Below are 109,096 nucleotides of genomic sequence, written 5' to 3' on the forward strand. Positions count from 1 at the left end.
TAAGAATACGAATGAATTCTGCGCATGTGCGTGAACTTGACTCGTAAAATTTCGAATAAATATAGAAATATTTTGATATTAAATACTATTTTTGACGTATATGATTTTTAATTATTCAATTTATCTCTAGGAATGATGGAGAAAACTAGCTAAAATAAATTTTAAAAAACAAAAATATATAAAAATATTTGTCGGCTTCGAGACTCGAACTGAAGACCAGCAAAGCGAAGCGCTACACTAAGCCGGTGTGGTGTGGTAAGGAGAGGGGGGGCAGCTCAGGTGTCGTCCTCGTCATATGACCGCGGTTCAAAATTGCGAGTTCCGTCCCAAAAGTAGCCCTAGTGTTGCTTTACAACGGGATGTTAATATAACTAAACTAAACTAAACCGTCGTTATTAGAATAGAACGTGACTTTAGTTCGGTTTTAGTTATATTAAAATCTCGCATGAAAGCAACACTAGGCTATTTAAGAGCAACTGAGCTCATGCCCACTTCTCCAAACTTCTGCACCACACTAATGAGAGAATATTTGACCCATGACGTCAAATTTAACTAAACCAGACTCATATACACGAGAAAGTTGTGGATTTGAGAATAATAAATTATCAATATAGAAGTCTTTGAAATAGCAACAAATGTCATGATCTTCCATTTCGAGCATATATGGAGAACATTTTTAACATTCATAAATATCACATGTAAATATCCAGTTCTTTCGATTCATGCAAGCAAAGTGTAAATAAGCAATTTTTTTCAATGTGCAGTGAGTGATTTGTAAAATATGCTTAGAATTGAAAAATCCTTATACCAAAGAATATTGCAGTTTTTCAGAAGTAACAGCTTCAGAAAGTTTCAGTTTCAAATCATTGACCACACTGTGATTATGATGATTATTTCCCAAGAGTTCATCATAGACTGGAAAAATTATATTTTTATTTGCGATAAATAAATTTAATCTTTTAATTCGTCCATTTGTCTTCTGTAACCTATTCCCTTACAAACTTTCTAGAATGAAATAACATTCTCTCAGTTGAAGACCGGGAAAGGCTTTGTCTTCTACCGCTAGGACGAGCCTCTGCATTCTTTCAAAGACAACGTAAAGAATCGGTATAAAAAATAAAAGCTGAACACCGTGCCAAGAAGAGTAGAACGTAGTTTGGTTGTAAACAATTGTCATTGCCAAAACGCTGTAAGAAAAAATTGGTCTACTGCTTAGCACCGGAGCACTACGACCATTGGGAAGGATTGCACTTACTTAACAACATTTGTATCATCGTACGAACTTGACTTACTTGCTTAGAAGCACTGGAAAATATTATAAGAGCTTAGTTGCTTTTTAGAAAACATGTGATGCATTATGTTGCCATTTTGGCACCAGTTTTAAATCTTTTCTAATTGTAACATTTAATGTGCGCTTCTTTGTCTTTTCAAAACATTCTAGACAGGCAATGTATAATAGTGTCAACTGTCAACATCATTTTGTTACATGTCACGTGATGTTATTTCGGGTGTAAATTATGCATGAAATTACAAACTGTCATCAAAAGTGAATAAATGGCTCGGATTAGCCAAGAGAGTTCGAACTGTTTGTCCCGGATTACAAAAATGCTCAGAATCTGAAATTAATTCCTACTTTTTTCTTTGATCAGTAACGAATTTGAAAGAAAGTTATAAAATAAATATGAATTAAATATAATTTTCAAAAAAAATGAGATTCTAGAAAAATAATCTCTCTAACTTTTAACATGCATGCTCTGAATGTCTTTTTTCTAATATGACCAAAGTAGATAAATGCATCAATTTAAAGGAAAAATTATAAAAATAATGCTTTTTTTATTTTTTCCAGTTTTTTTTTTTATTGTCTATTACATTAAGTATATGAAGATAAAGTTTTCGAATCTTCAAAGGATTCAAACGCAAAATTCCGATGAATATTCACATTTCAGACCTTCTTTGAATCTGAATTAAGTCTGTCTGTCTATCTGCCTGCATGCTTGTCTATTTGTGAACAAGAAAGCTTTAAAACGGAACGAGCTGCACAAATGACATTTCATTTATAGTGTCTTCAATGTGTAGACCTGAATCATATTTTGGGAGAAATGCATAAACGAATTTTTTTTCTTTCAAATCGTCCATCTGCTTGCGAATTCAATAACTCGTAAACGCAAAGGCCTATATGGATCACTATAGATACAGATTTGTATCTATTTTTATGTCAAATTCACCAATAGGTTAACTGTCTGTCCGTCGATCTATCCGTGTGTAAGTGAATACTGTAACTCAAAAACTCAATAAACTAGACAAATGAAATGTTGTATAGAATCATTCTTTATCGTCCAGAGTTACACGCCGAGTTCTATATGTCACATTAGAACAGAAGAGTCCAGCACCAGACAGTGACATATTCGCCCAGAGTTGAATATGTCACATTATAAAGAGTGCTATGGTTCTCGAAGATAAAAGATCCCAGAAAGGTCAAAAAGAAGAAATTTTTGGAAACCTCGAAGTCCGATATTTTAAGAGTTTACTATACATTTTTATACATAATATAAAGTGAATACATATAATATAAAGTAAAGTTTTATACATACAGTACACTCCCGATTATCCGCGGAATTGGGTGGCGCGGCCTCCGCGGATAACAAAAATCGCGGATTATCCGAAAAAAGCTAAAAACGGGTATAGCAAAAGAGAAAACAGTCATTCCAACTTTGAAAAATCGTTTTATGTACAATAAAACGTAAAATAAACAGCAGGAAATGTTTAATTAACGCTTAATATTTTAGTATATCACTCAAAACGAACCTAAAATGCATTTTATTAATGAAAACAAAAAAGTGCTTTGTACTTACGAGAGGCGTCAAGGATACTCAGAAAAATTAATACATATGTACTGTTTTAATACTGTAATGTATTATGTAATTACAAAAGCATAACTGTAAAACTACACCTTTTTGAAGAAATCAGTCATTTGTGTTTGCTTCTTGCTTTGGAAGCATTTTCTCTTTGCTTGGAAGCAAAAAAAAAAAAAACTTAGTGCGGCAGGCGCGGATAACCCGCCCGCGGATAATCGGGAGTCTACTGTATAATATAAAATGAAAAATAAAAGTAATGTTTGGAATGAAAAAATCTTCTCATCGTTTGTATGCGTATAAAAATAAACAGACGCCTATTTAAAAAAAAAAAAAAACTTGTTGCCATCACATTAGACGTGAGAAAAGCACCAGCACGTGTAGTAAAAAACGAAAAAAATAAGTCATCCACTACGCAGACAGTTTGATAAGAACAAATAAAAAAAACTCGAGAGTGATTTTGTAATTAGAGAAAAGCATTCATCACATTTCTGAGTGCACACATACAGAAGTTTTTATTTTGGACATCAGGGTTAATTAATGTGATCAAATCTTCTGAAGTGCAATCCAATATACTAGTGAGGGAAGGAATTATGATGCAATTCCATCCGAAATAAAATTATTTTAATTTAAAAATGACAAATTCTAAAATTGAAAGTAATTAATAATTTAAATTTAAAAAAAACAGCAGAAAGAAACAAAGAAATTAAATGAAAGATTTTGCTATTACTTTTGCTATTTTTTAGAGTTTTATCCAGACTGGTCTTTCGCGATAAAATATAGAGAATAAATTTCACACACATGCATAATTCTAATCTTGCCTTTTCTTAAAATTATAATCATCATAAGAACGAACTTCATTTGTACGAAGTTTCAGTAGCGAACGGAATTGCTTGTCGCTTGAAATTCCCTGGCAATGTTTTCAAAATTAAATTAAATTGAAATGAATCAGTAAAACTATTTTTACTAATCTTCTTATTCTTTTAATTTTTATGCTATAATAATGTCATAATTAAAAAAAACTCATTCTGCCTATTAGATTCAGTTACGGCTGAAGAATACGGAGAAGAATATACATAGTATCCTCTATGATCTAAATAAGTATCATTCAAAAAAAGGTAGAGTAATATATAATTTTTTTTAAAAAAAAAAGCCTTAATTCGCAGCAGTTAGGCTAATTAGGTTTTCTTCGTATTAATATAGTTCAGAAAATGCAACGAAATGGAAATTCATCCTAATATTTAGGACTAAATCAAATAATGAATTATAATTTTTAGCAGCATTGAGCAGTATTTATCATGTTCTATTATGTCATCAGACTTAGGTAAAGGCTTAGAAATGTAGCATAAAGAACTATGTTACAAGAATCGTGAAACTTGTCTAACAGATCTCCAGAATGGAGGAAGATACATAGAATATTTCTAAGCCTTTGGTCTGATGAATTTTTTTTATCTGGTGGTATAGAATGAAAATTTTATAATCAGGATAAGTGATCCCACATCTACATTTCTTTGCCATTCTAGTCGAAGGACATTTGTACAACAAGCTGAATTATGCAATTGATCTTCAGTAGAATCGAATCTATCGAATCCAGTATCAAAAGTCCCCCCAATTTCAAAAATTGAGATTTCATCATCAGAATTCGATTTGATCAATGCATCTAAACATGGTTTGGGAGCAATTAGTCTTGCTATAATTTTTTTTTAACTTTGATTCTTTAATAATATCTTACTTTCATGTAAAACGAGAATTATTTTGTGACGGCTCGCATCATGTTAAACCGTGATCAGATGACAAAGACAAGAGCTAAACAAACATACTTTCGCAGAATTTCCATAGCACAGTAATGGTTATAACTTATGCCATCCATAGTATTAATTTTCATAAAATTTTCTTCAGTATAGTTTGCAAGTTTGTTTGTTTGTTTTGTAATAAAAATTACCTTATATATATTTGAATAATGAATGTTTATTTACTGACATTCGTTTACTTTCTGGTGCTCCAGAAGATCACCATATTTCTTTGTAATCTTAACATTTATAACTCTGAAGTAAGATCTAAATTTATAGTAATTAAATTAATATCTTGGAAAAATAATTTTTTGCATTTTAAAATGATGTAAAAATTATTTTTGCGCAGACACTAACTCCAAGATGCGTATCCCCCCCCCTTCAAAGTATATCTGTGCCAAATTTGGCAGCTTAAAGTCAAATGTTCTGCCCTGTAGAGCTTCATGTACACAGACGCACAACGTATTCTCGTTTATTGTTAGTAAAGATTTAAATCAGACTTTTCATTTCATGAATTGCGTCAATTGTACGTATGTAAACCACACATAATTTCTAGAATATTCTAAAATTCTAGACTATTTGGATGACCTAATCTCATAAATTTGATAATCGCATAATTTCATGTTCCTGTGACGCTCGGGCGCGTAAGTAAAGAGTAAACTGATCGTCCCACAGACAATATATTGAAATAAAATTATTGAGCTTGCTGTTTTTCTTTTAACGTACATACATCTTGATGATCTCATTGATCATCAAGATGTATGTAAAATGATGATTACTTACATACATCTTGATGATCTCATAAGCATAAAAAAATGAAAGATGAAGCATCTCACATTTGAACTGCAAACGATTATAACATATCGAAGATTGTCTGATCTGTGGGCTGATTTTGATCTAGTTAATTAAAAGACTTTTATTTCCTGAAGATGCATGTTTTCCTTTGCTGTTATTGGATATCGAAAAGACCGTGCTAAAATGAAAGTCTTTAAATATACCACCTAGTGATTTAGGTTCCCTAAAAGCATTCTAACAATGACGTTAGTAAAAATTAAAACACATATAAATGGGTCATTAAGAAAGCCGGAAGCTTTCTTATTCCGCAGAAGAAGCGGTCGAAGGGCCATTATTTACTTCATCACATTTATCATTTGCTCCATTAAACGAAGATATTAACAGAAGATATTTATTGTTTATTCCAATAAATAAAATGCACACGAGCGTTCCTGTCAAAATAAAGAGTCTTGTGATTTTATTCTCTTTTTTTAGTGACAAGTTCCTCCTTTTTTCCATAATTAATGCTTTTGGCGAGACAATAGGTTGTATTTAAATGTGAAATCACGAGCGTATAAAGTTTGGTTCATGTTCTATAAGTGATTGTGCAAATTTAAAGATTTTATTGAGATATATCCAAAATTTCCTTCATGTGTGACAAGTATTTTCTATCGTTTTTTTATGCCTTTTATTACCCATTTTGCAGCATTAAATCATGAAAAGAACATTTATCAAATAACCAAAATCTTACTAATGATTAATCTAAACGGAACTCTGATGTACCATAATTTTTAAAATGCAACCCATTCAGCAATTATTTGAGTAAATTCATTCCATAATAGAAAAAAACAGATGTAAAATTATTAAAATAGCACAATTTTAATTACTATCACAATTTGATTATTACAAATTGTTGCAGTAATCATAAATATCAAGTTCTGCCAGAAAAATTTGATATTAAAAACAATCGATATTTGTAATGACCAATATTCACTGGCCATCAAAATCGGTTTCTAATTGAATAATAGTTGGACCGAATAGTAATACTTATCTTAAGTTGTGAAATTGTCTCGTGTTTGCCTTGGGGTGTTTCAAGCTCGTGTCTGAGCGAGATGTATAAGATGAGTTCAAATGAAAAAGAGACTATAGTTACGTGTCAATACATTTTAATAATAATATGAAAATGACAGCTTATGTAGAACAGTGTAATACGAGTATAAATTTTCATTGACAAGGAAAACTGCTCCAAGCGCATGGAAAGGAGTGGATGACTTCATTCAGTGTAGAAAATTCTTGGATCTAGTTTTCTACGGTGTCTTTTTCCTACTTTGTCATAACCAAACTGTTTGTGGTTTATGTAATACACATTTCCTTTGGTTATCGATATTTCAACAGTAATTTCACGTGTGGTGATTCGACAATTCTGCTGTATGAACTTTCCCACTGCTGAAATCGCAACGCTGTTGGTCCCAACGTGCGCCTGCCAGGACGGGCAAGACTGATTTTTATGAGTCCCGCTTTGAAACCACCAGAATACGATGCACAGTATCATGCACTTCTTTCAGAACATCTATTTCTTTCTACGATAAATTTGCTTCCCTTCTAGAGAAAAAAAATGGATAACAGCTCTTTGTGCTGACATGGAGGAATCCATCATACAACAAATTGCTGAAATAACTCTCAAGAAATGTGGATAAAACTATTACTTACGCATTTGTAACAGGTAATACCGCCACACCATCTATCGGCAAACACATTAACTCAATAAGATTTGATGTAACGCCTCTTTAGCTACAATCATCTTTTCACATGACCATTCCTTACATAACGCGGTTGCCCAGTTTCCCATGGCAGAAATGTAGGACAGCGTTCATAAAGTGAGTTGATAACTATGATCTCTTGAAATGACATTATGAAAATGAAATGAAATTTTCATTGCAAATGCCCTGAAAAGTGATTTTATTTGTATTGTAATTTGTTTGATAAACGAAGCATATGGAAAGAATTAATTTATTAACCTGACTTTTTGTAGATCTATGAATCTCTTGAAAAGACATTATGAAAATTAAATGAAATTTTCATTGGGAATGCCCCGAAAAGTGATTTTATTTGTATTGTAATTTGTTTGATAAACGAAGCATATGGAAAGAATTAATTTATTAACCTGACTTTTTATATATCTATGAATCTCTTGAAATGACATTATGAAAATGAAATGAAATTTTCATTGGGAATGCCCCAAAATGCGATTTTATTTGTATTGTAATCTGTTTGATAAAAGAAGCATATGGAAAGAATTAATTTATTGATCTGACTTTTTATAGATCTATGAATCTCTTGAAATGACATTATGAAAATGAAATGAAATTTTCATTGGGAATGCCCCGAAAAGCGATTTTATTTGTATTGTAATCTGTTTGATAAACGAAGCATATGGAAAGAATTAATTTATTGACCTGACTTTTTATAGATCTATGAATCTCTTGAAATGACATTATGAAAATGAAATGAAATTTTCATTGGGAATGCCCCGAAAAGCGATTTTATTTGTATTGTAATCTGTTTGATAAACAAAGAATATGGAAAGAATTAATTTATTGACCTGACTTTTTATATATCTATGAATCTCTTGAAATGACATTATGAAAATGAAATGAAATTTTCATTGGGAATGCCCCGAAAAGCGATTTTATTTGTATTGTAATCTGTTTGATAAACGAAGCATATGGAAAGAATTAATTTATTAACCTGACTTTTTATAGATCTATGAATCTCTTGAAATGACATTATGAAAATGAAATGAAATTTTCATTGGGAATGCCCCGAAAAGCGATTTTATTTGTATTGTAATTTGTTTGATAAACGAAGCATATGGAAAGAATTAATTTATTAACCTGACTTTTTGTAGATCTATGAATCTCTTGAAATGACATTATGAAAATGAAATGAAATTTTCATTGGGAATGCCCCGAAAAGTGATTTTATTTGTATTGTAATTTGTTTGATAAACGAAGCATATGGAAAGAATTAATTTATTGATGTGAATTTTTATAGCAATCATAGACAGCCTCAAAGAGCATTTGTATAAAAAAAAAATATGAAGCAAAGTTTACTATCTTACAGTCATGTGTATTCTCATGTTTGACTGTTAAATTACGCATAACTCGCAAATCTTCAGATAGTTTACACCAACTTTTTATTAAAAACAAAACAAATTGAAATAAATTTAATACAAATAAGCGACCACCACACGCATTTAAATAAGGCTTTCATTGAAATTGTACTTTCTGAACAAAGCAACAAAATTAAGCATTGTATGCATAGTTTTACCTAGTTATATTTTAAGGATTATTCATCTGTTTCATTAGACGGGCCATTATATAAAATATGAATGAAAGTATTAAAATATCTGAGTCAAAGTTTTATGAAGCTGAAGGCGGAAAGCAAAAACGAATAAGATGAGAATATTTCATTTTGTAGCGTTGTTAAATTAAATCACATCTCCAAATGTTTAATTAAAACATGAAGAATTCAACTTCGAATGCTATTTAATTGATTTGAAAAACAATGTTCCGCATTTCTTTTTAATTTATTCATATTGTTGCTATTACTTCCATACGACTCAAAAGTAAGAGTTCGTTACCTTAATCCATTAAAGATTTGGAGAGAAAAATCCTCTAACACAACCCAGAATTATTGTTTAAATACGATATCAATACGATAGTCAAGGAAATGAATTGAATCGGGAAAGAAAAAAATAAATAAAGACCTTGTTCAAAGTAAATTAATATTTATTTCATATTATAAAATATTTAATTTTATATTTAAATTTATAACGATAATTCCAATCATAATTTTCTATTTATAATTTAGTTTTATGTTTTAAGTTTGTAATGATAATTCCAATCATAATTTAGTTTAATGTTTTAAATTTATAACGATAATTCCAATCATGATTTTCTATTTATAATTTAATTTAATTTTTTAAATTTATAACGATAATTCCAATCATGATTTTCTATTTATAATTTAGTTTAATGTTTTAAATTTATAACGATAATCCCAATCATAATTTTCTATTTATAATTTAGTTTAATGTTTTAAATTTATAACAATAATTCCGATAATAATTTTCTATTTATAATTTAGTTTTATGTTTTAAATTTATTTATTTTTGTGTTGAAATTTGAAGAATCAACCAATCAAAAGAACAAAAATTTAATTCTGAGTTCAAAAGTTAAAAAATTTTTAATAGAAAATTCAAATTTTGTCACTTAACAATTATTTTTGTTAAGCAGATTTTTTTCGTTTACTTTTCATCTAAATATCTTTTAATCATTTACGTGAATTCAAATTTAAAAGGCTTCCAAGAATATTTTTTTGCTGCGTTATTCATAATGTTATTTATTTTCACATTTAGTCCAATTTATATTCCTGTAAGTGTGTTACATAATTTGTAGAAAAACATAAACATTGTGCACCAATTACTGCCAGATAATACAAGACATCTAGCGTTTGTGGATTTTAAAAAAATATGTACCTGAAAGTTAAACATAATTTTTTCTATTTTATATATCAACTGATCTGTATACGACATAAATTCATAAGAAAACTAAATCAAACTGATAATAAATACCTACTACATATTTGTAAAGATAGACAGGTAAGAAAATTGGAATTGTGCATGCATATGACGCTGGTTTAGAATAGATACAATGAAAAATTTGCATATTACCTTATGTTTACGATGTAATGGGTAAAAACAGTAACAATCAATATTATGCTTTTCGTTAAATAGACAGAAAAAAAAATTATCAAAATTCAATGATTAAAAAATATAATCACAAAAACAATTTCTGCACATTTTTCACAAATATTGCGAAATAAGAGTAACGAAATAAGCTCTGCGTCTTTAAAATCGATTAAAAATATTAAGTTGAATAATTTGAGTGAATAAAAAAAACTGATGGTTATCATAAATTATCTGGCATTTATCTATAATTATCTAGAAAATATGGCGAGTAATTACTAAAATTGGCGCAATTTAAGGGGGAAAAGGAGCTCAAATTGATGGCGTACATCTATTTTGGTGTTTAAGAATTATTTTTAAAACTGCGATCAAAATGAAAGCAATACGATAATTCATTCGAAACTAAATTTAAATGTTTAATACCATCAGATTAAATGATAAAAGTAGTTTTTTTAATAAGTATAATTCACTACTTATTAAAATATTTGCTTTTCCAACTTGTTTTATTTCCTTGCTACTTTTAAACCATCTGCTTGTTTTTGCTTTGATTTAGTTTTTAAGGAACAGAATCAACCCCTGTTCACGTGATACACGTCAAATGGGTTATGTCAATTAAATTTTGGATTTCATTGCGCATATTGACGAAGGAAAAACAGATGTGTCGCTTTATCAAGTGAAAACAACGAGCCTTTAGATATTCAGTGGCATGCGAAGCTGTGTTTATCCTGTGACAGTGCTATCACTTGGATTGACATTATGCTCACGTGAACCACGTTTGCTTTGCTGAAATAAAATGCAATGTTATGTTTTAGATTTAAATTTAAGTTTTTTTATAATTTGCGTTTGATATTAAACTATTTTTGTTGATTTTTTTCGACTGAATAATTTTATTTTATTACTCTAATGCTATAACGGAAAAAAAATCACAATAAAATTAACGATCTTTTGAAAGTAATGGAACTTCCATAAACAAATCTCTACACTTCAAATATATATGAAGTCGCTTCTAATTTTTTAAAAAAAATGCAAGTAAAATATTAGAGATTTTTTTATTAAAATTAAAACATCGAAGAAGATGAGTTTTCGATATTAAAAAATGTTAAAATTAACTTAACAAAATGTATTTCATTTTTATCATTCAGTTGGATGACTCAACTTTCAATGATTGTTTTTTTACCCACGATTTGCTTGACAGCTGAAACCAAGTAAACAACATTATAAAATAAAGGTATAAACTAAGTTATAAAAAAAAGATCATTTGCAATAAGCCAATTAATGTGGATGATGTTCACAAATAATGTATTCTGCAATGACTTTTGTAGTGTGATAGATATGAAGTATGTCAATCTACAGGACGGCACAAGAGCAAAAGAGTGAAATATTTTTCCTGCTGATTATATACTATAAGATTCTGAAAGAGATTTCTGTAGACGTGTCGATATAGGATAGGAAAATCTAGGTATTGAGGCGGTTTGCGATGTGCTAGGATAGAACCTGGGACCTTGTGGTTTGCAATCCAGCAACATAACCATTCTACCAAAACAATTGTTCGGGAAGATGAGTTGTTAACTGGCTTACATGCTATTCACCACAGACTCTCCCTCCAGTGAGTCGGACGATATGACTGTTGAGTGATGATGTATTTTAGCTGTTGTTTGATGGACTTGTACCTTGTTGAGTAGCGCCAATCGTTATGGCGAACGTTTGTGGTTGCTGATGCGCCAAGTGAGTCTGGCGGCTATTTTGGGTTGCTGCGTCCTTTTTTGTATTGCTGCGTCATGTGAGTCTGATGACTTTAATTTGCTGTGGGTAGATGGTGCCACAACAGTTGTACGAAGGTTGAAGGTTCATCGTCAGAGGTCACCAATTTAGCGATATGAGATGTGCGAGGATAGAACCTGGGACCTTATGGTTCTCAGTCCAGTTACATAACCCTTATACCAAAACAATTGTTCTGGTAGAAGAGTTTTTAACTGGCTTATATGCTATTCACCACAGTATCTTTTAAAAAGAATTTGCTTAGCTTGACAATTTTTTCTTGCCCTTCACTCGGAGCTTAGAAATCGCTGATTTAAGCTTTTATATAGAGCTTCTGTTGCATTAATTAAATAAAAAAAAGTTGAATTGGATCAGGAAATAAGAGAAAATTTTAGAATGAAGTTAATAGGGCTAAATTAAGATGAAACTTTGGGAAATAATTAGGATTTTATTTAGATTTTAAAATATCATTACATATATATTATTGTTGCAATGAAAAATTCGAATTTCTCTTATTTTTTCTTCGAATTTTTAATTTCGTGATTTTCTGTGTTGCTAATAGCACAACACTACATAAAAACTGTTTATTATTTGAGTAGATCTTATGAGAATTAATAAAGTGAAAAACATGACGTCCAATTAGGTGATCTATTACCCTCACAATTACGCTTTTAATGAAGACATTATGTCATGGGAGTTGATTCCATTAGAAAAGTTCATTTGCACAATAAAGAGAACAAGTGTAAGGCTATTAAAATGACGCAATTCTAACATCAATAACAATTTTATAAAAAACACTTTTTTGGAGAATAAATAAATGTTTGTTTTTTTTAATTTTATCCTGAAAAGGTATCAGAATTATGGAAGTTAAATTTAGGTCTATTCATTATTTCATTGCAACAAATGTCAATTTTGAAGCGATATGATAAAACCATTTCTGTCATTTTTCTTAAAACCCTGCTTTTACAGTTCTTGCCATTAAATACTTTTTCGTTAAACTGATACTTGTTTACGAAAAAAATCGGTGAACGTAAACATGTGGTAGCCATAATATTAACATAATTATCAAACCAACCGCCGCATCCTTTTTATAAAAATTTTAATACCACACAATTTACAGAAAGAAGTATGCCTAAAATCATTATCATGGTAAAAAGACAATTTAGGGATAATTAAATTGGTTTCATAGGTTGAGAAATCAGACTGGCAATTCATTTAAAAAATAAATCCGAAAAATATTTTCTTTAGTTAATTCAGATCCTGGCAACGCATTCCATTCATCCTTTTAATTTCATTTAGCAATTATGAAAAAGCTTTGAACTAATTTCCATTTAGTTTTTATATTGCTGGCAGAAAAAAAAAATTAGAGAAACCCAAGGGGAACTAACTGAATTACATAACTATGCAAAGAAAGGAAATCTAATCATTTTTTAACGCACTTTGTGATCTTATCCTAAATGGTTTTTATTATGCTATTTTATTCTCTGGGAACTCGCAGCACCTGTGCAACAGTAGGTGACTAATCGAGTTCATTGAGGGCTGTTTGTTGTCGCTTAGAGGAAAATGACATGATCACTTTTTTTTAAGTACAGGTACTACAACTCGTGTCACACTTATTTCCTTATTAAGTCTGACTCTACAATTGTATTTATTAAAAGCTGATGAAAAGATAAAGAATGATTTGCACGAAAAAAAATATGCATGCCAATTTTAGAATAAATCAGACAAAAGGTGGAATTTAGAATATTTGTAAAATATTTTAGATTTTAAACATGTTTAGGAGGGCATTATAAATTTAAATTTTTAACATGTATCAAAAGATATGAAACCCCGAAAAATTACAGAAAAAGTATTTTTTTTTTTAAAGTATTTAATAGAAACTTGGTGGGATTTTGATTCCCTTCGATTTTGTCGTAACAAAATAAGACGCATTTTGTGCTAAGCATCAAAGTATAATAGAGAAAATCGAGTACGCATTTGGGACCATTTCATGTTCACCAAGAAGGCTCAAAGTTTGATAAAAGTCATTACCTGAATATCAAAATCAAGTATTAAATTTTATTTATTTAGCTTGTTATGTTTTTAAGTCATCGTCTTCACATATACATAAGTAGACACAGAAATAGAGACTCCATCCTATGATAGATTTGTTCTAAAATTTGACATTTCCAGAATTTCGGTATAAAAATCGGGTACTGAAATTCATGCATCCAGCTGGCAACCTTTATGAAATATTTTATTCATTGACAAGTGTATAAACAGCCGGTGTCTTGACATAGGGGTAGCGCGTCTTCCCCGTGAACTGGACGTCCCGGGTTCGAGACACGGTTTGGGCATGGTTGTTCTTCCTGTTTATCTGTGAGATGAGTGAATGTGCCCTCCTGTAAAAAGGGGTTGTGTAAGCGAATAAGTGATGCGTGAGTATTCAAGTCGTACTCTTGGCCCAAGATGGCTCTACCCCCTTAGGCTTAAATCGGCGGTCTTCGAACAGCGGGCTTGTCCGTGGCAAGTGCCATAAGAAACAACAGTGTATAAACAGACCAACAGACAGGCAACCAGCTGAATGATTTGCTCCTAAACACGATTAAAATTTGCAATTCAGATCGCAAAAATCATTTGTCAACTATCCATAAATGTTGGAATTATTTTCGCATGTATATGGAGAGCAGATTTTTGTCAAATGATTTCGTTTAAAATGTGACAGAAATCTGAGGTTTTGTTGTAAAGACTGCACACAAAAGTTTATCACTCCAATTTGTGGCATTTTTGGATTATCGTGTATACAGACAGCCATAATTCCAAAAATGTTTGAGCTTGATTAGAGAAACGAGGAGGTTTCCAGTAGATCTACAATTCATAAGCTCATCAATATATCGAAATAATATTTTATTCGGGACTAGCTGATACATTTGCGTTGCTCGGAAGTAATATCTTTTCATGTACAATACTTTTAAAGTAAGAAATACTTCCATATAATATATTAAATTATCCAACATCCTTTTACTCTCTGATTTAATTAAAATTCGAAAATCAAATGAAAGATAAGTTTTTAAAAATTACCGGAAGCTAATTTTCTCAAAACTTTATTAACATTTTTATTCTATTAGCATTGCAAATTTTGTTCACAAATGCTGTCGATAAGAAAAGTTGTCTTCATTTAAGTCTAGTTTTGGGCATGGTGTATCACTAATTTAAGACCAATAAAAGCATTGTCAAAAGACTATTAAAATAAAAGAGAAATTAAAAAAGTAATGATAGAGGAATCCAAAATATGAAAAAAAGGCAAAAGTTTTGATTATTTCTAATTAATTGAATATTCAATTAAATTTGTACTTAAAGTTGATATCAAGTCATGTCATATAATAAGTCAGCAGAATTTTGATGAATTGCTTAGAAGGAGATAAAGAAAATACGTACATATATGCATACATAGATACAATTATTTCTGTCTAAGATTTCATTATCTTATCAGTATGGGTTTCATACATAATAATGTAAAGTACATACATGTTATGAGCAGACATGTATATTTTATAAAGGAAACATGATCGAAACCTTCAATTAACTTAAAATGTTATCCTGAATTTAAGTACAGAAATTCTATAATATATATACAGAGATTTTCTTAAAAATTCAGAAAAGTTCCATCATAATCTTAAATTCATCATAAAATTAATTTTTTATTGGTATGCAACCAAAGTTGTTAGTAAATGGATTGCTTCCGTTTATGCAACAAATATCTCTTTCTAATATTCCTACGCCCTTTTATTTTAGTCAACCACTAAGTCTTAAAATAAAACGACTAGTATTTTTACGACCTTAAGCCCCAACGTGACTACAGAGTTTTATTCTGCTGAAATCCTTGTGTTTTATTGAAGAGGAACGCTTGATGTTTTAATAAATTTCCTTTTACTCTGCCTAACGAGTGTAAGTCGTCGTGCAGCGCTGCATAAATTGGATATGCCCAGGTGATTGCCGCTCAGTATTCACGCTCATGTGATTGATTTACAGAACTACTTCTGTTGCTCGGAAGTTCTGGCACGTGGCCGATGTTCCCGATTTATAGAAAAAGACTGACGATAAAGATTTTAGAATGGAGTTAAAGAGCGCTCGATGACTTGTATGAGAACTTGATTTTTATTTTATCATATTGTCGTGTAGATGAAGTTAGCGTAGATAAACCGTGTGTTAATTAAAGTCAAAGATAACACTCGCTAATCTAAACTCGAGACTTTATTCAAGGAACTAAATCTTACATCCGTTTTTATCCACAAGACGAAATGGCTCAAATCTTCCAGATTTAGAAAGATACATAAATTATAAGAACATTCTAGAACAATCGAGAAACAACATAAAGCAAATAAATAACAAAACAAATTTTAAGTAACTGACCTGCAATCAAATCTGTTTTTATCCACAAGACGAAATGACTCGAATCTTCCAGATTTAGAAAGATACAGAAACTATAAGAACATTCTAGAACAATCGAGAAACAACATAAAGCAAATCAATAACAAAACAAATTTTAGGTAACTGGCCTGCAATCAAATACGAACTTGAGAACTGCCGCTTTCAGTTCGTAGCATTTTACCACAGAGACATTCAACCCGCGCCAAGTTAGAACAAGTTTTGTTTCAATATATACAGAGAAACTATTGTAATTTCGAAATCGAGACTTTGAAAATTCTTCACATTTTAAGCATCCCTGAGTCTGAAGACACATTTTTGGAATTATGTTTGTCTGTCTGCCTGTCTGTTAATATGATAACTCAAAAATGCTTTGAGCTAACCGTATGAAATTTGATGTATGATTAATACTTTTAATTTGTGGATACCTATCAAATTTTGCACAAAGTTCATTCAGACGAAGTCTGTCTGTTTGATTGTTCAAATATAATTTAATACGATAACTACAAAACGAAGAGAACTTGATTGATAAAATTAAATATGAAGATTTTTATATCGAATTTGTAGATATGCATCGAATTCTGAACCAAATCTGTCAAAAGATTGATTGTCTGTCGGTCTGTACTTTCAAATGCTTATAAACACGATAACAAAACGCAATGATTTAAATATATAAAATCTTTATGTGATTTTGAGACTGCAATCGTAGTTCTGTGTCAGATTTTGTTTTTAGACGGTCAGAGAAAAGAAGTCCGAAATACATATTTGGTATTCTGGTCTTTGAAATTAATCGCCAAAGTTCGCACTTTAATAGGTTCTTTAGTAACTACAGTTCACCAATGGCATGTGGTTAATGATACGTAAATATATTTATTAGAGATTATTATTAGAGATAGTTTTGAGAAAGACATTTTTGTTGAATTTTTCAAGTATCTATAGACCATAAAAAGAGAAAACATATTCAATATATTATCAAAAGTTCTATGCCAATGTGGTTGATTTTTGCCATATTCATGTGAATATTAGGGCATTTTTCATATCAGTGAATTAAATTTCCTATTCCATCTTTGAAAAAAGTTGCAACTTGTGGTGTGAGAGGAATTTTAATGTACCTTTGGAGCTCTTTTTAGTCTAAAATTATTATTTTGGCATTCTAACCAGTTCAATTCACAGAAAAAATGAACAACACTCGTCTCTAAGTCGCATTCTCTATGAAGGGGGACAAGGCCGCAGGTTTGTAGAAATAGATCTTGCATAACGTGCTGATCAAGTCATTAAAAAATTGAAGATCCGAGATAAGCATGCCGAAATTAAGACTTTGGAAGCTGAATGTTTTGACATGCCTGCTCTATATTTTTTATTTTTTAAAAATTCAAAGAATTTTCAAATTGATAAACATTTCAAAAGAATGTTAAGGTTCATTTCTTATAAATGGTTGTTACTGTTCCCGAAAAAGGGCATAAGAATATAGTAATCCATCTATATGGTAAATGCCTGAATCTTAATGTCAATTATATCGAAAAATAACAAGGATGATATATAAATGTTGATAAAAAATTTATTTTGTTTTCTATATTTGTCTCCTTCGGGTTTTTTAAAACAATTTTCATATTTTAAATTTGGTATGGACCAGTTTCGCCTTTTGATATGGATATGTAGATCTTCAAAAACCGAAACTAGATCATATTGATATCCCTCTATTAATATGAATGCCGGCGTCCTGGCATAGGGGTAGCGCCTCTTCCCCGTGATCTGGGCGTCCCGGGTTCGAGTCCCGGTTTGGGCATGGTTGTTCTTCTGTTGTTCTATCTGTGAATGTGCCCTCCTGTAAAAAGGGGTTGTGCAAGCGAATGAGTGATGCGTGAGTGGCAAAGTCGTACTCTTGACCCTAGTTGGCGCTGCTATAAAAAAAATAAGAGACGTTCCCCCTCAGGCTTAAATCGCTGTCTTCGTAACAGCGGGTTGTCAGTGGCAAGTGCCATAAGAAACAAACAAACAAACAATATGAATACCCATTTAATGTCACTCCTAATGCCAAATAAGTTGATGAAAAACTGAATGTTAGGTTATATTCTTATGCATTCCATCTATGGCCGATGTATGTACACCAACAGACATAGATAAGTTTTGGTGAACGGTCAGAGAAAAGCATAGAGATTCAAGTTGTTATAATAAATAAGAATATACAATAATCACATAATTTTATTATTTTCTTTTTTCGTTCAGAATGTATTGTTAGTTTAAGGTTCAGCAGTTAATTTATATGCCCTTATAAATTTTCTCATATTTTGATATATATTGTCACGTAGGTAGGCTAGTGTGGAACTCAATGACACACACAAGAAGTAGAGCTAAACTAATTTATTAACTCAACTCTGAACTCTGAAACTGACAAATCTTCTGCTTTTATACTAGCAGGGAAAGTTTAAGAATACTTTTCTGGAGACAGTAAGAAAAGTCCAGAACACTTGTCTGGTAAACTAAAGAAATGTCCAGAATCTGCTGGAACATGAAATAAAGGGAAACATAAAATCAAGGAATTAAATATTTACACAAACTGTGAATCACATTGTCTCTAACGCGATTCGAACTTACGATCGCTTGATTATGAGATCAGTGCTATGACCATTCGGCCGTGGAGAATCGAGTGCCTCTTTTGAATGCGGCAATATAATAATATATTTTACTAATAAAGAATTATTTTAAAAATTTTAAGCTTTGTCTTACCGTTCCAAAACATTTTCATTAAATATTCAGTTCTGTGAATGCCGAATGCCGACATTCACATGTGTAAATGTGAAATAATAGTAAATATTTTGGATAAACAACACGTGACTATGAGAATGCTGACATTTACCAGTGAATATCGATGTTTGCCAGATATCGATTTTTCACAGTAACAGGCATATCTTGTGCTGTTTTTAATTCTGCTATAACAATATTTTTTATTTGCTGAAGATTTCTGGAAGTCATTGATTTGTGTGCAAAATATCCAAGAAAAAAAACATCACTTGTTTCAAAGATTATATTTAACAAATATCATTTGCATAAAGGAGCATTTATTTCTTTGCGGAATTATTTTTTGTTTGGGGAAGAGGTTGCAATCGACTCATTTTTCCCGTTAGTGAATAAAAATTAATAAACAAAGATTAGATTAAAGCAGAGTTTACTCTGAGCCAGCTATAATTCATCCTGTAAGACCATGCATGCGCAGAAACTGTACAGTAGCAAGTACTTGTCCCATCGCGTCAAGCACTTGCTATTGTCCGCTCTTTCAGCGCATTCGAATCTTTCTTGTGCGCATGCTTGAATTTATTGGAATCTTATGACTGGCTAAGTGTAAGCCCTGTTTTAAGGACTTTTTGGCAGTAAGATCCACATATTAAATCAGTTTTGTTATGGAAAATTATTCAATGTAGTTGCAAAAATGACCATCTTCAAAAAAAAAATCGAAATTTAGGGAAATGCTTACTATCTGTCACATATAGCAAAAAAAGTGAGATTTTTTAAAAAACACTCCATGACATTCGAAGTATTTGTAGTGTGTTCCTGTGTGCAGTTTTTATGATGGTGAAACATGAAAAGTGAAGGTCTTTGGGGGAGAATGTATTTGGGAAATAAAGATAACCATTTCTGAGACTAAACTACACAACAGCTGTTTCATAAGCATTTCTTAAAGAAAAAGTTTGGAAATGTCTGCTTAACTTAAATGCATTTTATTCTGAAAGGGATATTTATTGAAGTGACATTAAAACTCTGCAGGCGACTGTCATTAAAAATGCAATATCATTCTATTTTTGTGTTCCTCTTCTCACAATTTTATATCATGTTACTTATTGACATAAATATGTAATAAATAAAATAAATATTATTTGTACTTTGAGGGCGTATATCTATATGTTGTATCAAATCGTTTCGTCAATCGTTTCAATCGTTTTTTCAGATTTTCTTCAAAAAAATGAGGTATAAAAATACCTTTCTCAAATGCTATACAACTTTTAAGACATCGTAAAGCCGAGAAAAAGGAATACTTTTCTGCAGGGATTCTGTTTTACGTCAGTTGAAACGTAAACAGTGAAAGCAATAAGTTTAAATGTGTTACTTGGCTAGTTTCGAGAAAGTATTTACTCTTGGACGTTTAAACTTTCCTGCTAAAAAAAATCACTCTGCTTTCAATTTTTAAAACTTCATTCCCTGAAGAAAATTCTACTGAAACTTGCACCTGTCTTTTTAACTGACGATTAAATTCAGCAAATGTTAAAGGTAATTTTTATTTAAAAATAAACATCCTTAGATAACAAAATAGTACAGAAATATTATACTATGTTGACTTTACTAATATCAATAAAGCTCGACATCGATTCAATTAATGTCATAATCATATAATTACATAACTGTATACCTATTCTAAATTATAACTCTTTTCTTTGTCTTACTTTTTTTCTCTTGAAAGATCAGCAATGGATTCTAAAATTAAGTTGGAGTGTTACACTTAAAAATTTCATATGAGCATGAATTTTCAAATGTACAGTTAAATAACTTGATTTAAATGAACTAATTTATAATAATTAAGCCAAGTTAAGCTAATTTGCATTCATTTTAGTATCATAAATAAAAATTTGTAATCAAAATAAAAAGAAAAAAGTTTTCCTTTCTTTCACAACAATATTAATTTTAATTAGAAATATATGCTATGCTGAATTTTAAAGTTTAAATGCTAAATTGCAACGAGAATAATAAAAAGAAAGCAGACAAAGTTGTGAGAATTGCAAATTAATTATATAAAGTAAATCTTGATTTTATTTAATACAAAAAATTGCATATTAATGGTTCTTCCGGGCATGCTTCTTCACTGCTATGGATTCTATATAGAAAGAATCTTATTGGCAGTTATTACTCTCAAAATATAATAAAAGTGAATATCATTACTTCTATTCTTACAGAAAATTTATTTTACGAGTGTCGACGACCGCTTTTATCAACAACGAAAACAATTTCATATGCAAATTTCCGAATGTGTCTGCAAAATTCAGGCACCTTTATTTACTTGAATTTTGCTTTCAGATACGAATTAAAGTAGATCTTAATTTCTTTCATTTGCATATAATTGAATATTTATTCTATAATAGAGAGAAGAAAATTTGTCTCACAAAGATTCAGAATGAAAGCTTTGCATTAAATTGTTTTCAGCCTATTTTATGAACAATGTAATTTTAAGTTAATATCATTTGTTATTAATTCAAATTTAAACAAACTCTCTTTAAAAAGTATCTTCTAATTCATTATTTTAATTAAATCTTAAAAATATGCTGTAGTAAATTGAACATTGCTCTCCGCACATCAAATGCAAATTAGCCTAAGGCATGCCATAGAGCGATGTGAAACATTAACAGAAGGGAGAAAATTAAAGATTATATTTTCCGGTTATAACCTTAATCAATATTAACTAAAAACTGATAAGCAAATTTCTCATTATGGTCAGGTTGGTACTAAAAATTTTCTGGATTTTCCACCAACGAAACCGTAGACCAGTTTCTTCTGAAAATCCTTCAGAAAAGCAACCTTTTTTCTAATATTGGAACCAAGGCATTATCTCAGGGATAGTTTGACATTCCTAGATTGTATTGATCAAGAGAAGATCTGACACTTCTTCTGCATTTTTACTTTAGTACATGACTAGATATACTAGATCAAGTGGGATTAGAACTCAATTAATTTAATTATAAATGCGAAAGTACTAAATTCTTATTAAAAGTTTTGTGGCATACTATTTGATGGATCTTTGTTACGTGTTTTGAGGTTGGCATGCTTGATACTATACGGTTTAAATTTGGTTGTTTTTACACATCTCTGAGATATCTGCAACCCCTCTACTGCGCTTGGCAGTTTTGTAAGGTTTACGACTTGTTTAATAAGTTCCTTACTAAAATTCGTTACAAACAATTGTATCAAATAGAAATGCCTTCATTTTGGAAGCATCAAATCTAATAAATTGTGTTGTTAAAAAAATTGTTTCTGAAGTAAAAATTCTTTGATTTAAGTATAATTTGCTAATTTAATCATAGCTCATCAATATTTCTTTCTCTTATACATTAATGCATCGCTTAACTAGTATTTTCCATAAAGAGTGAAACAAAATGTAAAAAATTACTCTCTAAATGAGCAATGCTTCGCAAAACGAGTGACTAGAAGACATCATGTAATGACATGCCACTTCAGCCTATATCTCGGATTCAATCTGTTCTGAGTGCTTGTTTGAAGATAATCGTTATTTTTGCATATAAGAAACTTTGACTCGATAATGTAGTCCGATAGGTTTCAGGAAATGTTTCTTCAGCCTATAATTGGCGAGATTCTGCTTTTGGCCATGACCATGAGCCTAAAGATGGACAGCAACTACATCTTTTAGTTAATAGACGAACAGGGCCAGATATACTGAAGACTTATGGAACTGCATTCTGTTATAGCAAAAGGTTGCCGCTGAGATTTGATCAGAAAAGGAGTAGACAAACGCCTCAGTAGAGCGATAATCTTCCTGTGAAACGAAGAAGATTCTGAAATAATTGGATTTTATTGCATCGAGTCTTGAGAAGCATCATCCTATTTCAAGAAGTAGCTATGCTATTCTTGTGGAGTTTAAGGAGTACCCGCTTCTATGCAGAAGCTATCTCCTATAGTGGCGATGGGTTTAGATTTTTGCCCATTGCTTTTGAGGGTTGCCATGGACTTTCATTCCTCTTTGCCGTCTTATGGAAGTAACTATGCGTTTTGGAATTTATTTTGAAATAATGTTATATTTCATTTTTCCCAAATTTTGAAACTTAGTCAAAGGCCTTTAGACAACTTACTTGGAGACAAAAGCATGCATTATAAATAATACACTACATAATTATGAATTTGGGTATTTTTTACGGAGTGGAACGCATTTCCCTATTTAACACGAATTCCTATGGGAAAAAAATTGTTTCGCATTATAAATTAAATACAAGAATAAATTATAATTGTTAAGCGTGATTTCACTATATCATATTTAGAAGAAAATTTGAATAATATAAATTGTGGTATGTTTAATATGCAAGTTCTGAAGAGAAATTTTATTCAACGTAAAAATTGCATAGAATTTTAGTTAAAAATAAAGTTGCTCAAAAGATTTAGATTTTCTAAGTGATTGCTTATGACTGAGCGAATCAGGTAGAGTTATCGATAGCAAATCTCACTAAAGTAATAACTAATTTAATCTTCTCAATAAATCGATTCGAAAATAATAAGTTAACTAATATGTCTTTTACTTTTTTTATACTAACACATATATTCTATTCACAACTCCTTTCCCAAAACTTTATTTTACTTGCTCATCATTTTCCATTCTTTTTTAACTGTCTGCATTCCAAATTCAAATTAGATGCATCATAGTTAATATGGAAGGGCTAAGGTTAAACGGCGTAATGCAGACAACGGATAAATCCAGGCGATTAATTTCAGTCCCACCCTACCCCACTATAATGGTTTACAACCATTCCCTCAGCTGAAAATTTGTAATTTTCAAAATAAATCTATTACAAATGCCAAATGATCCACCACTACATTATTTCGAGTCTGGCACGCTATACTGTTGCCCTAGAGTTCAAGGAAGAGCGTGGCAGGTGATAAATGGTTCTTATAATTCGGTTTCCAAAACTTTTCCCTCTTCTCCTCAACAAATATTAGATCGGGTGTTCAACAGTAATCTTTTGAATAGTCAAAACATTATATTTAAATGCTGTGATGGTTAAATGCGTGCTTTGACCGCTTGAATATGCAGTTTTCATTTTAACTGTTAAGTTTAGAATAGTGCTTCACGATTTTCTAATTTATTAGATGGTTTTTGGCATGATTGATTTCCATTCGACTGTTTCCGAATATGTACTACCAAGATGTTTTTAAAGCATATATCGAATACTATTTGAGAAGATCTATTGTTTTTAACGTAATACCACCGCATTTCATGAGCTTTCCATTAATCTGCGACTAACTTTAATTTTTAAAAGTTTCTAACTTGATGATTTATGAGAACTTAAGAGACTCCCTAAAGGTACTTCCAAAACTATTATTTGTTCTCTCTATATATACAATACAATTCACTAGTGACACCCCGGAGCAGGGAAAAGGGTATATATATATATATATATATATATATATATATATATATATATATATATATATATATATATATATATATATACTTCTAACATTTACTTAACAAAATTGTTGATTCCGTCATTATCACGCCAGAAACAAAAGGATAAAAACCTTAACACTTACACGTCTTTTAAAAAGATACCTAAAATTCCCTTGCCTAAGCCGACACGTGGCAAAAAAATCCCTATCAGAATCTCTTAATAAAATCACTGTAGAGAAAAGTTTCTGTCCCTTTCCTTGTATATCGCGATGTAGACTGACGCATCTCTTTCTTCGCAACTTTCTATAATATATCTATTAACAATAAAGGTGTGTGTGTGTGTGTGGTGTGTGTGTGTGTGTGTGTGTGTGTGTGTGTGTGTGTGTGTGTGTGTGTGTGTGCATTTATTAATTCATTATATTTTAATATTCTATTTGTCTCATGAAAGTATGATGCGTGCTTCAATTACCCATGTCTATACTTTTAATTGTTTATATAGATGCAAAAATTTCATTTAAAAATTTCTAAAAATTCATTCATAGAATTTAAATTTCACTTTTCGCACACTATATTTATAATTTTTAATATTTACTTATGTCCTTATCACTTGCTTCTAAGGCACTTCTTTTTATATTTTGCTGTATATTTAGAAAAGAACACTAGCTGCATATTTGATTTGATCTCACTTTGTAAGAATTTTAACAGAAATTCCTCTTGTACATTGAAATGACATAGCATCTTCGGTGAGCTTATATCTACTGGCAAAAGACTAAGCTATATAATCTCGTCATACTGTAACTTAGAATGAACTATAAATGTCAAAGTTCCACTTTAAGAGAAGTTCGTCAAAATTATCTCTTAAGAATTTTTTTCTTATTTTTTATTCATGAAAACGTATTGACTTCTCTCCAAATAAAAATAAAGTTTCATGTTCTCTCTTTCAAGCAGATGGACAAATATTAAGTATTTTTTATATAAATAAATCGTAAGTACAGCTAATTTATTAACTATTTGTTATTTCTATAGAATCCCGCGTGTTAGACGATTAAATAAGAACAGAGACAATGCTTTGTACTGACGTTGAAGAGGTAAAAAAGTAAAGAAATGTTTGCCATTGAATGGTGGATGAGGAGCCCCGACTGAGGCTTTTTGCCAAGATTCTCTTTTTTCAACCAGGAGAGGGAAAAGTGAAGAGCTTCTGAACTTGCAATGGATTTTGTTTCAATAGAAAAAACAAGGCACTTTTGCTGATTACAGGTGTCATCTTTATAGGGCTAAGTTAGCCAATTAAATAATCTTAAGTAAAGGCTGGCAAAAGTAATGTTTCTAGATTCCATATTATAATATTTACTCGGTTAATGCTATAGCACTTCCAACGGGAGCAAAATATTCTCTCTGGTTTGAGGAGAACTACTTTAAGATTCTAAGCGCGATGGTTGGAATGTTCTAATTTTTTGCTTGTAGTGAAATTATTGCAATTCTAATCATGTGACTTTCTAAAGTATCAGAATGCAAGCCAAAACTTTTTGCGAGAATTCCTTTAGGCTGACTGGAACTTTCTTGGCAAACTTCACAGCATTTGATTCGTTAGATTTAGGCTCATTTTTTGGTTCCATGCCTTATATATGAACAGATTTTTGACTTATATGAAGGGTATTGAGAACAGGCCTCGTAATGCTGAACCAAATTCAATTCAAGAGTATATCACAAACACAATTTTAATATACACATTTTATATCACAACCAATTAATTGAAAATCAGTAAATGCTTCTTGAGAGAATATTTCGTTTTCAGTATTTCAACATTGGAAATGAAATATTCTGAATGAACTGAATATTTCAATATTTTTAAAATTAATAAAATATCTAATGAAATGAAATATAACTAAGGAAATTCAGCTGCAGTCAGGTGAGTAAGAAGTTTTAATAATAATAATGTATTAATTGAACGTAAGCAATTCCATAATTTCGATCCCAATTTTATAATATCGCATCAATAAATTATTAAGAACTGATCGTGCATCGACTATACAAGAAGATATAAACTTTAACTCATAAAGTGGTCTCATCATTTATTTGTGATATCAGAATCCGATTTTGAAGCAACATTTTGAAAAGCTGATGTTTGATTTGTCAAATTAGCATCTTACTTCGAAACCAATCTATGCTTGGAAGTTTGAAAGAAGGTATGCATATTTGAAGGTGCAGTAAAGTGACAAAACGGCGTCTTTGTCCTCATTTAACTTTTCAAACATTCTCGATACATTAAGGTTTTGAACCAGAATGTATTCCGTACAAATTGCAATCCGTCAAATACAAAAGTAGTATCCCAACAAGTATATTTATTTTAACCTTATACTTTAATAATTTTTGTTGTTCAGCTACAAAAACTACGAATGAATCATACTGAATGAAGGAAAGAAATACAAAAAATGATCGAAAACACTTATTTTGAAGTTTTATTTTCCACTAATTATTTACTAACTATAAATAATTATTTCTTTGTTAAAAATAATAAAAAGTCTTTCAAATAAAGTTGTATTCAAATAAAAAGTCTTTTTAATCTTTTTATTTGCCAATAATTAAATAAATGAAAATTAAGCAGAAAACTGAGGTTGTTCAGTAAGATATTACTAAGCACTGTAGCTTGCAACAACTTCTCTTCTACAATATTTTAAATATTTTTTATAGTGCTCGTCTACTTGTATTAAGTTTATTTCAATTTTTTGGTTTAAAAACAGAGTTGAAATAATTAGATGAGGAAAAAAAGATCAGTTTATTAATATGCAACCAAACATGAAATGGCACATGATTATAAAGTAATGAAACTCTGCAGTTCATGTTTTTCATAAATGTTCGCTGCGAGTGTCCTCATTGTTCTGAAAATGTTACATCAATAAATCTTTTCTGTAAGTCTACGAGCATAGATGCTCGTAGACTTACAGAATAGTTTTCGGAGCATTTTTCTAATATTCTCGATAGAAATGCCATTGCATTTGTGCAGAAATACGGATTTCATGAAAACAGCATTGCCGTACGCCTCCAATAATACAAAAAGTATTCTGAATTATATCAGGTGATGGATTTAGGCATTTTGACAATGAGGCCTTCTTGTTTTAATAAAGTAATCAATTTAGTTTCACATCTTAATGCACTAACTCAACATGTTGATTAATTATTTTATATGGATTTTTTTATTTTATTAATTTCATAAAGATTTTAATATTTTTACTCATTTATCTATCATAATTTATGATTACACGATACTACACTCGTGTTTGTAATAGCATTAAATATATTTTAATAAACGTTCAATTTTTATAAAAACTATAACTAAGTGAACATAAGGAAACATATAGAAAGTTGCCCAATTACATTGGGCAAACAATTAATATTAACCCAATATTTTAAAATTTATATGAATTTTATCTTTTTCAAATTAATCTGTTTGACAAATAGATTAATAAAAAATTTTAATGGACTTGCTTGCGATCCTAGGTTGCCTAATCGAAAATGCGTTACTTACTATATCTCATTCAGATATGGACTTGAAACATCTAGGCATCTATCTACATATAAGGCTATAGTACCTTATTTTGCCGGCGTCCTGGCATAGGGGTAGCGCGTCTTCCCCGTGATCTGGGCGTCCCGGGTTCGAGTCCCGGTTTGGGCATGGTTGTTCTTCTGTTGTTCTATCTGTGAGATGTGTGAATGTGCCCTCCTGTAAAAAGGGTTGTTCAAGCGAATGAGTGATGCGTGAGTAGCAAAGTCGTACTCTTGGCCCTAGTTGGCGCTGCTATAAAAAATAAGAAACGTTCCCCTCAGGCTTAAATCGCTGTCTTCGTAACAGCGGGCTTGTCAGTGGCAAGTGCCATAAGAAACAAACAACCTTATTTTAATGCAGAGCTTGTACCTTGCAATTAATATTTGAAAAATTATTCAATAATGGAATGGCTCAATTGATTTGTAATATGGATCGATTTAGTGTACAACATTTACATTTATTAAACAACAGTGATATATAAAGAAAAAAAATTCCAGCTTGTCGAAGAGAGAGATGTTGTTGTTGTTGTTGTTGTTTCGTATGGCAAACTGGACAATCCCGCTGTTACGAAGACAGCAATTTAAGCCGGTGGGGGAGCGTCTCTTGTTTTTATAGCAGCACTAACTAGGGCCAAGAGTACGACTTTGCTACTCACGCATCACTCATTCGCTTACACAACCCCTTTTTACAGGAGGGCACATTCACACATCTCACAGATAGAACAACGGAAGAACAACCATGCCCAAACCGGGACTCGAACCCGGGATGCCCAGATCACGGGGAAGACGAGCTACCCCAATGCCAAGACGCCGGCAAGAGGGAGATGTTTTTTGGAGGGAAGGAAATCCATTTTCAACTGCCAATTTTCCCCATGCTCTAGGATTAGTTTTATGAATTTATTCTATACGTGTAAATACATATTTTGTCGACTGAAAACAGCATTTTAATTAGAATCAAATATTTTACAAATATAAAATACGCGTTAAAAACTAAGATGTTAAAAAGTAGTCTTTTGCAAGTAAGAAAAAAATCGAAATATGAAAAAAAAAAATTATTCGGTTAGTTATTATATTTTTATTATAAAAAAATGTTGCCGGAAACTTCACCTTAAATCAAGGTTAAATAAAGGAAAGAAAACGACCACACACGACTTCTTTATTAACCTCTAGTACTTCCGAAATTGCATCAAACAAGAAAACTGAACTACACACACCTTTCATATATTTTTACTTCCGCATAATTTAATTGGCTCTTTCTTTTGGCAACAGTTTTTACTCTACTAAATCGTAGGTCAGCATTTGCGTGCTTACGACCGAAAATGAAAGTCTTCTTTTTCCATGCAAATTACATTTATGAGTGACAGAATGTGTAACTTCAAAATTAGCAGCGTCGCCATGGTTACCTAGCTGTGTTATGTTTTGCAGATTGTATTCTAAACGCAAGAGCGGATTCTTTTGTAATAATAAAACCAAAACACTTGAGGGTAATTCTTCCAGAAAAAGAAACAAAATTTTGTTTCACGGTTATTTTTCTTAATTAATGTTATGCTGTTTTACGTTCATTCAAAATATTTATCACAGCGAAGATTAGTAATATTAAACATTCATATTAAATTAGTTAATCGTAAGTTTTAGTTTCCTGTATACTTTTTTGCGCTGAATTTCATATTTTTAGGTGAAATCTTTTCAATTCAAATGAACCTCACAACTTTGATATGGAGTTTTTAAAAGTAAGAGTGATTAAAATAAAGGAATTAGAAACATTTTATTTGATATTATTTTAATTTCCATTTGATGCGTTTTTGACAGTGAATAATTTTAAATACTGATGAACTTAATCCTTCTTTTCATGATGATGGAAATTTCCCTCATAACATTTAGTGAACAAAAAATTGTATTCAAAACAGCTGTACTGTAAATTGGTTGTTGCTGGCATCCTTTTTCACGACTATTGCGTTATAAGGAACATAGCTATAAAAAAATCAAATGTCACGACCATCATGGCGGGTTTGAACTTGTCATTCCGCTGTTTGTTGTGGTTGGAAACAACGTGCAAGTTCTTAAATATTTTTAATAACTAATATGAGATTTTTTGCTAATAAAAGCGATAATGATTGGAAAAAAAGTTTTTTTGTGTGTGTTTCTGTTATTTTCTGTGCAATTTATATCGAATACACCAAATAATCTTTCCAAAATCATGTGACAGAAATTTAGATCATTATGCAATTGTTTCACTTCTAATGCATGACGAAAATGTTTTTTACTATTTATTTTATGTTATCTTTTTAGAGGAATTTAGAAAAGAGGGACGTTGAAGATTGGCCAAAAGTATATGAGTCACTCTGGCACAAATACCCTAAATGAAAAGGGTGTTCTACAATCTCATGCAGTAAATGTGGAATTAATTTGTGTTTAAATAAGAATAATAATTGTTTTTTTTTAATTATCATCAGGAGTAAAAATGATACAAAGATATATTATTCTTTTATTTATTTTGTACTGAGCTTAACATGTAAATTTGCATGATGAAGAATATTTCCATCGTATAGTTTTTAATTATTTTATATTATATATTTATACTAGGTTTTTTTAACATTTTTCCTTTAATCTAGAGCATGAATGATCACTCTGATTTATTTCACAAAAAAAAAAGAAAAAAATCATGCAAAGAAGGGTTAAATACTGACAAAAAAACAAGGAAAAAATCAGTTCGAATACAACATATTTTTAGACAATATTTTTGCAAAGAGCAGCAGTAATGGCCGTGATATTATTATATAAAATTATATTCAAAGATTAAAATATTTTTAACAACAAAGATGAATATGATCTGGAACATTAATTACTGTGAATAAGAATTTTAAATGAAATTAATTTAGAATATTTTACTTCGGATTCATAATTTTCTTCCTGCGGAGTCAACTCATGCCTACGTGACGCAAGTCATGAACTCCGCGTCAATTTGATTTTAAAAACTGCTCTTGCAGATGGGAGAAAAAAAACATGATTTCAGAGTTCAACATAATACAATAGAAATGTGCAGCTGGTAGTTAGATTACATCTATCATATAATTGTCCTTTGAATAGATTCGATTTCGAATTCATCTCGAGGTTGTTGTTTTTTTCACAACCAAATCCTGTATTATTGAAATATTTAAGAATGCAGGCAAGTGTTTTCATCTTTTATAAAGGACTCCATAGGAAAAATCTGTAGTCCAATGTTTAATAATTAGTGAATGCTCGTTAAAGCAAAAACTTGAAATGTGGTAAAAATGGCATCAGGTTTTAATTAAAATACGTCTGTCTATAAATAGCCCATTATTTCAAATTGTAATTATCTGAATTATGTTTTATAAAATTATTGGCTTATCTGAATGAATTTTTTAAGAAAAGAAATCAAATGTTTATTAAAGCAAATGGGAAATGAAAGACTGATATTTTCTTATTTGCTTTAATGAAATGAAAAACTGATATATCATTCAGTTGGTCATGCATCAAACCTGGGTCACCTCAGTAGCAGCCAAGTAAATGCTAAACTCATTGAGAAACAGTTCAATGGGAACTAAATGATGCTATTGATACGTTAGTTAGCTACCTCACAGTGGGCAAATTTCGATGCTTTCGAGGCTGCTTTATGTGCAGCTCCAATACCTGAATATTTTCATTTTTTATGTTTTTTTTTCGTTGTATATGGAAATCTCAATGAAGAAAAATAACTAAACTAATATAAGAAAAAGGGGCTTTTTAAATAATTTCATGACGTGATGCAGCTCTCACGATGTCTGGCTAAAGGGAAAGGTATTGATGAAAATAGCAATGTAACAGCTTAATCAGAACACTGGTTGAAGATATGGTTGTGTTACATTTATACACTTTGCTGTTATATATATACATATACATATATATATATATATATATATATATATATATATATATATATATATATATATATATATATATATATATATATATATATATATATATATATATATATATTTATATATATATATATATATATATATTTATATATATATATATATATATATATATATATATATATATATATATATATATATATATATATATATATATATATATATATATTTATATATATATATATATATATATATTTATATATATATATATATATATATATATATATATATATATATATATATATATATATATATATATATATATATATATATATATATATATATATATATATATATATATATATATATATATATAACATTCATTATTTTATGTGAAGCATCATGCAGTTTGAAGACAGTGAAGATACTTTTAATTTCGTAACGTCGTTTCATTTTGAAGAAGCAGGCATATGTACAAGCGATAAGCACACAGAACGACACAGAAAGGAATATGAGGAAAAAGCTCTTGGACATTTTATCCATGGTCTTATATAACCTATGATTTTGATAGGGAAAATATTTCTTTACAGTGCTAATGTATTATGAGATTTCGATAGGGATTTTTGTTACACGCGTGGACAAGGTAGGGGAAACACAGGGAGATTTTAAAAAAGAATTTGCCTGATCACCGGTATTTTATCTCTTTACGCGGAGTGTGGGAAAGTTAGTTTTAGCTGATTCAGCAGTTTAACAAAGCTTCCCTTGAATTAATTAAGTAGAGACAGTGGAATCGAATCACGAAATAAGAGAATATTTTAGAAAAAAGTTACTATGGGCTAAATTAAGATAAAATCTTGAAAATTAATTAAATTGAAATTAGAGTTAAAATATCATTACACACACACACGCACACACACACACACACACACACACACACACACACACACACACACACACACACACACACACACACACACATATATATATATATATATATATATATATATATATATATATATATATATATATATATATATATATATATATATAGCTGTCTTTGCGACAATAGTTTTTGTAAATCACAAAAACTATTATCAGCCATGGTATAATCTTTCGTTCAAGAAATTCATCCTATCGTTGGAGTGAATATAATTCAGCTCAACAGCATTGCTGTGACCACCAGAAAAGGGACAGCATATTTACTTATACAGAAACCTCTTATTCAAGTCCTCGTGATGCTTTCTGACGGAGAAATAGCAAACACATCATACTAAAAGCATGGAACAAACTTGAAAAGTAGATCGTGCGTTTAAAACCAATTTAAGTTTCCGCTCCACAACAAAGAGAGGACATGACCTAAACAGATTTAATGTTCACCAGACCTGCTTACACGACGTTTTTTTGGTGTGATTTGGAGCGCTGAGCTTGGAACTATTTTATCCAGAGAATGAGATCTTACCACTCGACCACCACGACCGCACGTCCACATGGAAAAATTCATCTAAATAAACTTTCAAATAATTTTAAAAGAAAGTGATTTAAAAATTCAATCCTATTAAAAATATTTCAAAATCGGGGGGATTTTCAAAATTTGTGATTTTATTTTTTCCCCTACTTTATCTTCTTTTTCTTTTCTAAATTGAATTATAAACATCGGTTTCTTTTTCCGCCTAACTTTATTTACATACCTGACTTTCATTTTCATTCCTCCTCCTCTTTTCATGTTATTCCATGACTTTCTTTTTTCTTGTTATATTGTTTTATATACATCGTCCTCTTCCTCTCCTTCACTAAATTGTTTTACAGATCATGCATATTTTTTATTGCATGCATTTATAAATCTTGCATATATTTTTAAATATTATTCATTATTTACTTTGCTTACATGCATGTTTATTTATACATTGTTTCTTTTCCATTTACATGTGACCCACGGGATGCACCTCGTAATTGAGGATAAGAAACTTCCGGCATGGTAGTTGGTTCTCGCCACCTTGGTATGTACACAAAACGGTAAGGGTCTGGGTCCCCCCATCGATGACGGGACGTACTTCCCAAGAGAAGGGTTGTACTGTGACCAATGATGACCTTAGGACTCAACCACAGTTTCTACAAGTGTTTGCTGTTGCGGCAGTCCGGTCACTCATATTTTTCCGAGTGCATTCTGGCTTGTCGAAGTGGCCAGTTTAAGGTTTCCACTAGCATGATGTTACTATTATTAATATTCTGATGATCTTCATTATTTCTGTTTCTATGAATAAATATTTTGTTATTTAATTTCTTTGCACAGTTCATGAGGCGTAGTATTTATTAGCATAAAACTTTCCTCCAATATGCTTGCATTAAGCTTTACACTTTTTGGTAAGCTGGATCAATGCGGAAAATAAAATATATATATACACAAAAGAGATGAGTTGAGTAATTCACGCCCAACACTTTTTTAACGAAATACATATTCTCAATAGCACAGCGCAGTTGTACACCATTAATAGGCAATGACACCATTAATAGGCCAATAACAGTATTAATAGGCAATGGCAGGTAAAGCACAATTTGAATGGCAAATTTTTAAAAAACTTCATCACAGAGAAAGATTTGTCTTGATATCCCAGATGACTTGAAGTCAGAGCTATCGCAACAAATAAAGCACTGAGGTCAATGCATAATAGCCTCTATTACGCATAGCATATGCTTTGATTTTTTATTCAGAGGTACGATTCGTCATCGATGATGGGTTTAGAGAGTAACACCCTCATTTTTTATACAACAGGATAGCGAGAACCTGCTTATTTTTAAGGCAATTTCTCATATCTATCTGTGAGGTAACGCAGACGAAATAAAAAAAAATAGTGTAAATGTATAATAAATTTACATTTGGAGCTACATAAGCTCGTTGCACTGTTTTAAATTAGCATTTCATTGATTATAAGTTGTACGCCTTTTCTGGCGTATTCATTTATTTAATCAAACTGTCTGGTAAAGAGTTACTTTCTTCTACCATCTTTATAAAAACCGCTTATTTCTTTTTACCTGACCTGCCTCTGAAGTTTCAATTCATGATTGCATTGTATGCATATATTGTCAAAAAAATATGGATCGGACTTTAATTCTTATGTTTTCCCACATTTGATGCAGTTAGTTTTATGCAGGTTGGATTTTGAAATTATTGATTTTTGATTTGATGTGGAAACGTTTGAAGAATGTGGCTATTCAAAAATTTATACCACAGCAATGAATCCGAAAGCATCAGGGTGGAAGTTTGCCAAGAATGTTCCAATCACTGAAGGGAAAAAAGGTAAATAAATAAAAAAGAAGGGAAATGTTCCATTAACTTTCTTTTATTACCTCATGTTGCTTTATGCCGAGGTTATCGTTTTGAAAACTGTTGCTATTTCGAATATTAATATTCAATAAATCAAACCCTTCACTATTCCAGAACGGCTCGCCATTTTAAAATAAACATTTTTATTCATACTCAAAAACGTTCGAAATTAAAAATTTAAAAATACATAATTTAATATTTTGCAGTCTGGTCATACGTTAATAAACAAATAAAGAAAGAAACTATGATGTTACTTAATTCGTCAATTTCTATTATCATAATGCATGTCAAAATGTGCAGTGTAGTTTTAATTTTGAAATTTTTAGTGACATATATAAAAATTCCACTACATATCTTATTGGTGGGAAAAGAATGTTACATCATATTACAGCGTAAGACTATGTAAAGCTAAATATCATGGGCAGTTACAATTATCGTTAAATTTCATCACATTCACATTAAATCCAATAAACTATAATAGTTTCATTAAATTGAAAAATAGAATTATTTTTAAAAAAAATGTAATGTTTTATCAATAAAATTATACATGTAATTTTATAGGTATATGTTTAGAAATTACTTAAGCTAAATTAGAATTATTTATTTAGAATTCTTAAAGCGAAATAACCTTTTTCTTTATCCAAAGGTTTCTTTTTTGATAATTTTTAAATGCCGGCAGATATGTAGCGAAACGTATAAAAAGAGTTACTTATATTTATCGATGAAATACATTTTTTAATCCTATATGCATTTACCATGCTTCTAATTCAATTTTATTTAGCCCACATAGAACGGCGATAAAATGTGGGGTTACGTAAACAGCGTGTGTCTGAACATGATATGGATCCTCAATGAGATGATGCAATGGCAAATACCAGAATATATAATTCGAAAAAAGCATGTAACATCTTATTTCCTTGTAAAGCTAAAGGAATGTATTCTTTCATATCTACGAAAATAAAGTCATTTGTTATGTAATGATTATTTGCACCCAAAATTTGTTCTGATACGAATCGTTCTTTCAAGTTTCATATTTTTTTTTTTTTTTTTGTAAGCCGAATTTTTTTGTCCTTTTGTTATCAAATGCATACAGAAAAAATATTGTTGTACAAATTTAAAACCGGATATCTCTTTTTTCTTAAAATTAAATTACATTATTAATAATTGAAATTTTATTCTGATACGTATAAAAAGTTTTCATTGTGTAATATAATCAATTGTGAAGAATAATAATGGTAGATAAATTACAAATAACTCATCGAAAATTGTTTATTTTTATGTTATCCAAATTTAATCCATTTAAAAATTAAAAATAATATTCATTAATTCGGTATGCTGTAAATTCAGGGTTTTTTTAATAATTTTTTAAATGAGTCCTTTATTACAATTATATTGGAAAACACATGACTGAAATATGTCGAAATAAATATATTAGAAATTTATTATTGCTTAGTTAACAATGACTGATGCACTTTTTTAAAAATGTAAAATATTATAATTTTTAAATAATTTAAAGGAAATTAATTTTATATGGTATAATGCAACAATCCATCGAAATATAAATTAATTGTAATCTTAAAGGTATTAAAAGATCATAAAAGATTTTTAAAAGTAACAAATCATAGTACTATTTATTTTTTTAATATTTTTGTTCAATTGAAACTTTTGAATGTTTGAAGGAATACATTTATTGATATCTGGTGAGGTAATTTTTTTATCTATTGCAGGACGCGCGAGATTCCGAGCAAACGATATAAATTGGCGAGAAAATATTTGGCGAAGCTTAGAATCACGTTCGTGGCAACCCCATTGTTGATCGTTTGGAGCTTGGGCGTTGTAGATCGACTACTGCTGATGAGAGAAGCAAGCGAGTGATTCGGCGCTCTTTCCGTGTGTTGAATTTTTTGTTTTTGTAAAATCTTACTCGTTTTTATTCCCATTTATTATTCTCGTTTTATTTCGTGTTGTGTGAAGATTTGATCAAGCAACATGTCAGAACAGGATGATACATTCCCTGGCCAGGAAGTGGAAACTCAAGTAAGAAAATATTCCGACTTTTTTTCTTTCTTTCTTCTCCCCGATAAATTCGAAAATCCATGTTTTGGATCGCGCTTTCAGAGAGACGGCTTGTGTTATGTTTATACTCGAGGTCGATTCTTCACTCCGGTTGGTTGAAAAAGTGGGTGGAGCGCTGTTTCCGTAGGAGCGTCTAACACGGAAAATTTTATTTATATCAATAGCTAAGTTAAAAATAAAATTCTGAATTTTTTTTTCTCCCTGCAAAATAGAATTCTGTAAGAAAACATTTTAGCACTTACTCCAATGTTCATTGAAAAATAATTGTGTTCTTGAATTCTGTAAGAATAAAATATATTTCTATTTCGATGCATTTAATAACGATCGTTTATTTATTTTCCACGAATTTATATGTTAGCGTGCTTATTCATTGATATATTTATTAATCCATTTTCTTTATTGATTTTCTCAAAATCATTTTAACTACATTCTGTAGAATTAACACAAGAAAAAGTTAGATTAAAGAAAAAAAAGATTATAAAATATTGAAGAATTTACGGGCATCATATTTCGATAAGATAACAAATTAATCATAAAATCGAAATTAAAATGTTAAAATATTAAATTCGATTATAAATTCAGTAGCTCATCGATACTAATAAATGCTTTCTTTAACTTTGTTGTTTCGTCATACTGAAAATCATCGTACGCTAAGATTTTCAGATTAAAAAATGTAACTGAAGAAATTATTTTTATTATTAAACATCTTCTAAGTTTAATTTAAACTTATTTAATCATTCAGATTTCACTTGTTCTAAATTTTAAAAAAATTGTTGAATCTTCTTCTTTTGAAGTACCGGATTCATTCAAATAAACAACTGCGCAATAAATGCTTTCAAACTATCTTATGGGAAAAATCGAACATAATTGCTGATTTTGATATTTTTTTCTCCCCAAACATATGCGTTTCTGTTTTAAATTATATAGTTCTCGGAATCGCTTTTAATATGTCAGATGGAGGATAGAAAAACTAAGCTCCCGTTTATGGTATATTGGCAATCATCCTGGAAACTAAAAATTGCGTTTTCGTGCTAGATGAAGTTCAATTTTATTGCAGTAGATAATCTTATACGGTTTTTGAATTTGCCGCTGTAAAAACACTGTTTCGCGTTCACTCTCGGTACAAGTGAACTTAATCTAACGAGATCTGATTAGTGGAAGAAGAAAAAAAAAGAAGTTCGCGCAATTTTTGCATAGATTGAATCTTTTGTTCTCTTATTACCGCTGATTAAAAATCTGTTTTCTGTGGCATCCACGATTTTCGCTTGCTAATGTGTTTATCTTTTACTATTAAAGCGCTGAATTATATTGTGCTATTATAGAGTAACATTTAAATAGCATTTCGCTTTGTTTTAAAAATTTTTAGATTGTACCAAATGTGGCATCTAAATATCTTGTCTAATCTAAATGTGACATCTTGTCATTTGCAGGTCGCCATTTATTTTAAGTGCAAATATTCTTATCAAACATTTCTGTATATTTTAATATCGCATTTGTAGATATTATGTGGTTTGAAATTTTTGTAATTAATACGGCTGATTATGTAATGGATTTCTGGATTGGAATTCCATTTTGTAGCATGGTCATCTAAATTGACATGCACCATTTTTATTATGAATTTAATTTTCAAGTGTAGCACATTTGATTATAAATAGATATTAGAAGTAAGTATTGAAGGTGGTGTCATCAAAGAATATACTTCATTGCAATTGGTATAAAATGAATGGCAGATCTTAAAAATTTTTGTGTTAAACAGTTATGGCTCTAGTACGACGTTAACTCAATAAATATTAATCAAAACGACTTTGAAGAATGAAAATTTGCAGCAGTATTCGCGAAGCTAAGTAGGATTTCTTTGTATTTCGAGTTATTTCAAGTGTAAAGATTATAACATACTTTATTTTCAAACAAGAATAGTTGAAAACAATCGCACTCAAATATTAACCCTTTACACTAAAAAAAGTAATCCGATTCATAATTATTCACCTAATTCAAGGACTTGTTTATTGTTCCAAAAAATAAATATATATAGTTGTTTTAAGTTGAATTTCTCTTAAAAATTAATCTACATCTTTTTACCAGTCTTTAGGCGTTTTTAACAATCAAAATCGAAAAATAAGTAAAACGTCAAAATGATGCAATATCTTGAATGGTGAGCGAAAGGCACCATCGAATGCAAGGGGTTAATAGTCGCAAACACGGGTATATAAGCATTATATTTTTTTATTTGGCAGAAGATCGAATCAGACGACTGCCGGATTAAGTAATTCATTTTTATTAATTCAGTTACCATTTATTGTTAATATTTTTATAATCATATTGACAAAAGATTGCCGGATTACTATGCAAAGTCATTACTATTTCAAAAAATATAACAAAATGTATTTAGTTAGTATTGTACATGACTAAGTACATTATATCATATTTGTAATATAATGTATTATTATATATAAGAAAATTATATTACACATATTACAAAATATAATACAAAATTCCATTATTTTGTCGGGCCAAGGTCGTCGAAATTAGCATGCAGTAACTTGTTTTCCCTTAAAGGCGCCCCCATCGCCATTCGGAAAACATCAGATAACTGGAATGAGACTGAGTTAAAGCAGTGCCGGAATGAATCTACTGTACATACAAAAAAAAATTGGAATGCGGGGTTTTTAACTCAAAAATATACACATAAGCATGTTAATCGCTGCTAGGAAATGTAATATTCATTTGCATTTTTTAAACTTTGTGCACTGTTGGATTTTATAAATAACTGATGAGTACCAAGACATGAAACTGAAAATCTTTCAGCTGTACGCATGTTGTATAGGAGTCGCTAAGGTGCAAGTTTTAAATGTTTAGTTACTTAGATTTACTTTAACAGTATTTTAAATTTGAATTAATGTTTCGTATTGCTCGAAAAAAATTTAAAAATTACTAAATCTTTTCATTAGTTACACATCTGTAAAAATGAAAGTAACACATCTGTAAATTTTTAAGTAAGCAGATTTAGCTGTTATTTTAAAGTAGTTTTATTTATGGTACCTGCATTCTTAAAATCTTTACAATCGAAATGTATGAGAAATTGACAGGAATATATCCAAATCACAAAACATCAACAAAAATGCTGGAAGAAAAGTTATTTATGAAATAACTCATAAAGTTGGAAAAAAATCAATTATTGTAAAAATATTTCCTGTAAATTAAAACTAAAGGATCATATTATTTTTCTAAAGCTTATTAAGTAGATGCAATAATTCTAAATAGTTTCAATAAAGAGAAAATTAAAAAACTTAGAATTAATTATGATGATAAAAATGAAAACATTTATTCATATTGACGCTATTTAAAACATTAATATTCATGCTGTAGCGCTAAACGATACTTTTAATTAATAACAATAGTTTTTCCAGCAGCAGCTGATTGTAAAATTTGAAGAAAAATTATCGCAATAAATTAATTTGGATTCTCAAAATATTTTCTGAACTCCCAATGTTTTGCATGATTTTTCAAAATAAAGACTGTAAATTAGAAGAAAAATGCTTTGCATATGTATTAGTGTTTGTTTAAAATTGCGAACTAACAGATGTTGAAAAAGAAATTATTTCAAATTTTTGGATTATCTACTGCAAAGTAAGATTCAACTTAGTCTACATGAATCGAGAAAACGTTAGTGTGTGTGCGTGTGTGTATTGGAACACTTAGAAATTTACAATAAGAATAAAATGATCAGATATCCCAAATTATCTGAAGCATATATTCTGGATTTTCTCGATTTTCACCTTTACGAAATTATTATTTAAAGGTGGCAACTTCTATTTTAATGAAACAACATTTCAGTTTCTTAAATCTTTGGCAAATTATTAAATTCCGGAATGTATAGTCTCATTGCTATCATTAATTGACTAATTATCAAAATATGTTAAATTAGCCGAAATTATCTTTTTTTTTTTGTATATTTGATCCAGATGTGATAAATGACTCAAATACTTGATATTTAAAGATCCAAGTTTGAAATTCAGAAGGCTTAGTTACTTGAAATAAAAACAAAATAATTATTTGCGAGTTCGACCAAATAAATGAGTCAAGTACATTTCTCTTATTACTTGCTTAGAAAAAGTAAATCACTGTGAAGGAACACCACAGATTAATTGAATAATTACGAGTACAGCTAATTTAACCGTTTAATTTTTTCCAAGATAGAAATCACTATTATTGTTATCAAATTTAAATTGGCTTCGTTGATTCGTAACATTAAGAGACTTAGATTTATCATTAAGGTTGACTGAATAAATTTTTACAAAAAATTCTTTTGGAATAATTCATAACTTTCCTAACAGTTCTATTCTAAAGAATATTTTGAAAGTTAGAACTTAATTGCAATTCGTAAAAAGAAATTTCTACATTCTCTATTTATTCCATCTTGTATCTTTTCTTTAGACGAAGGAAAAAAGTTCTGCGGTTTTTATATAATCCCTAGTTCCACACACCTGTTAGAAAATGCAGGTGATCCGAATAGAGTATAGCGGTTTCCATGTGATTTATGTGAGACTTCTGGAAGGGGGGGGGGCGGAGATGTTTCGAAAGTGATCTATTTTGCTACCTTTTGTCGATCCTTGAATCACGAATTCAGTGGTAAAACCGATTTTCGTGGGTGTCTGCCTCTTTAATTCATGTGAAATCTGATGGAAAAATTCTTTGAACTATTTTTTTTCATTGTATAAATTCATTTTTGGTTTTTTGGAAGTCTTTTATGATTCCACTTTTGATTTCCACAAAAGTTAAATGAAAAAAATGGTTTCTCTAGCTTATTGATTTTGAAATTTTTAATTCGCAACTGAGTAACAACTGTAACTTAATTATAATATCATATCATAAGGTGCAAAAAGTTGTGCGTCAAATGTCAACTATACAAGATATATAAGTAATAAAATTTTATAATTTATTTGTATTATAAAGAAAATCATTGAAAGCTTTGTAAGTGAACGTTTGTCAACATTGCAAATATGCTTCAGAATTGCATAACTCTTAATAACCATCCTAGGAAAAATATGTAAGTTTAGATATTCAAGGCTATTTTGAATTATTTGTCTTGCATATCTGTTGGGGAAAAAACTACCGAATAGACCGAATCCAAATATTAGCCGACTTTATTTTTTTTATTTCCTGAGCTGAGACGCAATATTCATTAAAAGAAAAAAAATTCTAGACCTCACACATACAAAGTTACTTTGAAGATCATAAAACTTAATATTGTTGCACTTGGTATGCACTCCTACTTCTTAATGGTCTTAAAAAAACATTGTAATAAATTTCCACCCTTCTCAGTTTTTGTGTCATCCTAAATATAACTTAAAAGGAACATGGTGAAAGTTTTTGTAAAGCGGTTAGTTGAAATCTTGAAAGAAAGCCTTGAGATATTTATTTAAAGAAAGAATTTGACTGTCTTAAGTCTTAAAATTGCTACTGAGTCCATATTAAGTATATTTAAGATTATTATATTATATAGTGTATATTTAAGATTATTATTAAAATATGGACACATTTTTTAAAATAGTATATATTAAAATAATAAAATAAATTATATATTTTTACAATTTAATGCGATTTTTTTTCTTCCGAAACGGCCGAGTGATTTAAAAAAAAAACATTGTTAAACGGGTTAATGTAAAATATATAATCAGGTCCATAGTCTGAGTTAATATTTAAACATCTACCAAACAATTAGAAAATAACTGCTTAAAATATCAAGAAATTTTGAACACCTTATTTTTTGCATGGTTTATAAATTCGAAACTTAATATCGGCATTTATTTAATGTATTTGAAATCTTATAAAACTGGTTTTGTTTGTAAATTGTACTGAAATATTCCACAAATCTAGATAAATACAAGTGTCAAATATGTCATGCAACATAAAAATCTTCATAGAGTATTTACAATAAGAATGAAAATTTCATTTCTTCTACCTAAACTGTACTTATTTAAGAAAGAATATGCGTGACATAAGAAACTTCAGAACAATGTTACCCTTCTGAAATCGATTTTTTTTTCGCAAATTCACTTGTATAATAAATCGATTATATACACATTGTGTGCAAAAGCACGGATTTATGCATTTCATCGATCTTCCAAAGTTTTCTTGTGGTGAAATTTTGGTATTAATGGTAATGGGATATAATATCAGTTAATTTATAATTTATTAATAAACGTGGAAGCAAAATTTTAAATTTAAAAAAAATGGAAATTTTTAATGAATTGTTTAACAAGTTAAAATTTTACCTTTAAGTAAAGAATTTTCATTTCATATGTGTATAATCTGGCAATCAATGCTATCTTAAAAATTTCAGTGTCTTTCGCTGTAAAAGCGTTATACTGGCATTTCTGCAGAATCGTAATAAGGAATTTGTCTTTGGCTTATTGAAAATCTATCTAATAAAACAAATGAGTAATAAAAAAATCGCTTATTCCGGTTTTCCAATTAATAACATAAAAATTTTGAAAATAGAAAATTATAATAAGTAAGTTTTGAGTTGTTTCTGAATAATGGTCCAATTAAACTATTGCATCAAACGACTTTGTGAGATAAAAGCTTAGCTTTAGTTGTCATATGCAAGGAAATTAGAACTGCATATGATATTATTAAAGCGTTTACTTTAAGAAATTAATAAATCTGTAAGTAATTCTCGATTAAATTTACTATGTTTTAGGTCATTGACTTATGAATATTTATCAAATCCTTCTATGTTATTAAATCGTGCCGATTTATAATAAATGCTCTTGTTGTTTTCAGTACTAACCTGGGTAGAAAATGCTTAGTTTTAGGTGAAGTAATAAACATTAATAAAAAAAATAGTAAAAAAAAGAGAATGTATTTTTACTTGTACTTATTGAGAGAGCTGCATTAAAGTATTTTAGAGCAATAAGTCATAAGTAGATTATTTTGGAAGCTAAGTCTTCGGTACTTGTTAAAAGCAAGCAAATCTTTAAGATAATCTGTCATACCATTTATTACTTATATAACTTACGAGTATAAAAGTAAAGGAGATTCTAACATCTTGTCCAAAGTATCGTTTGTCTTATCTTCATCTAATTCGATTGCATCAACTACACGCACGCATTTTGCAACAATAAAAAAAAAATATTCTTTTAAAATAACCTTGTAGATATTTTAAAAATTGCTAAAATTTGAGAGACAAATGAATTAAATCATTGAAGATGATAATCTTTTTTGAATTTTGGGGTGGTTCAAAAATCGTTTTATACTGCAGTCTTTTCAGAAATTTTAATGGGCAAACACCAACATTTCACTTAATTTTTAAATAATTAAAATTTCAAAATACTCGCTGTGATGTATATATATCCACTTTGTTTTTGCCAAATTTGATAACTCGAAATCCGACAATCTGCCTCTAGAGCGTTACTTTCTGTACTTTACAATTTTTATATCACCCATTTTATAGAGAGAATGTCATCTTAAAAACAAAAAGATAAAAATGGCTATGAATTTTTCGACCATTATAGCTGAGAATCTTTGCAAAACTGAGATAAACGTTGCTCAAAGGAACTCGTTTGCGAAGAGGTCAAGGGTAAAATCGGGCTTTCTATCGATTAGTAGCTGTTAGAGGTCACTTTTATGTCAAGACGCTGAAGACGTTAAGTTCAAAGAGAAAGTGATTAAAGTACACACGGAGTGATTAGTTACAAGCAATAAATGTTCCCATCTTATCTTTGATGCTCTTTTAAGAGCATTTTTTTTTAAATAAAACTCTTGAAGATAAACGTGCACGGAATAAGATGAAAGCTTTGCGAAATACGTTTTTGCTTAATTTTATCTGTCGACAGTAAAATCGATGGTTACCAATATTCTGGAAAAGTCTTTTACCACTTTACTGAAGTGTTTAAAAATGTGTATAACATTCTTTGAAAAATTGGCTTTCGGTTGAGTACTTACAAGATAATAATTCCGAAAGTAAAGGATCGTTTTATATATCTATTAATGGAATTCTCCTACAAGTTTTATAGATTTTGAACCAGGAATAAAGTCAAAATGTTATCAATTGTATGAAACATTAGTATTTTTTATTTCTGATGTTAAATAGTAGTTAATTCTTAATAGATTAGCGAATTATTTAAATTTTCATTCCTGTACAGGTTTTAATAAAAGCATTATTGCAAAACATTCTTTTTTGCATTAAGAAAATTCATTTTTATTATTACAATTAACATTTATTGTTAATTTTTTATAATCATATGACTATAAATCTTAATTCATAATTGCAACAATTTATAAATTTCCCTTCCTTTAATTCATACGAAAAAAATTGAGTGGATTAAGTTTTAATGACGAATAATAAATTACATGAGATAAAGTTAACACTTCGCAAGTATTGTTTTAATAGAAAAAAAATAATGCACCCTCGAGTTTTTTTAAAGTGTGCGTGCGTGCGTGCGCGCGCTCGCTCGCGTTAACATGCATCATGGCAACTAACTTTTAGATTTTGTTTCAAATGAAGTTATTAGAAAACTTGTATAGAAATACAGAACATCTTTGTTTACTTTTAAACTATTATTTAAATTATTATTCTTTAAATATTGCTCAAATTTCCATCTTTCTATTAAGGATAAATATTGATTGAATTTTATCATTTCGATGTTTTTTTATTGTTCTATTATTTATTTTGTTAAAGTTTTTCGTTAGTGCTCAGATTATTTAAAGAGTTTAAAGCATATTAACTTTTATAAAATACTTTGAAATATAATCCATTCGTTAGATTTTACAGGTGTAATTCGAATATATCTAAATATATTATTTTTTTAATTAATGCACTTCTTAATTTTTTTTCTTTATGACAGGGAATTTAGATTTTGTATTTTATATTCAGTTTTTTAAATTCTTTGAGCAATTTATTCACATTTATCACAGAAGAATGAAAATTTTTGAATTTTTTAAAATGCCATCGCATTATGTTGAACGAGAATCGTAACTTACAAGTGAAAAAACTACTTCGTTTTTCTGTTCTTCAAAATGTCGCGCTCATTGGCAAACTTGAGTCTTAATTCTTTAATTGGAAGATTTCCAGTTGTGGATGGGTCGATTTTTTTTCTTTTTTCTGTATTCTATTTTAAAAGTTGTTTACATTGATGCTTCACGTTGCCATTCGTAATAATATTAGCGAATTAGTGATTTATTTCTTTAACAATGTGATGTCACTGTAATTTAAAGTAGTTTCTTTCTTTTTAGAAAAAGATTTCCTTCGTGGGCAATTGCCCTGAAAAGTAATTAAATGATTTTTTATAAGGGATGTAATGAGATTTAATGTTATGATCTGATGATTATGAAAGTTTTTAATTTTTCCTCCTTTTAGAATGAGATATCATTTTCTGATATTTTTAGTAACCTGTAAAGTATCATCGAATTCGGTTTGTCTTGGGAATACAGACCTCTATTATAAATTCGCAGCATAGATTCTATCAAAAATGATCCATTAGTATATGTTTAATATTGTTGTAAAATAGGCGCATAAATAGTGGTAAATTTCGGAGATATAGTCGTTTAAGAGAAGATTGATTTACCGCTATAACCTGATAGAAAAAAATTAAACTTCTTATCTTTTAAGAAACTTAGACTTTAACTGCAACTTTAGATGTATTCAGATTTGGGAACACTGGATGTTTTTAGTCGAGATACCGTAACAAAGCTCTTACACGTGAGGCATTATTGTAGAAAAAGTATAGCGAATCAATTTTCTTCGTATATAAAAGTTGGATGCTGTTAAAAATATTAGGCAATCATGTGTCTGTATTCCTACTTGAAGTTAATGAGTTTTAGGTTCTAACAAATTAATCAGGCATAAAAAAATTAACATGTTTCTATTCACTCCACAGTGTAGTGGGAATTGAGGCTATAAGAAAAAAATCATCTTAATTCATGTTAAATGTAACTTTTGGTATTCATTAATTTTAAGTGAATTAAAAAATGATTCATTAAAAGCAACAAAAAAATGTATTAGTTTTGAATTTTTGATAGCATAATCTTCATGCGGTAAATAATCTTTTAATTTGAGAGCTGTGTTAGGTGGCTTTAAATTTTCCACCTTAAAATTTTAATCGTCTTCTGCAAAGAATTAAATTTGCTGAACCAAAAAATATATAAATATTCTAAGTTGTATTTTTTCTTTTTCTTTTGGTCGAATCAAAAATGTTATAAACGAATTATAAAATTAATGAGAACATTGATAATTGCTTTTTCTTCCCATATATTCCAAAAGCGCATAAATTATGTATAGGCCAAGGCAGAACTAAAGTTTTAAATCTTAAAAACCATGCTTAATTTTGTTTGGAGATATTGTAGGTTTCAAGTAATTACATAAAAGTCTTCATATTTTAATTGGTACTTGTCAATAAAATTTCGGAGTAAGCAAAAAAAAAAAAGCCCTGAGCAAAAGATTTTCTCGCAGAAAAAAAAACTATACATGACAGTGTTGCCACTGTCAGATCATAACTTTCTTTTTGAATTGATTTATTTCCAATACATGAATAATATTGTAGTATTAAACTAATATATTTAATAAGACTAAGCAAACTATTTTCTAGGTTTTATTTCTATTAGTCTCTTTTTTGTTAGATTTATTATCCTAATTGTATAAATATAAGAACGTATCTCAATTATTTATGGTAATTTTTCAATCTTAGTTGCATATAAAAATAGCAATTCATTTCATCGACAAAATACTGAGATTATTTATATTATTTACTTGGGATTTCCTGATTTGTTACTAAAAAAAGCCAATGATATATTGTACAAAACTAATAAAAATATATTCTATGCAGTGAATTCGGTGTTTTAATTATCCCTACAAGAATCTGATCAAGTCCCGCATAAGCTCGTCAAAATTTATTATTTTCCAAAAATAATCAAACCAATTTTTTATCTTTTATTTATGTTAGTTGACGTATTGCCCAATTTCTTTAATCTCAACAACTGGCAGAATGTCATGAAATTTCTTCTATTCACATTAATATTTGAAGGAAATTATTTTACTTCTACTTTTCATTTTTTTTAAAAAAATGCTATTTTCCTTTTTTGTCGTATTTGGTTCGTTATTATGGGTGAAATGGTTTTATTCCTATCATTTTCTTCATATGGGGAAAATAACAGTTGATCAAATAAGGATATAAATTTACAGAAATAAATTTTAAATGATAAATGGAAATCACGTGCTTCTTGATGTGTGAATCACATTCGTGACATTAGAAATCATATTCCAATTTTATTTATTAAACAATACACTTTTGTAATACAACTCATAAATGTATTAAAACTTATCTAAAGTCTTTTATTTATATAAAACGATTTAAAAGAAGTTATTGGAAAGTTATGAATTACATATCATTTCTGTTGCATCAAAATATCCTGTACCAAAAACCATTCGCAACGAAACATGCGAAATTTTGCTGAAACAGCTGGAACCACTACAGACATGTGGAGCTTTGTGCTAATATGCAAAAATCAATCGCATGTCATGTACAAAAATTTGATAGCAGATGCGGCTAAACTATACAAGTGCTTTGCATCAATAAATTTTCACAATTTTGTTTTATGATTTATTTAACAATGACGATATTTAAAAAAAATATTTTATAGATTTAATAATCATTTTGGAAATAATACATCAAGATCTTGCTTATTGACAACCTGATGATAAAAATACAATCGATAGTTAGATTTTGTTTACAAATAAAATATGATTTCTAATTAAATTATCATTTCCAAATGTTTACATAAACAAAAGTAGAACTTCTAAATCCATTGTGTCCTTGAAGAAAGATAATTTAAACCTTTTTTTCCTTATTCAACAACTCAATGCTGGTCTGCTTAATGTTAGAGCTTAAATGGTTTTATTATTCTAATATACTTGCGAAATAAGGTCAGAAAAGTTGTTTCCTCTTAGACATTAATGTTTGGAATACGTCCAGTCCATTTTAGTCTAAACTTGTTGAAGAATGCCAATTCGGAGAGATGAAATTCAATAAAAAAAATTCAGTGTTTTACACTTCCGTTCAGCATTGTCTCAAGGGTAATTGTATTCTATGTTTGTCGTATTCGCCAATGTACTATTATCATTTTACTCCAAAAGCAACGAAACTGCTTTAAAAAATATTAAAATTTTAAAAATATAAAATTAAACGCAAGAAGTGGTAATTAATTTAAGAAGAAACTATAAAACTGAATTTTGCGGCAAGTTAACGAAAGAATTATTTGCTTGACTGATAAGTTAACTGCGTGAACTTCAATTTTTTTTTAGTTAAGTTTTTCCTTAAAATGTCATAAAGATAACATTTTAAAAACTGAAAGCCTGAAAAAAAAGACTACATCTTTTTCTTTTTAATGTAAAATGAATATAAAAATATTGTGGTTTTAAAGATATCTATCTATAGTTTGTATTAGGAAAAATTATTTTACAATCGTCAGAAAATATTCCAGTTTTTTTATGTTTATAAATTTTTCTTGCACTTAATATCACTCTATCCTTGAAAGTTTGACACTGATAATTTTGTTCATCACTTTTGAATTGATAACTTTTCAAGTGTTTTGGATATCTGTTGAATTATTTAAAATTCTTTTCTAAGTGAAGGGAATATTGCTGTATTTATGTTCAGAAATTTTATCATTTTTTTCCTTAATCATTTTGCCGAGTGATGTATAAAAATACGTAATCCATTAACATTCCTAAGTTTGATTTCTGCTGATATGATGTTAAAGAAATTTAAGAGATTCGAACTTCTTGTCCGAAACATAACATGTAATGTTTTTGACTTATTTGTTTCATCCTTATATTATTTTTAAATTTTTACCCTTAATTGTGGCAACTGTAATAGGCATAGAAAAAAATGCATTTAATATCGCACCAACGCGCTTATATATAAACGTATTGATTAAAAGAATAAAACTAAAAATATTTTGAAAAATCTATTAAAATCAGAGGAGAAATTGTACATAAATAGAATTGATATCAAAGTAAACTGATTTGTTTAAATTTTAAAGTAGGTAAAAAGTATTATTTTTGTGGTTTTCTGCTCCGAAGTATTAAGAAAGAAGGGAAACAACTTATTTTTTATTTAAAAATTTGATTGAAATTTTAAAAAGTAATTTTTTTCTTAGTAAGTGACTACTCCCTAAGAAATAATTCAGACAGCGAACTGCCAAGTTAAATTCTGGAACAATTTTTGCATTATTTATCGACACATCACACAATTTACAATATCTATGTATCCTATAAACTTTCACTTTAATAAGAAAATTAAACATATTTCAAAATACTTTGAATTTATAAATACTCGTTTTCTGTAGTGATGGTTGTTCTCTTTCTGTTTTGAGTATTTTTGGAATGCTACATTAACAACAATAAAATTAACTAATTTTTCTTTCACAAGTTTTCTTGCTACAGAAAACATCCTATCAATGTTTGTTTGTTTAAATCCAGTTACAAGTTGTTAAAGATTTTTGTTCTGATCATTTGAATTAAATTTCAAATATTACTTGTACATATTTTACAGCTTAATTATTTGGAAAAAAAATTACGATTTAGATGTAATTATTAAATTTAATAATATGTATTGCTTAATAATTAGGTGGCAGTATTCTCCGACACTTAAATTAGTGTAATAAAAAAGAAAAAAAAGTTCACTTAATCGTAACTGAACTGTAAGTGCAATCGCTTAATCTATTAAAGTATTTCGTATGAACTTTAGTTCAGAGCAGACAACAATAAATATTAAAAGGTATGCAATTTTAATAAAAATGTGTCATAAAAATATCTGTAGGCAAGTTTAATTATATATTTTAATTTCTTGAAGTATATTCTCAATATTCAATAAGTTATTACCATTATTTAATTCCTTCATTTACAAATTTAATTTTCTAATATTCAGTTCAAGTCCTTTGTTATCCCAATAAATATGAGGCTGGAAACAACACCTAAAATTTCAAACGATATATTTTTTTTCATTTAAATTACTTTCTGTTTGACTTTAGATTGTTTTTTAATTTGCATGAGTTAGTCATGTCATTACCTTTCAAAGGGTAACTAACTCATTTTTATTTAATATTGGCTTTTGCTTGACTTTTTTGTAAAAAAAAATGTAGTTATATTAATGACCTGTTTTTAAACAACAGAAATTCTACTTTGGAATGGACTACGTAATTATGAGCTGCGGTAAGATTACGAGGACGTCCCTTGAGATGGACCCTTATTTTTAACCTTCCTCACCATATCAGAGTAGAGGATATTTAGCGCGGATGGGTTTGTTGGAAAATAAACTTTTTATCAGACGATTCTTCTTTGGAATCAAGTTTCAAAATTGGAACCTTCAGAACCCCCTAAACCAAGACTTTATCAACAATCCACTGCGGACCGTTCTGAAACAAAGTAAAAATGTCTCAAAGAAATTTTAAAAATGGTTTGTTTTGAAACCCTGTCAAAAATAAAACTGGTTTTTCAGTGTTTTAATGATTTAGATTAAATTATAAAAGATTCATTGCTAAATTTATTTTAGAAAATATTTATTCCCATCTTGTTGAACTAACATTTCCATTTAAAACTAATAGTTCATAGAAATTTTCTCATCCTTGTATTCTCAGTTAGAAAGGGTTTACTTTAGATTAATGCCCCATTGTGAATCTACGCGAGCGTTAAGTTCAGAGTAAAGTCCTTAACATTTAGAAAGATAAACAATAAACTCCTTATCTTCTAATTTTGAGAAGATAATACCTAAACTTAATTCAGAGAATAGCTAATCAGTTTAATCAGTAAAGAATAAAATTCTTTACGAACTTCATAAAAGTTTTATCTCTTGGAAACTGCGTTCAGTGTGTCAAAATAAAAGGAATCTAATATTAACTATAGGATTTCGCTGTTTTTCCCCCATTTGATTTCCGAATGACGGCTGCGTTTGTATGGAGTCTGACTTTTTTTCTTTCTTTCAGTAAATATGGCACTTTTTATTTTCAGCCATTTAACTGTTGTACAGCTGTCGCCCAGTCTTCTTGTCTGCTTCTGAAGATGAAGTCACGTTTTTATTTAACATTCACAGCTCTGTCGAACATGCTCTACTGATTTCTTCTAGAAATGGAAATAAATTCTTTCGAATCTCCTTTTCGGATAAATAGCCTTAAGGATGAAATATTTTATTCAGTTTCTTTTTTTTTCTTCACTTTTTATCCATTTGCTTCGTTATTAATTTTCTTTATTATCTTCCTTCGTTTTGCAATGCCTTAAGAGAATGATACTTAAATATTTATCTTCGAATTATTAATTTTTCTAATGACTTTCTAAGGATTTAAATAAAAAGAATAAAATCCGGCATCATTTTTTTTACGAACGCTTCCGAAAATGATTGCTATTTTTATTGTAATTATCAATAAGCTTCATGATTGTTATAAAAGAAAGTAAAATGTTTATCTTCGAAAAAATTGCGTAATTCCTTTTAGTATTCATTAATGAAGCCAATGTTAGTTTGCTTTAATGAAAAATTGGAGTGTCTTAAGTGAAGCACAATCTTAATAAAAATTAAGTGACAATTAAAGAATGAGTTTTCTCACTGTATGCTTTAAATCGTCGAACGTCTTTCGTTATAATAGCGTAAATGCAATTAAAGCTTTATTTCATTAGATTTTAAAATTAAGAATTTCTATGGAGGAAAATGATAAGTTATGATGCCACAATATATTTTATTGGTCTGAATATTAATTATAGGAGTTTAAAATATTTTGATTCAAAATTTGCATATTACTTGACAAATCTAGATGGAGGTAACTGATAAAAATATCAATTTTCTTGTTTTCGAATTTAGACAAATCTAAAAACTTTTTACAATCGTATTCATTATGTATCTATTTAGAATATTTCTACATTGCCCTTTGCCTCCTAAAAAATTACAAGCTTTTTAAGCGATTTACATTGCTGCACAAATGTCTTTTGTTTGAATATTTACTTTTAATACGTTTTTATTAAAGTCTAGGCATTATTTAAAAGTATTTCCTTTATTTTTATCTAAAATCGTACTAGCATAGTATTTTGAGAATTTTTTAAAAATCCCAATTCATTCTCCCCCCCCCCCTTTCCCTCCTTATGACTATTTCTGTTCACTGCATAAAGTTTTATCTTAGATTGACGATCTGAAAAATTCCGTTTGTTTGTTTTGAGTGTCGATTTATTTCTAGAATATTAAAATGTCACTGAATTTAAGTCGGCAAATCAACGTCTCAATACTTCTGTTGCAGGACTTCCAAAGTCTGCCAGAAAAAATTCTATTAGTTTTACAACTCATATATAATCTGTTTTGTTAATAGAAAAGTACATATTTTTAAAAGGAATTGCTTCATTTCATTTTAAATTTCCTTTATGTTTCAAAATTTTTAATAATTTGGTATGAAACATCAATATTATACTGCTATAATTTTATTAAATTATTTACCGCCATTATAAAAATGAGTTTTGAATTGGTTCATTATTTATGTTCAAATTAAACTTTCTAATTGAACTAAAATGCAGATAGCGAATCATTAAATTTGCAGAATCTTCATTGTTCCATAATTTCAATCAACCCTTTAAGATTGATGTTCTATTATTTAAGATATCAATATTTTCTATAGGTTTAATCATAATTGGTTTTTGACAAAATATACCTACAAGAACCTTCATCGAATTCCACCAAGTTGGCGGACATCTTTTTCTATTCCATTTCTCTCCCGAGTGAAATGCTCCATGAAATAGGGTTCTTCACATTTTTAAATCCCCATCCGCTCTGTGGACGTTCCATTTGTCCTTGAGTTTTGAAAAGGAGGAATGCTTTTCAACGGATGCAGACTCCTCTTCTCCCTCTCGTCCCCTCCTTTCGTGTAAAAGCTTATTTTTCCTTTAGCAAGTGCAGCTCTGACTGCAAATTACTTCAGATGGATTTCAATCAATATGTCCTTGGCTATCTTCAGCTGATTATTTTTCTCCTGGTGCCTTTTCTCAGATTTCTTCATTTGATTAGGTTGTCAAAGAGTGCTGAAGAACGAGAACGATCTCTCGCATGTCGCCAGAGAGAAAAGGTCAGCCATTCATTTACAACCATTTACTTCACTACATTCCGCAATAGTCATCGGATTACTGGACTTCGTCCTGAAACTTCATAATTGTATACCATTTAATGTCCTGGAAGAGTAGGGCAAGTGTACTGTCAAATGCCATGCATTTGTTACTCGATACAAACCATCTGCATTGGTTTCATTTCTATCATGAATTAAAACATTGCCTTTTAAAAGCATTGATGGTGCTGCTTTTATTTAGATAATTAGTTAATTCTGCTTGCTGCTTTAATTGCTTTAATTTGATAATGCTAATTCAAATTAAGATGTAATCAACTGAAGAAGTCTTATCTATGGCATATTGATTTATGTCATAAACTAAGTAATAAAAAGCCTACAAGTTTTTAGTATACAATTTTTAATGTAGTATTTAACATTTCAATCCTTTCATTGATGAGAATTTGCCCTGATTGCATATTGGCCAATTATTATCCTTTGTTCCCTTACGTCTTTTACTTTGATGTATGCCAAACTTATCAAGTTCATTATTAAGCATCGACTCACCAAGAAATACCTTTGGTTTTCTTTGAAAAGATGAATGGAATGTTCCGTCTGTAATTCAATAAATAAATACTAAGTCAGATACAATTCTGTATATTCAGATTGCCAAGTATAAGATATACAACTGTTCCAAGTAGTATTTCATTGCATGAAATTGGGCTGTTTTTATTTCAATTAATATATTACCATTATTTAATCCCAATTATATTTTTTATAAATAATTCCCACTTTTATTTTTATAAAGAATTTTTTATAATACTGCAAGAAATAATTTATTCATTTTATATTTATTGTTATATTTTAATATTTTGTTCAACATATTTTGCAAATCACAAATTTGAACAGGGGTAAAATCCATAATTAAAATGATCTCTAGAAATGGATAATGCAATTAAACGAATTATCGACATTTCCAAAGATCTAAATTTTGCCATTTAATACTTTATTAATGGCAAAAGCTTGATTTTATCTAACATTAGCAATTTTTGGAAAGTAACATTTTTGTTTCGAATTCATATTCCTTATTTTAATTTTCAATCCTGTAATAACTAAAGCTGTTTTTTCAAGCAAAATAATGATCACTGCTACGTGCTTAAATTTAAAGTCATATGAAAACTATTGACAAATATTTTGAATATATTCCTTATCTTCGATATTGATGTATCACCAGCGAAAATTAAAACGACTTTCTGCAACCTCCCTAATGGAATATCTGCATATTCATGACTAATTTGCTTCCTTTCTGCAAGTCACCCACTGTATCGAAGCCGCAATATGCAGAATTCAGATTTAATGAGCGTATAAAAGGATATCGGTATCCAAATTAACTGCTAGGAAAGTGAAAACATGATCAGTCCCATAAGCCAGGAGATTCAGGTTTTAAAATTTCAAAATTATAAGAATTGCCAGAATTCTTACCCGATTTTTGCTGACTTATGTAATTATAACAGAGCTCTTGCATTAACTGGAACATCATTAGGTTTAAAGATTAATATATTGAGTTTTGTACAAATGTACAAAAAGTTGTACATATTGTGCATTGCCATTATTATATTATGTCCAACATTTTCTATTTATTGACATTTTCTGTAAATCAATCACTCTCTATCAGTTACATTATACAGAAATGTAGTAAAAAATTCCAGATCTATTTTTAGTAGAATAATTTAAATGATTTCTTTAAAATACTTGCAGTTCGATTTTAATTATCGTTCATTTTCTGGACATTCTGAAAAGAAATTTCATGTTAATTATCAAGAACTCTACGCATTTAATTTATTGATATTTGAAAATTCTTTTTTTTTTAATTTTAAGTAGAGAAAATGATGGAAATGTCAGCATTTTTAATCTCATTATCAGTTGTTTACATTTCGATAATTCTCATAAAAAGCAGTTCACTCTTTGGGTGTTACTAAAGTCATCTCAGCCCATTTACACGCTAAGAAAAAGACAGGGTTGGTATTGTCAAGTCTGCACTCTGTCACTCCAAAACAGGTGGCTACGTCACTATATCCTTGGGGAAACATTTTGTTTTCGCCACATTTTTTTTAGTTTTATTTTCTACATTTTTTTGTTTCTTGAGTCCTTGTGTGTATTTGGCAAAACTCCAATATGTTAGCTCGCAAGAAGGAAAAATAGGCCCACACACTTTATTATTGCTTACATTCACTCTCTGAGAAAAAGGAACCGGCTATCTTCTTAAATAACCTTAAAGAATGATTGCATTTTACCAATTTTATTTTTACCGCTTGTGTTTTTTTTTTCTCTTGAGGAAATATTGTTATGGAATCCATGACATATGTATATACTGATGTTACTTTCGATGATTAACAAAGGAGGATTAAGCTAAAACAACACTGAAACTTCAGTCTAGGCTTGCTGAGTTTAACTATATACATATGTATGTTTTGTAACGATATGTCGGGCTCTGAAATCTGTATGAAATGTATATTAGTTATTTTCACACTTTAAGGTACAGTTAACTTTTTGATACTTTATTATGTAGGATATGAAAATAGAATTATTGCATGGTAATAATTCTATTTTCATATGCTACATAATAAACTGAGAGAAATAAATTTTTCTTTCTTCATTCAATAAATTCATTCTACATTCATATCCTACATAAATTAGGATTTCAAAATATCTGTGAGCAGAGCAGTTAAATATTATTCCTATTTTTTGCATTAATTCTGTTCATTCGAACTTCGAGCCAAGTTGCTGTTTTGTCCCCTCTGTAAATAAAATTTCGAATCGAGATGGAAAAGACAACTTCAGATTATAAAGATTAGAGTCATCTTCAGAAAAAAAGCCAATAACTAATAAAATATTTTAATTTTTTTATATAAAAAATTACTTAAAAAACATTTTTAATCGAAATCCTCGTATACTGTGATTTTTAATTATATTTTAAACAGATATTCTCTTTTCTACAATACAGTTCTTGATCAAATGAAACGAGCTTGCCAAAAATGTTTTCTGAGAACAAATTCTATCAGGCTTAAAAAATCATATCTTAGAAATTGTCGATCTTATGTATTTAATTTTTAGCAATTTTTAATTAATTATCCATTTTTTTCCTTGAAAAATTAAGAACGATTAACGAAAAATAAAATTTTTCATTCGACAATAACGGTTTTTAACTCTTATTGTAGACAACTTAAAAGTTGCTTCTTAATCTCTTTTAATCCCTTTAAATAATTCTTTTAATCTCTTTAAATAATAAATCTATTTTCAGTAGTTTTTTATATTGATTTTATATTATGCAATTGTCAATCTTGTGTGAAAGAAGCGAATAAAGTAATCTGATATTAAAGCTGATGTAATATACGAGTAAATCACATGCTGCTTTTAGTCTAATAGTGTATTGCAACGAAACTGTTAAGGAAATGTTCGATTTCAATCTTGGACAGTATCGCAGTTCTAATTGTTGAGAAGCTATCATCGTAAAGTTAATAGGGAAAAAAATTTAGCTTAATATACATACTAAACATGCATATTTCACTTAAGTTGAATCGGATCATAAAGTTTTTAATTTTCGAGAGTATGGCTTTTTACATTAAATCTGCTTCACGTGAATTTCATTTGATAGATATTTGTAATGTTATACATGTGTTTCTTTCCTTCTCCTTTCAAATTACTATGAAAAAATGCTTTATTTCGGAATTAATTACTCTTAAATATATTTTAAATGTATGAATATGATCATTCCTTGATAATTTTCGATTTCTTTTATGTTTGGTCCTTTTAACAGGATTTATTATTTTTTATTTTTAAATACCAAGTAAGAGAAATCGCCATCTGAGTATTTATTTCGATATACATATTTTAACAATAAAAGAAAATCTCAATTTAAAACTACAGAATATATTTAAAACTCTAAAATAGTTTTGAAGCTACAAAATATTTGCAGGTTATGATAATTTTACAGGAAAAGTCTTCTGAATATTTCATTTTCTGTTTTATTTCAATAATTTATCAATAATTCTGTAAAGCCCGTTTCTTTGCTTGCAGAGAAGGCTTGCAAGGAAAAATGCATACAAGTAGCATTATAATCTAAATATTCTGCGAGTTCAGTATCAATCCTGCTGGTTTTATCTCCGCAATTTTTTTGTTATCTGCATTTAACTCGTTGTTTAATAAGTCTAAAGAACAAAACAATGCTTTCCTTTGTTTGCATTGAAAGTACTAGCAATCCCATCGAGGGATATTTCCATTCTGAAATTTCATTTAATCAATTTAGTTTGTGAGCGTCCAAAAAATAAAGGCTCTTTTATGAGACAATAAAATCTCTTTTAAAGTATTAATATTTAAATTTTAATATCAAGTTGTAATCTGTTTAAAATGAGGTAGGTTTTCCCAAGTGTTTTTTTATTGCAGATAATTCATTCATTATTAATATTTTTCCTGTGGCATTTCTATTCTACAGTTGATTTCTTTTTAAATTTTCGATCGTTTTGACTTTATTTAAACTTATTTCGTAAATTTTAGTAGATGAAATTTAACTTATAAACAAAATTAAAAAAATAAGTCTTACCGATAAAGTCTAAAAATCACAAATAATTTTGTGACTTTTAGACAATGTAATAGTTATTTTGTACATTTTTTGTAAAAATAAATAAATTTTAAATTCGTTTTAAAATTAAATTTTAAATTTGACTTAAAAATCAAGAAGCATCTTTGAATATTCAATAAAAATTGAATAGACATAAAATTTTGGTTTGTCAGAGAATTAAACGTTTATTATTTTCCGAAATTAACTTTTTTCTGTTTGGTTATCTATAAAGTTTCTGCAACTTTTAAATATTTATTTCTTGATATAAATAAAAAATCCTTTTTAATAACATTTTAAGTTCGCGTACATTTTGAAATGCTACGCATAAAAAAAATTCCGTTGATTTTTGTTTCAATATTCTTTAATAAATGAAACAAAAGTAAATTCAATTATCTTATATTCTTAACGTACATTAATTAGTCTGGTTCAAATAACATTTATATTAGCATTTTTGTTAATGATTTCTTAACAAATTTATTTGAGTAAATATTTTGAATTCAAAGTAACGTTTTACTAAATTTTTCCGTAAATTCCACTCTGTTACTGCTTTTATTAAGAATCGAAAAATATTATCAGCTTATCGAAATTGCTTACTTAGCTGAAATTTTCTTATTTGTGAAATAGTGTCGAACAAAGAATGCATTGTATTGTCCTTTGTCTCGTTGTTTACTGTATCTGAAAGACTGGTAGAAAACAAAAGTGTAAATGACTTGTTACTCTCTTTTTATACCTGTAGATAAACGGCGCATTTTTTTCTTGAATGCTTCAGACTATTCGCGGTTTACTTTCTCTCTCTTTATTTTTGTTTGCCGAAATAATGGATCGCGAGATGTTTCCAAAAATAGCATCACTTGTTGGCAAATCTTCATTCTCTTTCTTCACACCCCCATTCGCGGCTTCAAACTGAAAAAGGAACATTTTCAGTGACATTTGGGCTCGTATCCAAAATATCTGTGTCCTTGGACTAGTCCTTTTACCTGCGCTAACATTGTTTTGAAAAGCCATGTCTCTCCGTCAATGAAAGCTAATCACCTGCTTCGGTTAACATTCTTGGCTATTCAAGTTAAATAAATTCACCAAATAATTTCTTTTCATAGATCTTACAAATAACTTGAAATGTAAGTTTACAGATATATTTTTGGAATTGAAAATGTTGTATTTATTTAAATCTTGAAATAAACTTTTTTTGAAACGGATTTCCGAGCAAGATGTAAATGTGAAAAAATCGCATTTCTATATTTCAATTTCTACATGAAAATAAATTCGGGGTATAACATGAATGAGTAATATCAGTTTCATTAATGCGGTTTAATTTTGCTTAATGGGTTTTAATATGCTTTTTCTGACCATGAATTACAAACTACGTTTTACTTAATCTCTAGTAATACATTCTTTTTTTTCTCTTGCTTAAGTTCAGGACTTAATAAAAAAAAATCGAAACAGGTTTTCCGGGAGTGTGGTGGTCTTGTGGTAAGGTCTTAGTTTCGGAACTGGAAGATTGTGAGTTTGAAATTCGATTTCATTAAGCGATTACATACATGCGAGCTTGAAGTTCGTGGGTCGTACACATTCTTATTGGTATGATATGACATCGAAATTCGAAGAATAGTTTGCTCATGTATCATCCTCGCCATTTGATCAAAAGTTACAATGATCTTTCAATCCCGAAATAACATCTGTTTTGTGTTTTCGGTACAGGATATTAATTTAATGAATTTTTCATTCTAAGCAAATTTTGTTGATAGTTCAATTTCAGAATTTGACTGGAAATTTTACATGAATTTTGAATCTGTCTTAAATTCTAAGATTATTATGATTCCATTCAATTTATAGTAACAATGTAAACAAATGTGGGATTTTTTTATATTATTGTTTGTATTTTCTCTCATATTTTATTGCAGGATTCACTCTTAAGTTTTCAGGTTGAAATTCGTTCATTAATTAAAATTGAATTAAGTATAACCATATTGTTTCTAAATAAAGTCTCTTTAAATGTTCATTTCATCAGTCTCTTTCTGATATAAACTAATCAATGTTATCTTTTTTTAAACTTCAATGAATTTTTTGCATTAAAAAATATTAATTTTATTTAGTTTTATAACATAAAATAAACATATCAAAAGTTAAACTTTTGTATAGAAACAACTGATGAGTTTTTAATTTTTTGTGTCAAAGAAAAATGGGTTGTTGCTTCATTTGGTTTGGAACAGTACTTTTCAGATTTTATGTATGCATATGTCCTTTTCTTTCGACTCATGCATTCCATACATAATATGAAAATAATGTTCCTTCTTTAATGTGCCGTTCGCTGTAGATATACATGGTTAATATGTTATTTTTCAAATTCATAGAATAAAATATAAAATACAAATATAAAAGTTTTCGAAATATATTTTAAATACCAAATTGATTGTGTTATAGAGCATTTTAAGGAAATTCAAAAAGAGATAGGCAAAATATATTTTTGATATATTTTTGCGAACAACGTTATTTTAATTGTTTTTGCTTCAGATTCTCAATTAAAAAATATTCCTTATATAAATTTATCTAATAATGTAGCCGGAATGTTTTGTTCACTTTGTTTTCAAAATCTATTTTACATAAGTTATGATATTTTGAATGTACAATTCGTTAATGATCTGTAGCATATATTTATTTAAAATTCCGCTTAACGTGTGGTAATTTCGTGTGAAGGAAAGAATCTCAAAGAATCCATTAAAACTTTGTGTGAATACCATAATGACAAAATATTCAAAATTCATTTAGCATTAAATGATGGTTGGAATAAATAAATAAAAAAACTAGCGAATGAGGATGAAGGGGAGCAAAGATTTCCATTCCCTAATAATTGAAATTTACTTCCGTGAATTTATTACCCACCTTGTATCGGACGGCCTGCAGAGGGGTCCTCCAGTTCGTAATGACGTCACAGGCGACGTCGGTGCTGAGTTTCCTGACGTCAGTGGCGGCAAAGGGATGCGGTTCGGGTAAAGGTCATGCAGTTCTAAAACATTGAAATCCCCCTTCTCCGAATATTCTGAGGATTCGCTATATATCCTTTTTAACAAGGACTGAGCTTAATTTCAGACATTATCTTTTAGAAGTACTTTTAGTAGTTTTCACCGATACTAAAGGGTATGTTCCCACTCTCGGTGGGGCTTTAAAAATTTTATTAAATAGAATTTGAATTTGCTAGGTTTGGATTTTGCTTGAATTTGAGGAACTATTTTGGCAATTGGTTTACCATTAAAATATTCGAATCGATGGTTCCATTGCTGAGTTTAATGGTAAAACCAATTTCTGTTAATAAAAGTGTAGATTCGTTAAATTTTGATAATAAATATATTTCTCCCCCTTTTCCGATTTTGGATGGATATTTTAGCCAATTTCTTCTTCGATATAATTTTAACTCTTTTATTGCGATATAAAAAATTTCAAAATTAAAATTAAGAAAATAATTCATATGTCATCAAATAAGATATTGTATGGCTGCTAAAACTTTTTTAATTTCCTTTTTCCATCAAAATAAATTTCCAAAACTCGATGTTCCGTCATATTAGAAGGCAACTAAATTGCTGAATTTATTAAAAATGTTTAATATTAGATATTCAGAAAGAATTATCAGATGGATATCATATTTTATTATCGATATAAAATATTTAAAGCTATTTTAACATTTTCGGAAACCAAAGAAGTTATTTGAAGATCATTGGAATATCAAGCAATCCATAAAAAAATGTACTTTAATCGCTCAGCTAAGGTGTTTAAAATATCGATTAAGATTACAATTAATCCGTAATAATGAATGGGAGTAAATCTTTTTGGATAACTTTCTCGCTATCCATTTAAATGCAGTTATCAGTGGGATAAGTCTAGATAATGCATACTTGTCGCTAAATCTCTCTCCATCTTACAAATAGTTGTTGTGGTTTTTAATTCTTTTATGTTGAGCGTCGCTGGCCAATTATTTCAAATAATCTGAGCTTCTTACCTTAAACATCAACAATTCGATTAATGCAAGTGCTTCGTATTGCATATAGCAGATTTATGTTGAATCCATCATATGCTACATTTATTAATTATCTAGAAATTTGCGCTTTTTGTAAAGATTAATTATAAGTTGCAATGCTAATGCGGAGTGTTCTTATTGTAAAATATTTATCATTTATATTTTTTTTAATCATTATTTTTTTATATCTAAATACTAGTCGCTATACTCGTGCCTGCTTTTATTTGTTGTATATATAAGCAAAAATAAAATATATGAAATTTATTAATATTTTTAATAATAAATTATTATTAAAGTTCTTTCCTTTTATAAAAGCTTTAAAGATTGTCTTGAATATCTTTATAGATATTGAATTTTTTTCATTAATCGCTTTATTGACCCTAGAGTTTCAGTGCAAAATGTTACATTAAAAGATTTCTAAATTTGAGAAACATATAATAAATTTATTTCAAAAATAGATATTTTAATAAGGTTATTGATAAATATCCGTCACGAAACAAAGAAATTTTAAGACACCCTGTTCAAAATACTTTAGTTTAATTAAAAGCTTCCATTAATAAGAACGGGTTTTGTTTATAATATTTTAATAAATTCAATATAAAATCGGCTTTGTAAATGAATTGATGATTTTTCTTCTCCGTTTTTTTTAATTATCGTTTTATGCAAGATAATAGTATAACAATGAAAATCATAAACTTTGCAAACGTTGTAAAAACACATTTGAAGAAATTTTAGTAAGAAATATTTCAAAAAAGAATTCTTATTTCCTTAAAATTTAAGAAAAGTCCACTTGGTGAAAAATGGGAAAATAGCAAATGTTGTGAAAATGAAGTAGAAAACTTTGGGTTTTGAATTTTGTGCACAACATATCTTATCGTTGGATTTATCTTTTGAAGACAAGACTGGGAAAATGCAAGTCTGGAAAAATTTATCATTGTTATGACTTGCTGAATTGCATCATAAACTCATTTTAAATATGAAGTCTTTTTGAAATTTTTGTTTTAAACAAAAGGAAATTTGTAATGGCATATTATGATGGAAATGTGTCTGGAATGATTCTTCTTGGCATTATCAGCGTGAAAAAAAAACTTTTTAAGTAGATTCCTTATTATAAGAATACTATAGTGTTTATGATACGATTTCAAATTTCTGTTTAAGAAAAGTATAACTATAGTAATTTCAGTTGCATTTGAATTTAGAAGAGATATGTTGTAGAAAGGGTAAGTTTCCATCAAGTTCGTAGATGAACCATTCAGCTCAAAGAGATACGAAATACGAAGAGATAAGAGATACGAAGGTTGCAAATTTCATTTCTTCATCCCTTGCTATAGAAAATAGAAAGATAATTTAAGCTTAAAATGTTTTCTATAATTCCCATTTCTAAGGTTAAGGGTTGAAAAGAAAATTTCACCTTCTAACTTAGGGATGTGTGTGTGTTTATTTTTGTTGTTATTGTTTTAATTCAAGAAAGTTGACCTATTTATGGAAAGTTCATTAACTGGCTTTCTCTCCCCCTTTTTCATGATTATAACTTTATGAAATTTGTGATGGAAATGATGGAGGAAGTGAATTTTTCCCCCACATCTCCGACTAAGAGAAGTCTACCTCCATTTCCCAGTTTGTCCAAGAGGGTTTTTATTCTTTAACTTCGCGATTAAACAAAATGTATTGTCAAATTCTTGCATTACTTAACTCAGAAAACTATTTACTGTAAAAATTTTAATTATTTTTAAAGAATACTTTCTTAATCACTTAATTAATCTTCTTTTCTTTCTTTCTAGCACTTGGAAGTTGAAACCAATAAATGTGGAAAAATACATATCTACGTCCAAGTAAGTAAAATAGTTTGTGTTTTTCTTAAATATATAAATATTCAACCACTATGCCTGCTCAAAGCAATCTTAAATTGCTTCAAACATTTTGTGCCTTTAGCAACCAAAATCTCACCACCAAGAAACAGTAACAAAATTTGTTTCTCTGTTTATAAAGTATTGATTAAAAAAGTTCCGAATTTCAGAATAGTGGTCCACTGATTAATCGGATCTGAGGAGATTTCTTAGAATTAATTATCGGATTTCTTTGTGTTCAATAAAAATCAATAACCTTCTGTGTACCTTCCCAATTAAACTGTTAGTTTCTTTTTCTTTTCGGATATTTTCAAACGAAAGGTGAAAAATCAGGATTCTAGAAGAATCTCAATTTAACTTTTTTTTTAAATCAATGAAATTGAGTAACCTGACCGGTAAAACTTATGACTAGAATCAGAATTTTCAATATTGTAAAATGATCTTGGTAGGAAAAAGCAACGGCGAAACTATCTTCTAGATCTCACTGTATATTCTTATCCCTGTTATCGCATACATATAACCATGTAATTTTTTATAATATTGAGGAAATTGCTTTACCTGAATAACTGTTGTTTTATATGGAAATACAGAATATATGTTAAGTGTTGTTATTCCAAATTTATAGTAAACATTTATTTGAACCATTTGTTTTGATAGAAGAGTGTTCATTTTTTTAACGTAATAATTAAAATTATAAAGGTTTTTAAAATAATACTTTTAATATTTTAGTTTTAAAGTATTTTTAGTATTTAGTATTAAATTTTAGCATTTAGTGATTTTTTTAGTTCAAAATCGCTGTGAAATCGTCTGAAAATTTGTTTGCTTCATTTTAAACGAGTAGAACTTAAAATTTGGTGTCATTTTCTTTCAGATGTATATATTTATATCTATATACTAGGCGAAATCAAAGAGTCAGCCCTTTAGCCGCAACTACTATACCTATTTCGTCGTTTCTTATTTCGTATTATAGCTCATGACCTTAGATACAACGCCACCGTTTGCCTGACCCCCCTCCCTTCATCATCCACTACTTTCAAAAGAAATCGCACAATAGAACAATGAAAGAAACCGTGCTTAACAAGTGGTCCGATTTCATCTATGTCAACATTTTACTAGCATAGTTAATAATCACAATATTTTGTTTGTTCTGGTGATGTAATTTAAAACAGTACTCTGTTTTATTGTGATAAGATGTAGTTCTTAGAAGTTGGTAGACATGACTTGATACTATTAATATGGTAAGCGAACTGGTCGCCGAAGGCGGCTAGAGTTTCATAAAAAGTGGTGAATATTAAAAAAGCACAGTAAATGTTTAAAACTTGAGCATATAGAATTTAAAAACACTCGATATTAGCTTTCAATTTGTAGAAATTATACATTAGAATTCATTATATAATAAACAATACCGGTAAGTATGGGGGACTTCGTGAAAAGTTTGTCTTCTTAAAAAAAAAATCCAATTTTCTGAAACTGCAAGCCTTCAAGAAATAAAAATTTAGTCCAAGCAAGATTTTAGAATGGAGAACATTTCGAGTCATTTCTTGTATTTAAAAAAAAAGAAAGGAAAATAAGGTTGTATGACCTTTAGAAAGGGCATTCGGAAAACATAGTATCCCGTTTTTTAACCATATATGGCATGTATGACTGTTATTAATTTCATATTTCTTTTTTCGTTCGGTTACTGAGTGGGCTTGAATGTTATCCGTAATGACACGACTTGAAGGATGTCAGTCTAAATGCCGACAGCAGTTTTCAATTCTCTGATGCAATCGGTGCTCTCTTCATGTCAATGGATATTAATGATCGTATTCCATTTCATTGAATGGATAGCTTTTGGGCCTGTTGCATATTTGGTTTCCTTTCCTTTTTTTAACGCCCCTATTTTTTGAGAATTAATGGATGTTTCCTCTGTATCCTTCTTAAAAATTCAGATTAAATCGTGTATAATCTTTTTAATCCTCTATAACTGTGAAAGAAAAAAATCTTGAATTAAATTAGTACCAATATATATATATATATATATATATATATATATATATATCAAAAAAATCGTGGAGGAATTGTAAATAAAACTTTCATAATAATATATTTGAGGTCACTTTTCTGAATATTTCTGAAGCTAAATTTAACTAAAGAAAAACCATTTTACATGTATGTTTTACTTTTAGACAAAATTATTTTCGGAGACATTGAAATAATATAAATTGTATTTTCTGTTCTGCAGAATTGCTGTCATGCATTTGATGTAATCTTTTATGTTTATTTGTAAGTGCAGTTTTTAGAAACAAAGCCCAAGAAACTGCATCTCATGAACTTTGTTATGCCCGTTTCTTTCATATTTTGATTTTATTCAATTAAATGTAAGATTAAAATTTTCTAATAATTAAATCTTTAAAAGAATCATATGGAATCTTTTATTATTCATCTAATTCAGCATAAAACATTTATTTTTTGAAAGCAATTGCGTCTAAAAAGTTTTTTTGGATATTTAAAGCTTGGAACTATTGAATATACGAGTATTTTCCTTCCAAATTAAACGAACCATATTTTTTGTTTACGTGAGATTTTTTATTTGTTTACTGACAAAACAGTAAATATTTCAAAAACTTTATTCCGCATGTTTAAATCTTTTTTTGTTGTTTTTGCCGTTTTTTGGGGAGGGGGGGGGGATCCAGATGACCTTCCCATGGTCGAAGTAACTCTAAATTACAGTATTTCTCCCGGTTTGAAAAAACATACGAAATGTATCATTCTTTTAAATAAAGTGTCTGGTTTTACCTTATATGTAAATAGTTCATATTAAATTTACAATAATTCAATCTATATTTTCAATAATTTCTACAAAGAATTTTTTTTTTTATTTCAGTCTCTACTAAACATAAAATGCAAACATTTCTATTTTAGAGAATTAATGGTATTTTAATATTGTAATTTTTCGTAGAAATATTAAGTTCCGTTATGTGTGAACCCGTCTATCAAAGATGTAAATAATAAAATTATCAACATATCAGCCGTATCGGTTCGTTCTATTTCAGTCTAATTTCTCAATATTCCCCAGTCCAGGAAAAATTGTTCCCTTTAAACAATCTAAGAGTCCAGGTTGAAAAACATTAAATCGAGTCATTTAAGTTAGACAGAGCACTGTAAAACTTGTTCCACTGCTGTAACCTAACGATTGCAAAAAAACCTCCAGTGGCTTCCTAGTAATGTATTTTAATATATTATTTCTGAATGCGATTAAATTATTACTTTAGAATATCCTAAAATGATAAATAATTGAATAAATAAAAAAATCCCATGCATATCTGCAGTATTGATCCACCTAAGTTTATCGGTTGAAGTTATTTACGACCAGCATGAGTCATTTTATTCACCATTTTTTGGAACGATCCAAGCTCAATTTCATTTGTATCAGTTTTTATGCTAGAGTTAAATCTCGCTTCACACGTGACTCTCCCGTGAGCTCATAAATAAAGTCATTTTTTTTACGATTCATATTGGTGCTTATGGATCATTAGTGGAAAGATTTTATTCATAAATAGAAAGTGTCACGAGTTTTCTATGGATTCCATCATGAAAAGGAATTTGATCGGAGATTGGAACCAATAAATGGTGGTGGTTGAATGTTCTGAAATATCCATTAAACGTGTGAAGTTAAGATTCCATAATATTCTATATTTTGGATTCTATTTATCTTTTATTGCAATAAATAAATTGTTTTCAGTTTGAAATATTGAGGATACAGCTTTTTGAATTAATTTTAATAAGTACGCATTTGAAATAATTGTTCAGTCTTGCACTTCTTATAATGAGTCTGGAATTTGAGTATTTTATTAAAATACTTCTCGTCTTTGTTAAATTATTTTTAACAGTTACATTTTATTCTGATCTAATAGAATGCCTTTCTTTAATTTGATTTCATTAAGTTTTAATATTCTTTCATTTCTGTCCATCGGCACATTCCTAACTGATATATAAATTTAGAATCGCTGTTGTAAACATTTTTAAAAGTCCAATCCTTGATTTTAAAAAATTAAAGGAACGATCCTAGAAATAATCTTAATTTAAATAGAAGCAAAGGAATTAGAAACGATATATTTATGTTAAGCTTTTATGTATAATGGCTTCTTCTTTAGTAATGATTTTATTTGTATAAATTCTTATTTCAAATACGCTTCTCACAATCCTTTTGACTACCGAGATAAAAAAAATATATATATTCATTTCCTCACCATATGCTGTGTTCCTTTCTGCTTTCCTCGTGAAAAGTCTTTCCATGTACTCCCCCTTTTTCGCTGTTTCCCTTCATCGTTCTTCCGGGATTAATCCTGGCTATAGCCAATTGCCCGTAGTGAAGCTTTAGTACCACGCAAGTCCAACCAATCCAGTTCTATTGCCTGTATAGTGTTCGAAAGAGGTTTTAGCTTCGTCTCCGTCCAGCTTCGACAAAAGGGATAAATATGTCTTTAGGCGGTTACATGAGAACTGGAAAGGCAGAGTATGTTCTTCTAGTGTATTCTAGATAATTTTTGCCTGCAATGCTACAACTGGCTTAGAAAAGTGCTGCAACTATTTTAGATGTCTTTTCTCCAGAATTTTAAACTGACTTGCTTCAAGATGTAGTAAATAATAAATGAAAAAATTTGTTATTCAAGAAGCGTTGCCATAATGTTTTGAAAAAAAAAAATAAACATCTGTTTTCTGTATGCAATAATAAAGTTAAACACACTTCATTAAAATTATTGTGGTGGATGGTAAATATATTATCGATTTACAAAACTCGCTATATACAGCTATTTTGATTAATTATGTTAATTTAAGTAAATATATCGACTTAGTTAAAAAAATTATTAATATCTTATTCGAAGCTAAAGAATTATTTATAGGCAGCTGTACGAAATTTTATGGATTTCTTCTCGCAGGATTGTTTAATTGGTTTTAGAAAAAAAAATAATCAGCATTTGGAAAGATGATAATTATTATTAAATTCCAGTTGTTAAAATGAAAATAGATAAATCTTTAATAATAAAATACTAGATTGTTCTCCCTACACATTTTGCATGATACTTAGTGAAAGATAAACATTGTAATAATGTATTCGATAGTTTTGCGAGATGCCTGCCAATTATTCAATTGAATTTAAGTGTCATTATATGTTATGCAGTTAATATTTTTATTCTAGATTTTTACATACCTGAAGATTGCGTTTGTTTTTATAGGCATCAGTTTTTCTTCTATATTTATATTTTATTCAATCTAACGAAAATCTTTTAAAGTATTGAAATTCTTTTCGTTTTACAGAACTCAGTTCATCAAAAGAACTGATGACAAGTCCTTAATTAACACTTTTACAGCGATTGTAAATAGTTTGAATAATTTTAGTCTTAACAATCGATTTTTTCCCCTTTAAATATATGTGTTCTACCAATGTTTGCTAAAAAAAAGTTGCATTTTTTTAAAGATCATTGTTTATGGAAAGTTATTCATAATTTACAGGGAACGAAATTAAAAGGGCGTGAAATTGTCCTTAGCAGACTCATTTAGAATGTATATTCCATTGATCGTGCTATTCTGGATAGTGGTTACTAATTATATGAATTGGAATCTGTTATGTGGAAAATGAAATGTAATAACTTTTGTACCATTTATGATATTAAAAGTTTACTGTTTTTAACATTTGTTTATGATATTAAAAGCCCTAAAATAAGAATTGCTTATTTCTTCTGACGATTATTTCTTCTAAAATGAGAACTGCTAACTTTCCATTGCAGTGTTTTCGAAATGCGTCTAAAAGTGGCCATCCGAAAGAAGGGATGAAATTTCAATGAATTGCATTACAAATTATTTTATGTAATGAATATTCTTCATCCTCTTGGCGAGCATAAATCATTACATATACAGTAACATTTTATTCTGTCAAAAATATTTTTAAAAAAGAAATGAACATATCTTATTTTTCTCCTACCACCTTCTGATTTGATATTTTTCTTTTTTTGACCTCTATTGCCTCACTTGCCACCTGCACCAATTTATCTCCGATTCTTGATAAGCATTTGATGAAAATTTTAACTACCCTAAAACCGCCATAAATATCCATGTTGCGCCACACCAAAATTGTTTATAACTTTCCAGCAAGCAGTTTATGCAATTGGGTAATTAACTTCCACTTTTCCTTCTTATCCGGAAGAGTGGAGCTCTCTCACAGATCGATAGGCCACGGCGTCCTCAAGTCCAAGTGATGATTTTGCTTCCTCTACTATCTGATGATACTGTCTCTGCAGGATGGGCTTGATGTTACTCGAATAAGCCGTTACTACATGTTTTATGGGCCGAACTGTGATCAAGCTAAGTGAAACGATAACTCACCCGGGGCTGAAGTAGATTCTAAATGATGACAAAATTGGTTTCCGCTTTCCTACTCTTGCAGAACTTTAAAATTAAATTTAACCGAGTCTTTGCATACGTTTGACGTGGTATATGTCTCATGAAGCCAATTAGCTTTAGTTTAGAAAACGTGTTTTGGGAAATTTGGAAACTGTAGTTCAATAAATTCCATTTATTTAAACTTAAGACTGTAAGAATAATACATTAAGACATTTCATTGCCTGCCTCCTGGCCTAGGGGTAGCTCGTCTTCCCCTTGATCTGGGCGTCCTGGGTTCGAGTCCTGATTCGAGCATGGTTGTTCTCTTCCCTATGTTCTATTTGTGGGGTGTGTCAAAGAACCCCCCTGCAAAAAGGGGTTATGCAAACGAGCATGTGAATGTCATCTTCATATGAGCAAAGAGTCAGACTTCTTCCCTCGGGTGCTCAGGGGTCTTTACCCTCAGAAGCTACTGCACCCCTCTTTCTCCGTTCTCTTGGATTTGGTTCGAATTGTTCAATCCAAGGGGAATAAGCAACAGATATTTCAGTAATGTTTTTTTTTTTTTATCTTAGAAATTCTAAGATCCATCACAATTAGGTTAAATACAAAAGTTAACGCTCTAGGTTCTCCGTCTAGAGCTCAACTATAACAATTACTTTTCATAACTGCATGAAATCTTAATCTACCGCGATCGTACTAATGACCAAAATTCCAATGATATCTTCAGTGTTTTGAAATGTCCGGTACATTTGGATTTAAAAGTACCACTTAAATACACTTCTTTGGAAGTGCGAAGTATGAAAAATCTTCTTCGATTTTTTGCATTGAGAACTGTATTAAAGGGGAGAAAATACATACTGACATCTTATTTCACACTGATCTTTATATACAAATCACTTATATTTGAGCTCTATTAAAACTAAAACTAATTTATTATTTAATCGCAATAATATTTCGTATATTTTACTCAAAACTATATATATATATATATATAATATAATTTGTATATTTACCTTCTTTTGAACCCTTTTGAAGGATTTTTTTCTCATTTTAGAAGCATTTGCTTGCAAATTGATTGAAGATAGATGAAATAAAAGAAAACGAAAAATCAATGTAATTCAGAAAAACATAAATCTTTTTTTTATAGAAATGGATCAATTTCTTAAGAAGGAAATCGTTAGCATCCATAGTGCAAATAAATCACGTGAAAAGAACAATAAAAAATCTGGCGAATTATTAACCAAAAAATGAACAAAATAAAGATTTTCATTTATTACTTCGTTTGTACAAACTTGATAGAATTGATAAGTATTTATTTAAAGATATATTTAATTAAAAATAAATATTAATAAAAACAGTTTATATGAACAAATTTTTGTTAGTATGCTAAAAAGTAGATTAATTTGCAGTTATTTGTGCAGTTTAATATTTTTCGCAGGGTAACAGTCTCGTGATCCGAGGTTCTCAAGGCCGCTACACTGCACAGTCATTCGCAAATTCAAAACTTTATTCCATGAAAGATTTAGTTTAGTTGGGTACTAATGCAGTTTGGCTACTAACTGAACTTATACAGCTCACTAACTTTTAAGAATAATTACTTTAGAAGGGGGAAAGTATTTGATATTAAATTCCTCTGTATTTAATACCATGGCTTAAAAATCGTTTGGAATTTTTAAAAGGAATGAATAAATTTATTTTATGCAGAATCCTACTCTCTTCACTTGCTTAGAAAATGAAAAGGAATTTAAATATCTCGTCGGATATTCAAAGTATGGTTTGGAAGTTTGATGTGTAAATTTCAGCCTCTTGAGTTGTTCTCGTCTTCTGCTTATTGTTTAGAATTATAAGATTCGTCTCCTAATAGCCCTCATGTAATAATTTAAATATGGAATGTAAATCTAAATTTGTATGAGGCATATGATCTCCTTTCCTTTTTGAAAGGTCAGGGATTGATACTTTGTTATTGTGATTCCAGGACAAAATAATCGTTCTAGTTTAAGTACAGTCAAAGCATGTTGCAAACTGTATTATTCTTGTCATAGGGTATTGAACTTCGTTTTAGTGTAGGCTTCGGTTCTCGGCAGAATCTTCCTCTTCCTGTTATTCTTCTATTTATACAACGGTCATAGGATAGCACTGAACTGAAATGTACGAGTATAAGATTACATTATCAAAATAAAAACACTGATCATACCATCTGAATCTTAACTTCATTTGATCTGCATTGAAGTAAAGTTTCAAAATATAATTTTTGTGTTTAAATATTTATATCATCACCATAATTGAGTTTGCATTATTGAATTAAAAACATACGCAACGTACTTAAAGTTAATAAAATATAATGGCATCAATTGAGTCTGTTTTGTCGTCCCACAATGTGTGTTCATTGAAATGATGACATCCTAAGACTGTCTCAAAACTTTTTCTTACTTTCTTCAATGTGCTTCAAAGCAGAGATAAAAATGACTGTTTCGTAAACACAATATATTTGAATTTTACACGCAGTGAATCTTATGTAGCATCAAAATTTATTATTTCCATGCATCAAGTTTTTGCTGATGTTTCAATATTATCAAATGAATTTAAATTTTCTTATGATAAATTTTAATAATTTTTCGGGATTTTCCTTGTTACAAAAAAATTCTTTTAAAATAATAATGACTGTATATACCAAAATATATATTATATATAATATATAAAAATATCACTGTATATGACCAAAAGTAATATATTTAAATTTTCAGTGAGAATCTGCCATCAATCGTGATATCTAAATAAATTTGTTTACATTTTCTTCGGATCTAATCTTTTCAATGGACAAATGTGTCAACATAATTTATTATGAAGTCTTGTATAAGATTGTGCTTTTTCTCTTTCATGATTATTCGTTTCTAGTTTCAATTTTCAGTGGCTCTTCATGTCCGTGTTGTAATGAAAAAGACTAGAAAGCATGACACTGCACTAAAATTATAAAACGCGTTTGTAGGTGTTTGCGGTTGTTTATGGGTCATCCTTTTTCATTTATTGAATAGAATTCTTCGGTGGTTGATTGATTGGTCACTGGATTCAATTTCTGCTTCCGCTTCCTGTAAAATCTCATTTTAACAACAGCCTGATTGTGTTTTAGTGTTTTAATTTTTTGAACTCGGTTTTATTTCTATGCTTCCATTGTATTAAATTCTCTTCTGGTATGTTTCTATGTCCTCTTTTGTAATATAGTTTTTTTTTATTCTCTTTTGCATCGACAGTATTTGGAAAAGGGCCAAGATTTTTTATGAAGATGCTATATGGATTTATACACTCTACGATCAAAGATGTCGATTTATCTTGAAAATCCACATATTCATGCCGTTTGTGTGCACAACCACATTTCAGTGTTACATAGATATTCTGTTATTATGTAGATTACTGTGATATTACACCGGCATCCTGGCATAGGGGGTAGCACGTTTTCCCCGTGATCTGGGCGTCCCGGTTCGAGCATGGTTGATCTTCTGTGTTCTATTTGTGAGGTCTGTGAATGTGTCCCCCTGTAAAAAGGGGTTGTGCAAGCGAATGCGACACATGAAGTAGCCAAGTCGTACTCTTGGCCCTAGTTGACGCTACTGAAGAAACAAGAGACGCTCACTCGGCTTAAATCGCTGACAGATAACCATCAGCGGGTTTGTGAAGTGCCATAAGTCACAACACAACAACAATTGTGATATTATAGATATACCCCTGAGACTCCTCCCATGTTTGCAGATATTTAACGAGAGATTCCGATTTTTGCAGATATTAACTGAGTCTTTTCCCACATATATTTGCAGATATTTTAAAGAGTATTTCTGTTTTGAATATCTGAGCAATGTTACTAAGCTTGTTTTGTCGTAATTGGAGAAAATATTTGTTACAGAATTTTTTTTTCTTCATACAAACGTGAGAAGGAATTCGATTTCTCAAAGATTTTCGGAATTGTAAAGTTGGATAAGAAAAGTATAGAATGTTATCAATTATTTTCTCGTACGCTACCGAGCGCCTATAAAATAAAAAAAAAATGAGCATGAACAATTCGGAAATAAAATAAAATTAAACACGAATATTACATTTTTGATATATTTTAAATTAACTCCAGTTAATATGTAGTTGGCTTAGATCAAATATACACTAAATTAAAAATTTTCATGTATGAATCTTGTTAGGCATGCTTCATATAGTGCAAAACTGTTATTAATTTCATTTTGAAAAAGTAAATTTGTCATAAATTTTAAATATTATACTACATTGCAAAATATAAATTGCATTGAGTTCTTTTGAAAAATAGTCTTGCGACTTTGCATTAATTTCATCCATTGCAAGCGATTTTTTTCTTCTGTTCATTTAATAATTAAGGTTCTTTTTTGATATACGTTTCATTTTTTAGACTTTAATAAAACAGCCGCATCATAATTAATTCGCATATGCATTGTTAAGATCCTTTTTTTTTTCTCGGCAAATTGATGTTGCTAAGGAACTCTTGATTAAAGGAATTCCGTTAATCACTTGACTACGCTTTCGTGGATTTTTATTCATCGTTCATTAGAACATGAACGAGCAAGCAAGATATTAAAATGATTTGAGAATCAATATAGTCAATATATTTTGCGCGCTGATGCATTGCATTATATTTTTAAAAAAATTCGTGTTAAATTTATTTTTCTTTGATTATCTATAAATCAGAAATAGTCTTAAGAACTATAATAGCACAGGAAAGATTTCTATAATAAATCTAAAGAAATTGCGAGAAAAAAATGAAATAAAAATATTATAAAGAAGTGAAATTTGCCATCACAAATTTCAAGTTATCATGTGAAAACATTCGAGGAATTGCTTAGAGCTAGAAAGCGATATTTGAAACTCGGAATCGAAACGGAGACATTTTGCGTTGAACGTTGACGGTTGTGATTCAGAATCCAAATGGACCGTTCTGTGTTTGAAGTTGAGTGTTGCGATTGAGAATCTGCAACACACTGCGTACGTTTACGCTTTCTTCGTTCCCGTTGTAAAGCTATTTTACGTTCATGTTTAATTCGATCAGCTTCTAGTTTTAAATTTTCATCATTCGTTTTTGTTGATCGAGGGTTTTGTCTCTGAAGGTTTTGTTCCGGCCTCTGTTTGCTCTTTCGTTCCCTTTGCAAGGCTTCATCGGGAGAAAGCTTAGGAAGCCCAATTAAGATTTATTCATTGCCTACGCGATTTCGAGCTTCAACCCCCCCCCCAACCAAAACAGCATCATGTTCTTTTTCCGTTCTGTTCCTAATAACATAAGAGACGTAAATGTGGTGTTGTTCGATAGAGGACATCGAGTAGTGTGTATCATAGTCGAGTAGTCGTAAAGAGTTTTTTCCAAACACAAGGTCGAAAACCTCGCTCGAAAATTCAAATTTTCAACTTTGACAGCCCGTAACTCGCGAATCACTCAGAGTAGCAACGTGAAACTTGTATCGTTACGTGCATTTTGGCGAGTACTATCCAACGATAGAAGCAAATGCAATGTAACTCGAATTTGTAAATTTCGAGATCCGCTCTCGGACACTATCGAGACCAGAGTTTCAGTAAAAATGTCATTCGACTCTATTCATCGAGATGAGTGTTTAGACGGGTCGCACTCGTCTCTACATTGCATAGAATCGGATATATAACAACTTTCTGTCTGACCGGAAGTTGACGTCATCGACATCCCTAGGCCCATAGAAACTCTATGGTATCGATCGAACATTGATTTGACCAATATTAAGCAAAATCCACGCTGCGCATGCGCAACGGATCCAATTCTTTGAGGGGGGGTAGAGGACCTCACAGGGGTACTTCTAAGTGAAAACTCCATGTCTCTAACATATATAGTTTTCGAGATGCAACGAAAATTATCTGCGCATGCGCAGTAGATGACTCCATGATGGGATCTTTTATAGCCCCGTAGGATTACTATGGTGGAAACTCCATTTCTCTAACAGCAGGTCAACCTTTTAGAAACGCATCTGCTTTCAAAGAAGCATACATAGTAATAATGCAATATTGGTAGAAGCAGGTGAAGATGAATATTGCCATTTATGCTTTATTCATTGCCTACGCGATTTCGAGCTTCAATTATTCAAAACCCCGTAACAAAAACAACATCATGTTCTCACATAGCAAGATAGAGGAAAGAAACCACGTGTCTTTGCAGCCATTTAATTGCGTTTATTTTTTCTCACTATATATGCTATATATATTCCAAGTAAAGTGTGAAGAACTGGAGAAGAACATTCAAGATAAATTCTACTTCCCAAGCTTCTACAGATAACGAGAAATAAATAAAATGATTACTTCTCAGAACTCTGGTTAATAAATAAATTCTTTTATCTAATTTGATAGAAAAGCCGTTGCTAAAAGTGACCTTTTTACACTGTTCTACCAGCATCTAATCAAATCTTTGTTTTATTTCATGGCATCTGCTATCACGGTAAGCTGTTGATGTGGGAACATCAAAACGAGTTCTATCTGTGAGATTAAATAGCTTCCACCGTACGATTTAGCCATTTTTTTTTTCTGAGGAGATTGATATTTTACGTAATCTACTCTTTTGACAGGCTATATGAGATATCATCTCAATCTTTTTGATAATATGCGCCCGTGTTATTTTTCCAAGGCTCTAAAATAATTGCAAACATATTTATATAAATGAGGAATTATCTATCAAATGCCTTTGATTGCATCTTTTGTATTTCTAAATTCACAACATGCTTTAATGAAATTAAAAAAACAAATGTTCTTGGGAAAATAAGGTATTTATTTTCATAATTATGTAAACTAATAATGGAGATTTGGCTAATTTTTTTATATATAACGAAGATATATGGTTGCTTAGCGTGCATTTGGAGCAAATTTTAATCTTTCCCATTGCAATTTTAAGATATAAAAATGTAGTTTCAGCACTTGCAATAATCTTAATATTTCAATGAATTCCGTCTTGAAATCATTAAGTTTGTTTATCAAAATATAAGAATATTTATTAAAGAATCTAATGATTAACAGCTAATAATCAAAAATTACTTAGAAAATAAATTACAATTATTTCATATGTAAAAAATGAGGCACAATAAAAGATTAAATGTTGTAGAGTGGGTTTTCTTTTTTACTCATTTGCCAAATTAAATATCACCTCAATCCTTTTATCATGGATATGATATAGAAATAGTTGATACTTAAATTCTTCTCAGATGTATATTTAAAACTCTTTACTTTTTGGACCAATATGTAGATAGTCATTAATCAATATAAATAAAACAGATGCTCATAAACAGTTCGTAGAAATTCGAACTACTGAACAGGTTGTTTTTCAAATCCTGTACGTAAATGCTTTTGGAACTTTTATTAAATGTTTTATAACAAATAATGGAATGGATAATTTATAAAACTAATAAAAATAAATATAATATTTATAATATAATCAATCATATTTTATATAAAACTGATTTTTTTTACATAAAAAATATTGCATATTCTTTTAACAATTGCAATTTATGCATATGTTGGTATTTTGCTTATTTTAATACTAAACACATGATACACCATCACGTACTCATCAAAAATTGAAATGATTGTTGCAACCTTTTCCTTTATTATAACTACTTCCAATTTCCTCGCAAATTACTGAAAAATGCAGAAGGTTTTAGATAAAGTTTCATGTCGATCTAATTATTCTTGTTATTATGATAAAGGGCATGAAAATTTTTTTTATCTTAATCAACGACTGATATTAATTAATTTAAAACAAAAAAATTCTTAATTAAATTAACGATCCGTTTCTGAAATCAGACGAAAACTATTTTGATATGGACTATTACTGAACCGTGATCAGATGTCGAGACTGACATCTTGAGGAACACCCCATCTCAAAACTTCCATTCTACACCTGGAGAGGGTTGTTTTAATGTACACCAATTTTTGGTGGAATTGGATTTACTCACAAATTTCTTATATGCAAGCTGACTTCGTCATCAAGTTACTACAATATTTATTTAAAATAAGAATAATTGTTAGATGATGATGTCATTTAAAATGATTATACCGTACATTTTATCTTCGAAAGTAGAGTTCTTTGGTATTGCAATATTTACTTTGGAAAAATAATCGGAGTAAGTGAGATTTATACTATATAATCTTTATGCCTGTATATACATAAAAAAAATTGTCGGTCGTCATTTCTATTCGATTTCGAAATACTCGAGTTAAAAAAAAAAGGTCTAGAAGGGATTTTTATCTCTGCTCTTCGTAAAAGTGAAGGTAAAACTTTGCCCTTTCAGATATCGCATAGGCAATCAAGTGAACTGAAAATAGTAAAGAAACTGTAGTACTCTATCGTGTTTATTTTCTTTTTTTCTTTTATCAGGAAACATGATAAAAAGACATTTTATAAACAAAGAAATGATAAAGTACTCCGAGAAGTCCTTGATGAGTAGATATTCTTCAGTTGAGGCAATACGAGATTTTTTTCGATTCACTTTTTACTAATGAACTTTCTAGAAAAGTTGGACTAGGCAGAAGAATTATGTGCTTGAACTTGACTTGCATGTAGTATCTACGAACAGTTACCGAGTATTTCGCGATGCATTGAAAATAACTGGAAGAAATTCTTATGAAACGTGCATTTCTTTCATATTGTGACGACTCTTTCATGAGATTTGGCGCGTATGTTATTTCGAATTAACTAATGCACCCAGCATGACTCGTCTTGAGAATATTTTTGTTTGTTAATTGACAAAAAGTTAAATAATTAATGAATCTGAAAAATTTTCTTGTTTCAATATTTGTTAGAAAGTTTGAAATATTTCTAATAAAGTTTTATATTATCACATTATTAAATCAACTTTTGAAGATTATATTGTGTAAATGTAATTTTCCGGAAAATAAAAATATATTCTTTATTCAATGGAATGTCAACACCCAATTAAATAGCCACATTTTTAATGTACAATATTTCCAATTTTAAAAAAAAATACTTTTTTATAAAATATTATAATATACCAAATTTTCTTATTGACCATGACTTCATTTTTAATTAAAAATGAGAACTTCAACCATCCAACAAAACTATTTTTAAATTTCGCAGCTTCTCGAAAGATTAGATTTATCAAATAATTTTTTAAAGCCGCGAAAATGACTTTTTTTTTATTTAAATCAGTAATTATTTTTTAAAGAAAATGCAAAATTTGGTGAAACATTGAAAGTAGCGAGAGGCAAATATAAAATAATTTGAAATATTAAGAAAATTTTCACAGAATGGGAATGAAATAATCTTTATTCTGTATATGAAAATATAGTTTTTAATTAACAAAAAATCTAATTGTCACGAAATCTATATTAAAATCTTCCTTATTTTTCATGACATTTGGGAAAAAAGTTTTTGTTTGGTAATTTGTATTTCTACAGCTTGCAAACTATATATGAATTTCAAGTGATTTTATTTCGAAGCAGAAAGTTTTTGATTTTCGAATCAGCTGTTCAGATACAATATATATATATAATATAATATTGCATTAAAATCATCCTTGTATTATTATTAAGGTTTCATTAAGTTTCATTTAAGGTATTATTAAGGTTTCATTTATTATTTTTTGTATCAATATGAAATTTGATTGTAATAATAATGATAGTTTCAGTACACTTTCTTTTCTTTCCTAATTCATTGAAAAATATGTTGAATTCTTTTGAAAGTCAGGAAGATTGTAATTGATTTAAATCTTTTATTATTAGCATTTTTGTGAATTTTTTTAACATATTTGCAAATAATTATCTTAAAATTTCACATTTTTTTAATGTCTTGATTTGCCTTGCTGTAAACTAACAAAAAAGATGGATTTTCATAATATTATGTAAATATTGCATAAATTCGTATCAGAAATCCAACTTTGTATAATTATTACAGAAGTTATTTCTCGATAAGAAAAATCTGTATTTTTAAGGATGCATATTTTTATTGGCACAATTTCTTTTCATCGAAATAGACAAGTAAAATGCTTCAGATTATAATGATTTATTAAACTAAATAAACTGCTTGTTCAATTTTAAATAAAATTATTAGTGAAGCTGCTTATTAATGAAACTTGGAATTCAGTTTTAATTTTATTTCTATCTTATATTGTTATATATAGTTCAAGCTCTCGCTGCTGTGTTGCATCCTCAGTATAAGATTTTACTTAACTTGCTTATGTCGAATATATTGTCTTTAAAAAATATTGAATTTCTCGTAATTAAAACGAAACATATCAAATTGCGACCCTGAATCTTATTGGCAACAGTCTCTTTCTGATAAGAATATTTTTTTTTTTGGGGGGGGGGGTTAAGAATAAGAATTATTATTATTTTTTTTTTGTTTGTTTGTTTGTTTTGTTAAGAATAAGAATTATTTTTTTTTCTGTTCTGTTCTATTAAGAATAAGAAATGGAAACGTTTGTCAGTATCTACTAATTCTCTTGAAATATAATTACTTACAAAAAGAATCTTGCAAAGTTTTAGTGCTTTTTCGATAAATAATTAGGAATATTTTTAAATTTTGACTTATTGTATGTTTGCAGTATAAACTGATAGTTAGTTATTTTGGTTATAACTTTAGAAATTTTAAATTAGAAAATTAGTTATTTTAAATTAGAAAATTAGTTATTTTTAAAGCAAACAATCTTTAATCCATTCTTCTTTTGTTTATTTATGAATTTTAAAACTCAATAGTGAAGTCGGGCCATTTTGTTTATGGCAGCTTAAAATTGAAGTTTTTCTAGGATACTTTATAATGGGTATTCAAAATGGCTACCAAATCAATAGTCGTTTCTCTCTTTATAGGCCTCTAAAATTTGTTATTCTTTCTGATGACAGAGCTCTTAAGATATAATAAAAAAACAGCTCTGAAAATGTGATTGCAAAAATCTTCTCTAAATGGTATACACCCATCAAAATTGGTCATTTGGTAATGTTGAAAAAGTGTACATTTTTAAAAAGAATAATATATTTTTTTCTAATGTATATTTCTTCCTTTTCGATTCATGGACATGAGCATTTTTATTTACCGATCCAATAAGTCTGTTTTCTACTGATGATCAAATATAATGCCTCGTATCTGCAGGTCTATTAAGCGATGTCGGGCAATTCGAACGGAAATCACTGGCGCCAATCGTGCGATGCAACTCAATAGATTATCGGTATCAATTCCTTGCACACCAGTCTCCAAGAAACCCCAGATTATCGATTTTCTATACTTTCTTTATTTTTTTAGTAACCGCTCGAAACGGAGGAAGATTTTTTTTTTTTATGTTGATGCGTTTTCTGGTTGATTCTTCGAAATTCTTATCGGAATTTTATTAGATTTTTTTTTCTTTGATGGCACGAGTTAACGTCTTTTGAGATAATCTTAGTGCATTCGAGATTGCGGCAAAGTTGTAATATTTTTACTCATCATATAAGTCATTAATGGCAGCAGAAAGTGAGTAGGCTTATTTTCAACGATTCAAGGTATGCTGGTTACTTGGCGACTGCGAATTCCTAACTTTAATTTCTTGTATAAGAAATGAACAAAGAAGGTATTTTAATCGGCAAAAAATTCGGCCTTCAGATTGTGATAAATCTTCAGCTCAGACTTTCTAAATCCTAAAAAACATTTTTGGGATCATGTTTATTTGTGAATGCAGAAATTCAAAAATTCGACGAGATAGTAGGCTTCAAATTAAGTATGTGATCCATATATCAAACTTTGTCATATTTTGTAAGAAATTCATCTCCTGGATATTTGTCTATATTAGCGTCATAACTCAAACGTAAATAACTAGACGGAGGAAAATTTAGAATGTAATATATGTGGATGAAGATTGGAAAGTATACATCACTAATTTCGTATATCCATTTCAAATTTTGAATGCAATCTATTGAAGAGTTGGTCGTCTGCTTATTTGCTAGCGAGTGAACGCGATAGTTCGAAAACCCATCGACTTAGAAAAATGAAATTTGGTATGTGATTTTATAATAAATTTGACCTGCATTAAATGTTTGGCCTAATCGTTAGAAAAGAGGATAGCAAAATTTCATATTCACCACTGTACTTTGAAGCGCCAAACGAACCATATTATGAAGGTATTTGGAAAGATTAGGGGAAAACATATTTCCGCTGTTCAGTCACATGTTAAATTCAAGATTGAATTTAAATATGCAAAACCTTAGCATTCCTTTGCAATCAAAAACTTATTAAATACATTAGGATTTTGTTAAATGTATTCGCCAGAATTGCTTGAAAAGTTTTTAATAATTTGTTCGATTTTCGTCAAAACTGAATCTTTTATTTACCTTGATGTGTAATTTCTGCTATTAGATTTTATCCTTCTGCTTTTACAATAAGCTATATAATTCCAGGTTATATATTTTGTTCTGTCTTCTAGCTTATAATGTATAGGTTTACGAGGTCTTCACAAAGAAGAATTAAACTTTAGCCAGTGGGAATAGTATCCCAAAACTTTCTCTTAAACACTCTAATAAATGGACTTGGGTATTATCAACAATGTCATTGACGAACAATAATTACGAAGAAACTTATTAATGCGCGATCTTCATCGATTTTTTTAGTAATTAATCTCCGGAATGCAGCTAAAACACAAGAACCGCAAAACAATAAGTGCATGTTAGGCATCTTTTTTTCCCGATCGAATGAAACTTAGGCAGAGAACTACAATATTAGTAAGAATATCACATATCGAATGTCATTGATTTAAGTCATTTTTTTTAATTATTATTTTAAGCTATCGCGTTTACATGCATGTGAAAGTACAGTCCGACAGATGGTCAATCCCTTGATGAATTTTGTTTCAAATTTGTTATTTATCTGCAGTTTTGACGTTAAATCTGTTTTACTAAAGCTTATCCGTCTATACTCTTTGTTTTATAATTGTCATGTTAATTTATATTTGAATAGCAGAATGTGCATCCAAAGGAAACATTCTGCTGTCCTGATTATGTGTGATCAGATGAAATAGATTAAGAAAATTGCAACAATCCCAGATATATTTCCATAATTTTGAATAAGCAAAAGGTCGCCCTTCCATGAGAAAACAACTTGAAAAATCTGTAACATCTCTAGATTATTACGTAGCTATGTATTCTTCCCTATCTTTGTTTGTTATCCTTTCATTTTGTTTCTCTTTGTATAAACGGCATGGGCAAATGAAAGGTCGGAAGATATTTTTTCCCTGTTTATTATACCAATCTATTTTTTTCATGGCCTCAGAGGAGTCGAGCATAGACGCCAGGGCAATGTCATTTTATGCCTCATTGGTTGAAAAGACGAATAATGATCAGACGTCTGTCGAGATCCTGAAGACACGCATCTCTGGTTAAGTCAATTCAGCCTTATTTGTAGATTATGTCGGTTGCGTAATAATCGTGAGTGGACATTAATATATCCAGATAACCTAAGAAAAAAAATCGTATGTATTCATATACCTTATGCGTATGAGATAACGTCATGCATTGCAGTTTTATTCATGTAGCAATTATTGCTCCCTATATAAAAACTCTGTCCATTCTCATTAACGTTTAAGAGAATTGATGATAATCCCCTCCCCTGAGATATATAGGGGGGGGGGAGCATTAGCTGAAAGAATTACGCAATACGGGTTGATTGTCTGTAAGTTTGTACTTTCAGAAACATATAAACGCAATGATTTAAATATATCAATTGGGTATAGGATTTTGTGTCTACTAGTGCAATTTTGTGTCAATCGATTGAGAAAAAAGTGTTTAAAACATAAATTCGATTTTTGGATAATACGAACCGATTGCCAGGGATTAATCGCCAAATAACTCGCCAAGGATGACATGATAGATTTAGTAAAAATACTAAATTCACGCCAAAAGTTAATATTTTGTGACTATTGTACAGCCAGTACCTTGTAGGCATTCTTTGGAAGCATATGCACAATAATTCAGTTAATCAGCTAGATTAGAAAATAAAGTTTTGAAATTTAAATTTAAATTTTTGACAGCGAGGAATTTGAAAATTTTCTTAAATACGCTTTCTCAAAATTGTGGCACAGTATCGATCAGCCTACCAAACAGTTTCTTTTTATCTAAATCTACGGCGTTCGATATGCATATATCTCTCGCATTTAAAGCAATTTCATAACTATTCAAATTACTTTATTTCGGAAACGAATAAGAATGTATTGCCAATTTAAAGCAGAATCGAAATAATGTGTTTATTTATAAAATGTACAGAAATTTATAGGCCAAGGAGAGAAGGGGAGGGGGATTTTTCATTTATCCAGCAGGGTTTTTTTTCTGTATCACACCCGTAATTTGAAGTTAAATTTTTTTAGGTTTAATTATTATAGAAATTTTAAAAAGCAGTTGCACTTATTGTTTTTAAAGCGGTATTTTTCTGAAACCGTAAATAGTAATTATTTTAATTAATAACTATCGAACTGTCTTTATCAATTTTAGTGCACGATCGAAGAATAAATTTCTATTTGTGCGCCCCCCCCCCCCTCTCGATTTTAAATAGAAACTAATCCAACCGATTGTTTAGAACATATATAATTTCATTTCCAGACTTCAGAAATTATTTCATTTCTTAAACTCTGAAATATGGTTTTAATTAACTTTGCATAACGTCCTACTTATATAAAGAGCTTTGTTTTTGAACTTTTCATTTTTAATAACTGAAATTTTCTCTTCCTTATATCTATTTGAGTTACTTTCGAAAATTATTTCCTCACAGATATAAGTAAGTTCTAACTGCCTGCTTTAATCTCTATTATAACAAGGAAACTCTAATTACATGAACCTAAATCATATAAGATACGGTGATTAGATATTTTATCTTGTAAAGAATGGTGAATAGTAATTCATCGCGTTATGATAGAAAGTGATTCTGAAGAAATATTAATAAAATATTATTAAATCGATTTAACAAATTTGATGGGGTATAATAAAATTCAGCATGCTAGATATCCAGTTTACAAATCGCCCAAACGTAAATTGTTTTTAATTCTTAATAATATTTATATAGTTGTGATGCTTTCTTATTGATTGTGTCTGTTATTATGCCATTTCTTACTGCGTCGAAGAAAATGGAAAATTTGTCATCCCTTATAATGAGATATTCTATTAAATGTGGGATTACGTGGATGATCAGTTTCGCATTTCTTGCTTTTCCATTCTTGCAGTTATTCATCGTCTTCTAGCTTTAAACCCCATTCAAATCGTCCTCCATTATTGAATCTCCCTTAACTGCTGCCCCAAACATCAACAGCCCATCCAATGAATGGTACCAGCAGTATATTTGCCCGATCGATTCTGGTTGAAAATGGCCCTTTTGTGTATTTATTTCGCTATCGCATGAAGGCTGCTCCCAAAATAACTCATTAAGATGTTACTCTTCGAACCACCTGCATCAGCTGGTTTCATTCCCTTCTTTCGTCAGAAGATTCGGTTTTTAGTTTCCCGGCAAGTGAAAATTACCTTGGGGGGGTTCGCCCCGATACCAAAGAATCAGCCGATGAAGCTCCCCACAAATGTCACGGGTGTGATGTGGAAGGGGGGCATGCGCTGTTCCACCGAAAGGGATGAAGAAGAGAGAGCGAAGGATCCCAGAGTTCAATCACCGGGACGTGTCCATTTGGTCACGAGGGATGGAGCCCCGGACTGGAAACAATTCCTCCTTTTGTTCGGAGATGGACTTTCAGGGCATGTAAATATTGAGGTTGGGATGAAAATATTCTAAAGCATAAATATTATTGGTTGGAATAAAAACTGAAAAAGAAACTGTGCATTTCAGTTAAAGGTAGTAAAACATTAATTTAAAACGTCATATTTAATCGGGTAATTTTCTAACCCACAGTTCTTGACTACTATTATGATATCAAGATCGTTGGAACCTTCCTTGATCATCGCCCATTTGCAAGATTTGTTGATATTAGCGATAAGAAATAATTCAGAAAAGTTTAGATTTGAATTATTTCATTGAAGCTTTCTGAATCAAAATAATATATATGCTTTTTATTGGTTAATAATTCATTGGTATATTTTCTTATTATTATGTACACTTGGGTAGCGAATTTTTTTAACCAGAAGAATATTATTATTGCAAAACATTTAAGAATCACTGATAAAAGAAAGCATTTCATTATAATACATTAGTGACATAAAAGTATTGATATATGTATAAATTCTATTCTCCTTCCCCAATCAAGAGCGAGAAGATTAGGAATAGATTAAACGGGGAAGCAGGGATTGATTTATAAATGGTTTTCTCAAATGTATATTTTAGCAAACAAAAGATCTTCAGAAAATATATTTGCAAAAATAAAATCACTGAATGCTACATTTCAAATGTTTTACATAACTATTGGGATTCCCAATCTTTCATTATGAAGTTACCAAGAATAAATATTCAATGCAGTAACATTTTTGCCACAGAGCTGTTTTATTAACAATATTTGAAGATAATTCTGTTTGAAGATAATAAATATTTTTATTATTATTTAGTTTTCTAAAAAAAATGTCCACTCTTTACTTTCAAATTCCATTGTTGTATGCAATTCTATTTCAAAATGCTGATGTGCAATCATTTTAACATGACTAAGTATTTATTTATATAGCATAATATATTGGTTGGTTGCAATATGTTCTTAATTAATATTTATTAATCGATAGAGGTCGCTGATTTTCCGTAAAATTTTCTTAAGAGATTTGATTAAAAAAACAAAAGAAAAATTTTAGGAATTGGCAAATATTTTGGCAGATCCTCGTCATAGGAAAAATTGCAATTTCTGATAAATAGACATTTAAGTTATGATCGTTTATGACTTAATCATCTATTAAAATATTCAAAATGCATTTAAATTTAATTTCAAAAATTTGCTGAATTTGGAAGATCCTTTCAGCAAATTTATTGATAGAAATTATAATATTGTTAACATATCTGTCCCTTGCCCCCATCTCACGTAATGAAATCAGTTTTTGCTTTAAAAGCATGTTCTATTAATAAAAATCTATAAAAGTGAAATTAATGAAATCTTGCTAAAAAAACATTTCTTTTTTCTAGGGTGATCTAACAAATGTTGAGAAAAAGGCTATTTTTTTAACAGTTCATGACATAGGAAGCAACCGTAAGTATTTTTTTTCATAAATTTTTAAGTTTAAATTAAATGTATTTCTAATTTTTACTTTTTGTAATGAAAGGGAACCGTTGGTTTTTATTGCAGTTGTACTAAATTCATCTAATCCTGTAATATTTATTTCTTATATAATTTTCTAATTAAAAAAACATTTTCATCAGCTGAAATAAGTATTTTTCAGTTGTTTGATAGTTTTAAAATCACATGCTTTGATATATTTTTCAACTCGATTCCTCTACACTTTTATGGATTCTTTTCATAATAAATAAATCTTATATAGTAGAGTGGACGAATCTATAGTTTTCACTGAAAGAAACTACGCTTTTTTTTAAAACAAGTGTTGCTGTCTTGTATTGAGCATTATGCATTGAGGTTTGAAAGAAGTATTATGCATAACTGTGGATTGGTCAAACTATTTCTCACTGCCTGAAATTCTCACTGTCTTCTGTTCAATTTTGCATCTCAATTAGAAAAGATATTACTTCTTCAGTTTTATTATATTCAGGTCATTCTAGCCTCTAATTTTGCATTAAAAAAATTCTGTAAATGTTCAATCATAAAAGATCCGTCGCACAGGAAAACAAATTTTATATCTTAGAATTTTGCTTTCCTTATTAAATGTATTTTTAATTCTTTTTGTTTTAATTACTTCTTTTTATACATGCATGTTGCGACAATATTAAATATTTTGTTTTATGTATGCGTTATCATTCCTATAATTAAAAAAAATAATAACAATATACAGATAGACGAATTGAGCCTAAATTTTTATGTTGTAATATCTAATCAAATCCCTTAAACTTTTCTTTTAAATGTATCGTTTGACAAAAGTGTTTAATATTTTTAAATCCTAAAAAAAAAAAAAAAAATTCAAATGTTCTATATTTATTTAAATAATAAAGGATTATTTTCTGATTTGAAATAGCAATTCATTGATAATTTATTTCTTTTGTTAGATTCCACATTCCAAGATTTTGTGGAGCACCCATGTATGTCTGAAATCAAGCCGAGATCTGTGTTCATTCACATTGATGTGCCTGGTCAAGAAGATCATGCTAATGACCTTCCCTCTGAGTAAGTGACATTTGTAGCTATATGAGCTTTTTTAAAGGAATGAATTTTTGTAATTATATATGTCTGATGATTTTATTTTTGATTTGAAAAATGGATTTTAATTTTCAGTAAAATAAAATTTTAAAATCATTATTATCTTAAAAGTTAAAGTTTTTTTTTTTTTTTTTTTTGTACCTAAGAATCATTTAAGTAGCTATTTATTTTGCTTATATTATTGTATCTGCATTTTAGATAAAACTTAGGATCTCAATTATATATATTCGAAATAAACTCATGCCAGCTATTTGATGCTTACTTATAATATTGTCTATTATTGGTTTACTTTCATAAAGCCAATGATAAATTTTTTATGTAAATTGCAAAATAGTTTTAACTTTATACTATGTAACAGGTAAAAATAATTCATTGTGGTCTATAACAATGTTTTTTCAATTCCTACTATTAGTTCACACTCTCCCTATATATATTTATATATCTTGTTTGAATTTTAAATTGTTAATAAAATACTTTTTATGCATCCACTCAAGTTCTAATACATTTTTTTAAACTTGTAGTGGATGACACTTGATGTTAATACAGTTTTTTCAAATATTAATTCATTAATGATATTTAATTAATTAATTTTAGTTTTATATGGGAGAAAAAAATTTCTCTTATTTAAGATATTTAGATTGTAAGATATTTATATAAGATAATTAGAAACGAAAACAAATAGAAAGCGAATAAATAGTAACCAACACCATATATAAAAAGGAAATGGACAATTGCAAGGGAATTCGCTTTCTCTTTTGCTACTTAATATTGTGATACTGTCTTATGTATATACATATGTATTAATTGCGATTATTTAATAAAAAGTGACTAAAATAAAAATTTTCTTTGTTGACCTAAGTAGAAATTTACTTTAAAAAAATTTTTCATATATTACTTGTTAATTTCAGCTTTCAGTTTCCTACTATCCAACAAATGGGCGAAGATCTCGTCTGCGTTTTAGACCATTTGAAGTAAGCTTTTGGAAGTTTAATTTTTAATTTAGTTTTTTATTGCTCTAAATGTAATTGACTTTTGTATTATGTATGGGAGCTGTAGTTTTAAATATGACAAAGAATATGCTGTTAAATTATCTTCGGACAGTTTTGAAGATTTTTTTTACTCCTTCTTTTATCGTTGCATTTTAAAAGCTTAACTTTGATTTATATATAAAAAATTAACATTGATTTTCAAAATTAGAAATATTATGAGCAGTTTTTTTGAAAAGAATGGCACGAGATATTAAAAATACCGGTTCTATTAATGACCTTAACCGACATATATTTTCAAGGTGTCTAATATGCTAATTTGTTGTGTTGTGATCTGTTTTTTGTTTAACTTTAATTTTAAGTGAAAATTGGATAAATGTAAATAAAAAAAATTCTATCAACTTAAAAATGCACATTTTTATTTAAAAAGTACTATTATGAAAAATAGTTTTATATGAAATTATAATTATGCTATAAAAATTATTTTTATTTATATTGTTAAATTTAAAATTCTTATGTTATGTGATCACAAAAATTATATTACACTTTTTTTTTTCTTTGTCTTCATTTTAAAAAAAAGTGTATCTGCATTTTTTTCCCTTGCTCTTTGATGTTATGGGATTGGTCTTCCTTGGTAAAATTTATAGAAAAATGAACAGATGATATTTGATGAAATCATGAATAGAATTCTTATCTAAATTATTTAACATGAAATATAAGCAATATTCTAGCCCAAATTTGATGTGAGGGTGGGATAAATGTAATCAAAAATATTTCTTTTTTTAGAGTGAAACTAGTTGTTGGCTTTGGTGAAGGAGCAGGAGCAAATATTTTAGTTAGATTTGCAGTAAGTAATATAAATGTGATTAGAATATTTAAAATATAATTTATAATATTAGTTAAATGAAATTTTTTTGGAGATGGAATATATTATTTTCATTAAATATTTCATACTATTTTTGCTGTAAAGAATCAGTTTTTCAAACTGCAATGCAAATTTTTAATCTTTAGCTTTATATTATTTTTAAACCTAAAATGACTTAAAGAATTTTGAATGTTTTGGCATGAAATTATAGCTTTTACTTAAAATTATATTTGTTGGCTCATTCTTTATTTAAGGAAAAGAATCTATTCGGTGATGATATTTTTTAGTTATAATTAGTGAATAAATTTTGTTTATTGTAAAATTAAAGAATTTAAAATTACCTATTCACTAATAAAATATTAGATTTTTAAAAATCTTTTCTTGTTAAAATGATTGCTTATATATGAATTTGAATATTATAGAAAATCATATTGCTCAATTAACAATGTAGTGCGTTCATTAATCTTAATACTCTAAATAGTGCAAATTTATTGTTTGATTGTTTTGTTCACTGCAAATATAATTTAATTTTTTAGTTGGCTCATCCCTCCCGAGTATTAGGATTGGTTCTTATTCATTGTGTTTCTACTGGCGTTGGTGTCATGGAATACTTCAAGGATAAGGTATTTATGTGCATATGGTCTATATTTAGATAGGATAAAAAATCAGAAATACAAAATTGCTTAGTTTAATTAGGCTCTGCATATTTATTTTGTAAAATGAATGTATAGCAATAAGAAAAGGCATAAGCCAATGGTTTTCAACCTGCAAAACGTGAAACGACATTTACTGTTGCAACCAAAATGAGGGAAAAAAAATGTGTTGAGTAAATTACAAGAAAAAAAAAGGCATCTTTAAAAGCAGACTTGTATGCATATGTGAATGGAAGAGTATATTGGTATTTTTTTAAATCCTAATATACTTTGAAAAAGTTTGCAAAATTTTAACAAGAAGCCATTGTATAAGAGGAGCAACTATAATTGATATAAGTTGATCTAACTATAACTGATAAAGTTGAGAATTATTGGGTTTCCACTTGTAAAATCTGAATTTCATATTAAGAAAATGCATGCAAGAAACTTTTTTTAAGATTTATAATTCACAGTTTAAAAAATGTTTTGAATCTAATATTCATCTCTTTCATCTTTTAATAATTTAATCTAATATCTTACTTTTTAGTTCATGAACTGGAAACTTTCAAACGTTGGCATGAATCCAGCCACAGAGCAATTTTTGGTACTTCATAAATTTGGAGCGGTAAGTAATCTAATAATATCAACTGTATCAAAATACATTTTTAACGATTAAAACATGAAGACAGTTTTATTGTTCATAGACTTTAATGTAGACACAAAAAATACTTTGAAAAATATAAAATTGTTTGGTAGAGAGTTATAACAAAAATTACTGCATAATCAATGAACAAATTCTTACTGTTAAATGAGGGAATAGTAACACTATTCCACCTTCTGTTACTAATAGTTAATCTGAGGTCAGACAGGTGATCTGGATTCTGTTAAATCAGATAATTTTTTAGACTGAATATTTGATAGAAGATTTTGTATGTTATAAATATACAGTAGATTATCTTGTATAGATCTAATTTTCCAAGTGTAATTTAATGAAATATATTATTTATATTTATTTTTTACTCACTTTTCTGTTAAAATAAATTCGAAAGTTAAAAATGAAATGTATAAATTGTTTTATATACTGTTATCTTCATAATTGTGAAAAATGTAACAATTTAATTTTTCTATATAAATTTAAATTATTTTGTTTAATACATAACCAAACTCAAATTCATAGCTGCAAGATGTGCCCTGAAATAAGGTTTGGTTCAAATTTTTTATTCAAAATATACTAAATTCCTTTTATTACTCATTTTGTATCAAAATATTCAATTTAGGCCAGAAAAACAAAAGTTGCGAATATTCACTTTTTGTTTTAAATTTAATCTGCCTAAGAAAAAAAACTTTGTTTAATTGTATATAATGTGATAATTATCGGTTAACTATTCATTTTTGCACTATGATTGATATATTAGTTCATTAAATCTAATTTCAATTAACATCAAATATTTTTATCTTTCTAATCTATTTCTGCAATTGGTTGGTAAAATTATGCTTCAGTTTTTTTTTTTAATGAAAATTTTTGATAAATAAAAATTTATATATTTTTGTAAAAGTTGTAAATCAGCTTCAATCAGTTGTGAAAATTTGATATTTTAAAAAAATGTCAAAAATATTTAATGTGATTTTTTTAATACTTTGTTTCTTTATAAAATTGAAAATTCTGTCCTAATTATTCTTTAGATTTTAATGAAGCAAATATTTATGTAGAAATTTAGTTATGATAAACAAGCAGTTTTGTGATTCAAATTCTTAGTGATATCTTTACACTAATAATCTCAACTAAGATGTTAAAAGTGTAAGTATTATGTATGAAGATATGTAAATGAACTTTAGCGTGATGGTATGAATTTTAATAAATAGCATGCTATCTAAAATTCGGTATTTCTATTTGCATTTAATGTAATTTTATATTCTCAACTGCTTCATAACACAATACTGTCTGTTTCTCCGATTGATTTTTAGATGTGGCATTGTGTTGCATGAAAATGTGAGCGTGTATATGAATTCAAATCATTCTTACACAATTGAAATGTAGTTTGAGTCAATATTATATATATAGTATATGATCCTTGAAATCCTATCCCTTTACTGATTGTGTGTTGCTCATTGTTATTTCTGCTTATTACTTACCTATTACTGTTGATTCTATTTTCTTAAATCATTTCCACTTCTGTCTTGTGGCTTCTTCGTCGTCTCGTGACTTGTGAAACAAATTCAGGAGGTAAACATTTAGCAACTTGCATGGATTTAAAAAATGCACTGCAAAACAGTTGAATATGTAGTAAATGCATGCAATTTTAGCTGGTGTTTTTAGTTATTTTTTATAACAATAAACATCTTTAAGGTAGTTATCAGATAAAAATGTAGAAATAGATTAAATTAGTTGTTTGATAGAAATAACCATGCAAATCATTTCATTAGTTAAGTAGCACTCACTTTTTTTTGCCTGTCAATTAATTTTTGCATGCTTGAATTCTTATCACAATACCATATTTTTGTAAAATCCGCATTCATTTCAATTGAGCTCTTTTTCATGATATTAAGAAAATATTTCTTTTACATTTGGTTAAAAACATTTTTAATTAGCATCTGTTCTAATTGTTGATCCATCAAAACTTTTTGAGAGTTTTCATTTCTTATTGAAGTGTTATTATCATTCAAAGTATGTATATATGACTTGCAGTAAAATGAAAAATTATATTAATCATAGAATTATATTAATCAAGAAAGTATAATTATTTAAAAATATTTATTTAATGTTAATAAAATAAAGAAGTTTATATACGGCTCATGAATTGTGATTAAATGCATGCCATGGCTTGCTTTTACAATTGGTCTCTATAAATTTGAAAAAATATAAATTTTAAAAAACACATTTTTAAAAATTTATTAGTCACAATCTGCATTTAGTCTGTAATACCGAATAATTTTTAAGTATTTATTTTTATTATTACATATATTTTGATACAATTTTTTTGTTATATTGGGCAAGTTTTTGGATCTAAATATCTGTAATTTAGAAATTCCTTTGAAATTAATATTTGCTAGTTTTTGCTTGCTCTTTTATCATATATCATAGTTTATTCATTTTGCATTATTTTTCCTGTTAATATTCAATATTGAATGTTTTTAGACACCTACCACGAGTCTTTGAGTTAGTCTTCTAATTAATATTTTTGTAAATGCATCTGAATGACCTAAAGCATGTTTCAAAATACATGCAATTTACAAATATTTTCTTTTGTGAAATATATGTAAAATCTTAAGTTGTCATTTGAAAAATTTTAATTCATTTAAGTTTCGATTCAAAATATTATAAATATAAAATATTTCTTACTTAATGAAATTCATTTTTAATTCTTTCAAATGTTTATTTGAAATTTAAATTTCAAATCTGTACATTTATCACTTAAGAATAATTTCAAAATTTCAAAAAAAATTGTTCTATTATTTTTGGTTTTAAAAAAATCAAATTAATATCCCAAAATGTGAATATATACATTAATAAAATATTTAACTGCTTCAGCAATTGGAAAATGTGGAAAATAAGGAAACTCTGATTCAAGATTACACAGAGAAACTGAAAAAGAAAATAAATGCAAAAAACTTGCGTCGTTATGTGGAATCATACATGAAGTACGTATATATTTTTAAAAGGCTGAAATATAATGTAAAATATATTGTATGTTCAGGAAGAGCCATTAATAAATCCCATCCCTAAATATATCAAGCAGAGCATTTTCTTTTTCATTACTATTACTGTTTCTTTCATATGAAGTTCACAATGAGAAATTATTGTAAACATCACTAAAAAAAATCAGTATCCAAGTTTTAATTAATCTGTGTTTTTTTAATTTCTCTAATTTGAAAACATGATTTATGGAACTCATTTGATCTCTATACATGCATGTGGAGGCAATAACTCAAAAATGCAAGTAACTAAATTGATTTTGACAATATGTCATATGTCACTTATGTTGGATTGGGCTGTTGGGTCTATCTCCAATGAAAATTCTTTGGACCTCCCTCCTGCGCAAATTTCAAAAGCAGGTTTTTGTGTCTGTTATTTATAATGTCATGCAGTTTTCAGGCATTAAATATTATTGTAAATTAAAGTGACAGAATTTAACTATAGGTCTCCTTAAAAAAAGTTGTTTCCAATATCCTGCAATGTCCATGAAACACTTTTTAAGACAATCTAAATATTTTTATGCAATGTTTGCCAGAATTATTGATTTCTAAATCAGTCAGAAAATTAATAAAAAATTAATTAAATCTACTGTCGCAAATTTCAAGTTATCATGTGAGAACGTTATTATTTTTTAAGTTATTATTTGTCTTAATTTAAGTCATTAACCAGTTTAAACCGATTTTAAACAATTACGAGACTTTTCTATTGGTCACTCTCTCCTTATATAATATAAATAATTTTTTTTAACTTTCATTTTCAAATTTTTTAGCTCCCAGACAAAGTTTTGGAGCTCAACCGATTTTGAGATGGAAAAAAAACAACATTTTTTTAAATATTGATGCATTAGTAATTTGATAATCTCATGATTGTTTCAAACGGGTTTAAACTGGTTAATGATTTAAATTAAGACAATTCGTAAGAATTCAGAGAATGTATAATTTGGAAATCAAGTTGTAACTTTAGTTGGTGATAAATCATCAAATATGACAACCTTCTGCATTATTTTCTAATGACCTTATTTTAATTAGTTGAAATTATCCATGAACCAACAATCTTTATTGATTAAACAAACAATATTTTAACTTATTTGGTTTATTTTTAAAAAAACGTTGTGAGAGTTAGGCAATAACACTGAGTATTTCCCTTGGAAATCAACAACAACAAACGATAGATAATTCAAAAGCTATACAGTGAAAGCCGACTCCAAAATAAGAGAAGGGATAAATAGGCAATTTGTTGCTTACGTATTTTGAGGCTTCAACAATTTGTTGCTTTCAAATCGCTTCAAAAACCTCAAGCCAAAACATCATGTTCTCACATGATATAAAAAAAAAAACCACTGTATGCATTAATAGAAAAACACACACAATAACAAAATCTTAATCATTTTTTGAAATGCAAACATTATAGATAGAACAATAGTGTATTTTAATTAGAATAAGTTTAAGTTATGGCTCTTTTTAAATTGAATGAAAGTACAGAATATATCTTGAAAACGATGCAAAAAACGCTTAAGGCTTTGTCCCCTTCCAGAAAAATTATAGGACTCGTGGGCTTACTTTGCTTATTTTATAATTCAGGTTTGGCTAATATAATAATGAATAATCCCTATCCAATTCTGGATTATATCCATTTACAAGAAGTCTGTTTCTTCATTGGTATGCATGCTGACTTTACTCAAAAATGTCAATGTCTAATTGGATGAAATTTAGTTTTATCAGGAATATAGACTATCTTTTCCTGTGCCTGCAAGTAATATAACACAAAAAAGCAATTACACCCAGAGAAAAAAAAAATTGGTATGAAATCTTGCCATTGATCTGCTTTAAATTTTCTTTCCAATAGAGGGAAAAAAAGAAGGAAAAAAAACCATCCATGAAAGTATACACGATTTTTTTCACTCTACTTCAAAACTGAATAATTACAAGAAAATTGAGAGAAGAGCCTTCTTACTCTTTTAACTTAATTCGAAATATGTATGTTTTTTGAAAAAATGACTTTGAATCATGTTGATAGGAATTGTTACCAAATGGTCCACAATATTTTCAAAGTCTGACCTGGTGTATGTTGCAATTCCATAAATGATGTTTGAAGAAAAATTAAGAATAAATTGAACTCTAAACTTTTTGAAGGTAATTTTGATAATTCTTAATATCATTTCAAAGGCAAATAGATTAATGGCAGTTATGTTTTGGTTTATTTTTTTTAATGGTGCCATTTCCTATATGTCAAGAAAATTTGTCAATTATGCTTCAACTATATTTTATTAGACAAAATTTATGTTATTATTGGTTTAATTTTCTAATTTCTCTGCTTTATATTTCAGTCGCAAAGATATTACAAGTGCCATAGAAAACAATCTTAAGTAAGTATGAGTTTGTAATTAGTAGTTTTCATATCCTACATTTTTTTAAATGTTATTTCCAGAAATTAATTTCTATATTTTAAAATTAACTCACTTGCAATAATTAGAATTTAGTGTAAAATGCATCTCATTTGGCTGTATATCCATTTTAATCAACGATATAATACAGTAATAATTATTCTTATATAATACCATGCAATGCTTTAATTTGCTAAGTTTGCCAGAGATCAAATTATGTCACGTGAAACTGCTTTGAAACACTTCAAGCATGCAACATTTATATATATATATATATAATATAATATAATATAATATTGTCTTAACCTACATTGATAATTATGGCAGTGTTGGCAACTGCTGAATTATCACCAATGACAGATAATGCCCCTGGAAGAAGGGTAGACACATAAGCTGCTCGTGTCTACCCTTATTTATATAGACCACACTTATAACTTATTTATATAGTTATTTTATATAGACCACAAAGTCTAAAATTATTTGACTCCATGGAGTCCTTATCCTGTTAAAGTATCTGGAATTGTCTTGGTTAATAAGTTCATATTGGAAGTTTTGGCAGGAAAATACTTTATAATTACTTTGACTATTGTAATATTCAAACACATCTCGGGTTCACTTATTTTTTTTAACTAAATATTTTAAATCTAATCTCAAACTGACATTTTTTTAATAATTTTACACTTTGTTCACTATTTATTTCATTTTATGAATGTCAATTTATAATATCTTTTTTGAATTTTACTGACTTGCAATTGATGCAGAATGACCAAATAATATTTCTCATTCTATGAATTCCTAAATAAACCAAATCTAAAATCTGTTAATAAATATTATAGGTCGATGGATGTGTTGTTAGTCAGTGGTGGCAGAGCTGCACATCTCCAGGCCGTCCAAAATCTTTATGGTCGTATGGATAAACAGAAGACATCATTCCTCAAACTGGACAGTGTAGGAGATGTCTTCGCACAAGCAGTACGTACAAAAGTTTCAATCTCATTTATGAATCTGATTTCAAATCAATGAATTTAAGATATCTTTGTATGACTCCTTTGTTAATAAATACTTGCATTAGAGTGTTCATAATGTTTTTAAAAAATTTTCTTAGATAAAAAATATAAATAAAGAACGATTTAAATTCTTTTATGCATATGAGATGATTGAATTTTTATACTTTATTTATATTGAATGAAAACTATGAAAGTTTAGTAGTGAATTATTTATTATTATTATTATTACTATAAATATGATCTTTCTGAATTGTCATTAACGTATCAGTCTTATATTTTATGAAAAGGTAACTTAAATTTTATTTAAAATTATTCTTTACTCCAATTTTTATTTTTTATTTTCACAGCCCGAGAAATTATCCCAAAGCTTACTGCTGTTCGTCAAAGGACTTGGCTATCGTAAGTATTTTACCGATTCTAAATCATTAAAATTGTGGAGTTTTTTTTCCTGTGTTTACTTACTGGCTTCAGCCTTTTTCTTTTCTTTGTCTTTTATCAATCATTTATCACATTTTCTTAAAACTTTTCAGTTAGAGAATGCAAATTAACTCTACAAGATAAATTTAAAGAGAAAATCTTGTTAATAATGAAGGCATAAGAATTGTTATAGGGTAATACTAAATACTGTGCTTGCACCATTCAAAATTTTATCTCACATTTTTGGTTTTCTTTAAAAGGACTTCTTTCACAAATGGAAATTTAAATTATGAATGAGGTGATATAATTATTTCTTATAATTTTTAATTCACATATGCAGATACATATAGCGCACAGACATCGTAATTATTTACTAAATTTAATCTTCTGTTATGTTTTTCAGAAGTCCAACAATTTGATTATTTTATTATTAGCTAAGAAATAATCAGCTTTTGCAAGATGAGAGCAGAAGATGCAATATTAAAATGTTCAAAGCATTAAAGAAGGTCGTAATATTATCGAATAAATGCAGACTCAACAAATAAAAATTTTTGGTAGTCTTTCAATTATTATTATTATTTATTTTATTTTGTTTGTTTATTTCAAGGGGAGCGGATATTAATGAGTATATATATCCATAAAAAAATATTAGAATGGAGCTGCCCTCTATTGTCTTCATTAGATTTTATAAATTCATTTCTTTCTAAAAAATCATCCATAGCCTATCGGATGTATTAGCAGATGTCCAACAAGGCAGATTAAACAATTTCTTAAAGCCAATTAGCTGATGGAGTTGCTGGCAGATGGATTTACAAAATACATAATTTTTAAAATAGGAATTATAAAATACAGATTTCTGGGAGTTGTTTCATTTTATTTACTTATTATAATATTTAATATGTAGTACCATATAGTTAAACAATGCTAAAAACAAATATGGATGCCAATCATTCATGAATCATAATAAATGAAAACATGTCTTTTTACAAAGTTATTGTAATAAAAAATATTATTTAAGTTTAAAATATATTAGTAAAATGAATTTTTTTAAAAATCCTCGCATATGCTGCAATCCGCTTCTGACAGGACAGCTCAGAAAAAAGAGGACGGACTCTTTAAAAAGAGAAATTACTACTCTTGAAAAGAGTTAATCGGTTATATATTGTTATTTTTCAGTGACCTCCGTGACGATGCCAGGCGTGGAACGACAGCGTACTTTCTCTGGGGGTGATCCCAAGTCTCTAGGAGCCATAGGGCGACGGCGCACTCTCTCTATGGAGGAGTACGACATGCCACGGCCGAGACGCCTCTCCCTCACCATACCTCAGAAGTGAAGTTTTCTGCCGTCACGCTCTCTTGGCATCACAGTCACTGTGGTGGCCCTCTCTATGTACAGGATGCAATTAACACAACAAAAAATATTTCATGAGGAAGCTTTATGAATAAGTAGCCAGCCATGTGTTGTAATTTGTAACTTTCCTTTCCAGTGAGCTCTAAACTCATTGCATCGTTTAGGGAAGTCATTTTTTGGGATCTGACGCAACTTTTTGGGTCATAATGTATATATTTATATATTGATTGATGAAAGTGGCTGACAACTTTCAGGTATGAACGCCACTAGCGGATATAGAGTTAGTATTTTTCCTCATTGAAGTTGGTGGTTTGTAATTCTTGAATTGTTATTAAAGTTAGGGACCTCTTAAACTTTTCCCTTTAAAAAAATATATATATTGTTTTAAAAAGTTCTGAAATTTTTTCTAAATGTTTTACACGTTTTTTCAATATTTTGCACTTTTTCTCTTATTAGCAGAGTTTTAATAAATATTTTTTGTTGTATTGTCATTGTTTAGTGTATTGCAAAAATTTCATCCTCATAGATTGTCATTGATATATAGAGAGATTCCAACATTTTGTATTATTTACTATTTCAATGTATGTATATATAAACAAAACCTTTTCTTTCTAAAACAATTATTAGCAAATATTTTTTTGATTTGAATAAGCATTCAAAACAATCAATTGAAAGCACACCTAAGAAGGGAAAAGAAAGCTCAAAATCATTTTGTTCATTTGGAAAAAGATATCTGTATATTAACGAGTTAGATTTGAAAAGGTTTTAATTTAGAGAAATAATTAATGTTGGCATCTCTATTCATCTATCCTAAGTGCTTTTGTGAAACATCTATGCAAACTGTCTTGTTCACTCAAATGTGCGAGTGATAGTTTATTCTATATTAAATGTTTTGGCTGAATTTTTATAGAAAACAATCTTTATCCTCTGTTATGTTGACTTGTTTCTCCAAATACTTGGCAAAGGCAAAGCATTTTCAAATTTTTATTGTAGCTACTGTTCTATGTCTCCCAATACTATATTTGTGTAGTGAGAAAGGTTAATTGATGATCAGTAGGTTAGATTTCAGGTGGCAGATTTAGCACTTGTAATATTTCAAGCTATGTGCAGCTACATGCTATTATAACACATCACTTTTCACATGTCATAAGATATTCAGTCATGCAGAGAAAAAAATAAGACATCAATTTCGCTTTATTACAGCTTTATGTAAAGTAATCAACTTACAGATGATGAAATCTTACTTGATTCAAAACAAGTCAAAAGGATTCAAATACTGTATGATAGCTTTTGAGATATGTAATAATTTCATAGTGAAACTAATCACTTGAAAATATTTCAAAAAAATTAAAGTTTTATATGGCATCAAAAGTATACCTGCTTCATCCTTGATTAAGTGACATTTGTATTTATTAAGCTTTGTTTTATGGAAAATGTATTGAACATATGAAGAGGCAATAGAACCTATCTGCACAGTCACTTTAGGTGACTAGTGGCTTTAACTTACATGCCTAGCTTGTAACTAGTAATAGTTTTATGCTACGAGATATATGGCTCTTGAGCCTTTTACAAACATTTTGTGAATTCTAATTCTTAATTAAACTTTCTTTTACAAACATTTTGCGATTTCTAATTCTTAATTTAACTTCCTTTTAAATGTAATTTTCTTATATTTTGTATTTATTTTAACAAATTAATTAATATCAAAAAAGTATTACTAATTAAATTCTATTGCTATTGGTACAATTTTATGATAAAAAAAAACAATTTATTAATCAATTGCACATTCCTAAGTGTGATTTTGAAAATACTTTTTGAATGTAGCAACTGAAATACTTTCATCTTTTTAAATGAAATTTTAATGTAAAAAAAATTAAATTGTGTGATAATTACACAGATTTTATATGTAAAAGTTGTATTTCATTTTAGAACTTTTATAAAATTTGTACATACTTATTTCTAAAAACTTTGTATGATGCATTTTCCTTTCTTTTCTCCTAAGTAGCAGAGACAAAAATATGCACATCATGTTTGTCATGCATTGCATCTAAAAGCAATTATTCAAGTTCTGCATAAATCTTGCAAAATGTTTGGCAAGTAGATAAAGTGCCCTATAAACATGTGCCAATATTTCCTTTTCTGAAAAATTTGTTTATTTATTCATTTTGCAAGCTTAAAAGAAATAAAATGTTTTGTTCTTCAGTCTTTGTTTTCATCAATCACTACACATTCTTTCTGTTCTGAAAATTACTATGACAAATATATGGATAAATGGAATAAAATGGTTAACAATATTTAAAGAATATTTTACTGTCTTTGATCATAAGGCCAAATTTAATTTCGTTTTCTTAAATGTTTCGTATAAATTTTATACAACTTCATTTGCGTAAAGTTTATGTGAATGTTGATTCAAAATAATATTTACAAAATTTCAATCTTTTTATTATGTTCAGAAATTAATTATCAATTAATCTATGACCGATTGGTTCGCCGGGATTAATGGTAACCAAAATTTGTATTAATTTTTTTTTTTTTGTATAATTAACTTTATTTTAATGGGATCTTCAGTAAAATATTTTTGACTTCAAATTTTGATAGATATATACAACTCGTATTATTTTAGAGTCTTAAACATGTTTATTGCACCCTACATTTCTGTTCATATAAATAACTATCACAGGAAAGAACAGCAATGTTTTTAAATGGATGCACTTTAAAAATATTTAATCATTGCTTTTGATTCTGAAATTAAACTTTATTTCCAAGTATAACAAATTCCGAAAATTTTATGTTTAATCATGCCTTAAATTCTGTCGTTAAAAATCAGGAAATTGAAACTTACTTAACGAGGTATCATAAATCGAATCTTCGTATCTTGATCATGGACGGGGGGGGGGGGACTAGGATGAAATATTAGAAACAACAATGAAAACGATTTGAGTATCACTTTAACAATTAAATATATTATTGTAAAATACTCTTAAAATATTATTTAAAAATTTATTGAAAGTAGGAAAGAAAAAAAAAAAGAGTATGGTAAAACTTTAAGTTGCATAGAAAAAACTTACAAAAATCATTCCTGTGTTATAATATCTTCAAATTCAAATATTCGAAAAAATATGAATATTTCGCTTCATTTCGAAGTATAGATTTGTTAAGTTTAATAGCCCTAGATTATACTGTCCGCGATGTATAGCGCCAAAACACAATTATCAAATTAATTCAGTGGCGTGACAGCAGATGTAGGCCAAGGCCTACAGTGCCCATATCTGCTTTCTTGACCGAAGGCTCTGGGATTCAAGGCATATGTCCCAGTTAGGTGGTCAGCCTAACACGGAATCCCCAGTGTTTAATTCCCAAGCATGCTTGGTCCTCAGTTTATCGACCCACTGAAGGAATGAAAGGCTGATCTTTATTATTAGTTGAGATGAGATAAAACTTATAAAAAAAATCGACTTATACCATGCAAACATCTAATATGCATGAAATAATTCGAAATTGTATACTTAGTATAGTTCCGATTCAAGTCGGTTATTTTATTTTGAGATTAATAAAAAAAATTTTGCATCACGGTAATAAATATCGCCCTTAAGCAATCGTAATGAAGAGAAAATAAGTTTATTACTAATTTTATATAATATAATTTCATTCTTAATATGAGAACTCATTACTATAATCTTGTGCACTGAATTTCAAAAAATTGATTCTGAAAACAAATTACGTCACCGGCGGGGGGTAGATAAAAGCCTAAGTAAGTGATGGCAAATAGGTAATTACCTAGAGATTCTGCAATTTCAGAATGCCTCGAAATTTTGTTTTATTTTCTGTTTGATTTGTAAGAGCCAATTGCAAACAAATTGTTATCGTCCGGTTTCCACAGGCCCGAATTATGCTTTGTAAGCCAAATTTGTATTGGTAAGTGTTCTCAGACGATGCAAATTTCATGACTCCTCTTTCTTTTCTCTAATTTTCCAAAACTAGATATTTTTATCACTTTCTAAATAAATATTTTATACAAACAGTAATCATAAAATATTTCATTATGAGTCGCTTTTAAAAGAGCTGATTCAGTATTTTTTTTAATTGTAAAAAAAAAAAAAAAGATTGAAAAATCAGTATATATTTAATTTATTATAAATATTTAAATAGAAAATTTTTGTAGAACTGTTGACTTGCGAGTCATTTCGTCAAACGAGAAAAAAAACTTAGACTAGAATAATCTGCTAAGCAATTTGAAAACATGAAAAATAAGAATAAAAGAAATCCTGCGCATAATGCTATGAAAGTTGAAAGATACGCAATACTAAATTGATTACGCTCATATACAAGTCCCTTGTTAATCAAAGAATTCGACAACTTACAAATGCCACAAAATATAACTCGAGGATGTAGGAATCCTAAGCAGTCTCTTATTTCATAATCTGTTGCTGTATTTGTTCCACGTGCCCTTCAAATTCGCTATAATATACGCACGATATTGAGCGGCATTTTGAGCTCGCGCTTAGTATAATTAGTGTTTACATTTAAAATATTTTCAGCGTTTTTCTTTCCTCTCATGCTTCTAAATTCGCTTGCAGATTAATATGTTCCAATTTGTTTTATTGTCGACTGCTTGATTCACAAGTCGATACCTTTTCATTAGGAATAGTTTAGATTTTGTCTAAATGCTTTTAAAAATGGTAAAAATATTTAATATGAAATTTAAATTATTTTTTACCTACGAGGTAATGAAACTTAACACTTTTGATGGTAACCCATAATTGTTTTGTAATTAGTCTGTCATAAAATTTGTTAGTTGGAACTGTTTGTATATAGGACAGTAAATTCTCCGTGGTTTTCCGGGTTTTTTTTTTTTTTTTTTTTTTTTTTTTTTTTTTTTTTGAAGGGGTGGTAGGAGAGATTTTTTTTAAACCTTTTTCCGCTTTTGTAATAAAAAAAATGTTCTGCTGTTTATCATACGGCGGAATTTTCTACCACCGAAAGAAAGTAGTTCCCTCTTTCTTGCTGCAGTGCTTCAACACTCTATCTGGAAAAGCTATCAAATTGCAGAAAAATATACATCAGGAAAAAAGGAGATCCTAAATTTCAATATAGTACACTCCCGATTATCCGCGGAATTGGGTGGCGCGGCCGCCGCGGATAACAAAAATCGCGGATAATCCGAAAAAAGCTAAAAACGAGTATAGCAAAAGAGAAAACAGTCATTCCAACTTTGAAACATCGTTTTATGTACAATAAAACGTAAAATAAACATCAGGAAATGTTTAACTAACGCTTACTATTTTAGTATATCACTCAAAACTAACCTAAAATGCATTTTGTTAATGAAAATAGAAAAGTGCTTTGTACTTACGAGAGGCGTCAAGGATACACAGAAAAATTAATACATATGTACTATTTTAATACTATAATGTATTATGTAATTACAAAAGCATAACTGTAAAACTACACCTTTTTGAAGAAATCAGTCATTTGTGTTTGCTTCTTGCTTTGGAAGCATTTTCTCTTTGCTTGGAAGCAAAAACAAACACTTAGTGCGGCAGGCGCAGATAATCGGGAGTCTACTGTATATATATATATATAAACCAGTTGAGCTCGGTTTTTTTTTTTTTTTAAATCCCTTTTTGCATTTAGGAGAGAATTTTTTTTTTTCTTTTACTCTTCACCTTCTTAAATTTGTAGTGATCGTAGCGCCATCTTTTATTCATGTCATTCTAAAGTGCTACCTATCTACTTTCCCTAATACAATCTATGTATATACTTCTCCCGGGGGAATCCCCGTTCTGTGTATACGTGCGCTAAGCAGCGATGTTCCGATAGTTGTTAGTGTAATAAAGAGTTTATTTTTCTAATAGCGATGAAATGCTTTACACTACACTCTACATGAACATCACCACAAATGGTGACCCGGATAAGAAATCACGCATCTCTTTTGATTTAATTTGATTAATATTATCTTACTAAGTTTCGTTTTGAAACGAAAGTGCACTTCATGATGGAGGAAATCTCAGCTGTGAAGATGCCTAACTTCATTCCGTCCGACCCTTCCCTCTGGTTTACGATGGTAGAGTCAACATTTGAATTGGCTATTCCAAAGCCAATTACAGCTTCTCGCACTAAATTCAACTACTGCGTGAGCACTTTGCCACCTGAAATCGCGATAACTGTGCGCGATATCATTCTTTCGCCAGATGCAACTGACCCTTACAGCCAACTTAAATCTGAGATAATTTCCCGATGCGGAGAATCAAAATCTCAGGAAATTCGTAAGTTATTGGCTGGAGAGCAGTTGCATGATAGAAAGCCGTCCGAGCTGTTAAGAATTATGCAAAGACGTGCCGAAAGTCACAGTATTGCCGATTCTCTTTTACTGGAATTATTTCTTCAGCAACTACCATCTAATGTGCAATCGATTCTTGCCTCAATACAACCTTTGACACCTCAAAAAGCCTCTGAAATAGCCGACAAAATACTGGATATAACACCAAACCAGGTAAGTGCTGTTTCAAATGCAACTGCTACAGCTGATTCTGAACTGTTATCAGAAATTAAAATGTTGCGTAAAGAAATTGCACAGATGCGTCGCCATTCCAGAAGTCATTCACGGAATCGCCAACCTCGTTTTCGACGGAAAAGCCCTGCCAGTAATGATGATATTTGTTGGTATCATAGGAAGTACGACTCCAAAGCACAAAAATGCATTCCGCCTTGCAATTATCAGCCAAATCACAACGGCAAGGAGTAGCGGCGACATACGCCTCGCCCAGTAGTTCTCGTCGCCTTTTTGTTCGCGATAGAAAATCAAATGTAAATTTTCTTGTTGACACTGGCAGTGATTGTAGTTTGATTCCTGCGACTAGAAATGATAAACTGTGTATTCCGATTCAAAAATTCTTTGCAGCAAATGGTTCCATTATAAATGTTTATAAACAAAAGTTATTATCTTTAGATTTAGGTTTAAGAAAACAATTTGTTTATCCTTTTTATGTTTGTGATATTAAAACTGCAATTATTGGTGCAGATTTTTTACATCATTTTAATTTGCAACCTAATTTAAGAAATCGTCGTTTAAATGATATGTATACACATATAAATGCTCATGCTATTCTTAATAATACTGATGTTCATTCTGTAAAATCTGTATTTTGTAATGATGATTTTTCAAAGTTATTGAATGATTTTCCTAATATTGTTAAAGCTCCATGTGCAAACCAAACTGTAAAACATTCTGTTATGCATCATATTGAAACTTTTGGTTCTCCTGTTTATGCAAAACCTCGTAGGCTAGCACCCGATCGCTTAAAAATCGCTAAAATGGAATTTCAGCATATGTTGGATTTAGGCCATATGAGGCCATCCAACAGCAATTATGCCTCTCCTCTACATATGGTTCCGAAAAAGGGAAGTGACGATTGGCGTCCTGTTGGTGATTTTAGAGCTCTTAATGCTCAGACCAAAAAGGACAAATATCCGATTCCCAGTGTTTTGGATTTTACTAGCGAACTACATGGAACCACAATTTTTTCTCATATTGATTTAGTAAAAGCTTTTCATCAAATTCCGATTGCTCCCGAGGACGTTCATAAAACAGCTATTTGTACTCCGTTCGGACTCTTCGAGAGCACTCGGATGCAATTTGGTTTGTGCAATGCATCAAGTACCTTTCAGAGATTTATTGATGAAGTTACTAGAGATTTAGATGGTGTGTATGCTTTTATTGACGATTTATTAATTGCTTCAAAATCAATCGAAGAGCATAGACAGCATCTCAGAGCTCTCTTTTCAAAATTAGACCATTATGGACTTACAATTAAATCTTCTAAGTGTACATTTGGTGTTCCTACCCTAGATTTTTTAGGATTTAAAGTTTCCAAAGAAGGTATTTCTCCAATTCCTGATCGAGTTAGTGCAATTCAAGAATTCCCACGACCCACTACCCTTACTCAACTTCGTAGATTTTTGGGTATGTTTAATTTTTACCGCAGATTTCTTCCCAAGGCAGCTCACATATTATCACCTTTGATTAAGTTTCTTGAAGGCCATACTAACAAAAAGAAATCACCACGGCCAGCAAAAAAATCTGAAACTACTCTGCAATGGTCTGAGGAAGCTGAAAAGGCATTTTCTAATGCTAAGAAAGCTCTTGCCGAAGCTACCCTACTCAAACATCCGATTCCTGGAGCTCCTTTAAGTCTGTGGACTGATGCATCCTTATTTGCTATCGGAAGCTCTTTAAATCAACTTTCAAATGGAATTTGGGAACCTATTGCATTCTTCTCAATGAAACTT

General features: G+C 29.2%; 1 protein-coding gene across 1 annotated transcript; it reads left to right on the top strand.

Moving 5' to 3' along the window:
* The first annotated feature begins 37,049 nt into the window (after window positions 1-37,049).
* On the top strand, window positions 37,050-103,009 carry LOC129983748 (uncharacterized protein ZK1073.1-like). The gene is made up of 13 exons (XM_056093360.1): window positions 37,050-37,266; window positions 64,781-64,831; window positions 88,293-88,356; window positions 89,322-89,439; window positions 90,381-90,443; window positions 91,245-91,305; window positions 91,860-91,946; window positions 92,503-92,580; window positions 95,485-95,594; window positions 97,976-98,014; window positions 98,869-99,004; window positions 99,387-99,438; window positions 100,633-103,009. The coding sequence occupies exons 1-13, from the start codon at window positions 37,219-37,221 to the stop codon at window positions 100,788-100,790; spliced, it is 1,065 nt and encodes a 354-aa protein (XP_055949335.1). The 5' UTR covers window positions 37,050-37,218; the 3' UTR covers window positions 100,791-103,009.
* Window positions 103,010-109,096: the final 6,087 nt, after the last annotated feature.

This window comes from Argiope bruennichi, chromosome 9 (assembly GCF_947563725.1).
Source record: "Argiope bruennichi chromosome 9, qqArgBrue1.1, whole genome shotgun sequence".
NCBI lineage: Eukaryota > Metazoa > Arthropoda > Arachnida > Araneae > Araneidae > Argiope > Argiope bruennichi.

Coding starts and splice junctions, on each gene's coding strand:
- LOC129983748 (XM_056093360.1), top strand. CDS start 37,219: ATGTCAGAACAGGATGATACATTCCCTGGCCAGGAAGTGGAAACTCAA. Junction 88,357..89,321: donor TCATGACATAGGAAGCAACC/GTAAGTATTTTT, acceptor TTCTTTTGTTAG/ATTCCACATTCCAAGATTTT. Junction 98,015..98,868: donor GCCATAGAAAACAATCTTAA/GTAAGTATGAGT, acceptor TAAATATTATAG/GTCGATGGATGTGTTGTTAG.